The sequence below is a fragment of the Dipteris shenzhenensis genome, chromosome 25 (genome assembly GCF_047967505.1).
Source record: "Dipteris shenzhenensis isolate YYH24624 ecotype China chromosome 25, Dip_SZ_1.0, whole genome shotgun sequence".
NCBI lineage: Eukaryota > Viridiplantae > Streptophyta > Polypodiopsida > Gleicheniales > Dipteridaceae > Dipteris > Dipteris shenzhenensis.
Window position 1 is genome coordinate 39661199 of NC_141620.1, and position 144179 is coordinate 39805377.

At 43.0% G+C, this 144179-nt stretch overlaps 1 protein-coding gene across 1 annotated transcript; it reads right to left on the reverse strand.

Annotated features, from left to right (window-relative positions):
- Positions 1-9074: 9074 nt before the first annotated feature.
- LOC147885880 (uncharacterized) lies at positions 9075-103059 on the reverse strand. Its single transcript, XM_087396763.1, has 15 exons — positions 102567-103059; positions 88794-88848; positions 75520-75892; positions 53450-53531; positions 53294-53368; positions 52963-53081; positions 52830-52859; positions 29187-29282; positions 13605-13698; positions 12507-12607; positions 12133-12267; positions 10204-10300; positions 9984-10094; positions 9577-9773; positions 9075-9452 (listed from the first exon to the last, which is right to left on the reverse strand). The coding sequence occupies exons 1-14, from the start codon at positions 102879-102881 to the stop codon at positions 9642-9644; spliced, it is 1815 nt and encodes a 604-aa protein (XP_087252889.1). The 5' UTR covers positions 102882-103059; the 3' UTR covers positions 9075-9452; positions 9577-9641.
- Positions 103060-144179: the final 41120 nt, after the last annotated feature.

Genomic DNA, 144179 nt, shown 5'->3' on the forward strand with positions numbered 1-144179 from the left:
ATGATATCATGCCAATCTTGAGTGAATTTTATGAAGGCATTGTAGGAGGACACTTCCCAGGGGAAACCACAGCAAGAAAAGTCCTCGCAGGCTATTGGTGGCCAATACTTTGGGCAGATGCCTATGAATATGTCAAAGTTTGCAATGTATGCCAATGGACCAACAAACCCCAACACAAAGACTTCAATCCCCTAACAACATTTGTTGCACAAAAACCATTTGAAAAATAGGGGATTGACTATGTGGATCCCATCCATCCAACAGTAAGGGAACACAGACATGCTACATCATTGTGGCCACCATTGATTAGTTTAAAAAATGGGCTGAAGCTAAAGCAGTCAAAAAGGCAGATGCTAGAAGCACAACAAGATTCTTATACAATAATGTGATCAACCAGTTTGGATGCCCCATTGAAATTGTGTCAAATAGAGGCATGCGTTTTATCAATGAGGTAATCCAAGAACTCTTTTTTGGCTTTATGGTAATCCATAGAAAAAGCACACTCTACTATCCCAAAGGGAATGGATAGGCCGAATCTACCAACAAAATATTATGCATCATCCTCACCAAGGTAGTAGAACCACAGCGTGCTAATTGGGCAGAGATACTAAATGCAGCCTTATGGGCATACCGAACCGCACTCAAGGTCAGTACAGGGAATACACATTTTTATTTAGTTTACGTCCTCGAAGCTATGGTCGTACTAGAATTTGTAATACCAAGCCTACGCATAATAGTATAGGAACACATGGGAGATCATGCATCCTTGAAAGAAAGACTCTATCAATTGGAGAAGCATACAGAGATAACAGGTGTCGCCTACCATGCCATGACAATAAAAAAACGCAGAAGAAAGGCATGGTTTGACAAGAATCTTAAAGCCAAAGACATCAAGGGAGGTGACTTGGTCTTGTTATACAATGCCAAAGTACACAAGGAAAAACTCAAGTATCTAGGACAAGGACCCTACCGAGTAAGATAATGAATCCCATCGGAGCTGTGCTGCTAGAAACATTGGATGGAGTCCAATTCAACACAACCATAAACTGGAGCCAACTAAAGCGCTACTACTTCAACACGCAAGCCATCCCCGACAAAAATGAAAATTTGGAAAACCCAAGTCTTCCTTAGATTGTATCATGAGCACTTACTTGGATATGTATGTCTTTGCACATATAGGTAGCATCAACCAATTTCAACCTAGGGCTCAGAAGTCATGCCTGAGTCCTAGCTGTCCTATGAAATCCTAGCAACAATAAAAAAACCATATAGTTAGTCCCTACCTAGTTACTAGGTCACGTGCACTCACACGCTTTCACTTAAACACATAGTCGATTGCATGAATAATTGTGCCACACACTTTCATTCCACACTCTCAAAGCATGTGTAAAAATAAGTTCTCTCACAATACACACACAAATGTCATACCTGCATACCAACTAATCTAATGATCAATGGTACACCATATGAACATGGATGTAGGTTCAGAAACAATGTCGCCACTAAAGAGGATGCCAAGAAAGAGCCCACTACCTCAGCCACGAGACCCCCTCGAGAGTTCACATCCATCTACCTCCTCTCAACCACGGTGACTACAGGCATTTGTGGTTCAGACCAATAACTCTGAGGAGGACTTTATGCATGACATGGAAACCCAAGAAGAACGAATGCCACCCCAGGCACCACCGGCCTACACAACCATTGAAGAGGCCTAGTCCTTGAAACTTGTGTGCCCACCTACATCGACTTATGCTCTTTCCAATGCAACAGCATATTTCTTAGAGCAAAGGGGTCTGGGAAGTTTGTATGAGAGCCTAAAATCCTTGGAGGACAATCCTACGATGACCACATACATCACTCTAGCAATGCACAATTTGGCAAGTACGGCACCATCACTGTACATCAAATCCCACTCAACATATCCTCAATAGTACAGTAATTCCAAGGGCCTTGTCACTCCCAACACAAGGTGCAAAATACCCTACAAGGCTTGCCAAAGAGCTACAAAAATAGAAATGACTCTGCCCCAGTTACCAAAACCTATTGAGGATTTGAACATTCGCTTCTCACCAGCATGGGAGCCATCACCAACTTCTCCTACTATCACATTGGCAAATGCAGATATCTTAGAAGAAATGCCTATTCTGGAGGTCGGAATTGAGAAATTGCCCCATGATATGCTTTAGCTCGGCGCACAAGTGCAACCAATATATCTCCAACAATAGCAGCAGTAACCCGAGCCTGAGGCTACAATGGCACCACCACTACCCATCAATGCCATGCCAATCCTTGAGCCACAAGGGAGCTAGTGCTAGATTAACAAAATGACTACTATACCCAAGTGATGGACTTACCATTCGAACAACCCCCAACAAGTACTACAAAATCATTAGGATGGCTACATGGGCACCAATTGTATCAACAATATTGCCAATCCACGTCACCGTCTGTCATTCTCCATCATCAAGATAGCCAAATGCTCTAGATGTCAAAACTCTTCACTAGCTTGGCCAAGGATGAACATGCAAGAAAATTGGAAAGATAGACTACAGCAGCAATCAAAGACCAATTCCATGGAATCGTCACCAAAGGTCAGGGCACTTCAGGTGCAGATAGATGAGAAAAAGGTTGAAAAAGTACGCATGAATCAAGCTCTCCAAGCTCAAGAGAAGGCACTGAGGGATGTGACCTCCAACCTCCACCAAAGCCAAATACAACTGATAGCAATAGTACAAGCTACGGCAATTCTACAGACCTCCTATGACTACTTGACCTCCACACATGCTCAGTAGACAGAGGAACCAGCACAAGCTCGACTCACTCTAATCCACAAAGAAGAAGAGCTCCAAGCTTGTCAAAAAAATTTTGAAGACATGCAACAGTCTTTGGCAATACGCACGTTCAGTATTGAAGAGCTTACAAGGGACTGCCGAATCTTAAAGGATCAACTTGCTACCACTAAAGAGGCCAGCACTTCTCAAGCACAAGCCTTGGACCAATGGTCCAATACCATTGAAGTCATTCCTCAACAAGCGCAGGTCACCTTGCAAATGAAAAAGCTGAAGGAGGCATATATATCCATCTACCATAAATATAAAGAAAAAATGGATGAGATGCAATCCCAAAAGATAATCACCTCCAAGCTTGAACTCCAATTACTAGTGCACAACAATGAGGCAATGGAAGACAATACTAATGAAGTCCCACTACAATGCACAACGGTGGTGTACCAAGAGCTTGTGACCGCTCTACAAGCGGAAGATCACCTCAAAGCACGAGTGCTTTTCCAATGGAAGCAACTCCAAATCAAGATCATATCTGCTCATTCAACAATCAAATTGGAACGTTCCATAGGGACCAAAACTCTATGCATAATTTGCCAAGACTAGTCCGAAGATGAGAAAAATATCTTCTACCTGTCTACACATGCCAGGTTTATACCTCTCAAGATGGATGCTTTCATCGCATATGTATAGCTCATGGGTAGTCCTCCCCTCAGGGTTATTGCTGGTTTTTTGCCATTGCTACAAAGGCCATCACTATTATTTGCAAGGTATGACATAACCGACATCCCACCCTTGCAAAGCAGCTGATGATCTGCACCAACAAAAAGAAGTGTCGAAAGATGATAGGGCCTATCTCACATCCAACTTTCTATATCTAACCACTCTTTATGCCAGCCTCATAACATCACTTACCCTTGCTGCTACCACCATCTTAACCTTCCCTGAGCTCTAGCCTAACATCTACTCCCTTCATCATCTCTTTGCTCATGTCTCTCACCACTTTTAACTAACCCAACAGTCACAAACTTACGAGCCCCTCAAACCTAGCTTCTTCCCTTCCCTTATCGTACCCTCGAGGATTACCAAGCTGCTCAAACCATTTTTGCAATTCTTCCCCCCCTCCCCTCTGATTCCCCTTCCACAACTAATACTCTTCCATATTTCTCCCCCATGTCCCCAGATTCTTTCCCTACCCCGTCATCACCTCCGACACTAATTGAGCTGCCATCAGAGTAGAAAATGACCCAGTATTTGATTTTGAATATAATCCAATTCGCACTCCCATGCCAAATTCTAATGATGGGTATGATTTTGATGTGATACCACTTTCTAGTAACCCCATCAAGGATTTTTTAGGCAAATATCCTGATATGAAGACTCGAGGTGAATGAACCCTGGACAACTTTCCTACCAACCTTCGTCAGCATCAAGTTAGTGAAGATTGGGTATGCAAGTTGGATCCCCAACCCGATTGGCACCATCCCAAGATCTTTGATGTAATCTTCTTGAAAGAGTACATGTGGGCACCTCCATGTCTCAAAACCCATCCCAAGTTCTATATGCATTTCCACGACGTCACAGATGGGAAGCCAACATATACACTTTGAGTCAAGATCGCACCATTAATTGGCCAATGATCGAGTCATACTCTGGTGTAGAATGGAATATCCAAGGCACACTGATTCGAGCACTTCAACAGCATGAGCAAATAATGTGCGACAACATTAACCACATCCTTCACCAAAGTGCTATCTTCTGCAAAACATTGGAATACATTCTGGAGATCCCCAGCCACATCGACTACCATTTGCCTCCACTCAGTTTCAATCCCAATGAACAGATCGATGCTCAAATTACAAGCCAACTCTATCAAAGAGTCATCTTCTTAGAAGCACGCCACATCTCTATTTGAACAAATGGTGGATAGACTACCTGAAAATAGAGAAAAAATTGTATGTTGCCAAGGCTTTACAGCAAGATCGACTAGCACGACACAAGTTCTATAACCACTGGATTACACGCATGGCATCCCAACTTCGTGATCACAATAAGCCATAACCCGAGGATGGATAATAAAATGGATCCAGGACTATGTTGTCTCTGTGCCAACATGGACTTAGGTAGCATAGAATGTGTGTGTAGAGTAGCGGCAAAGCTCTACTTGTACTTGCATAAGGCTAGGAATAATCTCTCTTAGGAATCCACAACATGCAAGTTATACTTGCAACTCCTACATGCATGTTCTACATACAAGTTCTACATGTGATTCCTACATGCATGTTTTACATGCGAGTTCTACATGCAACTCCTATATGCAACATGCGAGTTCTACATGCAACATGTGCATGCAACTCCTACATGCAATTTCTATATGCAAGTTCTATATCTAGAGAGAGAATGTCTTATAATTTTTACATGCAGAGAGAGAAGCTCTCCAACTTGTATAAATATCCCATAATGGAATGAAGCCCACACTCTTGGGGACATTGTATTGAGTTCTACTTTAGTATTCCAAGCAATTGTCTCTAAGTATCCATGCTTCCTTATACTTCACGTCCAAAAGCATATCCTAACCTTGAAACTCCTCCTCCCCTCTCCTCCAACCTTGCAACCCATCCTCTCCCTCCTCCTCCTCCTCCTCCTCCTCCCCCTCCCTCTCCTCCTCCCTTCTCCTCCTCCCCTCTCCTCCTCCTTCCTCCTCCCCTCTCCTCCTCCTTTCTCTTCCTCCTTCCCCTCCTCCTCCTCCCCTCTCCTTCTCCCTCCTCTTCCCTTCTCTCCTCCCTTCTCCTTCCCCCCCATGCTCTTACACCTTCTTCCTCTCCCACTCCTATGCTCCCCTAAACCCTTAGTTCATCAACCCTTGACCTCCATGATCTACAAGGGAGACGGGTTCTCCACCACCATGTACTCTACCATGAACCCTGGATTCTCCTTCTAACCCTTGAACCTTTTCTAAACTCTGGAACCTCTCTCTGAACCTTGGAACCTCCTTTTAAACCCTGAACCTCCCTCTAACCCCTTAAACTCCTCCTACACCCTTCAACCCCCAATGAAGGCAAAAGCCTTCATTACCCCAACCATGATGATGCACGTTCCTTTCACACATGCATGCACTATGTTTGCTTACCACACTTAAGGCTACCTCTCTCACCGAAATATGACCCGAGATCCTAAGCTACACTTATACAAAAAACGACAACACCGATATATCTGTAGGTGACAAAAAGCCTCAAAACCCTACATACTGAGAATACCCTGCTCTTCCTGTGGAAGCCATGGGAAAGACACAACAATGACGAGTTGGATCTCCTTCTCAAGGCAAAAGTGTTTTGAATTTATGAGACTAGAAATTCAAAATGCAAGAACATTTAAAACTCACGAACTTTTAGTTCATGAGACATTTAAGGACATTTACGCTTTTGCAAAGAATGCATCTAAAGCAAACAATGAAAGGACATCATTACTCATTATATAGTGTTAAGGACCCCTATCATTATTCATTGTCCACCTAGGTATAGTGATTTGACCACCTAATCCTCCCAATGCATCCATTTGCATCATGCATAGCGAAAATAACATAACTTCATATCTAACGGACACATAACTCTATGTCTAAAAGAGTATTCCTCCAAATTTCACATAAGATTTTCCTATTTTGTAAGGATAGCGGTGTCATACGGCAATGTATAAGAACACAATGACCAACACTCAAGGAACTCATAAAATTACAAATCAATTTAATTTTAGAAAGAAACATCCCATAAGTGTTCAAGGACACCTACCAATTCAACATAATCTTCATATACCTCCTACATAGATCTTAATATACAATTAAGCTCAATTTTAGGAATGCAAAACCACTCTGTTAAGTGTGCAATTTATTACAAGGGTGGTTTTGTTTGTAATATTTGTAATATTGAATTCTTTATGTAAAATTTCATCTTCTTGTGGCAAAGAATGTACGTTGTATTTCTAATACATATATCTTATTTCCAGTACCTACTTCATTGCACTACTTTTAGGTGACTCGTTGACTCTATTTTGTATGGATTGTGTGGTAAGCATGTCAAGGACACTCGTTTGATTTAAACAAGAACCTAGAAAAGGTGAACCTGACCTTTAAAGTTCTTCAAAATTTGACTTCAAAATTTTCAAATTGCAAGCTACAACTTCAAGCACCATTAAGTGCTAAACTCTAACCTAAATGTAGAGGGTGCCAAAGTAGTATGCATGTGGAAGTAGAAAACTTCGTCAAGGGATGTACAAGGTCCCATTATTACTGGAGACACTTGATGCATATAAATTTAGGCAAGCCCATTTTGCAACATCTCAATTAGTAACATAGACTGAAGACTACAAAGAATAACCATCCTAAGTTACTTCTCATTTATATGTTGAAACCTCTACAAATGAGATCCAAAAACACACTAATGCCGCTTAAAGTTGATTTCTCTTCTTGTTCCTAACCCCTTCCTTCCATATAATTAAGAGATGAAAAATGTGTTTTGCTTTATAAGACGATGAGGCATATGGATTGACACTCCTCATTTTACAACTAGACAGCATTCCAAAGTAAGAGGGAAGGAAAATACTTTATATCTAGCAAAAGAGGTTTGACAACTTCGACACAATAGGCACAATACATGCAAACATTGGCGCATTAGGCGTGTTGTCTCTCACAACTCCATCTTTCATTCTACTCCTCCAAGCATTCCGTCGAACTATCACACATTTTAATGCAAGCAGCGCAATTGTCAAATATAAACCTCAACCAAGAAACATGGCTAACAAGTACCGTAACATAGAGCCTCATTATTGAAGTGGTGGTTCCATGTCTCCACTTTCTCGACCTTAAAAATTCAAAACTTGCAAAGTATACAAAATTTTCATCTCGGATCAATTGGATGGCATTCGTTATTTTTGAAAGAAAATTACCGTAGGCTAGAGACGTCCAGGTGGGGAGGCTGACAAAGGAAGACGAGATAGGGCAGAGGGAACTAATTAAGTTAAGTTTTTACTACCTTTCCCCTCCCCTTGCTTCTGCCTCACCATCTTCCTCTCCGCCCCCCTCTGCTCGCCTTCTTCACTCGCCTTCTCTTTCCTCTCTCTCCCCTCACCCCTCGCTCGAGTCTGGTATACACTTCACTGCCCTCCACTCGCACCTGTCAATGTGCACATCAACCGAGATAAAGAGGGGAGAAGCACTAAAGGCAAGACTGAAGCAAGCATGTTGATATAGAAAACAAGGAGAGGCAATTGGAAGCTTCTAGAATTGAAAGATTCCAACATCGAGTTGCTTTAATCGATCGCATAACCTATGTCCATCAATCGTGCTCATCGAAGCCTCTATCACTAATAGCAATTTATCAACATCGTGGTGACTTATTTTCTATCGATGGATGTTAGCTTTTAGTGTGAGTAGCTCTATTTTCCCTTTTAACCCCTCTCATTTATTACTGATGTATCATTTATTTCTCCCCTGTTGGATCCACTCCTAACACATCTTGAGAGAATGAGGCCAACTACCTTCTACTCTTACAAGCAAAAACATCTCCTAATTGTATTTCTTTCTGCCTTTTTTTTTCTTGTGAATTTATTTTGTTTCTACTAGGGGTGGTTAGCGAGTTTTCATGACACTGTGTAGGAGGCTATGTCGGGTTGTTTTGTAAGTCCACCTATGCTATGGAGTCCAGAGGGAGGTGGGGTGTTGAAAGAGCTTTCAGATGTGGTTTGTTTCATGTCAATCAGGTCACTGACCCGAGATATGCAATTAGATGAGTTAGTGTAGGGTCATGTACCCATGGGGGGGGTTAGAAAGGTTTGATTAAGGAGTGTGAGACTTAGTGTGAATAGGCGTACGGGAAGTGTCTGGATGGTTGGAGTATATGGATTTCCAAATACGTAACTTTGTAAGTATGTGATCGAGGAGAGAAGGGTATACAGTTCGATGGAAGAAATGAAAGTTTCTTGTTTTGGTTTAGATATGGCTCTCTCCCCCTCCTCCACCCTTGCTTGTATCCCGAGCACGAAGCACGCATAGTACACGAATAAAGCAATCAGCTCTCAATATGCAACAAACACAAACACATTGCATTCTCAGAGCTAGAATTCCCATCTTATGCTGAGAATGACCTTCCCAGCATCACAGCCACCTCTTCATAAAAGTAATGCTTGTCAGGATCTCACCATTTAAGCAGACTAGTGTAGAAACATTCACAAGGGATTTTCATATTATTTTAAGCTCAGATATTCACTTCAACTCGCATTTTATACACACAACTCCTGTTTGTGAAGCATTCAAGTGCCTAATTCAGATTTTTATTATCTGCGCTGATTCCAATGATGAAGCCAAAAATCCATCCTACAATTTTAGGATTGGCTTGTGACAGTCTTTTACAAAATCCATGTCCTGTACAGCTTACTTGTAACACTTGCCTCATAATTGTGAATATTTTATGATTCACATTATGCACTGGGGTTCTCCCTACAGGCTGGATGAAAGTGTGTTTTTAAGACTCACCCGTTTTAAAACGCATTCCACCAGAGAAATAATCCCACAGATTACTTCCAAGTTCTAGGTGTCAATCACTCATTTGGCCTGAGAGTGAATTACACACAAAGCCTGAACGTCAAAAGCTGGAAAATCAATATTCGCCACGCCAGCATCTGCATGAAATGAAGGACTTGAGTCTAACAGGGTAAGAAAAACGAACATGCCTGAACATATCCAACCCCCAAAGTGAAGCCTAGGTATTACAGACAGCAGAAAATGTAATACAAAACAGCTTACCAGAAGATATTACAATTCCGATATTTGGTCTCATAATGGCCAATACCAATACATGATCAAAACTTTCAATCCATGTCTTCCATCACAATTTCAAGAACATTCTCTGAATTCACTTCTTTGAAAAGATTACCCAGAAGGTTCCTTATGAAGGCCCTTAATCTGGAAGCTTCATCAGGTTTAAACCAGTTCCTGCCAAACTGATTTGGAAAATAAACAGTAAAAGATAGAGCAACAGAGACAAACCTTGTAGCCGAAGATGTATTATAAACCAGTCAACCTTTGAGAGAAACTCGACATTTTAGATCAGAAATGGTTGTATTCAAAGCATTCAAGCAGACGGGTAATATTTCGTATTTCGGAGGTATATTTCAAAATATTATAATGGACATTAATAGACTCGTCCTTACCACTGTATCCATTGAACCTGGTTCAAATTCCATAGGAGCATCTCGCACAAAGCACTCAATGAAATAAAGCAAGAAAAGCCCGCAATCCCACTCATTTTCTTGCAATGGAACCTGTTTCCATTTTAGAGTTACCCTTGATCAGTCACTATCAAGGACTCCAAAAAACTGGATCCAACATGCATACATATTTGAAACAAAAAATATAGAACTGAGGGCATACCTCAACCCGCTTCAGAACACTACTTCTGACAGAAACCTTGAAGCTTTCCACAACACCAGTAATCCGTTCAATGTGATTCCACTCAGCTTCTAAATAGCTGAAGTCAACAAACATAAAACGAAATTGAAATGGAATAGCGATTTTTTTCCTTTTGTAAAGCAGATCCTTCTTATAATTGAAAACAAATACAATACTAAAACCCCTAGGATTAGTTACGCAAACTCGGCTTTGAAGCCAGAGCAACCGAAAGAGGAAACCCGCAAAACGAAATCCTTGGTTGCACAACAAGAGCTGAAATGGTCAGAACCAGCACACGCATACGTCCCCGTGGTTGAGGAGCACTCACGTTGCATGATATTTCTATAAGAAGAGAAAGCGATAAAAATTTACCTAAATTAAGGTACTACTTTTTTAGGATCTTGTTAAATACACATTCCAAATTTTCAAACCATGTGCCTTTCCATGCTGTTGCACATTGCATGTTATTTGCATTTACAAACATACAAATTCCCCGGTGAGCTTCCTGGCTGGCTGAATGGGATGATATTAGATCATTTTGCTTCATTCCAAATTTTTAAACCATGTGCCTTTCTGTTCTGTTGCACATTGCTGGTTATTTGCATTTACAAACGTACAGATTCCCGGGTGAATGGCTGAATGGGATAACATTGCAGATCATTTTGCTTATAGAACATATAAGCACTTTAGTCTGCATAAAAATTAAAGCAAATGTAAAGTATCTAGTATGTAACCAGCAGTGGATTTTTAGGCTTTCAATTCACAATTCTACTCATGTCAAAGAAAGTTGAATTGGGCATGTGAGCCTTTGGAGCCTTCAAAAAGTTCCCTTGTGCACCTCAACTTGCCTCGTTATAACAGACATCTAATATACTTTTGGCATACCATGGCCTTTGAAGTTTTGATCAACTTGCCTATCAACCACAGGGATGCAAGGTGACATTTTAGTCATAGCCCTTGTAGACAACACGTGTTTCTAGTTTAAGAGATTAAATTTACCTACAAGGTTTTGCATAAAACAGCTAAGTCGAGAATGGATGTCTTTATTATCTAACCTCTAGGAAAAATGTATTCCATATCTAGCCTCTAAAGTTTAACGGACAGTCGAGTGACAAGTTTTCTATTTGAACAAGGATAGGACACCCCAGATCGAGCAGTACGGAAGACTCAACCCCAAAGGCTCTATTGAAAGACCAGTTGGTCTTTGGCTGGTCACTGTGCCTATCCCTCACACCTCTCCCATGTATCCAGCATAATAAAGCTCACAAACTAAAGACTGCTTATCTCTTATATTGGGTAGCAAATGCAGACCCCACTAGCTCTTCTCCATGGTCACTTCCTTAGTCTTTGTTTATAATATCCCTCTTGCTTGCCTCCTAGGAGATGAGAACTGGATTTTATACACATACCCGTGACAATCAGAGGAGTTTTCCAAGTGACCTTTTCTTAAAGCCGTCAAATTGTGAATGATGGACAATTGCCTTGGGCGTAAATGAGAGCTAACTGAGATTAACTAACTGAGATTAATGGAATCGATATGTAGCTTCATTATTGACGAATACGATTGATCACCCTCAATATATCATCCATGTTGGGCTCCTCTCTCCAAACGCTTCCAGCTCTCTTGTTGACCATCTACAGAGCAGTCTTAGGATTGAAAACATGTCTTATCTAGTATAACATATATGAAGTGTATCTTGAACACCTTCCCACTCTCTCATAATCCACTTTACTCAGGTTTCATTAACAATCTACAAGAAAACAAATAGAGAATGCAGTAAGTACAACATGCAATTCCCTTTCACTGGAGAAACAAACAGGATACCAGTTATCAAATGTTGTATTCACACCACTGCCATCTACCAAGAACGTTTCCTTTGGACAAATTTTTTCATCAGAAGCCTGGTATACCTATTCAAGACTTGAAATACATGTTCGCTCACATGACCTGCCCTCATGGAATCCAAATGAAGTATGTAGGGTACCAAAAGAGGTGCATCCCCTTTCTCCATCGCAAAACAAACTATAGCCAAACTCCAATGAGCACTGCAAAATTGAAATCAACCCATCAAAATATTGAGCTGATACATTCAAGGCTCACACTCCGTGCCATTCTTTCAATTTATTATATCATTCATCATGCCTCAATGGCAACCTAGAAATCAAATAGACGATAGAAAGGTCCTGAGCTGAAAGTATTCAATGGGTAACTCAGTTTGAAACTAAAAAGTAGCAGATAATTTTTTTTAAGATCAATTACAATGCACAGACTACGAAGATCCCACCTGTCATGAACTGGCACTAGCAAGTACTTTTTCTCAAATATGTTTACTCCCCTGGTCCACTTTCGTAACTTAGAGAAGCACTCACTGCCCTTAATTTTTTCCTGCAAAATGAACTTAGAAGTTAATACTTCTTAACAAGAGATTTTATAAAAATTGTGTACCAACGATGTGCTTAATCTATAAGGACCAAAAACAGAAACTGGAATCCCTCTTAGAAACAAATGCAGATTCCAAATAAACCTTATTAAACACATCCGCACATCTGCAATGATCCAATCTCTTCCCAATGTCAGGACCTTCAAAATAAAGGTATATGCAGGTAGCATCCAAAACAAGTCTTTACACATCTTAAAGGCTTTCTTGTTCATGTTCTCCCAAGTAAATTGCTTTGACATCATCATTCAGGATGAGAAGAGCTTAGATGTGATCCAATTTTTCGTCTTATGATTACAAACGACTGTACAGTACTATTTCATATTTCCTCTTAAAGGCACAAACAGGAGCTGAATCAGCATTCTAATGCTTGGTAAGTACGACCATAAGGAGCCAGCCAGTGCACAATAAGACAGTATTTCACTTGGCAATCCTCCAGCCGTAATGCCACTGGAAAACAGGGAAAACTTGGCCAGAAAACCCCCCACACTCTCCCCCCCCCCCCCCCCCCCCCCCAAAAAGCAAAAAAAAAAGGGGAGAGGGGAAACAGTTTTCCTCCTTGTCATTACATCATGTGATATGAGTACCCCCAAGCATAGAATAGATTTGATATACAAACAGGAAATTCCCACTACGACTTCAAATAAAAGAGGAAGGGGGGTGTGGGGGGGTAAACGAAAATGTTTGTCAACTTATTGTATGATGAAGAATACAATCATTTAGCCCATTCAAGGGCTAATGTATACCAATTTCAATGAGAAATGCTGTAGTTGTCTCTAATGGTCCACATGATATCATAACAATAGCTTTGTTTGTGCATAAAAGAACATATGGGGTATAATCATTCTTCCAAGTAAGGGATACACCTTCTGCAGTAGACGTTTGTATGCAGGTTTGAAACCCCTTAACATGAATATGAAGAGACTTAAGTCGCTAGATGTTAACCTTTTCAAGAAGCAGTCTCTTGAAAAAAAAGCTATTGAAGAAGTGAAATCTTGTTCGTTTCTCTTCGCTCAAATTATCAAGCCGCTGAATATACCTGGACACAACAACAAAAAGTGGTATGAGACAACATAATACCTATGAACACCAAGCGATGCTAGGCCTCTAGCATATGTCTTAGTTAGTCATTCCACAGCATTCTCTCTGTCTGTGTGCAGGTCATTCTACATGTGAAGGTGTTGTGTCTTTGAGGGTTCGCAGGATGTATGGGCAAGGGATCTGAACAGACATGATGAACCAGTACAGTTTACCACAGGCATACATGCATTAAAAAATCTATGTAAGAGGAAAAATCAAGAAAGCGTAAGGAACTTTTTCAAAGGAAATTTTAGAGTTCAAAGGGCAAGGCTATCAAGACAATAGCATGAGAAATTTTACGCACCTACATATGCATGCAAACATATATGTGTAAGTATGTGTGTATTGTGTAGAGGCCTTGTGTGTGGGTGTCAGAAACTATTTGGCCATTTCTCATCCATTTTCATGGTTGCACAGCCTTTTGCTAAAATCTTGATGCTGCTCTTGCTCATTGGAACCTGAGGACTATCATTGGGACACACTCAAATTAGAACCCTCCACTTAGTCATTCACTAGTTTACTTGAACCAACATGCAGATCGGTTGCTCACCTATCTAGAATACCTATTGCCCATAGGACTTTTCATGTCTTGTTTATATTGTCAACACCTCAATGCGCTTTGTGGGTGCGCACTGTTGTGTTGGGGGAGATGCACAGATCGTTTGCTCACCTATCTAGAATACCTATTGCCCATAGGACTTTTCATGTCTTGTTTATATTGTCAACACCTCAATGCGCTTTGTGGGTGCGCACTGTTGTGTTGGGGGAGATACAAAACTATATAAGATATGACTTGAGGCCATTTAGAACCCATTGTGAGCATAGGGCTATGACCTCCAAAATAATTAAGCCGAAAACTATCTGATCTAGGGCATAGTTACCAAGGATCCCCGTTCCCCCATGTACAACAGGTGATCATGCATTTCAAGAAGACCAATATTCACCCAATTCAAAACTCCAAGGAACATTTTCTCGCGTTCCAAAACGCCATCCAAGACACCCTTCCGAGCATACCCTCTTCTGTTGTCTGGTGCCGTCATAGATTTGGCAAAAAAAGGTCAAAAAACAGTGTTGTTTGGTATTGTTTGTCATTGCCTCCTCACCTTTGAGCCTTCCCGCAACACTGCCCTCTCAATGTTCTCTCAACCCCCCTTGAGTCCTCTCAAACACCCCTCCCCCCCCAAGACCGTCTTCTAGCCTCTGCACACTCGGCTCTCAAGTAGCAGGCTTCAGCACCCCCTCTCAGCTTCTATTCCCTCCTCTTTTTGCTCAGGCCTTCATCTCAGCTGAGAGCTCCCCTCAATGTTCAGCCCCTCCCCTCCCCCTTTCTCTATCACATTTCTCTACTACATGCCTCTACCTATTGCTTTGCATGCTGCAGAAAATTTTCAGCCCTGGAGTTCCTTTTGCTGCATTTTTTTGTAGCTACCAAGTCCCTACCCCTCGCTCCTCCTCTCTTTTCCTCCCTTTCAATGGCTACTCCTCATGGCAATGAGACCGACCATAAGTCTTCTTAGTAGCTGGATGTTGATTCCCTCGCCACATACGACAAGGAAAAAGGAGAGGCACACAAGTGGAATGTCATGAAAAGAAAAATATCTACATTGTAATTAATAGACATTACAACATTATTACATTATGCATCAATTTGATGGTGCAACATGTGTTATATTTATGATGGACATCGACTGATATTGTTATGGCAGTGGATCATCAAAGTAGGTAGGGCCCATCAGCAGGCTTAAGCCACTTCTTCAAACGATGCCAAATTCGGACATGCTGCACCTATTTTATTAGTACAAACGTGCACCCACGTGTCTAGGTCCAAGGGGTAATAGCACCTTGAGTGATCTCAAGAGATATTAATGAAGGGGTATCCCCCTTCATTGTGATCAAACGTATCATTCTCACTACCACCTTGTATGCGTGCTCAATCTTTCTCCCTTGGCATATAGGTCAACCAGCAACAAGTAGATTTATCACAGCGCACTTCCCCAACTAGAGGGCACAATAAGTGTCAAAATTATGCATGCATTGCACACATTTGCATTCTGAAATTTCTGGATCTTCATATTTGGTATCAAAGCCGTGACGATTCACCCCAAGGACAGAAAGAGGAGGGGAGAATCTGGTCGTGCAGGCATCCATACAGAGAGCAGCCATCGCCTAGACAAAGCAAGTAGTAGTGGTAAGGCTAGGGACGAGCACGGATGACAAGGAGTGGCAGTGACAAGTAGTGCAACGTGATTGGAGGTTATGAACCAGGTCTATGCTGACAGAAGAAAATCCACGTGCCAAGGTGAAAAACACAAATTCAAATCCATGTGCCAAGAAATTGGCAATTCATGCATATATAAAGAGGCGAAAATCTGAGCTTTCCAAGGCGGCACTTTCTCTGAAATTCTTATGTGTTTTTCCAATGATGAGGAACCGAGGAGTTATGCAAACCCTCCCATCACTAATAGGATCGCTACATCAATCTCTGTCATCTTCCTTCTCAAATGCAAGAGTGCTTGCGCCTTTGCCCCCAAGGGAAGCCGTCTCCATGTCCCAAATCACCTAGCTAGGTCATTGTCCCACTATGCCCCACTTGATTGTGTCCCATGTCCCAACATGAGACCCTCCTAAACCCGAGCCTCCGAATGCCACATCAGCAGTTACAACTCAAACTCCTCGGGGCATGTGAAGTGCACCCAAATAAGGGCCCCAAACAAGCACTACCAAACCTTGTGAAGACCCTCATCAAGGGGGAGCCCTTTCCTATGAGGGGAACAACAGGGCTCTAATCTACATCTCCGGATCCATGATGCCTAGACATCCCTGTGTCTATGGCACGATCACCGTCTGCCAAGCGATCCTGGCTCCAGAGTTCCGTGTACCATCAAAACCTACCCATAAGAAGTTGCACACCAAAGCGCCTAAGCTGTCCCATTCATCCCTTGTGAAAGCACCCACAAAGAGGCTATCTACCAGGTGATGTCGAGAAGGACTTGATTGGCCAACAAGGCCCTACTTGCTAGGGAGACTTTGGCCAAGATCCAATAGAGAATATTGCGCCGCACAATCTCCAAGACACAAGCAATCTACTGCTCTGATGATATGTCCACGCCCATCTAGCAACCAAGGGATCTCATTGTCTGCCGAAAACAAGGCCAGCCCCCCCAATCACGGATCTTCTGGACCTCCTCTGTCGTTGTAAGGATGCCAACTTATTTGCTCCAATATCCTAGCTCCGAAGGCCTCGCAATAGATGTCTAGGGCCCCCCTGAGATCCTTAAGTCTCTATATTGGTTCCAACAGCTCCTCCTGTCGAAATGAAAAGCCTCATCCTAGTGAGGCTTGCAACCTGAGACCACAAAAAGGAAGCGACTACCTAATTCACACACACGCACGCACGCACGCACACACACACACAGATTAAACGTCTACAATAGGCCAAAGTGGCCTATGAGACCAAAACTAATACATCTATAGCTGATGAAGTCTCATCAATCAAACAGAAAAGGGCAAGAGAGAAAGAGAGAGAGGGTGTCACCCGTGTGGCTACCAATAAGCATCTGACTAGAACTCGCTGCATACAACGCTGAGACTCCTCTAGCCATCTGTCTGAGAAGCCTAATCTCTACATGGTGCCCTCCAAGAAGGCACCCCACACTGTCGTAGCCTTCTCAATATCCAAGTTGAGGCTGAGACACCTCCTTGGCCTAATCAAGTGCCTCCCAAAAGGTGAAAACATTGTCTGAGATGTTGTGTTCCTGAACAAAACCTGTTGCATGCCATGAATGACATCCATGGGCCGCAACCGCAAACTCAAGACCTTGGCCAAGATCTTGTGTGCAATGTCTAGAAGAGTAATTGGTCTCCACTGACAAAGATCACCCCCCCCCTTTTTCAAGATCAAGCAAATCCAACCACGATTCACAGTTTATGAAAGAGAACCTGACTCAAAAATATCCTGAAAGGCCAAGAGAAGGGAGGTGTGAATGTGCTTCCAGAAGCATGTAAAGAAGAACAGTATCAGCCCATCCTCTCCACGGAACTTCTATGGAGGGAGCGTCTTGAGGAGCCTCCCAAATCTCCTCACCGATGAAAGGGAGAGACCACTGCTAGGAAATGGGCCCAAACTACCTCCTGAGCTACTTGAACTTGGGGAGACTTCTTGGGACTAGAACAAATGATGTAATGTTCAAGAATAGGAGTGCCTCTCACAATTCAATTGTTATAGCAATCACTTGGCTCCTATTGCTGTAAATTTTACAGAGTAGGACCTCCTTCAACCTGAGACAATAAGAGACCTCCAAGATGACGAGGCTTTGGACCTGCTAAAGTGGGAGAGGGTCAGGGTTGTGGGCCATTTGGCAAGGAGTGGACTATTGACCCCATTCCAATCTCAAGACATCAGGAAGGTGTACAATGGCAACTTTGCTTATGGGAGGGCTGACCTCCACGGAAGATTCAATTGAACTCAGGTGAGTGGATCTGGACCATTCATGTAGGGCACTAGCACGGGTTGAGGAGATGCCCTTCTTCTCATACGACCTGCATTGGCCGACATCTTTAGTAGGAGATAGTATTTTGGACCCCCTCAAGGGAGGGGCATTGGGTAGATAAGGAGGTTCTCGGGAGGTCATCTCTCACTTTTGGTCACGTCCTTACGCCACAAAAGATTTATTATTTCTTCTAGATGGTTGTGCACGGAGGCTTGGCCATTGGTCCATGGCAGAAAGATGCCGTGAAACCCAAATTAGATGAAAATCTCAATTCACTTTGGCACCATGGAAAAGTTTGCAGTCAACGCGGGACTACTCTGGATCAAACTGCAATACCCGAGGCAGGATGCCCGGCGCTGTTCCCTACACTCCTCGGGAAATGTGGTGAAGCTGTGGAAATCGAATCGCCAATAAGATAGAGTGCTAGGAGAGAAGGGTAAGGAGCAAAACACAGCACTAGGGCCCAGATCTGAGGGTTGGATCCCCCCAAAGGTCTTTATTGCAATAGAATAAGGCTTTGTACAACTAGCTCTCACAAGAGCATGGACTGAGTACAATGTGTGTGTTCTAGAGCTATGAAGCTCTTCTTTTATAGGCTCAGCCTCCAACCCAAAAGCAAGAGCTTTCTAATAAGTTGGGGCTAGCTTTTCTCCTAAGCCTAAATTAGGCATACTTTTCTTAGAAAGCTAAGCTTTTCCTAAAATCAGCTTTAGGGGGCCTTTCTTGGAAATTGGGCTGGAATTCTCGCTGATTTCACCTTGTGGGGTCCTCCATAAAGTAGGCACCCACATCTTTGGTACAAAAACTAACTTTAACCCGTTAAAGGTTAGATTGATGCATGCATTGTAGTTCTTAGACTATTTCATAGTCCCTTGTGGGTCCCCACGGTTCTCTTTTTACCAATGTAAGGCAAAAGTAAAAACAATAAGACTTATTCTTGGTTAGCCAACTTTATCATTCTTTGACCGAAATTTCTAATAAAGATTACTCTTTATTTTCTTAGGAGAAGTCCCAAATGGTGACATGTGGGTGGAGGGTAGCTACCACCATTGTGCAAAAAAAGTGTTGGAGATAATCCCCTATTGTTTATGGGGTTGCCCAACAGCCAAGAGGATCTTGTCAACACTCTCAGGATCATGGCCACTACACAACGGATGAAAGGTGAATTAACATGGGAATGGTCGCGTGATTTACAAAGGGGGGCCATGGATTCTCAATTGATCCAGCGTCTCCAACCTACAAGATGCAGCCTACTCTCTAGCCTCTCCAACCTACTTGATGCATGGCCAACATGTTTAGGCATATGATGTGATGCCGCTTCTTGCCTCGTGGCTTTGCCAGAGGATAGTGTATGGGAGATGGTGTCCAACATCACCGCTTGGAACATCTGGGTTGCCCATCGTTGTCTAGTTATGGGAGGCCATCAGGTTTCCCCGGTAGCCACTCTTGTTGCCATCTAGTAGGACACTATTTTCGCCCTGTGCGCCATCTAAGAGCACGGGACTCCAGATACCAAAGCAACCATCAAAAGGAGAGAGTCTTTTTGCAAGGCTTGGCTTGCAAGCATTTTATATGTCCTCACAGTGAGATATTTGCTAGATGCAAAGCCCACCACCTTGATTGTTAGCCCCTATTCTATAGATCCCCTAGGTAGTGAGCTCGGTTGTCCAAAACCAGGCTGGTTTCTTTTTTAGAACCAAGTGTGTTATGCTTATTTTCTCATAATCAGCACCTTTAGGATTCCTGATTTGTATGTTTTGATTTTTCGAGCATATATCTAGATGTATCCAAGAACATGCCCACACTCATCCTCCAAAAAAACAACACATAGGGCAGTTTCAATCTCATAATAGTCACTCAAAGGTTAAAAACCATAAACTCCATCATGCATAGTAGAGACTAGCTAGTATGACATCCCCATTGACGTCAACAACGCCCAACAATGGGTGTAGGCCATAGTACAAGCAGCTCTCACACATACGAATCACACACCCACACATAATTGAGCATCCAATTTATAAAAAGGTCTTCGTAAAAGTAGTCCACATCCTCTTCATTCAAGCTACAATTGCTTGTGAAGACTAAATGATTTCACTTTAGTCTCTCCAAACAAGCATTTTCACAATCTATCTAATAGGGCAACCCACCTAAGATAGAAAATATTTTCTCGCAATATATTTTCTCTAGAAAACAAGGTGGGTATCCCACTAAGGTCCTGCCTTTTGGAATGTCATTATAAGTAGTGTAAGTGTAAAGTAGCTCGATAAAAGGGGGGGTTTTGAGAGATGTGGTGCCATAGAGTACTAGAGTGATGTGAGAAGAGTGGTAATGGAGAGAAAGATGACATGTGTACTGGGAAAATAAGTTCTCGATCTTGTACTTGCCTATTTAAGAAGGCACCCTGTAAAGGAATGGTATCGCTTGTCTTTCACCTTCTATCTTGTCATGTTGTTTCCATTTGATCCGCCCTAGGATTTTTATCTGGGTAATGAATGAAAGAGAGGACTCGGGAGAGAAAGGAGGTTAAAATGTGGTGGTGGATGGACCATTAAATAAAAGTGGGGACTTGGATACTTGGCAAGGGTGGTGTCATATAAGAGACAAAGAGAGCCTCCATCTCTAGAGACAAATACCCAACAAAAGACAAAAGCATTTAGGATCCCCACAAGAGGACAAAAACTTGACCCTAACAAAGCCTTAAACAACCACTAAACGAAAACTTAAAGTAGTCAAATTGACCAAATGAACTGAAAGAAGTGGGATGGACCTGATTAGCAAAAAACTAATATGTACATCCCTTAGACACTTGCAGAGCCAAAAATTAGCGTGGCCAAGGCTATTGTGGTGGCATTCAGTGTGCACACACCAGTTGATGGTCTGGTCTAGATGTTGAGCCTAGACTCGTGCCTTCTACATGGACGATCATAAGAAACTATACTGAAGGTTGCTTATGGACACGTATGGGATGCCAAAGCTATTGGCATAGCCTTGTGGGACTCTAAAATCTAGCCCACGTGCTCGGTGGTGGCTAGTAGGTGAGTCACATGCTGATCTTTATTATGTTTTACTGATTGTGTTTAAATTGACTTTAGGGTTAAAAACTAGTGGGGATGAATCAACTTCCTTGATCATTACATGAGACAAATGGACGTTAAATGTTATAATTGCATCTCTCACTATTGGGCACTATTTTTTATTCCATATTGCACAAACAAAAAACATCTCAAGCTCTATGTGAGGTGAACATATAACAGTCCAAATGCCATAACTCGTATTTTGTGTCCAAAAAAATTTTATTGAGGATAATATAGGAGATTGCACTAGGGGCAGCAATGTGTGTTGGAGATAAGTGCACACTAAGTGTACTATTTCCTAGTCTACATTTGTCTAAGTCTAGTCTAGTCTTTATGTCTTGAGTGTGTGCCATGTGGCACTTCTACAATTATCCCATAAGCACTCTTGCTTTATGTCTTGTACTTTGGCCCATATATTCATGGGTCACATCATTGCAATCTATCTATCTAGCTTGTGTCTTGTCTACACTCTTCTCAAGGTATTTCTTGTCTTTCAATCTTGTTATTTCATTTCTAGTTTCTAGTTCTTGCTTCCATATTCCAACATGGTATCAGAGCTAGGTTGATCCCTCTTCTCTCCCCTCAGTCTGCCTCTTCTCAGATCTCTCCCCCGCTGCAGATCTGCCCCTCTTCTCAGATTTCTCCCTCTTCTCATTTCTCCCTCTTTCTGCCCCGCCATTGCGTGCCAAATCTGTGTATTTCAGCTCCAGATCTGCACCAGATCTCCGCTCCAGATCTGCGGACCATTTCTGCCAGATCTGAGCACCAGATCTGCGCAGTTCAGCCACAGATCTGCGCCCATCAGCTCCCGCTCCTGCTGTCGCTCCTGCATCAACGTACGAGAGTGTCCGTACAGTCCGTACGACTGTACGGAATCCGTACCTGCACAGGCCACACTTCTCCAGCTGCTGTTCGAGATCTGCTCCATCTTCACGGAGATCTGCGCCATCTGTTCGACCTCCTGGACTGCGCCCCTTTTTGCACCTCTGCCTCTGCCTGGGATTAAGGTACTGTGCTTTGCCTCTTTCAGTTTGCTGAGCAGTCTCTCTTTTTTGCTGGTTCCTCCTACTTCGATGGGCTGTCATATGCTATGGCCTTGACAAAGTGGTGAGAGAACCGGCTTCTTGGATCTCTCCTTTCATTCATTTCTGCAATATTGTAAGGGAATAGACACTGCCCTTGCATCCTAGCAAGAGGTAAGACCTTCCCACATGGCATCTTCCTCATTCTCTCATATCTATCGACAAATTCAATGGGTCCAACTTTCATACTTGGCAAATCAAAATCAAGTGCCATCTTATGAAAGGTGGTCTTTGGGACATTGTTCACCGTGCTGCTCCCGAAGGTCCCTCTGAGCAAGTCGTCACTCCCAAGAACGACAAAGCCTATGCTATCATATTGCTCGGCCTTGGAGATGATTACATTCATCACATCTCCGACATACAGTCTGCTCCTCAAGCATGGATCACTTTGGATACCCTTTTTGGACCCCGATCTAAAAACTCTAAGATTGCACTTATGATCTCATTCTTTGATCTACATATGCAGGAAGGAGCTACTATAGCCTCTCATGTCAATTATCTTCGCAGTCTTATGGTTCAGCTTGCGTCAGTCAAGTCTCCCATCTCCGAAGATATTGCTATTGCTGTGCTTCTCAAAAGCTTACCTGACACCTATAGGGTTTGGAGTAGCAGTCCCTCTCCCGATGATTATCACGGCCACAAATGGTGCATGGATGAGCCTTGAAACAGTCCTTCTCCATATGATTAGTTTTGCCACAATGGGTGCAAGGCTTTCTTACCTTAGAACTTCCTTTCTTTGCTAAAAATGCAGTGTCAATTACCTTTCGTTGTTGAGTTCCTTCTTCCTCTTGGAGAGCATTGATGATACCCTCAAGAGAAGGATTATTATGATACTTGAAGGTAGTGACAAGAGTAGCCTACATCAGCCCCTGCATCTACCTCAGCCCATGTTGCTGCAGCATCTCCATCAACAGATCCTGCTGTTCCTTCCTCATATGATGAGAAGTGGGCTTTCTGATTACTTCTATGTCTTGTCTACCACCTTGACCACCGATGATGTAGGTCAAGGGGTTCTAGTGTCTTGGTCTTTCTGTTTGTCTACAGTCAGTCTTCTGTCTGTCTGTCTATTTGTCTATCAATCTGACTGTGTTTTGTTTTAGATCCATCTTGTCCCTACCCTTATGGACCCATATGAGGATATCACTTGAGGAGGGGTGTCTCTAGATCTTTGTCTGTCATGTCTTCTATCTTGTCTCTCAGTCTATCAGTCTTTATGTCTGTCTTCTAGTCTTGTCTTTCTGTCTTACTCCTAGTGTCCACTTAAGGAGGGTGTTGGAGATAAGTGCACACTAAGTGTACTATTTCCTAGTCTACATTTGTCTAAGTCTAGTCTAGTCTTTATGTCTTGAGTGTGTGCCATGTGGCACTTCTACAATTATCCCATAAGCACTCTTGCTTTATGTCTTGTACTTTGGCCCATATATTCATGGGTCACATCATTGCAATCTATCTGTCTAGCTTGTGTCTTGTCTACACTCTTCTCAAGGTATTTCTTGTCTTTCAATCTTGTTATTTCATTTCTAGTTTCTAGTTCTTGCTTCCGTATTCCAACAATGTGTACATTGGACAACTCACCAAAAGTCCTCAATCGAAGGCTCTCATATGGCACATGATCTCAAAGAAAGTAGCAAGAAGATTATCTGGATTGACACACCTATCCACTTGGAATGGAATACCTTGAGATGGAGGTCAAGCCAACCGTATCAAGTGGATGAGACGCCTTTCAACTACAGGCATCTCCCTCTAGGCAATTGCCACTAATCCTAACTTTCACTATTTATTCCAAGACAAACTATCGAGATGTCAGTATGAGGATGGCATCCAAGATGCACGACTAGAACTAGTGAGAGTTGTGGGGCAAATTGAAAAGTATTGGAATGTTGACCCCCATCCAAAGGGTATCAGCTTTGGATTTTTAGACTTTGGTCCCATAGACATTTTGTATCATGGGGAGTGGGAGCTGACATCAGCACTTGATCATTCCATAAACCATCCCTTATTCCATCTTCAATCAACAATGCCAAGAAACTTTGATTTGTGCCAAAGACTAGAGACCTTGTACATCACCTCATTGAGAATTGTGGATTTGAAAAGGTTTTGGAGAAGGTTTGGAGATCAGAAATAAGGAAGATTTCTCTCTCTCTTGCTCTCTATTCATCGAGAAATACGTCAAGCGAGGCTTTTGGAGAAAATCCATCACATCCATCGTGCTCATATGCCTCAAATTCTATTCGACATTGCCTTTGGAATTGCAAGCAAGCCAAGATTATTCAAGCTGGTATTGCAAGGCTTACGGGTAGATTCATCCTTCCACTTTATACATTACTTGGGATACTATAGCCTGGCTGTCCTTGATGGGACTTAGATAGAGCTAGAATATCATCGCCAACATCACTACCTGGCACATTGAAAGAACATACAAATTCATTCTTGTTAGACCCTTTATTGCATCTGAACGAATATTTTCCATACATTGACGGTTACTTGGTCGAGGATGTAGGGCTCTTCCAAATCAAACACAAGGAGGAAGCTCTTCCTGTTGGCAGAAAGCACTCATGGAGGGCACGCTTGATGGTGCGATTGCTAGAAGGACGTGGAGTCTTGATTCTAATTGGGCCAGGCAGGGTCGAAGGTTTTGATTGGTTAAAAGACTAGCATATTCGGTTGGCCAGTACATGGATAACATGTGGCACTCTGAAGGTTGCATGGCCGTTCTAGGAGCATCAAGATGAGGCGGTTCGAAGAGTTCCAAGAGCTCATGATGGAAACATAGCTTCCCTACAAATCTATGGAATGGCGAAATGCTCATTCTTCTTATCCAAAACTCTGATGAGAAAGAAAAGAAAGAAAGAAAGTTTATTAAAGTCTTCGGAAGACCGATGGGTCTATGAGACTAAAAAACCTGATACAATGAGCTATGGTAGTGGAGCTACTAAACGAGCATCCACACCAATGCAAAGTGCAAAAAATGCAAAATGGCAGTACTAAGTTCTAAGTATAACATAGTATAACATAGTCATGTCGATAGTCGACTATATATCAATCTCAGCATCATCGTCATCATCAACATCATCATCATCCTCATCATCAGCAACAGGACATCAAGATGGATGAGGCATGGAGGCATGAGATCAGCAATAGAGTGTTGTCAACCCCTCAAGGATGTAGTCCTGGTACGTCTCCTGGTCGTAGCTCTGCATCTAACCAAGGCCACTTTGACCCTTGTCGGTCGGGCTCCGAACCCTAAACAAGGAGGGGATGTCCCCAAGTATGATCTGTGTGTCAACCCTCTGTCTGAGCTGTCAGGTCACAAGCTCCGGGTCACGGTCATGTCGAGGTCTCGTCTCATGGGGGTCTATGTGATCTGGCTGAAAGAACTCCATGATAGAGCTCTGAGAGGTATCAGCCGAGGAAGAAGTCTACTCCTATCTCCGTGCTCAGAGTATCCTCTCACGGTGTCTAAGCACCTCATGAATGAAACCTTTCAAACATCGCTAGTCTGGGTAGGAGAGGAGACAGACCAAAACCCCATAACTATCTCTGAAGAGGCAGTAGAAACGTCCTCGGATCTCTTAGTAAACAAGACACCTGAAGATCAAATGCTCCTCCGTCTCAACCTCCTGCATGTCACACAGTGTGCATATGCGCCTCTCCTTGGGTAACCGCTCTGCTCTGCCGCTTTCGATACGAAGTTTGTGTGAAGAGACCCGGAACTGCCCAAGAGAGATCCTCAGTGAGTGGGAAAGGTGAATCTGCGTGTATCTTTGTGGATCAATGAAACCCTCCACTGTGATATGTAAGAAGTGATCTCTGTAGAAGCCCAGCTTCACTAGAAGATCACTCGAGCCCAACCAAGTCCGGAATGTGTGTAGCTGTAGTAGATCCTCAAGGATAACTTGGTTGACCTCGTGTGATAGAAGGGGAGAGAAAGGATCATCCATGTTGTACTGAAATGGAGATAGTCTGTCCATGTGGAGCCCTAGCCCCTCAAACCATCTCTCTATACGTGCATACCAACAGCTCTGGTCTCCCCCTGTTGCAAGTGCCATAGAAGAGGACAGTGCTAGCCATGGTATCTTGCTACACCCGGAGGTGTAATCCCCATACTCCGTGACTCGGTACAGGTATGTGATGATGTGAAATGCAACATCTAGCTGTAATAGGGGTTACCCAAACTCCGCCCGAATGATCTAGTAAGGAACGGATGGCTTACCACGGATCATCCGTGGCAACATGAGAACCTGTAGCCACTCCACCCTAACCCACTCTGTATCCGACAAGTTTGGCTCCTAGCATGGACTACCATACATCCCTGCTAGGCGGACTAAGGAGTCAAAAAGCAACCCTTTGATCCGTGGATCCTGAAAGTGAGAGCGGAGGCACTACCTCTCTAGTCTAGCCAATGAAGCATATCCTCTGCTCATACGTGCATGCATCGTGGGTCTCATAGTGAAGATGGGTCTTGAAAAGACGACCCCAAGATAAGTGTATGATGAAACTACCTCAACAAGGAACCCCTTAAATGCGAACTGCTCCTGGCGCATGACGGTTCAAGACGTATTAAAGATCATAAACTTGGTTTTACCCAGGTTGACCTTCAAATCATGAGACTCACAAAAGGATTGTAGTGCGTCAAGGTGTCTCTGGAGCCCCTCTGCTAAGAAAGACAAGAGAGCCACGTCATCTGCGTAAAGCAGTATTTAGATCACCCCCCCTGTGTCTGCATCACTATCTCGAGCTCATCAATATAGAGTCCAAACAAGATAGGTGATAATGGATACCCTTGTTCGATCCCGATAGTGCTCATGATCTCGTCTGTCCATCCAGATCTTGTCCGAACTCTGCCTGAAACTCACTCATAAAGTGCCATGACAGCCCAAATGATCTCCTGGTCGTAATCCAAATCCTGTAGACGTCATATGAGACGGGCTCTCGAAACCGTATCAAATGCCTTGCGGAAATCCACAAAGCAATAATAAACCCTCTGCTTCCGTGCCCTCACCTCCTTGATGATACATCTGAGCGCGAGGATGTGATCCATGGTCCCATGATCCCGCCTGAAACTAGCATGTCCTACTGTTGTAAGTCCTCGACACTCCGCAAATCCGCTGACCTCATAATCAAGTACTAATGCATAAATCTTAGACATGACATGTCCAATCATAATGGTCATGTAGTTCTCCGGGCTCATGGGATCCCCTGTCTTGTGAATGGGTGAGATAGTGTTAATGGTCCAGGTGCATGGAAACCCCAAGCAAACAGCTTCATTGAATAGCTTTGCTAAGATCGGGGCTAGGAGGTTAATCCCATATGCAATGAGCGTGGCATGTGTGATAGGTTAGGGATTGGCTGACTTGGGATATCATAGAGTGTGCGTGCATAATCAAACCACACCTCAGTGTCAGCGAGTGGTGAGGGGGACCATCCCTCTAGAAATCTCCGCCAAAAGTCCTTAGAGTTATTACTGAATAGAATGTTGAGTAGCTCCTCCTCATTTCGGCGCACAAAGTCAAGTTTCTTCTTGCGTACCAACGAGGTGTAGGCGTAGGCGTGTAGGGAGAGGCGTAGGCTGCATGTAGAGAGACTAGCGAGAGAGTAGGAGAGCGTAGGCCAGCGGGAGAGCATAGGGGAGCATGGCTAGCGGGAGAGTGTAGAGAGAGCGACGGCTAGCGGGAGAGCGTAGGGAGAGCGATGGCTAGCAAGGAGCGATGGGGGAGAAAGAAAATTGTGCAAATAGCTGAATGATGGACGGAGGGTTGAGCGTGAACAACGGACAGACAGAGGGCTGATCAACGGAGAGAACGGACAGAACGGAGAGTGAAGATTGCGTGATCCGTAGGTGAGTTCTTCTTTGTGTTCATGGGATGAAGCCATAATTTTGTGAGCTCCAACAAGGTCGGTCGATCTGAGGAAATGGCTATGGCAGCATCTATAGTTTGAGTCGTGTTTGCTAGTGTATCCTCTGATCGTGCATCAGATAGCTTGTCACCAATAAGGTTTAATAGAACTTTGTGTGAGTTTATTCCATGAGAAGTTCTTTTTCTCCTTTGTCATTTTATGTGAGGTTGAGTGTTATTTTATGCAGCACTAAGATTTCTTCTTGCATGCATGTTCCGGTTGTGAGGCTCTAAAAGCTAACACTTCCTTAGAAAATGGAACAAAGCCATGTCTTCTCTAAGCTCCCCTCTAGTTTGTTTTGGCATTTTCAGCCACCTCTTAGCCTTTTCATGCTTCCATCTTCAATCTTATGTACCACCATACGAGGTTGCAAAAAGAATTCATGGCAATAAAGTGAAACCCTCGTGGCAATAAAGTGCAACCTACATAAGAAGTATTGATGAAACATTCATTCTCATGTAAGAACGTGGATGCATACATAAGTTTGAAAAAAAATGCTTCCTATATATATATATATGAGCATTGTCATGAAAACAAGCATATCATAGACCATGTCAAGAAGACACTAGCATACACAAAACAACTGATCGTAAATTAACACGCGTACATAGATAAATTCATCGACACAACATGCATAGACAAATTCATCGTTGCACTTTCAGGCGTGAATCACCAAACTATAACCTCACAATGGAACTACTACAGAGGCCATTTATGAACCATTGTGCTAGATAAATGTACAAGCATGAATGATGAGATAAATGGAGTATGACAAACAGCTATTATTCTTGTATTAAAACAAATATGGCATTTAGAGCAAATACTTGATGAATCACTTCCCAAGACCAAACATTTAATCCTGGTAGGAGAGCTACAAAAGGTAAGAGGATTTAAAACACATACTTGATATAGAAGTCGATAACAGTGTCATTTAAGAACTCAAATGGAGCCACATGTCTCAAATCCGAGTATTGAACCTCAACCGCTTCTGGGTCACCGCTAAAACACACCACATCAAAATCAGAAAATGGTTATGAGTTTTTCCAAGGCAAGAGCAGCAAAACTCTTGTAAACTTCATCAAATAAGAAACTTCGTGGACATACGATGTGTGGATAAAATTGTAAATATGTTTTTTACTTGTTGCATGCTGATGAGTAGGCACATAGCTATGTGCATAGCTAGTGGGTGGTGGCTTTGAGTTATGGACACTCTCATAAAAGACTCTACACTGATGTAGATATTTTCTTGAGATGATAGATACTTTTACGGAGACTTTTGGGATATGATGAGATGCAATGTGGTTGTACCAGACCTCCAAAGCAAGGGTATCCAGTGTGTGGTCAAGTGAAATGTTTTTGGGGTCATCTAAAGTCATCAATCTCATCCTCAATGAGATCAACCCTTGCCAAACTATCTACTTCAAAATCCAAATAAGTGTTCTCCTCCTCTGTCGCTGAAGCCCAGTCCTCCAAAGCTCTCTACACAGACACAACTCGTGCTCAGAAGAGGTAGAAAGACCTGCTAACAGCTCGCGACCTTTTCTGCCCTTGCACAATATCTCCCAGCAGTGCAGCTATCCAGCTCATAGATCCCAAAGCCTATCCATGCTAAGCTCGTGCCGTAGAGATTTAAGGAAGCTCCTTGCGGTGGAGGTGTAGGGTGAATTTTTTGGGAGGGAATGTTCATAATGATATCGGTTTAACTGCTTGTTGGGAAGTAAAGGCTTAATGGGGTAAGCCACTGAACCTCTCAACTTGTAGAGCATTCATGCTCACTCAAAATGTTCTGCTCAAACCTCATAATAGCTACGCTTCCAGCAAGGTCCCTGAACTCCCAACTAATCTCACTTATGAGATGGGTGACGGGTTATTAGCTGAGGCTAACGTGTGGGGCCACTCCTGGGAAGAGGCCGTGAGCTCCGCATGAATTGTGAGCAGAAGAGAAGCTGCAGGAAGTCAGGGGATTCTGCTGGAAGGGTGGACGACTGCCTTTGCTGAGAGCTTCTTGAATGGAGTGCTGGTTTTGACGACAAAGAGGCCCGTAGCGGTTTTGACGACAAAGAGGCCCGTAGCTCTACTGGAGGTGCTTATTGGAAGAATCACTACGTATGGCAGGGGCTCACAACTACTGTGTGGGGGGGTGTTTCGACTATGGAGGCATGTGGCTCTTGTGAGGAGAGTGTCGTAGGCAAGCAGGGAGACAAGATGATTGGAAGCAGTCTTGAGCAGGGCGAATTCAGGAAAGAGAGTTTCCTGTGTCAGGTTGATGCCCAAAAGGAAGGCGACTTCTTTTCATGATGTTTTACTGCTGAATTTTGGTTCTTGGAAGAGCTTGAGACAGGGAGATCCCAGGGAAGGAGGTTCTGCCAGCTTCTGAAGCCATCTGACTGTGTATTAAGGAAGGGCGACTTTATGAATAATGATACTGGTGGCTGGAAGCATTGTCTGGACATAGGCAACCACAGGAACAGGAAGAGTTGGCCCTGAATTTGCCAGAAAGAGTGGGCTGATGCTGCATTTTATTAGTAGGAGTCTTGTGGGAGTTTCCGGAGAGGAGTAAATGCTAGAGAAGTTGTATTTTCTGATCTGATTTGCATGTGTATTGTTCCTACATCCTGGAAGAGTTGTTGTGTGAAGTGTTGATGCTCTGAACAGGAGGGAAAAGAAGGTTTTCTAATCTGATTTGGTGGCTGAAGAATTCCAGCAGTTGTAGGTTCCTGCTGTCTGGAGAAGTTTCAGTGAAGCATACAGAAGAAAAGTGGCTGAACTGAGAGGAGTGAAATCTGAAATAGCAATACAGTTTTGTGTTTGACTGGTGATGTATTTAGTGTTTGAGTTTGGTACAAGTGTAAGGCAAATTCACTTTGGCAGGGGTGTACATGCAGAAGTGATTTACTCTAGTCCAAGGCAATCATTGGACAGTAATAATCAAAATACAAGATGATGAGTGAGGAGACCTGAACTGGCTTCCAGAATCTTAGTGGCCGAAGATATCTTGTATGCAGATGTTTGCAGGGACGAAGACTTGGGCAGAATACACCTAGCTCATGTATCTGTTGCTTTTGAATCTGAATGTGTGTGAATAAGCATGTAAATGATGAAGAGTGGATTGATATGAGCTTGACAGATCAGAAGAATCTTCTTGAGGAAGTTTTTATCTGGGATTATGTAAAGGCGAGGATTTGGAATAAAAGTACATTTTGTATGTTGTTTGGTGGCTTCAATAAGTGTGAACTGTGGATGTGATAGACTATAAAGGCATATATAGCTCTATTGTTTTTTTGCATTCAACGCTTTACTAATTGATTAATGCTTGTGAAATTTTACAAGTCCTTTTGAAGAATGTGAAGGAGCCATAATTATAAAGTATTTAGTTCATGTGTAAAATACAATTTATCTACCATACATTGTGTGCTACATACTTCTATCGCATATTGTGAGGGGTTCAATTACTTTTATGCAATAATGTAATAGATTGGAATCCAAGACAAAGAGCAAGGTGCTCAAACAAAAATCAATGCTTCAGTGATTGCCATTCAATGTGATGGGCATATATGTCAACGGTTTTAAACGTAGCTTGAGACTCTTGAAACAAGTATCGATAATATGAAAAAATAAATTTAGCAATGTTTAGCTATCCACATGCATACCTAAGGCACAAGGGAGCAATATTGTGTGATGAGGACTCCACTTCCAACAACGAATGTGTACAAAATGGCTAGAAGTGCATAAAAGTCAGAAGAAACCTTTATACCCCCTACCCAAGAGTATTACATTGGTAGCTACTAGGGTCATCCCGCTTAGAGTCTTGCCCCTTACTTACTAGACATTATTCAGACAACTTAGACATCTTAGTGGAATTTTCAATAAAATCTTTACTTTTTAGAAGACCACACCGTTGGCACGGTTCTAGCAGGATATAAAGGCTTTACTTCTTGATCTTGAGAAGTATGATAGGGCGGATTGGAAGTTTCTTGAAAGGACTCTAGATAGGATGGGCTTCACAAGGCAATGGATAGTGGGGGTGTTAGCACTCTAATCCTCAGCACATAGCCAAGTTTTTGTAAGGGGAGCCTAAGGGGACAAATTTCATATAGCCAAATCAAAGAGACAAGTGTTGGGGAGTGGGAGAGAAAATAGACATCATGGAAGAGAGTGTGGGAACCAAGTGCAAAATGTTCCATTGATTTGAGAGGAAATCCTCTCTTTTAGAGAGTGAGAGAGAGGGTGGCCTAGATCATAGGCACCTCTCCTACATCATAGCCAATCAGTCCTATATCATAGAGAGTCCTAAATCTAAGGCACCTCTCCATGCAGGGGCCTTTGCATTACATCATCACTTATGTCATAGTCTAGACACATCATAGCTTAGTGTGCTACACACTTTTTTTTTTTGTGAAATCTTTAATTGATTATATTATATGAATAGCAACCTCAAAAAAAGGTGCTACAATTACATCAACTAATAATTTCAGTATATGCTAAGAAGACCTCATGATCTATGCAGCGGGTCTGCAAGCAATCAAAGAAAGATTGCTGCAGAGAATGCCTAAAAAAGCCAAACAGAGAGAAAGTAGGATCACCAAAGACTTTACAATTCCTATATGTCCATAAAGTCCATAGTGCCCAGTAGCGAACCCAAACGAAGAAAAGATGAAACTCCGGTCTAGACGGATGAAACCCAAATAGCCAGAAGAACTTCCCAAACGGAACAAATGGGAATCTCGCTCGCAGGTGCTGTCGAAGCAGATCAAAAAACTTACGAGAGCACAGACAATGCCAAAACAAGTGAGGCACGGTCTCCGAAGAAGCAGAACATCTATGGCAAAGTGCAAGAGCAATGTGTCAATGAGCTAATAGCTGTCCAGATGGAAACACTCCCAGAAGAACTCGCCAAAAGAAAACCTGTTACCGAAGCACTACTTTATAGGCCCAAAGTTGCTGTAATATTTTCCCCACTTGGCTGGGCGATGCATTCGCCAAACAGAATCACCTCTCTCTGAAACCCAAGGTTGAGGCAAAAGGATTTTATACAATGCAGGTACAGTAATCTGAGATAGCCTCAAAGGACGAGAAGAGGACCCTGGAGAAGTCAAAGTCCAATCTTCCAGTTGGTCCTGGAGTTCCAAAGGAGGAATCGGAACAAAGGGCGAAAGCAGAGAAGTAATTTGTCGCCACAAAGGACGATAATGAGAGCCCAATCCATATATAGTGGCTGCTAGTAGAGAAAAGGGGAGCACAATATCAGCATCATCTATAACATCAGCAACCGAGGTGATGCCTTTAAACGGGACAAAGTAGGAACGTCGAGGTTCCTGTAAAGCCAAGGGAGGCTGAAAGACTTTCGACCAGTGAATGCTTTCAGCTCTCAAAGAATTCCCAAGCAAAGATTGCCGTCCATTCCATTCCAAATGAGAAAGAACACGCTTCCAGTCAAGAAGCAAGCGGGAGACAAAAGAAAATCCAAGCAAAGTGTTATCAGTGCAGCCAAGAAAGAAATCCCAGTGATCGAGTTGCCAATGACCAAACGCAGAAATACTGATATGAGTGACCAGAGTCCTAATCATAAGGGCCCAAGGCTGATCACCTTGCAGAAATTGCAGCAACATTTTCCCCTTGTGGGCAAGAATATGCACATGAATATCCGTGATGTTCAATCCACCATGCATCTTGGGAGAACAAATGTGATGCATCGAAAGCAACCTGAGACTTTTTCTGCCATGTTTGGATCGCCAGAAGAGTTCCATAAAGACAGACATGAAAGATGTAAGATCTGCCTTAGTGAACATGATCAACGGCAAGTAAAATTGATTATATGCCACAAGGATGGACTGCACTATTCGAAGACGAACGTGCAAAGGCCAGGTTGCCAGTTTCCAATACTCAAGCTTTTTCCGAAGCTTAGCCAAAACCCAATCAGTTTGTTGTCGGCGAGTGAGTTCCCACCCCAAAGGGTAACCAAGATGACGAACAAACTGAGTGGGTGGAATGATATCCCTGGGCCATAATAGACTATGCCAGTCTTTGGAATGCAAAGGGAGCAGCTTAGACTTCTGAAAATTAACATGAAGACCAACTGCCAAACCATAAATAGAGAGGGCCTGCATCAAAGCACCAAGATCATGGGCGTATTCTTTGGGGTAAAGAAAGAATCATCAGCATAAGCTTGAGCAACCATGCTACGATTGGCATCCAATTCCAAGCCATGAAGTGATCCTGTAGCCACAAGATGATCAATATATTGCAGCATAGAATGAGTAGCAATGGCATACAGTAAAGCACTGAGAGGGCATCCCTAGCGAACTGAACAACGAAGAATCCACTCATCAGAGATATCCCCAGAAATAATGCAAGCCGCATTGCTATCTCTTTAAAGCCAGTAAATAACCTGCTGCATTTTTTGTCCAAACCCCAAAGCTCGCATAGTTTGCGAGATGAAATCCCATTGAATTGTGTCAAAGGCTTTTGCAATATCTACCTGCAAGAGTAGAACATCCTGCCGCATGTATTTGGCATATTCAATTCCAATATAAGCATTGGCAATGTTATCTGTGATATGGCAATGTGGAACAAAGCCATATTGGGAGGGATGCAACCCATCATGCAAATAACCTTTAATCCGATAAACCACCATTTTGGCAATGATCTTGTAAATGACTGGCATGAGCGTGATTGGCCTCCAATCACCCAGTGAATCACATAGCTTCTTTTTTGGAATCAGCTTGAGAAACTCTTTTTCCATGACAAAGGCATCTGCTGATTTTGCCATGCTGTATTTACCATTTGCCTGTCTTTTGTAGTGTAAACTCTTAAAAAATTGCATGGAAGAGCAGCCTTTATCCAGAAATGCCTGTTGTCTGAACACACACACACATATGATCATAGAGCAAGCCCTTGATCACACAATTCCCAACATACCCCCCCTCAAGGGTTTGCCACTTGCTCTATCAAGGACATCTAGTCACATAGTTTCACAAGCCATCTCATGGTGGTCAAAGATAAATTAATGGCTAGAATCTCATGGTAGAAGTTGCCCAAGGGTCAAGGTTTACAAAATGTAATAGAACCCCTCCAAATGGTTATCTCCCTTGCATGTACAAGAATTAACCTTAGGCCTTTGTGTGGACCTAGTTTCTCATGTCTGCAAGAGGTACCATGGAGGCAAACACATATCACATGGCCTACATCATATGGTGACTAGAGGTGATTTACAAAAGACAGAACACATAAATTTTCTTCTACCACAAAGTTTGTGACTTCATTTGCTGATGGAGTTCTCTCTTCAACTATATTGGCTTTGTTGTTGATATAGCCCTTTTGAAGATATGCTTCACTTTCCTTCGCGTTGTAGTAGGATCCATTCCTCTCCTCTTCAAAAAGAGAAGCTTCAATATCCACCAAGTTGGATGCAAAAGTGTTGCTATACTCTTCATCTAGAAGACTTTTGAGTTAAACTTGTGTACCAAATACCTTTTCAAGTTGCACCCAAACTTCATGTGAAGTCTCACACCCATCAACGTAATGAATGTATGAGTCACTAAGTCCCAATGCTATGATAGCAAGGGCTTTTTCATATTGGACTATCCATTGTACTTCCCTTGGCTTCTTTTCTTTACCATTTGCCACATTCCATATCCCTTTTTTCATGATGGCGAACTTCTTGTTCTCCATAAACTTCTTGAAGTGTCCAAGCTTTATCTTTATACCACAACATATCATCTTGATCGTATCACATCCAAACTCATCAATTACAATCTTTTTAGACATCAAGGTCAAGGTAGAGCACCCTATAAAAAGTGATGATCTTCTATATATGTCACTATGAACAAGTAAGTACCTTTGGGCAACTCCTTCACCTTGTGAAGACATGATATTGAGTAGCTCTTACCACTTGATATATTATTCAAGGGCAGTGTCTATACTCTTACAACCAGTATCTCTTAACAAAAGTCACCAATCTCCAAAATGATGACTATCCCTTTGCAAATGGCACTCAAACATAGACAATGTAAACATCATCACCATAAATGACAAGTACCATGACACTTGTGGAGTCCATTTCGGAGTCAATACTTAGTCAAACAAAGATCTATTAGTGCAGCCAGCTAAAACAGATATAGAACAAAAATTTTGACTAGTCAAACCTCTGGGATGGTCAAACTTTGACCAAATTTTGACTGTTTCCCCCAAATCGAACAATCTAAAGCTGGAGGCCAAAATTGGAGCTGAAAGAAGAAGCATTAAAGGGGCTTTTCGCATGGAAATGAAGCTCTTACTCAGGACTACTTCTAGTAAAGAGGAATGGCGAAACTTCACGCAACATTTCTCAGGGCAGCAAAGACTAGAATTGGTGAAGAATCGTCACTTTCTCCTTATTCTGGCAACCATTGTCCACCAAAATTCATCAGCATGTTGCCGATGAGGTCGCCCAGCTTGGTATCAGAGGAATTAGAGGATAGATGAGCACTTCGTCGGAATTACGACGACAAATCAACGCACTGTATTTGTGTCGGCACACACAGCAGACGAGCAATTTCACGACAAGCTTCAAGCTAATGGTGCGTCCTACAGAGGTTGTTCTACAGCGGAAAGGACTTGGCAAATGGTGCAGCAAGTGTGCAGTATTGAGCTCTGCAATCTCTACATGGAAAGAGGGCAAAATGTGGAAGGTGGAGAGTAAAGAAGAAGGTGATGATGTGGCACTTTGGAGCTAGAGTAGGCTAGAAGCATGAGGTGGAAACTTAAGGAGGGTAGAAAGGATCTGATACCGCATGTTGGGGAGTAGGAGAGAAGATGGACATCATGCAAGAGAGTGTGGGAACCAAGTGCAAAATGTTCCATTGATTTGAGAGGAAATCCTCTCTTTTTATAGAGTGAGAGAGAGGGTGGCCTAGATCATAGGCACCATCATAGGCAATCAGCCCTATATCATAGGGACTCCTAAATCTAAGGCACCTCCCAATGTGGGGGCCTTTGCATTACATCATCACTTATGTCATAGTCTAGACACATCATAGCACTTAGTGTGCTACACACACACACATATGATCATAGAGCAAGCCCTTGATCACACAATTCCCAACAACAACGACGCCCCTTGATCCCTCTACTTTTTCTATTTATTGCAAAGGCTATGAGCAGTTTTTTGAGAGGTAGAGGCACGGGTATTTGTGACATCAAGATGCCCATTGCAGCTTTGGAGAAGCTTCTTGATGAAAACTTTGCCAACGATATGGCACTGTACCTAATTGGAGGGGTCAACAACTTCAAGGCATTTGTTTCAACCGTGGAGATGATTTGCCTCGCTTTGAGAGCTTTGATTAATTTGCACAAGTCCTATGGGATTTGGTTCAATGATTCACCACACCCAGACCGAAGCACATTTACTTGGGTGCCTTGAGGGAATGCGATGCAATATCTAGGATGTCATGTAAGGCTCAACACCAAGTCAGAGCAACTTGGCACCACTACTTTTGAGCATTTGGAGGAAGCTCGTCCATTGAAGCTCGGCCAAGCTATCCTTGGCAAGTAGAGTAGCGGGGTGCCAACCATATTTTTCTTTCTACTATGTGGTATATAATCTCCAAATCTTGCATCGGCCAAGTGAAGTGACTCATCAAAAACTTCATATGGTCAAGAGGGGATGGACGCCTGGCTAGGGAGGTGGCTTGGGGCATCATTGTTCAACCATAGCCCAACGGAGGGCTAAGTATAGTGAGCCCAGAGTGTCAAAGCAAAGTGTTGCTCGCGAATTTCATAATCCGAGGCATGCTGCCTAGAAGTAAACCCTAGAAGGAGCTACTCCTTTACAGACTTTATGAGATCTGGCCAAAGTTGGGAGGCCCTTAGGAGCAAGATGTTTTCTAGGATGAGGGCTATATTTGCAACGACTATTCTCAAAGCTTGGGATGCAGTGCAAGAGACACTTTTTCATAGGCATCCCATGTCATTCGAAGAGAGGAGGAACAGTCTCTCATTTTCAACAACATCATCATATCAGCATCTTGACACACGATTGGGCAAAGATTCAACCAATCATGGGGAGGTTTTACTCGCACCGTGGCCAGTGAAGTGGGAGAGTGATTTTCTACCACGAAGTTTCCCCCATTGCACAAAGACAGATAGTTCACTAATTTAGAGAATCCTAGGCCATGGTAGTGCAATCCCTGAGGACTGGAGAGCAATATAGGAGCCACATGTTGTACATGCTCATTCATGGCTTGGGTATTGTACAAGGCATGAGATCTTGCTTTTGGTGGTGAGTACATGAAGTAAATCCTCTTTCACATTTAGGACGACAGGATGCGGAGGTAAGAGGACAAAATGGAGGAATTTGGACGATGTCTACCTCAAAGAGTCAAGATAGTAGCTCGGTATTAGAGGAGGTGGTACATTAATCCAATCCATGCGCAGCAAAGGAAAAGGCTTGGAAGTTCTAGGTTTGGGAGACCCTTGCAGAGGCTTCAGCGGGATTGAAAAGAGTAGTTTTGGAGAGACCTTTCATTCAAGATGCCCCCATATTCCTTTTTCCAGCTATTCAGTGAGATTGAACGATTGATAGCACGCCAACCGCAGTAGAGCATTGGCACAAATAGGGATTCTCTCAAAGGTTTCTTGAATATTTTTGCGCAGACTCTAGGACAGTTACAAGCCAAGAAGGACTTCCCACTTCCTTTGGCTGTTGGCACAGAAAGCCCTTGCAGTGGGCTCTTGGCTTCGGTTAGGTCATTTTCTAGTTACATGATCACATGTGGTTTTGTGAAGGAGTCTCAAAGGAACAGCATTTGGGATTGCCCACTGGCACTCTTAGTACATTGCTGCACTCAAGAAGCAAGGAATTGTGTACTACAAGAATGTCTATTCTTTATGTTGTTGGGATTCCAGATGAGATAGTGGTGACCTAGGTAATGGCGGCCTATGTCACAGACATAAAACCTGATTGTGGTTATGAGCATTGAGGACATTTAGGGGAGCTTGTCCTTAGATTGGTAGGATAGGAGTTAACCTTCATCCATACTCAACTTCACAAAGATGGTGTGAACGCCTGGGCAATGTCATAGATGGGAGGTGATAGTGAGCATCATTGCCTATACATATGGATAGCTAGGTGCAAACAGGCCATAGAGCAGCAAACCACATCAGCCTCGGAGACTCGGGTGAGCAATTCGGCTAGATATCATTCATACTCTCAAAGGTACATGGGATGGACTCCAAGGAGACTCAAATCGCACTATACGAAACAGGAGGCTTTTATCAGTATATGGGAGTCAGGCTTCATTACACAAAGAGTGGTATAATATGGCATTATAAACCACTAGAGTGGCTATTTGTTCAGCCCCTTGTACGAGCTCACCCCCCATGGAGCGAGCAGTGAGGGGGATATCCTTGTATTTTTATATTTTACCCTTCATTGGGCAATTGTTATTTCTTAGTTATCCATGTCACTAAGGAGTTATTATTAAATGTTCTTTTCTCTTGAAAGAAAAAGGACCTGATCTTGATTGGTAGTAATAATGTAGATGTCCCACTTTCTAGTGGACCCACGAAGTAAACATGTGGTCGCTTGGGCATGTTGCTTGTATGATAACTGACAAAAGAACTTCGAGTACAATCTTACTAAACAACAAATAAAGATCTAGAAAGAAGCCCTATGCAAGTAGTAAAGATGGAAGAATTCAAAGCTACACCATGTTTAAAATCACAAAGGCAATACATCTATTCCTTGCCAACTATACATCCTACGTTACAATTCGTCATATCAACTCAAATCCATGACCATGAGTCAGATCAAGAATTTTGCAAGACCCTTGCCAATAATGACATATCACACTCTAATTCCTTAGTACACTACCATTGGGAACACCTTCTCTCACTTAGGGGCCTCTATAATTGCATTCAAGGCAAAGGCATAGGTTATTATCATGGGAGACTGCAATGTAAGGACAGCACATAAGCAGCAAGGGTGATCCCATGTGGATGCATAATGCTTACAAGTCTCTCTTCAGGCAGCCTCGACACAATGGTAAAGAATGGAAGAGCTTTGCTGAGAAGTCAACAAATGTATGAGTGGAGTAACACCAAGCATATGCAAAACAAAGACAAGCAGAAACCAATTACCTAACGGTCTTATCACATGGAAAGAAATAGGATGGGAATAGAAAAGGTGGTCCCATCCCTATTCAAGTGTATTTCTATCCTAAGAATGCCATGTACTAATGGTCAAAACACCTAGGATGGGTTAAATGGGAGATGACACATGGTCTTCCCAATCCCTAAAAATGGGTAGTTGCCATGTTCTAGACCAGGGGATCCTATTCTAGTTCCTAAGGTCTTGAGGCCAAGGCCTAGGATGGGCGACAAAGTGGCTAACTACACCAGTTGGTCAAGATGCAAATAATGATGACAACCAGATTCCCATCCAAGTGCTAAGCCTCAAGTTGCATGTTTTCAAGACAAGGTAAAACAAGCTATAGCGTTTCTCTTAGCAAATTGGTCCCCAAATTTTGGCCATAGAGTTGTTGATACTAATACGTCACAGGCAGTGTGAGAACAATGACAACAATGCCAAAACAGAAGCATCATCCAAGGTGAAAACGTTGTATTTTAAGAGTTACCCTCCTCTAGGTGCCAAAATTCAAGGAGCACAATAGATAAATCCCCTTTGTAAGAACAGGTTGTGTCAAGGAATGCTTTGCAGCCACACTAGGCAGAAAATTATACAAGGGAAGCTAGTGGTTTGGCAAGATTGTGTCAAGATGATGAATGAATGTGAGCCTACTAGAGCCAATGTATGAGCACTAGGACATTCCCTTGGGATAACTTCTACAATCATTCAACCATTCAACCAAGCACTAGAGTGCATTCCGTAACTTTAGACTAAGAGAAAAAGTAGGACAAAAATCATACATAAGGCTGAAACTAACCTAGAACTGTCATACTTCATTAGCATCGCTCTATTCTAGAGGTTGTGGCTATTTCTCAGGTTTTGGTCTATCTTGGTGACATCGCAAGCTCAATATACCTTTGTAACCCTAGAATATATCTAATCGTACAAATGCAGATTTTTGTTGTTCAAAGAGTATCTAGTTAATCTTGGTGGTATCATAGTAGCCCAAGCATAATTTTGGAGAAGGGGACAAACTAGGGAAAAACCCATAGATAAGTCCAAAACTAACCAGGAATGTTCATTAGAAAAACCCATACGTAAGCCCAAAACGTTCATACTTCATCCACATTCTCTCTTTTTTGGAGGTTATGGATATTTCTCAAAGAGTATCTAGTTTGTTTTTCCCAGAGAAAAGGAACTTCTATTAATGCTTGAAAATATCCACCATACAAATCAGCAAGAAACAAGGAAGGTGCCCCTCATGGGAAAAGAAAAAGAAAACTAATTGCCACATGAATAGGGCCAACCTGTTTCCTGAGCCCCCAGTCTACTGCCTAGGGAGTCTCTGGAACAGGGGCTAACAACCACAGTCGCGGGCTATACAACCAGCAAATACCTATCTCCATGAAAAAATAGCAGCCTGCAAGTCATACCTTGTAGAAGCGCTCCTGCCTTTCGGCAATCAAACCCCGAAGTCCCATGCTCCCATATAGCTCTCAGAGTGTAGATATCCTACCAGATGGCGACTAGAGTGGTTGCAAGAGTGATCGGCTAGCCTCCCATCACCCAACTGCAGCGGGCGACCCAAATATGCCATGTGGTGATGCTAGCAACTGCCTCGCACACACTATCCTCTACCAAGGGTGCAGCGCACACCCGCCTGGGAGAAATTGCCTCGATCCTAGTCAAAGTCTGGCTGTAAATCCAAAAGAGAGGGACTGTGGGATCAATCGAGAAATCATGCACGCCCTCTATGAGCCAAGCAATCATCCCCCATGTGAGTCTCTCTCCATGCATTGGGTACTCCCTACTAGAGCTGTTGACCAGACTCTCTATGCTACCCGGCAGCCCGCAATGAGGAATCGTCTCAATCACTCCATCTATGCAGCAATGGCATCTGCCATCCACCCTCATCTGCTCTAGCCAAGGGCCGATGGGCAATCCTCCGTGAGCTACCATCCAAAAAAAGTAGGAGAACTTCCATGGTCGCAAACTAGACCAGAGGCATGACTAGAATCGGGGAATCTCTTGCTCTATCCAATGCCACTCCCTCGAAGGGGTCCATGCTACTGCGTCAACTACAAGCAACGTCCAATCCGGGTTGTGTAAGAGAATAAGGGCACCTACTCCACCTGTCAAAGTGCCCTACTCGCGCAAGCCGAAACCACTCTCCTGGATCCCACTAACCTCTTTGAGAGGACGTCCCTCCCAAAGTCAAAGTCTCCAATGAGCTCCCTCCCAGGGTGATGGACCAACCAGCCCACAATCATGATCTTTTTGCCACGTAAGACCATCAAGAGCCACCTCATCCCTCTGATCACTATCCATTTCTACTAGCAGAAGGCCTCCCTCCCCCTACCTTGTAAAATCTGCATTGAAAGAGGCAAAGAGTCTGTTGAGGAACTACCCCCAGAGGGGCACCCTAGTCCTTGAGAACTGCCCAAACCAACAGTGTGGAATCCAAGTAGTGTTCAGCCCCTCTCATCAAGATTCCGAGATCGTTGCATCTATCATGTGCGAGGAGTGTCCCTAAGAAGCCTGCGCTGCATCAAGAGCTTCCAAGGCTCATAACTTGGAGTGAGACATCACACTATCAGCTTGCCCAAGAGGGCTCGACTTTGCATCTCAGGATCTATGATGCCGAGGCCCCCCTAGGCCTATGGCAAAATCACCGTCTGCCACACCACTTTGGCTCGGGTGTTCCGGGTGCCATTCGAGCCCGCACAATGAACGAACATGGTGAAGAGGGAGAGCGAGAGAAAGAAAGAACGAAAGAAAGAAAGTTTATTAAAGTCTTCGGAAGACCGATTTGTCTATGAGACTCTGAAAATCCTGGTACAAACAAGCTGTGAGGGTGGAGCTACTAAACAAGTATCCACACCAATGCAGAATGCAAAAAATGCAAAATGGTAGTACTAAGCACTAAGTACAACATAGTCATGTCGATGGTCGAGTACATATCAATCTCATCATCATCATCATCATCATCATCATCATTAGGACATCAGGGTGGATGAGGTAATGGAAGCATGAAATTGGATATAGAGTTCTGCCGACCACTCGAGGGTGCGACCCTATGACGTCTCCTGGTCATAGCTCTGCGTCTAACCAGGGCTACAATAACCCCTGTGAGCCGGGCTCCAATGCTAAACATAACTACGTGTCAACCCTCTGTCTGAGCTATCGAGTCACTGGCTCTAGATCACGATCATGTCGAGGCCTCATCTCGTGGGGGTCCAAGAGATATGGCTGAAAGAACTCCGTGATAGAACTCTGAGAGGGGTCTGCCAAGGAAGAAGAATTCCGCTCATGTCTCATTGATCGGAGTATCCTCTCGCGGTACCTGACTACCTCATGAATGAAGCTTGCCAAGCATCTCTGATCTGGATAGGGAAAAATACAAAATCCCATAGATATCTCTAAAGAGGCAGTAGAAACACCCTCGGATCTCATCGTAAACAGGACATCTGAAGATGAAGTCATCCTCAGTCTCAACCTCCTGCATGTCACATAATTTGCAGAAGCACCTCTCCTTGGGTAGGCGCCCTACTCTGCCGCTCTCGATACGAAGTCTATGCGAAGAGACCCGAAATTTCCCAATAGAGACCATCAGTGAGTGGGGTAAGTGGATCTGCGTGTATCCTCGTGGGTCAATGAAACCCTCCTCAGTGATATGTAAGCAGTGATCTCTATAGAAGCTAAGCTTCACTGGGAGTTCGCTTGGTCCCAACCAGGTCCGGAATGTGTGTAGCTGTAAGAGATCCTCACGGATTACCTAGTTGACCTTGTGTGACCGGAGGGGAGAAAACAGAGTGTCCATACTATACTGCAAGGGAGGGAGTCTATCCATGTGGAGCCCTAGTTGCTCAAACCATCTCTCTGTGCGTGCATACCAGCATCTCTGGTCACCTCCTACTGAGAGTGTCATAGAGGAGAACAAAGCTATCCATGGCAGCCTGCTGCCCCCCTCCCCCTCCCCACACACACAGAGGATAGGCTAGGGAGAGAGAAGATAATACTCAAATGGAAACATAATCAAAGAGAAAGGAAATGTAAATGAGTAATAGACCAAAATGGAAAGACTCACATTGATAAAGCTTGATGTAGACTCCTTGATGTATGTTGATGTGACACACCAGTACAATCATATATAGGATAGACACACACTAGAATATCAAAAGTGTATATGGGATATCTCCCAATATGACACGTGGCACTCACACATAAGACTCTACTAGAACTCCTAGTAGAACATACTAAGACACACTCAACTTGACTTCATGTTCTAACACCCCCCATGAAGGAAAGGTGAGCAACTATTGGAATGGAACCAAGAACAGAACATGACAATGATGGACTACTAATCTGTGCATCCCAAGTAACTCAGAGGATAAAGTCTGAACATGTTCAGAGGTTGATCCAAGCACTCTCATGGCCTAAGACTCAACATGGCTCAAAGGCTCATGTCTTAGCATGGTTACATGACCAGCTCATAGGTCTAGGAATACACCAACATCCTAGAACTCGGCCAGGCCTGATAAAGAGACCCTATCAAAGCCAATGCATGGCTCCCACAATACATCACCTCCAAAACAGGGTGACATGGAGCCACATACCATAGATAGCAAAACATCATTTTAGGAGAACTATCCAAGGCTAATGAGAACCTTATTACATTTAATTTTTAGGGGACTACCCAGAGCAAAGTACACATATACATCAAGCTCATGGACATTTTAGAAGACATATTCATCATCCTCATCTCCCTCCTGAGGGAAGGATAGATTTCGAAGATGAGCAGTGAGAGAAAAAGTTGGTGTTGGAATGTCATCTTCTTCTTCTTCACTAGTGATAGCTACAACCAAGTTAGCGTGCTCCTTGGATTGTTGTTTGGCTTTTGAAAACAACGGTTCTCTATATGGCCAAGCTTCGTACAATATGTACATTTGAAAGGTTTGAACGGATTTTTACACTTTGAATATAATGCATGCTCCTTATTGACATCTTTGTGCCTTCGTTCATGATCAAGAAGCATTGCAACTATTTCATCAAAGGACATATCCCGTGCTACTCTAAGCACTGGTATGATATCACAAAACTGAGGAATATCTTTAATGCTGGAAAGGAGGACAACCACTTGATTATCTTTCCCAACAGAGTCCTTCAAAGCAGCAAGTCGGGTGATGAGGGATTCCATATGATTCAAATGAGCATTAAGAGAATCTTCATGCTTCATATGGAACTTAAAGAATTCTTGTTTGAGAAACACTTTGGAATTGATAATTTTGTTGCCAATAAGAGCTCTAGCTTGTCCCAAAAAAAAAATTTTACAAAAAAGAGACTTCTATTAAGTAAGAAAGAAACTCGCGAGAGCAAGCTCTGTGCAGAAATACAACATGCTAAGCATGTAATAAAAAACACCTCAGAAGAATGAGGTAGAAAGAAACCAAGGCTGAGGCTGAAAATGCCAACTCAACCCTGTAGAAGTCTCAGCAAGGAAGGGAGAGTCTCTCCAATCCCTAAGAAAAATAACTCTCCTGGAGGAGGCTGCTCGAAAGGATCCCTGCATAGTCACCCATATGGCCATCAGAGTGTGTACCGTATCTGTCCAAGTACTGGCCAAGGTCTGAGAAGGGTGAGCCTGAGAACCCTCCATAGCCTCAGTGCATCTGACTCTCCAAATGTGCCATGTTGCAATGCTAGCTAAAACCTCCCATGGAGAGTCAACCGAGAAATGAGCAGCCCTGAAGAGAGTGGCCGGAACATCCTCTAAAGAGCATGACTCCACAAGGTGTCGTCAGATGTGAAGAGCCCAAGACGAGTCATGTCTCTCAAAGAAAACCGGGGGCCCTGAAAGAGTAAGCCAAGCCACTGATCCCCAAGTCATATAGAAGGGGAGGCGAACAAAAGTGATGAAAAGTCTTGCAATCCCCTTCCATATGATTCTTGCCTGTCTGCAATCTCAAACGCAGTGTTGTACCGTCTCCGAAGCAGAAAGGCAACAAAGGCAAGTAGGGTCAACCCCGAACCTGGATCTCCAATGGTTCACTGCTATCCCACCATGAATTGAAAGCCAAAAGAAGAGAGTGATTTTTCTATTCCGGTGGGATTTCCAAAGCCTCTGCCAAATAATTTTCTGAAAGTCTGCAGAAATCTGAAAATTCTCCCAATGAGGAGCTCTGGTGGGCCTCCAACCCCTACAGCTGAGCTGAAATTCCTTGGCATTATTGATCGTGTAGTGAAAGAAGGGGATGCCCTTCTCTCGGTGCCCTTCATCTATCCACTCCCATTCCCCAGGGTCCCACTGCAAAAACTTAATTGGGACACCTCCATAGAGCCATAGCCTCCATGAGCCCAGGGCAATGAGTAGTGGGTCAAGATCCAAGTACCACTGTGAAAGAGAGCCATGCTCCATGAAGCCCACTATCCTGACTAGCTGAAACGGTACCTCCAACAATATATCGTCTGTGGACTTGGACAACCTACCCCCCGAAGAAACATCAAAGACAAGGCATCCTCATGTGTGTTACGTAAAGCAATCACCTACAAAGGAATGCCCAATCTGAAAAATGCCCCCATCCAAGTGGAACAAGTAATAGGCATGTCATCTGTGTCCACCCAATCCAAGGGCAAGGCTGCATCAATTTGTTGAAACTCTCTGCACTCCCTCTGAGATTATGAACCACCTGGGCCTGTTGGTCTGCAGGAAGCCTCCTGAAGGCTTTCCATGCTCCCACAGTAGATGCAAGGCCCCTCTCCCATCTAGGCCACTCCATGTAAAGAGAAGCTCCGAGTGGCCTACCATGCTCATCCAAAATACTGTCGTTCCACATGATAGGCTGCCTTTCAATCTCTTCACAGGTGGACGGGGGAATCCTACGAAGAGTACTCCTGAAGCTGGCCCATGCTTTCAAGATAGCAACCATAAGAGGGGAAGAAGGAGATCTGAGGTGGGCTGTGGTGAAAACCCATCTGATACTGTGTATCCAATCATCTCCTGGAGTGGGCGTGCGAGACTGTATGCATCTAATAAAAAGTCCTTCCAACGCTCTTGCCCTGGCATAAGTACACTCACGACGACCTTGCAGAGTAAGGCTCTGCACTGTAGGTCCAGGTCGATGATATTCAAACCCCCTTCTCTTGCAGGTCCCACAATTCATGTGCAGTGTAATCAAAATCCAAGTGATGAATAACATCATCAAACTAACCCAAACCAATGATAGAAAGACCTTTTTCATTGAGAGTTTCCCACGCTACAATTTTCTTTTCATTTCTTGTCTTTGCCACTAACCACCTTCCACACACCTTCCTTCATAAGCAGAAGCCTTAGCTTGGTTTGCCAAGTTGAAAAGTTCTTACCAGAAAACTTTTCAATCACAATTGCCACTTTGGAATACTCCATGTCTGCTTCAAATGTTGCAACAATAACGGCTGAAGTGCGAGCTCGGAGAAAAGGCTAGAATAATCTGGGCTGTAGCAGCAGCTTAACTTGCAATCGGGGCAAAAAATGGCCAAGAAAAGGCATCGGACCAGCCTCAAATTTGCTGCAGATTTGTGCTTAGATTTGAAGAAACTTGGTCACCATTCTTGTGGGCATTAGTGGCCGTCTTCGTAGAGAAAAAGACAGCTCGTTTTTTGCTCAAAAACAGCCCGTTTTTTGCTGAAAGACAGCTCGTTTTTGCTGATTTTTTTGTGTTTTTGTGAAGGAAATAGTTGCTTATTGTTGTGGAGACATTTCTACTACTCATCACCCTAAAAATGACCTCATTTGGAGCCCATTTTTGAAGAAACGGCCTACTTGATGATGCTGCTGCTGCTATTCACGCCTCAAGAATGCCACCATCTGCCCCGACTACAACATGACATGTTCAGAGGTTGATCCAAGCACTCTCATGGCCTAAGACTCAACAACTGATAAAGAGACCCTATCAAAGCCAATACATGGCTCCCACAATACACAAAGGGAAGTTGTGTACCAGCCACCTTAGCTGCCCCATGCAGCCCTTGTGAAAGCACCAACTAGAGGCATGTACTAGGCTGTGGCGAAGAGTACCTGGTTCCCCACTAAAGCCCTGTCTGCTAGAGAGAGTTTGGCCACGCTCCAATAAAAAATCTTGTGCTGCACACTCTCCAAGGCCCCGGGGCTATTTGCTGCTCCGCTAGAATATCTATGCCCACCTAGCACCCGAGATACTGCATTGTCTACCCTATGCAGGCCTTCGTAGTGTTCCTCATCAAAGGCAGCCTATAGGCAGCTCCATCTAGGTGTTACTAGAAATCCTAGTGACAATCTTTTTATCCAAGAACACAAGTTGGATGATGATGATGATTGTAGAAATTCGGGTCATTTACTATCGGGTCACACTTTTTTAGTCTCTTACCTTTGGTACTAGTTTCAGATTCTTTTCTCCCCTAGCGGTTGGACACAGCGGGATCACTCCTCTAGAGCACAATGGATTTTGCTTTTGATTGGTAGATGTAAGGTTGGTCTTCTCAACCTTTACCCCCCCCAATAATAGAGGGAAACATGTCTTGTTTTGGGACAGACTTCTTTCATGGGCCCCCTTTGCAAACTCTTAGATTATTGGGAGTGACTTCATATGATGGAGTTTACACTCACATAAAGGGAGAAGAGAAGGTGGCCTTCACTCTTTGAGAATACTGCCTAGGATCCTTTCCTATTTCAGCAGATGCTCCTGGACAAATAATGGTTTTCAACCCTTGTCATCCTCCCTCATATTTTCACGGTCGAATAGGAGATATCATATGCCCATCCATGCATGGTTTAGCAGATTTTACATCGACCGCTAGGCACTAAATAAGAGATGGCACTATTTGTATTGCCCTGTGCATGCGCGCATGGGAACTTTTCAATGGTTTCGATGGTTTCTAGCCTCATAAGCATGCTCGCTCTAGCAATATCAAGATTCCAAATGCTTTGTATGTAGAGGAAGGCCTTTCAAAGGCAATTTTATAGTTTTAGATGTTTCATATGTAGCGTGGTGTGACAGCAGCCCTCTCAAGTATTGGTAATTTTCATTATTCCACTGCTAATACCAAGAGACATGAGATTTGAGACGAGAGTTTGGTATATGTCAACAATTCGCAACCCTACAAAGGAAAGAATATAAGTGGCTTGGATACAAGAGTGCCTTGCGGTAGCAAAAGCTCAACAATAGGTATATTTAGATCAAAAAGCTGGGTATGCCTTTCATGCACAGAAATCCTTTTGGATTCACATGGGAGAAGGTCAATAAAAACATCTCTACCCTTGGCCCTAGACAAGGTGTGTGTACCTCAGTTAATTGACTCTGATAGACAGATCCTCATGATGTCCTGAGTACTGCTTCAAATTTTAATGCCTCTGTTCTTAATGATGCAAACCCCAATACTTTTGCCAGAGATGATGTCAAGCATAGGGTTTCGCAAGTTATACCAAGGATTGGTAAAACCTGATATGAGGGTTCTACGTGATGTATGTTTTTTTTTTCAAAAAAAAGTAAATTCTATTAATGCTTGAAAAATGTCATACAAACAACTTCCAAAAAATTCTATCGATGCAAACACAAAAGAGAATCAAGTTGCCAGCTATAAGAAAGCCATCTGTTTTCAGATCTCGTGGTTCACTGCCTAGAGAGATTTCAAAACAGGAGCTAGCAACCAAGGTGGTGGTCTATACATCCAGTGAATAACCTTTGCAAAAAGGGTGTAGAAGAATCCTGCCAGCCATGCCTAGCAAAAACACTCCCACCTTTTAGTTGTCACTCTCAAGCTTGGAGAACCACGCTCTCAAATGGCACACAAATTGAAGATGATGTCTTGCTGGCTACTAGGGTATCTGTCAGAGAAATCGACTAGCCTCCCATCACCTGACTGCATCAAGCCACCCAGATGTTCTAGGTAGTAATGCTGGAAACTCTCCCACACACCATCCTCCGGTAGAGGTGGTGGGCGTGAGCAGGAGGGCTGAACTGTGTCATGGATCTCAATCCAGGAGACCTACTGTCCATGTATCATGTAAGCCAAAGAGACAAGGTCAATCACGAAGCTATGTCCTCCCTCCGTGAGCTAGGCTGCCATCCCCCAAATGAAATCCCTACTCATCCTCTGTGTGATAGCCACAATCCTGAAGGACGCCAACCATATCCACTGTGCGACTAGGCAACCCCATAGGCAGTGAGTGATAGTCTCCAAAACTCTATCCACGCAGCCAATGCATCCGCCATCTACCCACATCTGTTGCAGCCAGGGGTCGATGGGCAGACCCAAGTGAGCATCAACCAAAAAAAGTAGGAAATCTTGCGTGGCATAAGCTCATCCAAAGACAGGGGCAGAAGCGGGCTAGGACCTCTCTCGGGACATCCTGCTCTAACCGATGGCGTTTACTTGAGGAGGACCATGATGTTGCCTCGAGCTGTAAACGGAGCCCGATGCGTAGTGTAAGAAAAGAAGGAAACCTCCTCCACCCGGTCCGAATACACTATGCGGGAAGGCCAGAACACTCTCTTGGATCCCACTGAATGTTGTATAAGGGTTTGCCCTCCAAAATCCATAGGTGCCACAATATTCCCTCTGGGTTCGATTAGACTATGGAGGCATCAATGCACCAAGTCCTGCCCAAACGACCCACTATCTTGACACTCTACCACTCTAGATCCTCCAATTCCACCTCTGCCTCATCATCCAACTCTAACTCTACCTACAACGACCCACCCTATAAAACCTAGCGTATCCAGAGCGGTACCCCTGTCCGCGAGAACTGTCCTGACCAACAATGGTGGGTCCAAGGACTCTGTAATCCCTCCCACCATGAATCCGTGATCGCCGCCTCAATCTCTAGCCTCCTCCACATTGTTGGCCACAACCTGGTTTGTTGGTTCTTGTTGGTGCCAACCTAGGGACTGCCTCTCTCAGCGCAAAAGACCAATCAAGAATTTCTTATGGAGTGGGCTTGATGGTTCAGTAGATACCAAAGCTAGGGTGGCATGGGAGACTTTGATTCTCCCACGCAAGAAAGAGGTCTGAATGTCATTGACCCAAATCTGCACTGCAAGGCTTTGATTTGCAAATTTGTGGTCAGGGGGCAAGAGCCTTGGAAGATTTCTTCGTCGGCACATAGGGTTTTGTTCTCCCCTCCTCAGGTGGTGATTGGATGGACAGCACAAGTGGAGCTTTACGTCCACACACCTCAGGGTGCCTTCCTCTTCCATTATTACTGCCATCTTGAAAGCTTGGGACAGCTTCACGATTAATCTTTGAAGGATCCCCCCTCCTCTCAAGAAGAGATTGATAGGCAGCCTACCATGTGGTATGACTTTATTCTTGGTGACCATGGCAAACTGCTTGGTGCTTCAAATGACATGAAATGGTCCAAATGAGAGAGAGGCCCGGCTTCAACTGTGAGCTCTTGGAGGCTTTCATTAAGTTTACGGATGAATGCAGAACTCGGAATGGTTAGTCACCTTAGAGAAAGCAGTAGGAGAATTGATGTAGCTTTACCCTTGCACTAAATCGATGTAGCTTTACCCTTGCACTAGGTCCTTCGGGAGCAAAGACCTCACCAATGTGTTAGATGGATGGAGGCCTTTTCGAGGACAGGCATCTTGCTTCACGTCATTCAAATACAGATGGGGATGCGCGATCTACACTTTGGGGGTATGTTATCCAGATCCATGGATGGGGGTATCCTCATGGATGCAAGTTGTGAGCCTGTCAAGATCGTGGGCCCATGGAGCAATGTCTTTTGGCTTTTTGTCTGGTATTTAGAGCCCTATCCAGAGGACATCCATCTGAGCTCCTGGAGGATTTGGCTTTATGGGAGTGCCCACCTAAAATACTTGCAGTGGGATCCCAGGGAGTGGGAGTGGGGCTGTGTCTCTACAACTGCTCACAGAGCATTGCACAGGTGTTGACATGGCATTTTGAAGGTTCAACCAGCTTTGCACATTGTGATATCAAGCCAATTATATCACAATGACCATTCATCACAGTATCAGGTGATCATGGTTGCAAAAGGGCATAAGAATATAAACTAGCAGGCCAGACCATGCATAAGGCAATTCGTGCACTTTTCCAACTGCATAAGTGCTTAAATTCACAAGCACTACTTTCTGGCAGATAGATATTTACTCGCACACTTTTTTGCTTCCCATAACATACTGCATTTGTTATTCCATGCTTTTACAATAAATTCCTTCATTGAATTCCGATCATCCACGCTACAAGAAGATTCAACTCTCTTTCCCAGTGCAGAAATTGAAATGCCGAATGAAACAATGCTCAAAAACTGAACTAGGAACGAATAGATGTGCCTTGCATCAGAAACATCTGTTACCTTCTAAAAAACTATTTTTCAAGTTTACAAAAAAGTGTGAATCATTTTCAAAGGTTCTGAAGTCTCAAGAGAAAAAAATAATTTGCAATCTAAGGAGAATCGATACCTTGGATACGCAATGCTTGGCCCCTCCTTCCTGAAACATGGATATTGTAAGACGTCATGCTTTTCAGAGGTTCAAAGCACTTGCATAAAATAAATAGGATGAGCTACAAAAATATATCACATCGCAGACACACCTCATATTACTGCGCAACCCAGAACGGCGTATAGGGTAGTTTTTGCATGCTTCTGTATCAGCAGCTCCTCCTTTCAGCGTCCCTTTTTCTTCATCATCTGAAAGCTCCATTGCCGTGTCCTGCTTTTCAGCACAAAATTTCTTCAAGCTTTAAAATTTTTAAATTTTATGGGTACCTACGTTCCAATACTTTGCCATCTTCTTGGAAACAAAAATTAAACCTTGAGCTAATTACTTTAGCCATTCTTCTTTCAAATGAGTCATAGGAATCCCCTGCAACAGACAAGGATAAATATGGATTCTTAACAGTTTGTATCGACTATAAGGCCTACCGGAGATATGCCAATCGAATTGTTACGTCTGCACCTCCCTCGAGGAGCTCTATTATTGAAAGCATCTCGTTCAGACTGCATTGACCATAGATTAGTTAGATACCTTGATTTAACACCAGCAGTGAAACTGTGGCAATCAAATAAAGCAAACAGCACCTCTTTCATAGTAGACTTTAAAGTCTCGTTCTTTGAAGTAACTGGAAGAGAAGGCCTTGCAGTTGAGCCATTTCCAATCTTCCTGCAAAATGGAATTGTCAGCAGAACTTTGAGCCCCAGACCACATAACTTTCCAGAGAATGACACTTACTGTTATTAATAGGGAGTCACTCTTTGAAGTGTTAGCATTCATCATAAAAAAGCATAACATGAAGATACCCAAAATCAAGGTAGCCTCAGACCACATGACTCTCCAGAGAATGACACTTACTATAATTAATTCTGAGTCACAATGTGAAGTGTTGGCATCCATCATAACTAGGCATGACATTCATGTTAACACACTTGCAATCAAGGTAGTCCATAAATAACGTGTGTAGACCAGCACAAAACTTCCATCACCACAATGCACTAAAGTTTGGACCAGGATTGCAAACTGAGCATCTGTGAGGAACAATCAGAATTATGCAGTAAAGCCTGAAACCGTCCTGGCAATCATATATTTAAAATAGAAAGCTACTAAAGAAACAATCAGGCAAATATAGCAGATAAATATTATCAGAATGCCAACTTATATAGATACCCATTGACAGATGCAGCAATTCAAAGGCTGACCTCCAGAAACACTGATGGAAGTATGAAAAATGTGGGCAAATCATTGTGGCCATGCGTGTTAAAAAATTTCAGCCACTATATGTGATGCATGAAATATGAAGAAGTGCAATTTAGTCCATCAGTAAACCACAACAAGTTCTGCACATGGAGACTCAATCAATCTCCTATTACCATTAAAACAGCTTTCCATCTATTGGTCACTCACTTTTTACCTTCAGACCGCCAACAATTTTATCCACCAAATGTTTATGGGTCATCTCAGCAGAAATGCAAGCAGAACAGGCGACCTAAAATGCGAGCAGAAACTGAGAGCGAAACAAGCCAACTGAAACAGCAAGGAGATGCGAATTTTTATTTTTATTTTTTCGGGGGGGGGGGGGGGGGGGGGCGCAGCAGAAATGAGAACAAGCGAACTGGGACAGCAAGGACATGCGAATGGAGACAGATGGAAATACGCAGGAGATGTCAGAGAAAACTCTGAATTGACTGCTGAGACATACCTCCACAGAAGAGGGCAGGGGGGCCTATTTGTAGGGGGGTTCCCCTGCTGGTCGGCCTGCTCAGTCAGGCCGACCGAACTCAAGAGATGACTAATGCTAACCCGGGGGGTGGGGGGTGCCTAGAAACAAATCACTCTTTCATATCAAAGTGGTTATACACATATTATTTTATTATTATTTATCATTACGATTTCATTCGGTAGAACAGGAAATGCTATATGACAATGAAATGGCAGCAAGAAATTCCCTCACCTTGAAAACTTTCATTATAAAGCCACCCAAAACTGGGACTGAATTTCAATTAGATTTTTAACCATTGGTACCCCTTCCTCTCTCTTCCATAGATCTGCCATTGCTGAAGCAACAACTTGACATAGTGACCTGTCATTGGAAGCACACACTTGCATGATGGCATTTGCCGATACCCCAACCACACTACAAACATGCCCAATCTTGAATAGTTGAAGTAAAACTGCAGATGAATGTAAGATGTAACTGTTAATGATCGTGCCATCGCAGCAATCCTTTTTTAAACCATTTTGTGAGGCGTATGAGTCTGCACCATAGAGAGAGAGAGAGGGAGGGAGAGAGAGAGAGAGTTTTAGGGTTAAAGAAATGTAGATGACACCAGATTGGGTCCATGTACCCACCAAGGGCGCCCTCCCAAAATAGGGAATAAATTGCTTTGTTCTTGCAGAACTGTGGAATACAAACAACACTCCTTCAGAGAGCACGGGATGCAACTCCAAGGATGACTCTTTGACACTGAGAGCTGACCCACAAATGCCTGAGAAACAACTCAATCTCGACCAAGGCCAACATTGCCCACACCGTCGATGTAGGCCACTTTGCAAGGCTATAGAAGAGGCTTGTGCTATCCCCGGGCATGTAGTGGAGCTGCATGAGTGAGAGACGTGAAGGGAAGACGGAAAAATTGAGAGATATGGAGCTTGAGAAACTGTGTGGAAGCTGAGAGATGTGGAGCTAAAGAGAGCTGAAAATAGAGCTAAGAAAGAGCTAAAAAACGGAAAAGGAAGCTGCTGAAACAGGACCCCAAACCTCTACTCCAAGCTCAGGCTATGGTGCTGCGCAGTACCCTCCTCCTGAGTTTGTTGCGGTCCTGCAGGGAACTCTAGAGGGGCTAGAGGTTGCTTGGGTGATGGAGAGGAAGGCTGAATTGGCTGAGGAACGAGGGCAGCAAGCCTCCCCTTTATATAGGGGGCTGGAGGGCTTGATTGGCTAGCCCCAACCAACAATAAACAGCCGGCCAGCCACCAGTCAGCTGGTTGGCTGGCTGGTTGGGAGAAGGGCAGCCTATAAAAGGTGCCCTTTCTCCTTTGCTTGGAGCTAGCAAAGGAGCTGCCTTGGGAAGGCCTTCTGGGGCTCCTACCTTGGCTGATCCTGTCCCCTTTACTTAGTCTAGCCCTTGGGGGCCCTTCTGGGCTCCTACCCTGGGCTGAGACCTAGACCTAGCTAAACCCTAAGATGGAAACACTAAGCTACAAGTTCTCCAGTGGGTACCAGTGAATAGGGACTCATCATACATAGCTCATACCTGACTGGACAAGGGCTCACAATGGGATCACGGTATACGACAAAATCACCTAGATTAGGAATCTACTAGCACTAGCCAGCTGTTGCCTTGCATCCAAGTGCAGGGGTGCATGTGCATTCCCTCCTCCTTAACTTGGCAGTAATTGCATGGCCTCCAAGTCCGCCAATATCTATGGAAGCTCTTGGAAGAAACTTTCATCTAGGTAAACCATCTCATGGTTCCCTCGATCTCGAAACTTAGTGTAGAATTCGCAGATGCATCATCCTGACCCACGCTTCCATTTGTGGAGGAGAATCTCCTCTGGATCTATAACTTTTGCATCATCAATCACTTCAAGTTGCTACTCATTTGTGATATCACTGAGTGCTGGGCCAATATAAGGCTTAAACCAAGCTACGTGAAAGACGTTATGCATTGTCCAACTGACTGGTAAGCACAACTTCATAGAGACATCATTGATCTTCTCAATGATGGGGAATGGTCCAAAACTTCTAAAGGAAAGCTTGGGGCATCCCCGTTAACATTTGCTTAATAATCCTTACATAAATCCAAATCACCCTTCTTTATAGTTGACATCTTGACCGGACCTGTTGGCTTGGTGCATGTACGTTGCTTGTGCTTTGGCGAGGTGGTCTTTGACTGACTCCGCACTCATTCTGTAGTTTTATTGGCTTTGAAGAGATAGCAAAATCCTGCTGAAAAGAGGCCCTCTGAACTGTGAAAGAAAATTGTTCGGCCTTGTGAGTGATCTGAGTGTGTGGCCTGGGTGTGAACCCGTCCACCACAATCATGAGCCACTAAAGTGCACCCCAACTTCTTAGCGGGCTGAGGGGATATAGCATCTTTTGAACTCCCCATGTCAAATAGGACAACAAACCGTTGCCCTTTAACTATGCCATAGGCTCTGATGAGGGCTTTCATTGGCTCATCGAGCATGCCCTCCTTCTTACCTTCCAAGACCACTGGTGGGACAGCGTTCAAAGCAAGTAAGACAGCATTTGTAGCTGAGATCGGCGGGACTAGGAGAGCCTAAGCAATGGCGACGGTAGAAGAATGTTCCTTTGCAACCTTTTCGGCCAACCACTTTGGGTAGTCTTTAAAACGACATGTTAGCTAGCTAGGAACGCAATGGAAATATGGAAAGCATAATGAAAGGCAAAATGGAAAGAAAGGAAAGTACAAGTGCAAGGCAATAACCAAAATACTCACAATGTATTGATAGCTTGATGTTGACTGACATATTAGATAATAGACAAGTACAACAATATATAGTGTGCCACTAGACTCTAGAAAGTCACAACGTCTATGGGATATCTCCCAATATGACACGTGGCATGTCTAGGACTCACTAGACTATAAAACCACTAGTACACTCATTTTTAACTCACTTTGGTTTCATATTCCAACAACCCCCCCATGAAGGCAAGGTGAGAGACTATTGGAATGGAACCAAGAATAGAACATGACAATGACGGTCATCAAACTGTGCACCCTATGTAACTCAGAGGCTAAAGTCTGAGCGTGTTCAGAGGTTGATCCAAGCACTTTCATGGCTTGAGACTCAACATGCTCAAAGGCTCACGTAATAGCATGGCTACATGACCAGCTCATAGGTCTAGGAATACACCAACATCTTGGAACTCGGCCAGGCCTGATAACAAGACCTATCAAAGCCAATACATGGCTCCCACAATACATCCCTCTCTAAACCTATCAAAGCCAATGCATAGCTCCCACAGTACATCCCCCCTTGGCTTCATAACAGGACATGTTAGGAAGCCGCACACCAAAAATTTTTTTTTTGCCGAAAAAACAGTGCTGATTATATTACTTCGAAAAAACAAGAAACATGAGGTCAGTTTTGCAGCTGACGGGGCTGCGTTCACTCGCGGACATCCCGCCGCACCTGGCAGAGGCAGACACAGGATCTCAGGAGAGGCAACCAGTCTGGGAGATTATTAGCAGCATCGCTGGATGGCACATTTGGACCTCGCGCTGCGCGTAGATCCTCGGTGGCACCTCTCTTTCGACTGCCCAGGTCATGACCGACATCTGGAGTGAGATTATACACACACTCAGAGGCCAGTGGGACCAGATACAGGGAGATTCCCGGGCTGGCCGGGAGAAGCGGAGACGTTTCCTCCGAGATTGGGATACACAGGGCCTCTTCTTCGAGCATACTTCTCAGGGCCTTCAGTGGCGCTATTCACCACCTCTCTGGAGGCTACAGAGGGAGGGAGGAGGGCTCGCAGGAGCAGGCCAATAGCCGCACACCAAAATAGGAAAACCAATACATCTTTTTAGGAGGACTATTCAAGGCAGAGGACCTTTAGACTCAATGACAACCAAACACTTAATACATATCATTTTAGGAAGACTACCCATGGGTAATAACTTTATTGTTGTAGGTTGGTATCAGCAGACCGTTCTGGGCTAGACGAGAAAACTCTTCTTCTAAATTCAATAAGTACTGAGGCAGTAGAAATCGAGCTTTGAGGTCGGACCCCATTTGAAACTCATGAATACATATCATTTTAGGAAGACTACCCATGGGTAATAACTTTACTGTTGTAGGTTGGTATCGGCAGACCGTTCTGGGCTAGACGAGAAAACTCTTCTTCTAGATTCAATAAGTACTGAGGCAGTAGAAATCGAGCTTTGAGGTCGGACCCCATTTGAAACTCGTGACATGCGTGGTCGAGTCAATATAACTACTGGACCAATGCTGCCACAAGGTAACCACCTCACCGATCAAATGAGGGGTGGCTAGGTGGACTTTGTCTTGTTCGTTGTGAATGCATGCTAACGGAAAGTGAGCAACAAACTGGTGAACAAATTGCAAAATAGTTGAGTGGTCACACTTACCATCATATTTTGTGAAATTCGGTGTGGACCAAGTGAGTGATGCCAAGCCCAGTGGGGAAGCTACGCTCATGCTAGCTTGCATGGTGGCCAAAAACATGGTCTCCCAATCGAGTCGGTGCTGCTTCTCAGCTTGGTCCATCTTGTCACATCCAAGTGTCTCCTCTTGTTTGCGCTCCTCGTGCATCAACAAGAGCAGTTTTTGGAAATTCGAGATTCCCTTTCTTGCTTCTAATTTTTCCCCTGCTGTTGCTTTTTTTTCTTCAAGATTCTTCCTTGTCTCCTCAAGCTGCTTGTCTTTTTCACCCAACTATCATGAAGTTTCTTCGAGCTGGATCAAGAGGATTCGATTTTGTTCCATGAGCTTCTCTAACATTTCTTGAGTGTTAGGCGGAAGCGTACTTTCTTTGTCTTCCTGGTAGTTGAATTGTTGCTCTTCTTCTCCCCTCTCCTGCTCCGTGATGCTGGTCTGCATGTCCTTTTTGGATCTCAACAAAACCATGCACTCGCGATAATCAAGATCGAAGCTCTAATACCAATGTAACATGTAATGGTTAATGATCATGTAATCGCAGCGAGACTTTCTTTAAACCGTTTTGCAAGAGGTATGCATTTGCACCTTAGAGAGGAAGAGAGAGAGTTTTAGGGTTAGAGAAACGTAGGCGACACTAGATTGGGTCTCTGTACCCATTGAGGGTTCCCTTCCCAAATAGGGAAGAATCTTCTTTGGAGAACTTAAAATACAACCACTCCTTCAGAGAGCAAGGCATGCAACTCCGAGGATGACCCTTCGACATTGAGGGCTGACCCACGAATGCCTGAGAAACAACCCAATCTCGACCAAGGCCAATGCTGCCCACACTATTGATGTAGACCACTGTGCAAGGCTATAGTGCTGTCCCCATGCATGCAGCGGAGCTGCTTGAGTGAGAGACAAAGGGAGGACGGAGAAACTGAGAGATATGGAGCTTGAGAAACTGTGTGAAAGCTGAGAGATGTGGAGCTAAAGGGAGCTGAGAATAGAGCTAAGGAAGAGCTGAAAACTGGAAAAGGAAGCTGCTGAAACAGAACCCCAAACCTCTACTCCAAGCTTGGGCTATGGTGCTGCGTAGGCACCCTCCTACTGATTTTGCTGCTGTCCTGCAGGGAGCCTAGAGACTGCTCTGGGCCTGGAGAGGAAGGCTGAATTGGCTGAGGAACTGAATAAGAAATGAGAGCAGCAAGCCCCCCTTTATCTAGGGGGCCTTAAAGCCAGCCCTAAAGCTGTTGGATCATGGCTAAGCAGCAAGATGGGAGTGGAACAATCAAAATAACTCTTGTACTTTATTCATGAGAAAAGGCCAATATATAGGCACTTGATACATACATGAGAGCCAAGCTCCATTAATTTCTCAATCAGCATCTCTCAATCACACCACACTCCTAGATTCACTCATTCACAACCTACTAACTGACACATCATCAGTCACACCTAACTCAAGCACACCTACACACTTCTTTTTTTAGTGAAAGCCCTGATTGTTTATATTACAAGAAAAAGCACCTCAAAGCGAGAAGCTAGAAATTACATCAGCTGAAAACCTCTGTATATGCTAAATATACATCATGTTCAATGTAGCAAGTCTGCAAGCAATCAAAAAAAGATTGCTGCAGAGAACGCTTGAAGAAAGCAAATAAAGAAAATGTTGGATCACCAAAGACTTTACAATTCCTGTTTATCCACAAAGTCCAAAGTGCCCAATAACGAACCCAAATAAAGAAAAGATCAAACTCATGAGTGCGCGGATGAAAACCAAAGAGCCAGAAGAATTTCCCAAAATTAGGAGTCCAGAATCTCGTTCTCAACCGCTATCGAAGAAAATCCACGAACTCACATGAGGACAGGCAAAACCAGAAGAAATGAAGCACAGTCTCCTGAGAAGCCAAACATCTGCGACATACAACAAGCCAGATGGAAAAACCCCCAAAAGAACTCTCCAAAAAAAAACCTGTTGCCGAAGAGAAAGTTTATATGCCCAAAGTTGCCTTAGTCTCTTTCTCCACCACTTAGTTGGCCGATGCATTTGCCAAATAGAATTAGCCTTATCTGAAACCCAAGGCTGAGGCAAAAGGATTTTATATAATGCAGGCACTGTAATCTGAGATAGCCTCAAAGGACAAAAGAAGGACTCTTGGGAAGTCAAAATCCAATCCTCCAGCCTATCCCGAAGTTCCAAAGGAGGAATTGGGACAAAAGGTGAAAGCATATGAGTAATTTTTTGCCATAGAGGACGATAATGAGATCCCAAGCCATATCATGTGGCTACGAGAGAAAAAAGTAAAATAGTTCCATCATCATGAATGACATCCGCAACAGAAGTAATTCCTTTGAAAGTAATAAAATAGGAACGTCTAGGTTCCTGTAAAGCCAACCGAGGCTGAAAAGCTTTTGACCAGTGAATGCTTTCAACCCTCAAGGAATTTCCTATCAGAGAATCGCAGCCATGCCATTCCAAGTGAGAAAGGACGTGCTTCCAATCAAGAAGCAAGCTGGAGACCAAAGGGCAACCATGCAATGTACCATCAAAGCAACTCTAAGTAAGAAGTCCCACTGAGTGTTGCCAAAGACCAAAGGCAGAAGTATTGATTTGTTGTAACGGAGAGCCAATCATAACAACCCAAGGCTTATCACCTTGCATAAATTGCAGCAGCATTTTCCCTTTGTGAGCAAGGATGTGCAATGATATGAAGACCTCATGCATTTTTTGTGAACATAGTCGTGTGTTCACACACTTACTCATGTGATTACACTCACAACCACAGACCTTGTAATCCTTGGTATTGACCCCAGTACATCCATTTGTCCTTCATAACCCCCCACAAATTGATTACCTCAACCCTAGCAGTAGTCCATGGGAAACTTCATGGCTTGCCCACCACTAGTGACAACACTCATGATCCCAACCAGGAACTCACTCTACTTGCATCAACAGTAGACTCATTTGGGCATCTTCACACCAACATGATCTCAACTCTGACTTTGGTCTCATCCGCATAGAAATAATGGTGAACATAAGCTTCATGTCTGAGTTCTTGTGGTGAAACACAGTAAACATATTCAAAACTCAGTCAAGTACAAAAGCCTCAAATTTTGACTACTTGGTCAACTGTCTTTGACCAAAATATGAAGAAATCTGCCTGCAGAGACAGAGATCGGCTGGAGGGTGGAATTCGCCCTGATTACAGAGGCCATGAAGGAGCTTTTGGTGGCAAAAGAAGCCCCTGTTAGTGGACAAGATATATACCAGAGGATGCACGGAAATATGCACCAGGTCGCCGGTGAGAACTGCTTCAAAATCGACTGGTTTTTCTTTGATTTCTCCTTCGTCTGTGGACCAAATGCACTCAAACTTGAACATCAGCTAGCTCATAAGGTTGCCCAGCCTCCCCTAAGAGGAATTAGAGAAATTTGTCTCCAGCAACTCACAATTGGCAAAATGGAGCAGACTGAGTATTGTGTCGGCACGGGCAGATGAAGCGAGCATTTGTCAATTCCTCCTAGCCAAAGGTGCTCCCTAGCATGGAGATGCTTCAACTCAAAGGACGTGGGAAATGGCCTAAAGAATGGAGAGAACAAGCCTAAGAGAATTTCGTGGAAGAGAACGAAGGAAAAGCTTCATTTGGGGAAGATGATGACATGGCACTGAATGTAAGGCTCAAGGAGGACGTGATTATGGCTAAGCAGCAAGATGGGAGTGGAACAACCAAAATAACTCTTATATATACCTTTGTAAGACTAGAATAAGTCCAATCATACAAATTTAGATCTTTTGTTGTTCTAAAGATCAAAAATCTACACTGAAAATAAAAGAGAAAATGAAAAAGAAGGAAAAAAAAAAAAAGGTAAACAAAAACTTTTATGAAAAACAAAAGAAAGACATACTTAGCAAGCAAAGCAACACTTATGTCGTCATCAGTGCCCAAGCATAAGCAGCTATACTAGGTTTCTAAACCCGCGGAGTCTCTTGGGCAAACCCAATGCTTACTAAAATACATCAAATAAACAAAAGAGAAAGAAACAAGAAATAAAGAAGAAAGGAAGCAGGTGACTAAGCAAAAATAAACAAGCAAGTCAAGAAACAAAATCTTCCAAAAAACTGGAATCTTTCTCACTCTCTCTCTCTCTCTCTCTTATTTAAAACATGAAAAGCTAAATGGCCCTTTACAGTCATGTATCGTTTCTACAAAGAGGTAAAAACACATTTCTAACTTAGAAAGCAAAAGCATACTCAAACAAACTCTCTTTTGAAACTAAAAGAAAAATGGGCTATTCAGCTCCCCGCTTTTTGTTTTCAGCTTATGTCCTGTTTTCAGCTTATGTTCAATCATTCTAAATACCTAAGGCCAATACACCATAGATAAAAGACTTCATATCTAAGATTGTGCGAACTTTTTTCATTATTTTCCTTGGATTATACCTCATGTGTAATAGTAAAGTGATCAAATTACTACATTGAGTGATAAAAGACTCCTTAGGTGTACAAAGGCGAGAAAATCTATGAAATTGGGAAGAAATGACTCCATATTTTGCCAAATCAGAAATGTTTGAGTCAATGTGAGGCATTTTTATAATGTGTAAACCACTATATTCAGGTTGTTCACGTTTATCGCATATATCAACCTCTAATCCTATGGTAGATTAAGAAAGTCTAAGATCTAAGAAAACACAAGAATCCCCTCTTGAAATGCAGTTTAGTTCACAAGAGACATGAGGATAGATTCCTTCTCCAAAAGCACTAGCGTCTTTGTACATAAAGTCATGAAAGTTAGGAACCTCTGGTACAAATAAATCATCTATAAAACACCTAACTCAGCTAAGCTTATGTAAAATGATAGGGCAGGTATTGATAGAAATAAGACGTTGCATAAACTCAAATTCATAAGTGAAAAGATAAAAGTTTGCTAAAAAGATGGCACATTAGTGCCCATGGGGATTCCTATAATTTGTTGAAACAAAGCATCACCTAAGTTTTCCAAGGTGTATTGAAGTTTAAAAAGAACTTTGACATTATATTTTTCAAAAACTTTTATTGAAAAAAGACCCAGAGACATTAATCTATCTAGGTAGAGTAGTCTTCTTTTATAGTCTCGAGAAGCAAAAACTCTTGGAACTGAGGAAGTTAAAGGAACTAAAGGAGGAGGAAGTGGAGGAAGAGGAAGTGAGGGAGGCAACTCACGAACATGTGAGATTGCAGGAGAGCTAGGACAACCTCGTAACATAACTTTAGGTTTCCATACGATGTTAGGTGTATGATGTTGGTAATGAGGAATGTTAAAGGGCTTGATATGAGTTCTCCACATCAAAGGGTTCTTTTTAGAGGTTCTTTTATTTTTACGAAGAGTTGATTTTCCTTCCAAATTAAAACCTCTTGGGAAGAAAGTGCTCATCCAAAACAATTCACGAGGACGAGCAGCCTTGTAAAAGTCCTTGGCATTATTAGAATGGCCCTCTATATGCTCAATGGGAAAGCAATGAAAAGATTCGAAAACAGACTTTGCCATTGTCGCATATGAGGGTTTTGAATTCTCAATTAAGGAATTCTTCCTATGAACTTTTCTAGCTTCCCTAACGTGTTCTTGAAGAGAGAACAAGAGAGAACATGTTAGGGAAGGCCAATATATAGGCACTTGATACATACATGAGAGCCAAGCTCCACTAATTTCTCCATTGATTTCTCAATCAGCATCTCTCAATCACACCACACTCCTAGATTCACTCATTCACAACCTACTAACTGACACATCATCAGTCACACCTAACTTAGGCACACCTACACACACGCATGTGTTCACACACTTACTCATGTGATCACACTCACAACCACAGACCTTGTTATCCTTGGTATTGACCCTAGTACATCAATTTGTCCTTCAAAAGCTGCCTAGGGAGGGGAGAAGGGCAGCCTATAAAAGGTGCGCTCCCCAACTCTTTCTCCTTTTCTTGGAGCTTCCTCCCCAAGCCTTCCTACAATTAATTAGTTTCTTGGATATGTCCACTTCCACTTTGGTCATTTGTGTTTCCTGTGCATAGTGTATGCTCCTATAATAAAGCTCTCATTAGGAAGTATCGCTTCCTGCATTGTTTTATCTATTTTACTAAAAATCATAGCACCAAAAGGACCCTGAGGAAGATCCTTCTCATCTTGAAGAACATAAAACACGCCACTAAATTCAAATTTGTAAATATGCTTTTACCAATCCACTTTAGGATTTTTCTTCGCATGCCATGCCATTCCAAGTGCTACATCTGCATGAGCAAGCCTAGCACTTTCAAAATCCAACTTCTCTTCATAACCTTTGGATGTGCAGCTCCAACTGTGTGACACTTTTATCCCACAATTAAGTATATATGTATAGTTACATGGGCTAGTTATTAGTTTCGGTCTCTCAAACAATTTGGAATTAATAACAATGTGTTGTGACGAAATACACAATAACATTATGCTCAGCAACTTGCCCTTTCATCATTCTTGATTCTATACCAAAAAAGTCTGATTACCCCGTTTTTGTAGGTTTAGACAAGATGTTACCACGTGCATTCTTAAACTTTTTAGCAACAAAAACACATAACACATAACAATGTTGTTTCTAACCTAAGAGAAGGTCCCATAGCTGAATTTGTAAGTCGTCAACTCTAAAATTCTCCTCCCTTTCAGTGTCACATTCTAAGATCACCATCTTAGCCATGTGACGACTCTTACTTTTCGAATAATCCTTCCAAAGATGCAGCGAATGATATCCGAGACACAGTCCTTGGTTCCTCACTCTCTCCTTCTACTCAAGAGTCAAGGAGGACTTTGATCAAGTTGGGACTACCACATGGAATACTTTTCTTTTCACTTCACACCTTATGATGATATTCAAGTATGCAACTGTGTAGTTATATACTTAGATTTTAATTAGTGTGTACGTTTGCAATTCATTGGCACAGACTACCCCCCAAGATGTGTTCTTCACTTTGATTACTTCACTTAGATTCAAGGGGATGTGTCTAATGGTATCTTTGTTTCACGAGAGTGTGGATGACCCCCCTACATAATCTCATTTATTTTTAAAGCCCCCCATCTTACACACTCACACATAATCATTTGGTTTTTCAATCTTGAATATGAACTAACCCCCTCTTTTTTATAATCTAGATGACAAGTGGAGATAATATCAATGCGTAGAGCTTTAAAAAGGGAAGGGTTGAGAAAGGCATAAGCATCAAGAAGTAATCTCCTTCATATAGATATGGGGTTTGGTCCTAATGTCTGAGTGTAAGGGTTGAGGGTGTGAATTGGGGAAGTGAATAGGGTTATGAGATGGTTTGTTGAAGGGGTTTAATATCTTGATAAGAATTGAGTTTAAGGGATGAGAGTATAGATTGGAGGGGTGGAAACAAGGTTATGAAGGTTTTTTGTTGACAACATTTAAGAGTTGTAAGATTAGCCAAAGTAACATGATATTGGCTTTAAAGAGGGATTTGTTTGTAGAAAAAGGCTTGGTTGTGTATATTGCAAGTATGGTATGGGGGTTAAAGGTCACTGTGCCTTTACCCCGGTTATGTACAATACTTAAACACATATATAAATGAATGAAAAAGAAGATTAAGGTGTTCTGTACCCACCAAAAACTTGTGTGGCTCTCTGTTTCTCTCTCTTCCTCTTCCGTCCCACTTCCGTTGAGAGCACTCTCAACTGATATCAGAGCCCAGGTGATCTAGCTGAGCGTGCGCGAATACCTGGAAGATCAGCAGCTCTGTGGAAGGAAGAAGAAGCTCTATGGGAAGCTTTGTGGGTGACTTTACTTGCATCCGAGTGCGCAAAGACCTTGAATGAACCTTTGGAAAAGTCACTTTGGTTTTGCGAAGTGGTTTTGAGAGCTTGTTAAGCGTTTTCAAAGAGAAAGTCGGTTTTTAAGCTTTTCCCTGTTCCGTTTGACGACAGAGACTCCGTATTGACTTGTAAACGCAACCATTGCTTGCTTTTGGTGTCCATTTTACTTCAGGAGCTTGGAAACACCTTCATTCTTGAATTTGGGATCATTTTGTTGGATTTCTGACTCACTGTGTCAGTTTCAACGTTTTTCTGCCCGGGTGTTGGAACTCAAGTTTGGAGCAACCATTTGCAGATCTGTCAGTTCCGGTGGACTCAAGAGGTCCTAAAACTTCTATGTTGCTCATCATTCGCACTCCGGTGGAGTTTACAAACAGTTCGATTTCCAAAAACGTTTTTCAATCTGTGTATTAGACCCAGTGATTGGGACCACGGTTTTCAAAACCGTCTCTCCCATTGCGTTCCGGACGCCTAAAAACCCCTACCTGTCAGTTCTTGTGCAATTCGGTGAAGTATTTTCAGAGTTATAGATCTCTGTGTATTTGATTTCATCTCTCTGTTATGCATTTTTTATTCTAAGGTTTTAAAACCTTAGATTTATACCACATGGCAGTGGATAAGTGTTGATTCCCATTTCTCACTCATCGGTTGAGATTTTGGAGTTCCAGCAGAAGAGAGATATTTGCAGATTGTCTTGCTGAGTCCGATTATGTGCCCATGTTTTGAGGCATCTCAGGTTCTATTTTCAATAGCGGTCATTGCCGTGAGACCATGATTTCTTGAGCACACCTTATGCAGATCACTCTGGTTGCAGTTTGAGCCATGTGCGCTCATTCGTGGTGTGCATTGGGTTGCAGTGGATGATTTATAGGCCATTTGGATGCATTCCGATCCTTATTGGATGCGCTGATGGGCCCAGATTGCCTTGTGGGATGCTATTTTTTATGGACGCTTTGCACATGGATGCTATTTTATGCTGAGGGACAACCATTGACACATTGCAGATGATGCACTGATAGTGTTATGCTCTCTTGGATGAGATATTATTGATGCATATGCCCATGGACGGTGTTTATGCTTGAGCCATTTGGCACTTATTGGCATTTTGGATTGCCATTGCAGTTGGCATTTTCTTTTGGGCCAAATTTGCTCATACGGATGCATAGTACATGCACATGAGTAAGCTGTATCTTTTGATGCTTTGAGCTTTGAGTTTTGGTGATATTTCACTCTATTGTGGCATACACATTTGGGTGCATCTGGTATTTGGTGTGATTCTCTCTTGCAAGCACTAGCATTTGGGATTTTGCTTTATTTGCATCATGGCATCCTCTTCCATGTCTGAAAATGAGTTTTTTAGCATTAAAAAGTTTGATGGGACAAACTTTTCTTTGTGGAAAGAACATATAAGAGATGTGCTTATTCAAAAGAAGCAAATAAAACCCTTGCAAGGGATTACAGCTATGTCCACATATGAATGGAATGAGTTGGATGCATTTGCAAAGTCTACCATTAGACTTCATCTTGGGGAGATAGTTTATTTCACAGTAGTCACTGAAAAGACTACGGAAGCTTTATGGAAAAAGCTGTGTGCTACATATGAGCAAGAGACTACCTCAAACAAAGTCTATCTCATGAAGAGATTGTTTGAGCTGCACATGAAGAAGGGAGTATCCATAGATTTGCACTTGAATAATTTAATATCATTTTCAGTCAGCTTCAAGCTCAAAAGCTGAATTTCGATGCAGAAATTAGGACTATTTCTCTTATGCTCATTACCATCCTCATGGAATACTTTCTGTACTGCTATCAGTAACTCTGAACCTGGTGGAGTATTGAACTTTAATGATGTGGTTGGTAGCTTGTTGGCCGAGGAGATTAGATGAAAGTTAATGGAAGGCAATAAGCAAGATGCAGCCTTAAATGTGCAAAGGGACAGATCCCAATCCAAGGGAAAGTTTCAAGAAAGAGGAAAGTCCCGTAGCAAGTCCAGGGCACAGAACATTGAGTGTCACTATTGTGGCAAGAAGAGCCACATGAAAAAGGATTGCTACAAGCTTAAAAGAGAGCAAAAGGATAAGAAAAAGAATGCAAATTGGGGTGCAAATCAGAAGGAAGAGAGTCCAAGGGGGGATAAAGGAAAAGTGAAGATTGAGGAGATCAATGCAGTCACACATGATAGTGATAATGACATTCTCTTCATGTCTAGTTTATCTGCAAAGTTGCTTACCACTTCAGATGATGCATATTCCAAGGATTGGATTTTGGATTCTGGTGCTTCATTCCATGTTACTCCCCATAGGGAATGATTCTCCACTTATGACAATGAAAAGACAGGTTGTGTGCATCTTGGAAATGACTATGCATGTAACATAGTGGGAGTAGGTGACATAAAGTTTTCTTTTGTAAATGGGTCTGCATTTATTTTGAAAAATGTGAGACATGTGCCTAAGCTGACCAAGAGTCTCATTTCAACGGATCAGCTAGATGATGCTGGTTTTCAGACCATCTTTGGTTCTGGGAGTTAAAAATTTCAGAAGGGCTCCATACTTTTGGCAAGGGGTGCCAAGTGTGGAACTTTGTATCCCTTGCATGTATCAAGGGTGTTTGATCATGTTGTTGCAATAACCGAGCAGCCAAGCACTACTTTATGGCATTGCCGGTTGGGCCATATGAGCCAAAATGGAATGAAACTCTTATGCCATTTGAGTTATGTGATGTTTACTGATTGCAGGGAGCCTTCTTGCTACAGAGAAGCTATGATGCGCGAGGATCAATGCAAGTGGGAGTATGCTATGCAATCAGAGATGAGTTCACTTATAAAGAATAAGACTTGGGACTTAGTTTCTTTGCCACATGGAAAGAAAGCATTGCCATGTAAATGGGTCTACAAGATGAAGGTCACAGGTGATGATGTGCCTAGGTACAAAGCTCATTTAGTCGCTAAAGGGTTCAAGCAAGAGAAGAGTGTGGACTTTGATGAGATATTCTCTCTAGTTGTAAAGATGACCACACTTAGATGCATGCTTGGCCTAGTGGCAACAGAGGATATGGAGCTTATGCAGTTGGATGTCAAGACAGCTTTCTTGCATGGGGATCTGCATGAGGAAATTTACATGGTGCACTCGGAAGGCTTTGAAAAAAAGAGCAAAGAGCATTTAGTTTATAAGCTGAAGAAGAGCCTCTATGGTCTTAAGCAAGTGCCTAGAGAATGGTATCAGCAGTTTGATGCTTTCATTCGATCCCAGGGTTTTAGAAGGAGTGAAATTAATCAATGCCTCTATACTAAAAGGGCTAAGGATAATAGCCTAATACTCCTAGCACTATATGTGGATGATATGATATTGGCTAGCAAGAATACTTATGAGCTAGATGCATTAAAAGCCAAGTTGCATGAGGCCTTTGATATGAAGGATTTGGGACTTGCAGGTCATATTCTGGGTATGCGTATCACGCGTGATCGGAGTAGGAAACTCCTTTGGCTTTCACAAAAGGAGTATGTTACAAAAGTATTTCAACGTTTCAATATGGAGGGAGGGAAGACAGTGAGTACTCCATTGCCTCCATATGTGAAACTGGGTCATACAGATAGTCCCAAATCAGATGAGGCATGGTCGTTAAGACACTTGTGTCTTATGATAAGACACTTAAGACACGTGTCTTACCTTAAGACACCTTTAGACACTCGTGTTTTTTTCTTTTTTTTGGTGGGTGGGGAGTAAGAACACACATTGAGTTTGACTTAGCCATGCTATCATTGATGGTGACTTTGGATCTAGCAGTGGCAGTGACCTCATAGATTCAGATTAGGATGAATCTTCAGAGATTTGAGTGTTCAGAGTCGAAAGCTTCCTTTCAATTATATGTATCGAGATGCAGTTTTCATTCATGTCACATGTGACAAGATTCAATTGTCACTTTAAACCTTTAAGTACTCAAAACTTGCGAGCGAGCTCTTCAGACGTGAGTCTTAACTTTAACTTTTAAGACTTGAGTGACAAGTCTTGACTCTTAACTACATTGTATAAGTGCATTGTTTCTTCTTGCATTATTTAAGTGTAGCTTATTGTACTTCTAGAATCTAGCAGCTAGCTATGCTAGCAAGTCGTACATTTATATACTTATACATATATTAATTAAATATTTATTATTATAACCACAATGGCGTGTCTTACGTGTCTTATCTTTAATACACTTTAGACACTCGTGTCTAAAGCGTGTCTAACGTGTCTTACAACCATGAGATGAGGAGAGAGCCACGATGACCAAGGTTCCTTATGCATCAACGATTGGGAGTCTTATGTATACTATGATAGCTACTAGACCAGACATTGCATTTGTAGTGGGAGTTGTTAGCCGATATATGGCTAATCCAAGAAAGAGGCATTGGGACACAGTTAAGTGCATCATGAAGTACATGAAGGGTACCAAGGAGATGTGCATCTGCTTTGGTAAAGGAGACATGCGTGTACTTGGGTACACAGATTCAGACTATGCAAGGTATGTGGATAGTAGGAGATCCACTTTTGATTATGTGTTCACCTTTACAAGTGTGCAGTGTCATGGATGTCTCGCGCGCAAAAGTGCGTTGCTTTGTCTACCATAGAGACTGAGTATGTTACAGCCACAGAGGGTTACAAGGAGGCTATATGGCTTGATCGGCTAGTGGGAGATTTGGGGATTCATACAGGTGTACCGACATTGCATAGTGATCCCATGAGTGCTATTCAACTAGCACGGAATCCGATCTTTCATGCAAAGACCAAACACATTGAGGTCAGGTACCATTTCATCACGGAGGTACTTGAGAACAAGCGCATAGAGCTTGTCAAGGTTCATACAAATGATAACCATGCAGATATGCTGACGAAGAGTCTACCTAGTCAGCGGTTTGAGTATTGTCGTGCATTGATGGGCATTGGATAGTATGCTCACTGGTTGTTCTCCCTTAAAGACACATTGTCCTTTAAGTGGGAGGTTGTGGGGGTTAAAGGTCACTGTGCCTTTACCCCAGTTATGTACAATACTCAAACACATATAAATGAATGAAAAAGAAGATTAGGATGTTCTGCACCCACCAAAAACTTGTGTGGCTCTCTGTTTCTCTCTCCCTCTTCCAATTCGCTCCCGTTGAGAGCTGGCAATATCTATACAAAATTGCCTCAGCAAAAAAATAAGCCAACAGATGGCTACATGCATACAAGATGAGGATCAAAATAAATTAAGCAGAAACTGTTCTCTAGCCGCCTCGTGCAACAGCGGGTGGTTGGTGGGTGCTCTGAGCCCCCATTAGAATATGCAGCCCATGGCGCTATAGCACCACGAAGCAGCCGCAAACAATCGTCACCCCTCTAGCCTGCTTGGCTTGATTGTTGGATTATGGCACTATCCCTTTTGTCACAAATTTCCTCTAGAAAGTCACTTTCTTTGGAAACTCGTACTGCAATTCAGAGCGTGCAAAACCATTTGGTTTGGCCCTAGCATCCTCATAGTTTCACGCAGTTGCTATTGTGTCATCCATTGTGTTAGCCTATTTACCTTTGACCCATTTTTATTCTATCAATCAAGCCAAACATTATATATTTGGCTTGAACAAACTGCAATAACGGCTCAGGGATTTTCATTACAATTTCTTGAAATTTTTCAGTACATTCTGCTATAATAAATTCCTTTGCTTGAGGTATTGGTAATCATCCCTTGCTCTTGAAGCTTCCTCCAAAGGTAGAAACTGTTTTCTAGACTCCACTTTAAAACTTTCCCAAGTGGCTGGAGCCACATTGTCTTTGTACTTCCTCATCCACCAGCTGTTTACAGCTGCTGTAAATATATGTGAGGCCTCTCGGATCATCATTATGTCATTATGCACTTCACAAATAGCAAACGTCTTATCAAGCCATGCCTCCATGATGTATGAGTTTCTATCATTCTACCCGCATATTTTTTGGGCCTATAATTTGCTATGTTAGGCTGCCTGAGTTTCCTTTCCATTATATGGACATTGGACTCCGGTTCCATGATCTCTTTCCCTATTTCTCCCCTAGAGGGTCTACCAATGAGGAATTAAATGGCTTTTCGTAATTCTTATGGCCCCTCATTAGCATGCAACTATTGTGCAATTAACTTTTCTAATGCATCCTCTAAATTTCCAACTCCATCATTTAATGAACTAGATTCACGTGCTATGGGACGCAGTACCTGTTGTTCTGGCTGGAACTCCCAATGCTAAGGGTTCGCATGAGAAGTATCGTCCTCTACCTCCATTTCTAAGTGGTTATCTTTTCAAACTAAGTTTAACCTTGTCTTGTATTGGTTTATTTAGTTGGGGATTTTTTTGAACTCTCCTAAGACCAAAAACTGACCCGGCTTTCCTATACCAGGGAAATCATTGCAAAGTCTCAAAGTCGTAAACTCCCACAATTCCAAAAAAACAAACACGCTTTTCTTAGCTTGGCTGGTCTAAAATAGAAGGAACCTTCAAGCGTTTTGCTGAGATCAACTCCTCAGTGCTCATTCCCTTCCTTCAGCCCCGCAATACTTGGAGCTCTCTACGATTCATGAATTTACAATGGTGCTTGACAATCAAGCTCTCATCACAAATTCTGTCATCGACAATTACCTGCTAATGACCCTGTGGTATGCTTACTTGTAACAAGCCCTTAAGCTCAGCACATAAAACAACTTCTGCACCCTTCTTTCCCATTCTTTCAAATTAGCAATCTACCCATGTTCATTCCTCCGTCACTATTGTATTGTACTGGGAGACAAACACCGGGTGAATGTCACGGTTGGGTAACAATGATGAGGTTAGAACAGTATTTGGCACAAGTGTGCGCGCAGCAGACATATTGCATTACAATAATTAGAAATCTTACATTCCATAAGATATACAAGCGACAGGCCCCTCTCCCCCTCTGCCAAAAAGGCAGAGGCCCTTTGCAAGATATGAGAAAAGATGATAGTGTTTTGGCCATCGCACTAAAATACTGGCCCTTTAAGGGATATTAAATCTGACTACAAGGCTGCCCAAAGGTGGTAAAGTGGAATGGGCAGAGTAGACATGCAGACAAATTGCATTAAGCTAAGAGACTAGGACTTCGAAAGACAAGGAGAAGCCTCAATCACTGAGCCTGGATAAAGATGATGCAGACGGCTATGATAGCAGGTCAGGAAATGGTGACTCAGGTGGAGTGAGGTAGACAGTAATCCCCAAGGTGCAGGAAGGGGGCACCAACTTCAAGGGTACTTACTGAGGGGACGTGCCAATAGCCACGTGTAAGCCTCAAGGGGTATTGAGGCATGATCCTTCCCCTATATCCACGTGTGCATAGCTATCAGTAAATGGTATAACATGGTAATTAAGGACCTTACGAGGCAAAGGTGTGCACACAGAAAACACATAGCATTAGGATAATTAGAAAGCCTGCATACCATGGGTGCATTGAGGGTCATAAGATACAAGAGCGAACAGCCCTTTCTTTCGTCTGCCATGGGAAAGGACTCTTTCACAAGCCATGGGAGACCAGCAAGGGGTGATCAGGCATACAGAACAAAAACCTAGAGAAAAGGTGGGTAGATCTGATATAATGAGATTTTATTTACTGAAAAATTAAGACTTTGGCACCCTGTTCAGGGAGAATGCTTTAGTCTTAGAGAGGACTGTGTCACCATTGGTAGCCTCAGTTCAGACCAGAGCACATGCTTTCTAAGTCAACAGGTAGGGCTGGAATTACAAAAAGGCAAAGCTTTAAGCTGCATGTAGGTCAAGATGATCCAAAATAGGTGACTTTGTAGAAGATCTTTTGTGAGGCTTATAGTGTTGCTCTTATGGAAACATAGATTTTGACAGAGTTCTTTGAAACTTTCAAAATATTGGCCTGCTTAAAGTTTCATGCTGACAAGTCATATATAAATGTGCTCTTCTGCGCAGAGCAGCTGTATTTTCTATGTTTCGCCTTTTGTCAAATTTTCATGCTCATTTTACATTACGATCTGTGCTATGGTGCACAGGACACGATAGCACTTCTTGTAACTTCTCTGAAGCTGTTCTGCAAAGGATACAATTGCACACCTTCTGATGACAAACACAACAGCACTCACAAAGATGGTAGTGAATTTTCTGAGTTTGTGGTTTCAGAATACATGGCTATTTTAACTTCTTGAGCTAACAAAGACACTAGGAGATAACTTTTTTGCCTCGGAGAATTTTTTCCCAAAGTCCTCATACTAACACTTAATAGCTCGCAACCCTAACATACCTCTGATAAGACAGAGGACCCATTGCTAAAACAGAGAGAAACTGATGCACAAGCTATCATGAAAAGTATGGCATAACAGCACCTGAAACTGGTAAGACTTCCCATTTAAATATAGCTATTGCAAAATAGCACATTAAGTCATTCTCAGAAAAATACATTGCAAGCCCACAATTGCGGAACTTGTTCGATATCCAAATGAATTTCCTTAATGAAAGGATCCAACAAAGGACCATGCAGGCATGGACTTCATTTCCAAGCAAAATCGGCAGCTTCAAAAATATAGCCACTTTGCTTCGCCCTCAAGAGATCCAAAACTTACAATGGTTCGCCCTAAAATAAAGCCACTGTAAGAAGACTGAGAGAAGACACCAACAAAGTGCATTGCATTATCCTCAAAACTCACAAGTCCTTGCAAAGCATCACTTACTGGCCAGGTGCAAAAAGCGTGTTGTCATTGCCTCTGTCTAATACTGGCACCTTGGACACAGGGGAGTTATTTCCTGCATAGTAATATGTGCTCTTGTCAATTTTATTTTGAGATGCCTGAGGTCCCCCATTGTACCGAAGGCTCCCCGCTTGTGAATAAAACTTTGAGACATCACAGGCTTTAGTCCCATGAAACATCTTGTTGGTTCCATGAAGCTGAGAAGCAAATGCCTGATCATCTTTCTTGTGAGGTTGATTCCTCTGAACAGAATTTTCCTCAGCAACATTATTATGCAGTCTTCCCTTTACAAGCCCAAGCTCCTCACAGAAGGCACCAGGCATACCACTTCTTTCATAAACATGGTCCTGGCAGCCTGTCTGAACAAAGGGTCGATTAATATGATTCAAAAGCATTGAAGTGAAACACACTAGATACATTTTTCCACAAGTTCTTGTAATGGCTGGACCACATAACATAATTTCTTGACAAAAAGTAATGCAGATAATCACACTTCCTTCAGGGGATCAGTTCAAAGGCATCTGTATAAATGCAACAACACCTGCTTCTTCTGAAGCGTTTTGCAAGCCCAGGCATTCTTATAACTGCCCATTAATGTACTACTTGCGATAGTATGCTTGGATCCATTTTCAGAAAAAACTAGTATGCTTGGATTCCATGTCAAGATCTTGTGCCCAATTGTGGAATCATAGGGTCACCTCCCTACTTATGAGCCACCACATGAGGAGGGCATGGGTGAGGTTGACATGCAGCAGATAGGAAAGAGAGGGCTGGAATAAAGCTGCCATACTGGGCAGAAAACTGGCTGCACCATAGGCAGCAGAGAACAGTCCTTGATTTGTTTTCAGAATAGCCCCCATATAGGGCTGGCTAAGGACCGGTATTAGCCCAGCTATGAGCCCAAGCAGTGGGCAATGGACTACAGGCCAGTTGGCCAGTCTTAGGGCAGCCCAGCCCCTACAAAAGGAGGGCATTTGGGCCTCTCCAGTCAACAACTGAAGGCAGGAAATGCATTCTAGGGCACACATAGACCTACACCCAAGGTGCACAGGAGGTGAGCACAGGAGCTCATCCTTGTAACGACTGAAGCCTACTGAAGGAACATGCCAAGAGAAGAGGAGTGTAGCACAGAAGCTAAGCATATGGAGCCAGGTTTTGGTGTCTTACTTCAGCAACAGTATGCTGTAGGCATTGGTAACATGTATCGAAAGGTTTTATGCTTTTTTAGTAGGTACGCTTAGTACGACAAATGTAAGATATATGAACCCAATCAATAACAGGAAAGAGTATGCAACATAAGATTAATTCCTATTTTCATTAACTTAACCATTTCTAAAAACCATGATGGAGGAAAAAGTAAGGTGTCCCTCAATGTCAACTTTTCTAACCATGATAATTTTTCCATAATGTTATGAACCATGGTGATATAGTTTGATAAGTAGAAGCTTAATTTAAAAGAGACTTACTGTGTTGGATTACTATGTAGTAGAATGTAAACATGTACAATGAACCAAGAATAAAGTATTTAACTTTGATCAAGGATAGTTAACTCAAGCAGGTCAAACAAGTCAAACCACCATTGATAGTTGAGTATGTTCGTGCAAGTATATGACTAACCTCATACATGGCTTGGATAGTTGTTGGTACTTTAATAGCCAATATTGGAGTATAAGAAAGGTTAACCCAAGGTCATAATGACTGAGCATAGAGGCCTTGCCAAAGGGAATAGTATGATATTAGGTTGAGGGCATACAAGAAGGTTTTCAGCCTAAGCATAAGGCTATAGTAACCTAAGGGGTGTGAAGACGCTTCTGCTGTTTTGGTCTACGATTTTGTGAAAGTAGCTAAGTCCACTCTTTTGTACATTGTACAAAAGGGTGGTTCTTTGTGTGCCCTTTTTATAGCTAGAGGAGCAAAAGAGGTCCCCGTTGCCTACCTTTTATGGTAAAACGAGAGTACAAGAAAGAGAGAAGCGAGAGAAAGAGAGTGCATGCAAAATGAATAAATTTTAATGACGACGCAAAAGAAGAGAAAAAGAGGATATAATCGAGGAGAAAGAAAGTTTATTAACATCTACAAAAAACCAAAGAGTCTATCAGGCTGAAAAAAACCACATACAATGAAAGCTACAAGGTGGACTTCTAAAAACAGGCTCCAATACCCCGAAGATGGTGTGTGAGTCAAGAAAGTAAATACATCGCGATGTCACTGCAAAAGAGAGAACCCACATGTACAGGCCAACGATGGGAGGTCCTCATGTCTGTGTCCATCCGAGGTCGAAAGCAATAGGTCTCTACTATGTCTAGTCCCCTGCTACCCTTTGCTCAAGTCACCAAAGAAAAAGTCCGTAATCATCCTCTGACTGGACTTTGGCGGTCCCTCATGTGCTCTCCTCCACACTCATATGAGCTGATCTCTGAAGCAACCACCTGTCACTGATCAAGGTTTGTCAAAAACTCTTGGTCCAAAATCGCTCCCAAAAAGACAGTGATGCCATCTACAGACCTCATAGTACACATGGCATACGAATGCAAAGTGCTCCTTTGTCTCACTTTCTGCATATCATAGAAGGTGGAGATCCGTTTCTCTCGTGGGATGCCCTATACCCACCCTATCTCATGTGCGACAATACCTGGAACTGTTGAATCGAGAGTGCATGTGGGGGATTAATCTAGGTGTAGCGAGGGATGGCAGTGAATTAATGGTGGTGGGCAGATTGGAGATTCATGGAAGTCACACTATGGTTGCACAAGCATATGATGATGACTCATGGAAGTTTTACCTGCCTTTGATCATGTTTGATAAGGAAGATCTTACATGCTTTATGTCAGCCATATACCTAGATGAGTTCAAGAACTTGCCCAAACTCATCCTCTAAAAACAAAGCGTAGTGCAATTTCAATCTCATGATGTCAACCATTATGGAAACTTTTTGGTGATCCGAACATGGCCAGAAAAGTTTGAGATTGCTTTTAGTGTAACATCTCTGTTCACCAAAGATGCATGGGGGTTTAAATATTCTCAACATTCATGTGCATATCCTTGCTCATAAGGGGAAAATGATGCTGCAATTTCTACAAGGAGATCAAACTTGGGCTGCCATGATGCGTTACTTGCTTTTGCACATCAACACCTCTGCTTTTGGTAATTGGTAGCCAACTCAATGGAATTTTCTCCTTGGCTATATTGATGGCAAGATCAAAGGCTGTCCTTTGGTTTTCAAAATGTCATTTGATGGGAAGCATACCCTTTCCCACTTCGCCGCGTGACTCCTTGCAAGGCAATTCTTTAAGGGCTGAAAGTTTGCATTGGTCGAATGTCTTTGACCCTCCGTTGGCTTTGCAGGAACCCAGACGTTCCTACTTTATCAATTTCAAAGGAATATGCTATGTGGCTAATGTAATGCATGATGATGGTACCATGATTCTTTTCCTTTGGCTGCCAGACAATATGATTTAGGCATGCATTATCGTACTCTACGGCAAAAAATTGTTCATACGCTTCAGCCTTTTCTGCCGGCACGACCACTTGAGCTTCAGGATACGCTTGATGATTGGACTCTTCATTCCTCAAGCTCATTACTTAGTCCCTTGAGGCTTTCTCACATTACGGTATCTTCCTTGTATAAAGTTTTGCTGCCCCCACCTTGGGCTTCAGATATAGCAAATCAACTCTGGTGCATGAATCACCCGGCAAAGTGGTGGAGGAAGAGATTGCAACAGCTTTGGAATTCCAAGGTTCCTCTTCGACAGCAGGTTTTCTTGTAGCAGATGATGATGGGGGTTCTTCCGTTTTGCCAACTCTTGGCAAGAAGGCATATTGCTCCAGTTGTTTGTCACAGATGCTTGGCTCCACGGGGAATCTGTGCCTCTTCTCCTTTGGCATTGTCCACACACTTGTGATTTCTTGGTTCTTCTTCGGCAACGTTTGAGAGCTAGATTTCCTGCTGCTACCTTTGGAAGCATTTCTACCTTTTTGGGATTCACCCATGCAGACAGGGGTTTGAGTTATTCTTCACTTGGGTTCGTTAATGGGCCCTCTAGACTCTATGGAAGAATCGAAATCATAGAGTCTTTGGTGATCCTACTTTTCCCTTTTTCAAACGCTCTCTGCAGCAATCTTTCTTTGATTGTCTACAAACTCATTCTACAGACTACAATGTATACTTGTCATATACTGAGATCTTCTACTGATGTAATGTTGAGCTCCCCATTTAGGGGAAGCTTCTATGTAATATAAAGCATCAAAATTCCACCCCAAAAAAAGTGTGTGTAAGAGAGAGAGAGAGAGAGAGAGAGAGAGAGAAAGAAAGAAAGAAAGAAAGATATATTAACGTCCTTGGGAGACCTCACCGGCCTATGGGACAAACACATACCAAAAGGTGAACACCAAAACATCAGTTATAGACTGAGAGTCTCTTGTGACTATATATAGCACTCACAAAGTTATTATAGGTTAACAATAGTCTACTACATTCTACTACCAATGATAATCAGCCTCCATTACATCAATTTAAGACTAAAAGTCTTTGGGCTTGGATTTGAAGTCTCTTATAAGTGCTTTTCCATCTTTGTAAACAGCCCATTTTCCTTCCTTTCAAGCATCCTTCACTTTAGCCAATTCAGTGGCCTTCATTTTGAGCTGAGTTGGGGTGCGCTCCTCCGCTATCCATATTTTAGTGCCTTTCAGCTTATTGGTTTGCTTAAGAATCTTTCTTCTTTTCATCTTGTTCTAAAAGCATACTTTGGCTTGTGTCCCCTCCTGTAAGACAACTATTGCGTCTTCAACATCCCATTCTAGTTGTGGGGTTCTTTCCATGATATTTTCCAGTGTTTCCTTTTAAGTTCCTTCAAACCAGCCCTCTGGTAGCCCCCCTATGCGTACGAGTCGTGTATTAGCCACCCTCTTTTCCTGTTCTTGTACTTCTTCATACACATCCGATGTGTTAACTTTAGTGTCCAATGTTGCTGTAATTTCCTGTTTTACTCATTGGAGCTAACTTGTGACCAGGTCCTGGACTTTAGTCACCATCTGTGAACAAGTGCTGCTGTATTGTGTATCTGCAGTACCTCATGAATAATTTCCTGTTTTCTTTGTGCTTCCCATGCATCTGTATTCCTCTCTAAAGCTGCAAGTCTGAGCTTGAGCTCACGGATTTCCTGCTATAAGTAATAAATATGCTCTTGTGGGTCTATCATGCTTACCATTCTCTTCTGCTGTAGATAGTTCTTTGCATATGGGGACGGTGTCTTTGCAAACACATAGGGGGAGGCGAGGGGAGAGCTGCAACAGAGGAATATAGTGCTTTTGTCGGGGTTGAGACAAGTGTCTTGATCTCGGGGAAGGCCATAGGTGTCTTGGCATCCCCATCCATAGTGGCCTGCATATATTCAGGCACCCCTTGCTGTAACTAACCCCCAGGGTTGGGTTTTGGGGCTCAGCCCAAACCCTGGGGTTACGTGTCCCTTGCTAAGGCGGACGGTGACTTCTAGTGGCGGAGACTGCTGGCTGCTGTTGTGGCGGCGCTGCTGCTGGTGGCTGAGCGGGTGAGGGAGGCTGAGCAGGTGAGGGAGGCTGAGGCGGAGAGGCTGAGCGGAGGGCTAGCGGGAGAGCTAGCGAGAGAGGCTGAGCGGAGGGGCTAGCGGGAGAGGCTGAGATAGATTTATTAACGTTTTGAACGCGTCACGGGCCTACGAGCACAAGTACACACCATAAAAAGAGTAGCCACATCTCAGAGAGTCAAAGAGTGCACATGGCAGCTCAGCTCAAGATTATTTTAGCATACATCTATGTTCTAGCCCCATAGAAAAGTGGCCTTTATTAATCAGTTTATGACTAAGACTCTTTATTTTAGATTTGAAATCTCTAATTAATGCTAGTCCGTCTATTGGTGGACCACCTCTTTCCCCATTTTGCCTAGATCCTTCAATTTAATCAATTCAATATTCCTTGTTTGAGCTGAGTCAGAGTGAGCTCCTCAAATACATAGTTACTAGGGAACGGCGTTCCGTCTCCTTGGAGCGTGAGAACGCCGTTCCCAAGTGGATGGCATTGCGGGAATGTCTGGGAACACCTCTGAACGTTTCCAGAAGTGGGGACGCCTAGGAAACGTTCCCAAATGTTCCAGGAACACGGCCGGAACGCGTTCCGGCTTGGGTCTCTTGTGTTCCGAGTTTAGGGCTACGCAGGAGCACCGTTTTAGTGCTGACGGGAGGGTTTAAGCTCTCTCCAACCACTCTCCACCCCCTTCCACTCAACCACTCAGCCTCTCAGCCCCCTCTCTCAAGCACTCAGCCCACCCCCTCTCTAAGCTCTCATCCACTCAGCCCCTCTCAGCCCACTAAGCCCCCTCTCTAAGCTCTCGGGCCTCAAGACTCAGCCCCTTCCACTACCTTCTAAGCTCCTTTTCTTGTACTTTGCATATTATATGCTCTAGCCTCTATGATCTATAGTAATCTGCAATTCTCTGGCTTAAAGCTTTAAAGTTTATGCACATTGCAATTTGCGTCGATGTATATTTCAATTTTCTAAGGATTCTCTGTTTGTTAAATTCTAAAGCTGAAATCGAAAGCTTAGAGCTGCTACATCTGGTTATTCTTAGCATATTTTGGTATGTTTCCATGTGATTTGATGTCATGTCACATGATGTGGCGTTCCCATTCCTGTTCCCCCGTTCCCTCTTCCTGATATGTTCCCATTCTGACCCCCCACGTCCCCGAAATGTTCCCGTTCCCTAGTAACTATGCTCAAATATGCATATCCTTGTGCCTTCAATGTACCTTCATCTTATTTCTCGGGCTTTGGGGCAATGGAACCCCTTTCTAGGGCTGCAAGATCAGGACTAACACCTTAGTGTGAGCGGGGTAGTCATCTAGAATGTCTAGACAGTGGCAAGGATCCAATCGCAAGAACTCCAAAGGAAGGGGATATCCCGAGCGGGGGAAGTAATCCAAAAGAAATCTTGCATCGGCTCAAAGAGGGGTAATTCCTGATTTTGAGAGGAAGAAGGCTGAGAGTGGGACGGAAAAGCTACACCCTAGCTCAAGGGCTTGGGTAGAGGTGGGTGGATAAAGTGGGGAGGGCTGCAAGGGGTATGGAGGAAGAGGCTGGTTGACAGCGAGAGGAAGAGGGGAACAAGTCTCACTTGGTTGCGGGATCCATCAGGACGAGGAGCGCCGGGACTGACAATTTGTAGATGACACGTCTTTGTGGAGGGCACAGTTGAGAGCCTAAAGGGAGGGCCCTCGGCCAACCAGGTGTCCTAGCTATGGTATGGTATATAGCCTTGTGTTAGTGTTTCCACGGAGGATGCATGGGATAGCTCAAGCACCTAATGCGTGGGCAAGATCGGATGGAATGAGAGATACCACAGCTAGGGTTGCTTGGCTATTGATGATTCTGCCCCAAGTGGAGAAAAGACTTGGCATCATCAACCTGAATAGAGCCCTTTTGGACACACTGGTATTTTGATGTCTTACCCCAAGATCAAAGCCCTAGAAGCTCTTGTTTCAATGAGGGCTGCTCATGAAGACACCCCACACTATAGGTCAGTGGCAGCAATCCCACAAGTGGATCTTTTCACTTCCGTCACAGTGAAGGACTCCCTCTGATGAGGCATCTTCACATAGTTTGGTAGCATTTGTCCAAAGGTCTATTCACATAGTTTGGTAGCATTTGTCCAAAGGTCTAATTGGGCCAGGCATGATAGACCCACGCGAGCATATCTATTATTTACGGCAGGGACCACGCCCCCTCCAACACCACAGCATGAAACAGCCAGACAAACTCACATCCGAGACATTTTCACCACTCATAGATGAGCCACCACAGTGCCAGGTTTCAATTTCTGAGTTCCAGCTCTTGCTCTCAGCTTGCTCCAAGTAGCAGATAGCACATGATATGATATGATATGTGTACTTTGCTTGAGCAACTGATCTCTCTTTATTTCAGCATAATACTCAGCAAGGGCCTTAGCAAACCCTTTGCTGCAGCCCTTTGTGACTTGTATGAGTTTTTTCCCCTTTTGGTATCACTTTGTCCCATAGGCCCACGAGGCCTCCCGTGGACGTTAATCTCTCTCTCTCTCTCTCTCTCTCTCTCTCTCTCTCTCTCTCTCTACCAGCTTCTCTCCGTCCTCACGCGCTCAGCCCCGCCAGCCCCCTCTCCACTCTCACGCTCCTCTCCGCCCTCACCAGCCCCTTTCCGATCCTCACGCACTCAGCCTCCATGCTCACCTCCAGCCAGCCTCCTTGCTTGTTTCCCTGCTTGCCTCCAGCCCGTCTGCTCGCCCCTCCATTCTGCTTACAGCCACTGGCCCCCCTCTTCCTGCGCATGGCTTAGCAGCCCCCCCGTCACGTGCAACTCCCCCGTTACCAGCTCCATGGCTTGTTCTAGCCGCCCAGCAGCCCCCTATCTATCCCTTCTACTCCCTAACTGCTGTTGTTCACCTACCCTCCATGTCCTCAGCTGCCCTCCACATTCCACAAGCCCTGCTGGTCCTCTTGCAGGCCCTGCCACCTTCAGGCCACCTAGGCCATCATGGAGGAGTTTCCTCATACAGCTTGGCCACCTAGGGTGCCCATTTCAACTGTGAATCAAGAAATAAAAAAAGATTATTGGCGCAATTAGGAAAGGGGAAAGAGAGAGAGACAATGACAAAGACAAGCTCAAGAAAGAAGACAAACCTCAACAAATACAGCTAAAACTCGAAGATGTCAATAAGCGCTTCAACCGGAGTGGTCTTGGAGTGGAAAGTAGAGCAGTCCATAAGAGCTCCACATCGACGGGATCTACTACAATCGCAGCTACATCTACGTCGACGAAATCTACTTCAGTTACAGGTACCGAGCACGAGAGGCGGAGTTGACTCGCTTTGCACAAGAGCAAGCCAGATACAACCAAGATCTAGCTCGTGTTGTACAGGGGCAGGCCCACTTTATTCAAGAGCTGGCTGGCCTCATCCAGAGGCTCAAACAAGATATTACACAGCTTAGGGAGCTCACCTCTATCCGTACAATTCCAAGGAGTACACTAGTTGTTGAGGCACAGATTACGAGTATGCAATCTGTCATTGAGGAGACATCGAGATTGTGGATCTGGCCAAACGAGAACCAACGAAGGCAGCTGTTTTCAGCCACTCTCTTGGAGCAGCAGCAAAGGGCCAGCAAGGCTCTCAACATAAGAGTTTCTAGCATCCTGCGGACCGAGAGTACACCGATGAGTGATGCGGCTAGATTTGTGGCCACTACCCTAGGGGTAGCAGAGCATGGGATCGAGCGGGCCTGTCATACGGGGAGAGACCCCAATCGAGAGCAGCCCCTCGTTATATGCTTTCATGATGCGCAGGCATGACTTGTTGCTCTACGACGTAGATCCATCCTACGAGACCATCCATCCATCTCCATGGATGAGGATCTCACCCCTCTACAGGTAGAGGAGAGACGCACTCTAATAGAGCAGCAGGATCAGGCCTGGAAGGACGAAAAGTAGGCAGCATTACGACTCCTTACACGCCCCCGGCCTGTACCATTCGGAACATAGGAGGGCAGGGTCTATGGAACTCAAACATCCAAGACCATGTCTTGTACAATTTGGAATTGTAATGGTACCTTATGGTCAAAACCAAGAAACTTCTCGAAATCTTATACAGGTCATGACATAGTCTTATATACAGAGACACATCAAAGTCTAGAGCATCCTCTACCAGTGGTCAGTGGCTACACTTGGGAGGCGGCTTACAAAGATGAGACGAGGGACACGGGAGAGTACGAGGGTCTGGTGGAGTAGCGGTTCTCTACAAGTCTTCTCTTTTTGGGGCCATCCCACGAGATAAGAGAGACTAACACTCTAGGTTTCACTAGGTCCGGATTCGGCATATAGACAATCAGGATTTGTTCATAGCTGTATGCTATTTCCTCTCGAGACCTCACACTTTGCCTGAGATATCTGACAAAAGACTGAGACATCACCATACGCAACTCTCTATTAGGACATCGTTGATTTCTCGAGCTGCAAGGAAGTCCTCTTGGTCGAGGAACTTAACGCGAGGACAAGGGTACGTCAAGTATCACTTCTTGAGCATCTTGACTTCAAAGATGATTCTATTATGTTACCAGTCTAATCTCCTCGGCCAATAAGCTACCCACAACATCATCAAACTTCAGTACTCCGTTAAGTGCAGAGTTACTCATAGCTGTACAAAAGTTGTCCCATGAGAATGGCAATGAACGCAAAAGGAGTATAGCCTTCATCTCCACATCAAAATTCAGCTTCTGAGCCTGAAGCTGGCTGAAAATAATATTGAATGCAGGTCTGCTACGAGCCTCAACTGACAGGCGAGCCACTATCACATCTTACGGGCAAGCACTGCTAGATCTTGGCAAAATGCATGATCTCATTTATTTATAATGGTCTTAACAGATGCCCTTCCTCGAGTGGCGAGGAAGGGCTTTACTTGCTTCCCTTACGAAGGAGGCAGCGTTGTTGATTACATCATGGGATCCCCTGCCTTTGCCTCTCTATCACTGACTTTTCTGTCGCACCACTCCCTCCTGGGGCTGACCACACCTACCTCTTCTTCCATATCTCCATACCTCACCTCGCGATACCCTTCACTCCTCCGATCACTCACAGCACATATCAGGACAAGTTCTCACCTACATACTCAGCACTCCTTTATACACTTCTCACATATATTGACTTTATTCCCTACTAGAGGATCGCGCTGTCCTGATCACCCACTCACTCCATGAGGCTGCACTTCACGCCTTTCCTCACACTACTTGCTCTACCCACCCACCACCAATTGGGACTATCCCTTGCAGCAGATGGTACAATGATGAGTGTAAGGCTTTGTGCCAGATTCAAAACCAAACACAACGTCCCGACCAAACCTGACACAATAAGCAAGTATCGCCGATTGGTTCTCAGAAGAAACAGGAATTTGTCTACAAAGACGAGAAGGAATTACTAAACACCTTGTTTAGTAACAACTCCAAAGACTTTTGGCGGAGCTTTCTAGAGAGACGGTCCCCCTCACCTCTCACCGACACTCAGGTTTGGTATGATTATGCACGCACATTATATGACATCCCAAATCAGCCTGTTCCTGACCTATCACACATACCTCATCCTACTTCCTGTACACTCTCACCAAAAGAGGTGTTAAGGATGCTGTAATGAAGCTTCATAACAACCGAGCGAAAGATCACGAGGGTCTATGCACTAAATTCATTGCATACGTCATTAACATCCTTGCTCCGATCCTAGCAAAGCTCTTTAATGAAGCTGTTTGCCTTGGTTTCCCACACAGTTGGATCCTTAACACACTCGCACCCATCCACAAGGCATGGGATCCCATGAGTTCGAGAAACTACAAGACCATTATGATTGGGCATGTCATGGCCAAGAGTTATGCATCAGTTATGAGGTCAATCGATTCGTAGAGATGCGAGGCGGTCAAAGCATATGGACAAGCAAGATTCCGACATGATCATGGGACTATGGATCACATTCTTACACTCAAATGTATTATTGAGGAGGCGAGGGACCAGAGACAGAGGGTTTATTGTTGCTTGTGGATTTTTGTAAAGCCTTTAATACAATTCCTAGAGCAAACGCTTGCAGGACTTGGGCTATGATCAGGAGATTATCTAGGCAGTCATGGCACTTTAGGAGAGAGTCTCAAGCAGAGTCCGGACAAGATCTAGATGGACAGATGAGATTTTGAGCACGATAGGGGTCGAACAAGGATGTCCTTTATCACCCACCTTGTTTGGCCTCTACATCGATGAGCTTGAGGTAGTCATGCAGACGCTAGGGGAGGCTGGCTGCTCTCTTGCTGGTACTCTCATTCAATTATCGCGTTGGGTAGATCATGTGATACTCCTATCGTCCTCAGCAAAGAGGCTCCAGAGGCACTTAGATACACTAGAGTCTTTCTGTGAGTCACATGATCTTAAGGTCAACCTTGGCAAAACCAAGGTCATGATCTTCAATACAGCTCCGGTCATGATGCATCAGGAGCAATTTACTTTTGACAAGTCACCAATCGAGATTGTTTCATCATATACCTATTTGGGGGTTAGCTTTTCCGAACCTATTTTCACCATGAGACAGCGGGTTGATGCACAGATTACACTCGGGGACATTCCTTTCATGTTCAAAGTGGGAGCGCGACTGACTAGGGTGACTGTCACCCTTGTTGTGACCAGGAGACAGCGTAGGGTTGCATCCACAGGGAACCGGCAGTACTCTATTCCTGATTTCATGCTATCGCTCCCTCACTCTTGACGAGGGGGGTGTGCTCCACTTTGTATTATGAGGACAATCGTTCTAATGATGATGTTGTTGTTGATGATGATAGTGATGCTGTAGATGACTACTATTTTGATATGATTAAATGCTTAGCTCGGTGATTAATGACACTCCATGTACATAGCAAGATCACTTGGTCTTTGTCTCCCTTATCTCTTTGCACCTACCGCCTCTGCCCAAGCAGCAATGCCTTTGAATTCACATATTAGGAAATCAGCTCTCCTTTGCCTTCATGGTGATCCCTCATTGAATTACCCATTTCTTAGGGGCAGGCCTAATGAATATCATTCATCTTGTTTTATTGAAGGGACTGGTGTAATCTAATGTTGCCATATATTTACTGAAATAGTGGATGACCATGCCATTGCCTCAACAGCGCAACATTTATATTATTATTTTTTAACAGTGTAGCAAATATTTCTGCTTGATATTAAGTATTTCTAAAAGTTAGCTGGATGCTTAAGTAACACTGGCTTGACAGTTCTCTTAATTTTCCTTGTGTCAATCAAAAAGGAACTCATCCAATATCGAGGATACAATATAGCATTTGGATAGCTTCGAAGCATATCCTTATGTGATATCATTCTTCAGTTCTCCAGGCTATTTTACATAAGAAAGCGCAGCACAGTAAGCAAGCTCTAATAATCAGCTGTATGTCATCAATGATTTGGTAATATCTTTACCACTTTTCCAATCAATGCATGCTATTCTCCTCTCTGCACCTATCCTTACCATAGAGAATAGTTCCTCCCAACTTCAACAGGTCATAATAACAAGACAAGAAAAAATGTGTATACTTTGCAAAGATGACTGCTTTAGTCTCCTCTGACTGACATAACTCCAAAGTCATGATGAGTATTCACATTATCAAAAAGAATTTCAAGATGCCAAACTTAAGAGAGTTTAATTTTAAAAAAAGGAGCAAGAAACAAATTTAGCACCTCTGTGGGAGAGTTCGCCAATACCAGCTTTCATTTTGATTGAAGCCTTCAACCCCTGTGAAACAATATAGCAAAAAACCAATTGTTTACAATTGCGCAATGAGAATCATTCATTCTATTCCACTCGTCGCAACTAACATCCCAATGCTGGCATCCAAGAATAGCTGACTTCTATGAGCGAACAACATAGCTTAAGCAAAAGCCATAAGAACTATGAGAGACTATGGGAAATAAGATATATGAAAAAAACGGAATTCCGGAATTCAATTGCAGGTTATTATTAAATCAATTGTGCAGCAATGAAAAGGAAAAACAATCAAAACACTGCATTGTCCAATAACCCTTTTCTGAGGGGCCTGCGATGGTATCTCTGAATCCCCCACCTGCTCGCCCCCTAGATCCAACCTCACCCCCTTCCCATCAGCCATTAACTATCCTCTCTCATATCTCACGCCTCTCGTGGCTCGATGGCGACGCTATGCTCAGACACTCTCCATCTACTGCATCACTAGTGGCCTCCTTCACTGCTTGCTTTTGCAAGTGTGCTTGAATGCTAGACCTTTGCAGTGATCCTCTTTTTCCCGCACTAGCATCCACACTAATTGATCCATGTGGCAAGGGTGTTCTTGTAGCACTAGGACCCGCGCTCGATGCAGTTGATGCCCCTCTACTTCTCTTTGCAGAACCCAATGTGTTGGCATCATCCAATGGCTCAGTGTCAGCAGCCTCTTCTTCATCTTGCAGCCCTTGCCCTCCACTTTTTGCAGCCAAGGCTGCCATGCGCACACACTTCCATTCTGTTAGGCCACCTTTCACTGGAGTAGGCACAAACTCACAAGGTCCTACATCCTTGCTGGGAACACCAGCTACATGGCTACACCGTGTTTCAGAGCTTGTAATTAGGCAGAGCAATCAGATTTGATGGAACCAACTTTTTCAGATGATACAATAGATTCCCAACAAGAGAGGATGTTGCAGCAGATTTTTACAACGGTGAACATGGGCAAAAACTACAATAACTCTTAGGATTTTGATAACTGGATTAAGAGACATCATTTTGAGAGATTACACAACTCAAAATCATTGGTTGTCTTTCAAAGTCCTTCTATGTATTCACACACTCCAGCAAGCCACAATGCTACACACAACACATAATTTTGTGGTTGGTCGCCGTACGGGAATGCAGTACACACTTAGAAGTTAGAGGGAAGTGTTTTTGCCCAACTTCAAAATGATATAGTTAATTAACAGTAAATATACTGAAAGCCCAATTCTTTATCTATGTACTGCAAGTGCTTCATGCAAGGGTGAAGGAGAAAGAGCAAGTGATCTTCAAAAGCTGCATATCTGTATATCCAAAAAAAACTGTACACAAGCACCACCACGTCAAGCCTCTTTGATCACCTCGCTCCTAGAGAAATCTCTCGCCAACGCTCATGCTCCAGATACTTCTCAAGGTCCTATTAACACTGAGTCTCACACTCCTTAGTTAAACCACTCTACCCCCCCCATGGGTGCATGACCACACTAACTTATTTGATTATATATCTCCCTCTAGACTCCATAGCGGAGGTGGATTTACAATACAACCCAACACAGCCTTTCACTAGAACCTGCTAAGAAGCTCTAATACCAGCAAAATAATTTTCGGATAACATTTCCACCCCTGGCTGCCAAGAATGTGGACATGCTTGGCAGACAGGAAAGAAACAAACACACAAGCTGTTTTTTTTTTTTTTTTGAAAACTGGCTGTACATAACTCAACATCCTTTCATACATCCAGACTTGCTTTGAACCTTTTCAAGCGAAATCCATTCACTCTTTCAATGGGCAAATGCTGTCCAAGCTCTTGCAGATCATAGTCCCGTTTGCATAAGCCTTCAAAATGATAAATGGGCCTTCCCACCGTACCAAGAATTTCTCATCCAAACGGTGATCAAGTTTATAATCATATTTCAGAACTAAATCTCCTTCCTTGAAAAACTCCTGATTTTATCTGATCATCCATTCTGGCCTTCATAATTATCTGTTGTATCTCATTGGTAAGCATTGCTTCCTATTGTTGCTCATCTAACCTCTCCAAAGCAAATAACCTAGCAGCACATGTTTCTGTTTCATCCAAATTATGTTCCACTGCTATTCTCAAGGTTGGCAACGCTAGTTTGATCGGTAAGATTGCCTCTGTTCCGTAAACCAAATGAAAGGGGGTGAAACCTGTAGCTACTTTGTTAATAACCCGATATGCCCATAAGGCTGTGGGCAGCCACTTCTCCCATTCACCTCTGCTCTTTTCGATTACTTTAGCAATGATATCACACAATAAACCATTAGTCTTCTCCACAAGACCCTGCATTGAGGATAATAGGCTGTTACAGCTTTTGCTTCAGGCCAACGAGTAACATAATTGGTAGCCACTAGGATATAGTATTTTCCATGGCGGGAGCGTGGCAATGGCCCTATGAAATCCAATCCCCATTTTTCAAAAGGCCTATCCTGGATGGGGTGAAGTGGGCCCCTCTTCAGTTGCCTCCTCCCCAATGCTTGACAAGTATGACAAGTGGCACACCACTCCTGAAAGTATTTATGCATACAGGGCCACCAATACCCTGCTGTCAAAACTTTTCTGGCAGTACTTTCGTGTGCAAAGTGACCTCCACATACGTCCTCATGGCAAGCTTCCATCACCCGCTGTGCTTCTGCAGTTCCGATCACCCTCCTCAAGATCATATCTTTGCCCATTTTATATAAAATATCCCCCAACAATGTATAGGGCCTGGCTTTTGCCACTAACTTCCTCTGCTCATATTTTGATATATTATCAGGGGTTTTACCTTCTTGCAGAAAATTGTACACGTCTTGCAAATCCTCTAATCCAGATTCCAAAAGTATTGCATTCACCTCTACTTTTAGTGCCTCTTGGGCCAAAGCATTAGCCCGCTGCCCAAGCATTCTGCGGCCTAGTGATATGCAGGAATGCACCCACCTCTACCTGTCCACATAACTGTTCAGCTTCTTCTCATAAGGGTTTTAATGCTTTATTTCTGACTTGCCAAGCCTCTTGCATCTGTGATATTATTAGCAGAGAATCCCCGCAGACCAAAAGTCCTCGAATACCCATTTGTTGACTGAGCTCCAGGCCAGATATCAGGGATAAATATTCAGCCTCATTATTGTAGTTAATGCAGCCTAACTCTCTTCCCTCTGCTGCAATTTCCTGACCTGTGGGGTCACATATACAAATACCAATACTTCCCCTTCCTGTGCTTCGTCAAAAAGCTCCATCAAAATACAAAGCATACCGTGGCTTCATCAGCTCTTGACCTTGCTGCATAGACTGCGAAACAGCCTGTTCTTCCACTTCCTTCCTTGATTTCCACTTCCACTTCCTTCCTTCCTTGATTTCCACTTCCTCTACCATTTCCCTTCCTGTGAGAAAATTAGCACGGGTAGAATACTAAATTGAAATTCCTGCAACTCAACCAGCCACTTCACAAATTTCCCAGATGGATTGGGCTTCCTTGCAAGATATGGCATGATCATTGAATCTGTTAGAAAAACAAAAGGCTTGGGCAGCAAACAAGACCTAAATTTACGTACTGCATACATCATTGCCAGCCCTTGTTTTTTGATCTCAGAATACCTCCCCTCTGCATCCATTAGACTGCGGCTCGCATAGTAAATGGCTGCATATAACCCTTCACCCCTTTCTGTAATAGCATAGCAGCTACTGCATTCTCTGTTACACTCATACTTACAAAGAAATCCTTTTCCCAATAAGGAGGCATGAGAACTGGTCCTCCCTGTAAAATTTTCTTGACCCTCTCAAATGCTTTTTGGGTCTGATCTGTCCAATGAAACTCAATCTTCTTTTTGGCTAGCTGATGCAAAGGATAGAGCTCTTGTTCCAATTCCCATAGAAACCTTCCATAGTAGGTAAATTTCTGGACAAAGGTCTTTAATTGCCGCCCTGTCTTTGGCATCGGCATATCCTCTATGCCAACAACCTTTTCAGAATCCATCTCAATCCCTTGCTGGGAGACCACATGACCAAGCAATTTCAATTTATTCTCTGCAATATGACACTTCAAAGGGTTCAAGTTACTTGGGCATCATCTATTCGTTGTAATGCCAACCGAGTCTTTTCTAGATGGTCTGCTTTAAAGCTGTAAATACAAAAATCATCTATGAAGACTCGTATGAACTTGCCCAAGTAGGGCTCAAATACCTCATTCATGAATTTCTTTCCTACCAAACGTGGGCAATCATACTTCACATGTCCTTTCTCATAACATTCAAAGCAGATAATATTGCCAGTCACGTGGAATGTCAATTCCATCCTGGGTGCATTAGTTGGTGGGGCTTGCACCAAATGCAACTTCAGTTCATTGAACTCGGCCATCATTCTTTCTATATTCTTCTCCAATTGGTTGGCACTAGTGGACGGCATAGTAACTGTATTATTCACTGCAGAAGATGTATTCGCTCCCACTGAAGTCAAAGGTATAGGTATAATTGGCTCTGCTTCCAACTTCTTCTTCTCTTTGGCCAGAGCCACCTGTAAAGCAGCAGCATAATTTTGGGGATCCTTCCCTTGAACCTTCTGCCTCAGCTGGGGTTCCAAGCCTGCTATTCAGCCTCAAATGATCCAATCCAGTAGTGCCAACTCACCTTCAGTCTGTCCATGGCATCCCTCAACCTTTGCAGCTACAGCCCTTGCGACAGCTGCCTCGTACTTGCTCCACACTGATTCAAAGCGCATTTCAAAGATCTTAACTAGTGACTCCTCTAATTGGCATAACTGATCCAGCTGAACCAACAAAACATTTGGGGATTCATCCTCTCCAAACAGCTTCTTAAGGCATCAGTAACAGCTGCCCAATCAATCTTTACTCCCTCTGAAAGTGTCATATACCAGGCTAATGCCATCCCTTCCAAGAAATCAGAAAGGGATTGAGCCCACGAAACTTCTGGCCAACCCGAGATACGACTGGCCCTCACAAAATTCCCGAGATATTGGCCTCAACATCCTCCCCCTCCTTACCTTGGAAAATTGGTACCTCCACCATTTTCACCCCTCCATCAAATCACTCACCTACTATCAAAGTAGAGAACAGTCTCAAATGGACCTCAACTACGGGCTTGCAGCAAAAGCCCACTCCAAAGCATCAAACTTAATAGTCAAAGTGGCCCATCTGGTATGCTCGACTAACAAATCAACTGTATGTTGATTTTAGCCTGCAAATTAATTTTCACTCACTACTCTGACTATCTCCAACATCCGTGCTCACATGCCCAACTATAATTGCCACAGGAATTTGAAACTCAAACTCCACTGAGTAGCACACAAAAAAAGCCAAGTAAGCTGGATAGCTTGTGGGCAAATCTGAACGATACACAGCATAAGGTCCCTGTGCAAAGAACAACCTGTAAACCAGTTGGATTGCCCCATCACCATACACTTCTTTGCTATCAGCGCAGTTGAAGACCAGTACACCTGTACAGAGTTTTTTTTTCCTTCTTCCCTCTTAAACTCGACTGACCAATCGACCCTTTTCATTCCATTCTCACCTCTGCATGTCAATACCAAGAGAGCTTTGCACAGGCTTCATCATCAGTGTTATCGTACCATCGCACGAAGTAACATCAAAAATCGTAGATAGGTTTACTTTGTGAGGAGGTTAGCGACACAATGCATCCACCTACGCTAACATTACATAACTCGGTAGTGACTGCTTTCAGTTCGGATTCTTCATGGGCTTTTATGGCAAGTTGTCACTCTTCATCTACCTTACGCCAATTCTTAACGACAAGAATTTTCAGTGTGATATAGTGGATCCAAGATGTAGCAATGATCTACCTTTGCAAAACCCCCATACGCTCGTCGATAGAGACCTAGCTCGTTAGGAGATACAGAATCACTAAAATCACGAAAAGGCAGCAAGATGCGCATAAAGACTTTGACTCCTTGCTTGAGGGCCTATCACCTATGGTTCGCATCTTTATCGCTCTTGCTCCACTTGCAAATCCCTCTTCATCCGTTCCTTCTCGTGCGTATCTACTAAAGAAGGTTGTGTGTGACGAAGAGAGCTTTGTGAGCAAGGGAAGCTGCGGTGGTGACTGTGAATGTGACGGGTGTGGGATTTCGACTACAGAAGCTTGAAGTAGATGGGCTCCAGGTGCTTCGTGATGACGAAGGATTGGCTGTGGCAGTTATCCGAGGTGTCTCTGTAGGAGGCTGGAGGTTCTAAGCGACACAAAAGCTTGTGAGCAACAAAAAGGCATAACCATGGCATCATTTCTCCTAGACAGAAGGCCTTGTGTGTGAGCAGGAGACTGTGTAATAGCTGAGGATCCGACTGGTAGAAGGGGCTTTGTTTGGATGGGGGTGGCGTCGTTATCAAGTAGGCCTAGAGAACCTTGGGTCTGTGAGTCCGTGAGCAGGAGAGACATGCGACAGGGATGCTGCTTGACGGGCGGGCTACGGGCTATTGCACTAGGTGTGAGCCTGTTGGACAGAGATGGTGGGCTGCATCATTTCTAGTGCTCGATGATGATCTTGGGGAAGATATGATAAGACTTTTGACCGTGGCCAACTTGTGGGTTGATGTCTTGAAGAGTCTCTTTGAGTTTTTGTGATCCATTTCCAGTCAGATTGTGGGAAGTTACTTTGAGTCTTGTTCCTGGTTACATGCTCTAGAGCCCGATGCATAAGCTCATCACTTGGAGCCCTCACTGTTTCTGATCCTACTTGTCCTGGTTTCAGTTTGCGTTTCATAAGTACTTTTTTGAAGTAGAGTATGATTCTATCCTTGGAGTTTGACTCGGAGGTACTCGGAGTTCTTTTTTATGGTTTGCAAGTTGAGGTACTCTTTAATGAGGTTCATGGAGATTACTGGTCGGTGCTTCTACGAGTAGTAGAAGAAGAATGGGAAGAAATAACTCTGTAAGATGAGGAAGATCTCCCTGAGTGTATCTTGCATCTAGAGTTTTGTGAAGAGGAAGACTTCATGTGAATGGGCATTGAATCCTCTGAAAAGAACTAGTAGTCTTCTGATCCTATCTTTCACCTTTTTTAACACTCTCTCGATCTTCCCTTTTTTCTTGTATCAATGTCTCTACCAAAATGAAAGCCCAATTATTTATCTATGCACTGCACGTGCTTCATGCTCAGGATGCAAGCAAGGGTGAAGGAGGAAGAGCAAGCGATCTCCAAAAGCTGCATATATGTATAAAACTATACACAAGCACCACCACGTCAAGCCTCTTTGATCACCTCGCTCTCTCTAGAGAAATCTCTCACCAATGCTCATGCTCCAGATACTTCTCAAGGTCCTATTTACACTGAGTCTCACACTCCTTAATTAAACCACTCTACCCCCCCCCCATGGGTGCATGACCCCTATACTAACTTATTTGATTGTATATCTCGGGTTACGGTGACCTGATTGACTTGAAACAGACCCCATCTGAAAGCCCTTTCGACACCCCACCTCCCTCTGGACTCCATAGCGGAGGTGGATTTACAATACAACCCAACACAGCCTTTTATACAATTACAATATAACCTGCTAAGCACCTCTAATACCAGCAAAATAAATTTTCAGATAACAATACTAAGAGTTATGTTACGGAATAATACATGAGACGCTCTTTTACCTATCTTTGTTTTTTACAACATTGTATGATAACTTTTATCTTATTTGGATATACTTCATGAAGACTAAAGATGAGGCTTTTAGTAAGTTCAAAGAATGGCATGTAATGGTCGAGAAAGAAACAGGAAGGAAGGTGAAGAAGTTGAGATCAAACAGAGGTAGTGAGTTCACATCAAGTGAATTCGAAAGTTACTGCAAAAGTCACGGGATCAAGAGACAGAAACCCTCGCCACATACACCATAGCAAAATGGAGTAGCAGAGCGCAAGATGCGCGTCATCTGCGAAATGGGCAGGAGTATAATGAAAGGGAAAGATTTGCCAAAGACTTTCTGGGCTGAAGCATGTAACACGGTAGTTTACATTCTGAATCATAGCTACATGAAGGTTGTGAATGGGATGACTCCACTGTAAGCCTTTTCTGGTAAGAAACCTTCAGCTGCACATTTTAGAGTTTTTGGATGTGACTGTTTTGTGCATGTCCCTGATGCTAATAGGACCAAATGGGAACCGAAGAGCCGGAAGTGTATTTTCTTGGGCTACAATGAAGAGGCGAAGGGTTACCGTCTCTATAATCCTGTTACCAAGAAGGTAATAGTAAGCCGCGATGTGGTCTTCTCAAAACAACCGCATCAATTGGAGGAGGATGCTTCCTTCCCAGACAACCAAAGTTCTCTAAGTTCTACACGTACATAGCCACCCGTTCTTATTGCTATACGATTGCAAAAGCACAAGAGCCTTACCATTGAAAATCCAAATGGCTTTGTGAAGATATCAGCTATTTGCTAGATCTCCCTGCTGCTGCTCCCGCTGCCCTTGTCTCCCCTTTATTTCTTCTGCCCGTTAGCTCTCCCTCCCCGCTCATGCCTCTCCTTCCCCCCTACTAGCCTCTTGCACCTCCCTCCTCTCGATCCCGTAGTCTGAACCCCCCATCATGCTGCCCCTTTCTGCCCCACCGCCTGCTCTACGCCATCCCCCTCCTACATTCTGATCTTCAACCTACATTCTTTAGAGCTGCCATGGTTGCCTTCGTTCAACGTACGGAACGTTCCGTTCTATTCCGTTCCGTTCCGTTCCGTACGGTGCCGTACGATCCGTACGTTATGTTCATTTTTTTTTCTTTTTTGGTTTTCTTTTTTTTCCCCGGTTTGTTTTGTTTGTTTGTTTGTTTGTTTGTTTGTTTTTGTTTTTGTTTTTGTTTTTTGTGTTCATTTGTTTTGGATGACTGGTTTGTTATTGGTGGTGGTTCTGCCAAACTGATTTTGGGCCTCCCAAATGGCAAGGTTCCATATAAACCCCCTCTCTCCTCACTATGATCTCACACTAAGCATATACCTCCGACTCTGAGTCTCGACTCTCCCTTCTCCATCTCCAACAAGTGATGAGGCTCAAGCTGCATCAAGCATCTTCATCTCTCTACCTCTATCTCCATGAAGCACCTATATTACATGTTTTGTACAAGTTTAAAAGCTTGTACAAGTACCTACTCCAAAACTCTAAAATCTTGTCTTTTTTTTTTTTGGTATTGAACGTACCATCGAACGTACGCCTAAGATTTTTTAGTTCGTTTAGTACCGTACTAATATCGAACGGTATGCATCAAACGTGATCACGCCCTTTCTGCCTCTTCCTACCTCCCCTAGGCTGTGACTGGCGGTTTTCTGGCTGTGTAGCTTTTGGTCCAGCTCCACGGGCCACTTGGCCATCTACCTGCCTGCTTTGAGACACCCATGTGATGTGTATCAGCAAGGCTTTTAGGCCTTTCTTGCTAAGGTAGCCCACCCTGCCTTATCGCATTCTCTCCTCTGGTGGTTTTTTTAGCCAACCCAAGGAGATTCTAGTGGTAGTTGCAGCCTGCAGACCCCCATTCTGGTTTCCCTCTTTTTCAATCCCTTTTCTCAATCCACTTGACTCTTTCCAACAACCTGAGCAGCTTTTCTCTTCGTCATTTTGGGGATTGCAATCCAGGTGGTGACCTCTTGCACTAGCCATAGGGGCTTTTACAGCAACTCCCTTGACTCCTAAAGCCATTCACATTTAGCTCTCCCCATAGGACAAGCAGTAGGTGCAGATCACAATACAATCTTTGCAAGACAAAGTTTTAGTGGGCCACATTGTAGGCCTCATGTCCACAAGGAGCCAAGTTTGAGATCGGATTCAAGCAAGCTCAGCACTAGAGAGCGACCACATCCAAGAGGTCACCATCTACTCCAATTGAGCTCCCCCATATCATTCAACCCCTAGTGGAGCAGACCTAGTTTTGCTCCACCGTCACCTAGTCTTCTTTATCCCTTGGTATCATGGCTTCATAGTGGACGACATAGACTCAACGCACCGTGTGCCACATTTCCTAGAGACCCTCAAGTTCCCCAACCTTCCAAACCACTCCATTGATAACAGAGTTGCTAGAGCACTTGTCGAATGAGATATTTCTCAAGACCTTAGATTGGGGCTCTCTCGATTAGAGGGTCAAGGTTTCTAGATGCCCAAGGCAAAGCCTATGCTACACACAGATGTGCACCTTAAAAGAGCCCGACCACGCAGTACAAGTAGACGTTGGGACCTCCTTTTGGGATTAGCTTAATCAGTCTACTGTTTGTTCTTGGATCCAAGAAACCTTCACCCATAGATTCTTCCCAAAGGTTTAGAAGGTAGGTGTCGACAAGTGTAGCCCGAATACACTTATAAACTCTTTAGACTCAACGCACCATGTGCCACGTTTCCTAGAGACCCTTAAGTTCCAAACCACTCCATTTTGTCTTCTATCGGAGGGTGTTTCACCACCCACAGTAGCCTTGATTCTAGCAAATGACGGCTTCTATGATAACAGAGTTGCTGGAGCACTTGCCAAATGAGATATTTCTCAAGACCTTAGATTGGGGCTCTCTCAATTAGAGGGTCGAGGTTTCTAGATGCCCAAGGCAAAGCCTAAGCTACAGACAGATGTGCACCTTAGGAGAGCCCAACCACGCAGTACAGGTAGACGTGCAGAACGACACAATAGGAACAACAACATACGACTCAACTCCTTGGGTTGAGCCTTTCGCAGAAGGGGAGCAGAGAAAAGAATTGAGGGATGACCATGTTGAAGGTGCAATGGTGGCAAAGATGTGCAATATGTCAAAGGTAAGAATCCTCACAGGAATGCACAACATGGTAAAAGCTCTAAGTCCAAGCCTAGATAGCACAATCAAAGCCAATTGAGACAGCAGTCTTTTGGTAAGCAGAATCCATTTGCAAAGAGAAAAATTACGGACATCAGCCTTTGGTAAGCAGAACCCATCTACAAAGAGCAAAATCAAATGCTCTAAATGTGGCAAGTTGGGTCACATTGCCAAAGAATGCCTAGAAAGACAAAGGCTAGACCTCGCAACAATGGCAAGAAATCATAGACAAAGGCTCTAAATGTCGCAGACAAGTCATGCAATGACATATACGTCAAGGACATCAAATTATGCACAGCATTGAGTGCATCAAAGAAAACTGACTGAGATGTATGGATAGTGGATTCAGGTGCATCACAACATATGTGTTGTAGACCTGATTGGTTCAAAACACTTGATCCAGTCAAGGGATCTCCAGATGATGATCTAGGAGATAATCATCCACTTCCAGTCAAAGGAATTGATGACGTACTAGTTCAACTTCCAAATGGGAAGCTAAACTTCATTTGTGATGTTATTTATGTGGCAGCAATTGCCATGAATCTATTGTCAGTCATGAAATGTGCTGATCAAAAGATTTGAATGCTCTTTGAAGATTGCTTGTCAAATCAAATGCCGTGGATCCAACAATAGGGGAGAATATATCTCCAAAAAGTTTACTGAGATATTGCAAGCATTGGGAATACTGTTAAAAATGACCCAATAGAGGGTACGCACAGCGAAGACTGATAGAATTGCCCACGAGCTCACACAGTGTGGTGTGGGGTGTGGAATCACAAACTTCTTAAACTTATGATAGATGTGCAAGCCAGTAAATAGACAATGCTCAGAGACAAATATAGAAGCAACACTTTATATTTCCGTCCATCCACAAAGTAGGACAAGGTACAATACCAAAAGGTTCTCCTACTAGATGTCAAGCACTTCTAGATCTCTGAGCCCGCGTGCTCCACCTCGAGCAAATGTAGACTCTCTGTCCAGAGTGTTTCTCTCTAAGCCCAAGAAAGCCCTAACTGCTGCTCCTGTCTGCTGTAGGTTTGCTGCTCCAACCGACCTGGTAGGGGCCCGATGTGGCCGACCAGACTGCCCCTACCCACCAACCTGCTGGTCTGTAAACCCCGACCAGTGGGCAGCCCATTTGCTGCCCCATGCTGGCCCGCCTTGCCACGTGGCCTTCAGCCACTGTCACATGTACTGCCCCGCCCCAGTCAGAGCCTATTGCAAGCCCATGGCCTACCCAATGCCCCCGCCTGGTAGCTGTTCCTGATCCGCATATGTATGGCCTGCTTCCAGGGCCTGTTGCAGGCCAAGACCCCGCCCACAGCCCTTGCCATGTAGCCATACTGCAGCCGTACAGGTCAGCGCCTGTCCCGCCATGGTCAGGACCTGCTGCAGGCCATAACCCTGCACACAAGCCTGCCCAAACAGGTCGCCATGCTGCGCCTCCAATTGCAACCTGTTTCTCCATTGTACAGCCTCTGCCAGGCCCTTCCTTGGCACCTGGATTCCATAGCTTTGTGCTGCCCACATGGCAGCCTGTGTGCTGCCCATATGGCAGCCTTTGTCCTGTCAGTGTGCTGCCCACATGGCAGCCCTTGGTCTACCTCCCCCACGCTCTCCTCATTCGGGGGCTTACAGATGGGGAGGTGACCTTTCCAACAAATACACACATGATTTTCCTTACATATAAACACAGCAACAAAATGGAGTAGAAAAAAGAAGAACCACATCAGTGTTGAGTGTGCAAGGAGTATGATGCAAAAAATGGACATGCTTGAAAGGTTTTGGGCAGAAGCAATTGGCACAGCTGTTTGTTTGTTGAACCCGTCCCCTACTAATGCTTTACATGACATGACACCAGAGGAAGCATAGAGTGGACATAAGTTTGAGCGTCAACCACTTTTGCGCTCAAAGGTTCAGGATCAAGGAGGGTCCCATGCTACGCACATTGGATACACAGTGGGATGGTAGACCAGCCAGTTATTTCGGGCATGGAGACACCTCTCCACCGAGCCAGAGGCACATGTAATCCCTATCTCACCGGAGGGAGGTAGGGCACTCAAATGGGGAGGATTGAGATCCTCGGTCCCCCATCTTGGTATGTCTAGGATTTGTGTGCCCCTCAAGGTCTAGTTTTTGCATAGACCCCTACCATTCCACACAGTACAAAGTGGGACTTGGAGGACTTCTTCAACTCAAGACAAATGGGGACCTAGATAGTCATGATGTCCCAGATATGCTTGAGCGGCAGAGGGTCCTAGTAATAGCCCGTTTGGGCAGGGGCTGGATCATTGACCCATTTCCAATCCCGACAAGGCAAGAGGGGGGCACCGTGGCATCTCTGGTTATACGAGGGCATGTGAGGTGCAGCGGAACTGAACAAAAGTGGAGAGAGAGAGTATTGCACCAATATGCTAGAGGGGTTTAAAAGATTCATGTAACATGAAATGAGGCTTCATTTGTAAGGCAAAGATACCATGCGGAGTCGTATTAACTCAGTTTGTGTATATATATCGCCACCTCCCCATCCAGATCAACACTTGAAATAGATCGATTCCCAAAAGCCTTTTGAATGAACAAAACAAAGTAGAAAGAATGCAGCCATTATTGCTGCATTATTGGTTTTTCAGATTTACCAAACAATTGATCAAAACAATGTACGGATCTCCCAAGAGATGATTGTCAAACTTAGCTGGCCCATGATTAATCAACAAGAGAGAGCTTTGTGCTGAGCAAACCTAGCTACAGTTCTTGGCTTTCACAAAACGAGAAGGGATCAATTGTGGAGCTTTTTATCAATTCTGTTTAAGAAGTATCATGGCTAGGCTGACCACGCTCTCATTATGGAGAGTGGCTTGTTCTTGCCCTTGCATTGCCACATGCAGTTGTGCAAAGATTCCTGAGCTCAATACTGGCATTGTATAAATTATTGAAGCTCATAAAGAAAAGACTTACCTCTTTAGATTGCGACTGCCTCCGCTCTAGCTCCTTGTGAAGCTTCTGCAGTTTAATTTCAATTTTCATGCCTCCGTCTTTCATCTTGAGTTTCTTAGAATGGTGCTTGTATATCTCAATTCTTTCCACGATTTGTACGTCTGTCAACTCGGCAAACTCATCGTTTATGACATCTTCAATGCTTGAATTTTTCTCTGAAGTAGGACTGCGCTTACGGTCCCGTCCGATAATCTCCAGTTCGGGACATGCCAGGTTATTACAAGCCATCGCATCCGAAAAGTTGATAACGATAGGACCTCTTTTTTGGAGTTCCATTGTGTTTTAGATTCACAACTACTAAAGGAAATACGGGACGTATGCGATCTCTTGCACTCCATTCAAAGGAATCAGTCCAAATTTAGATCTCAGTGCCGAACCCATATCAGATGTTTTCAAGTCGTAAATGGCCATGAACTGGTTCTGAAAGCAGGGAAGGTGCCACAGATTAGACAAGTCATAACTAATAACGCAAACGCAACCCAGGCCGACACATAAGTAACCGAGACGGCTTGAAGATGCTCGCAAGTGCAGATCATGCGCATGATCGGCAGCTGAAATCAGATCAAGAGTCCATGCATTTGATCGGGAATGCAGTATGCCTTTCCTCACATGTGTGCTCCAGCATGGGGCGTGATAGCTGGATCAATCATCACCGTCCACTTCGAGGCCACTCGACCCAGCGTCTCACCCTCTTCGCTCAATGAAGGCAATATTCATTGCGTCATTCAGGACTATGACAAAGAATCCGACTGATTCGGGGCTCATCTCCGGCCATGAAAGGAAGGACGGGAGCCCGAACGGATGGGAACTCTGCCTTTCCACATTCCTGACTCGCTTCAGTCCACAATCCTGAGCGTTTCGTGCCTATTTCTCTCCCGTGAGTCCATCCATTAGCGTTTCTTGCCTATTTCACCTCCTTTCTGCTCCTGTGTGCATTCATGAGCGTTTCTTGCCTATGTCACCTCTTTCTGCCCTTGTTGTCATCCATCCGCATTGCGCAGCAGAGCCTCTGATGTGGTGGAGGAGGAAGGTGCATGCAGGTGAGGAAATCCGATGTGCATGCAGGCGATGAAGCAATCAATCGGTCGAAGAAGACGAAGACGAAGACGAAGAAGAAGAAGAAGAGATGATGAAGATGGAAGGCGTAAGCTTCAAGCTTGGGAATTTCCCGCCATTCAGCTTGTATTTGCGCCCTTCTCGGCCTCAAGTGTTGAGTCACACGTTGACTTGCTCTCTCACACACACACACAGACACGAGTGTTTCGTACCAGTCGATCGACAGTAATCATATAGTGGCTCCAGGAGTTCGCCATGGAGTGCGCGACCTTCATGGAATCTTTTGTGTCAGTGTTCCGGCCCGTCCCTCCTCTTATTGGGTCGACTAAGACAGCAGCCCTTCACACCACCTTTTAGCAGAGCAATGACCCCTCAGGCATTCGCCCACCTAAACTGGCTAGCAGACCCCTTGCTACCTTCCAACGCAAGCATTGGGCGGTTGTGCCCCTCGTAGATGGCTGTGTGTGAGGGGCGACAAAGGGGGGGGGGGGGGGTATCTTCCCAAACTGGACTTTGCAATCTGAATTCAACACAACCATCAACTCCCTTAACCTGCAAAATCATCAATCTAGTCACCATCATGACCTTGAAATCATCCACCTATCACTTGCATCCCTCACCTAGCACCTTGAACCTTCCCCTCTAACAAGATCTCAATTATAGATGATGCATGTGACAGTCGAAGGTGCCTCCATATGCACCTCTACCCATTCTTTTGCCAAGGCCTATGCTGAAGCCATCACTTGTGTGATCTGCCTATGGAAGTTTCGACTCAAGACTTGTCTCCACTCCAAAGGAGCCTTATTCCTACCTTCCTCTCCACCCCCCTCCACTAGCCTTGATAGTGCACCGTCTCACCCTCCCTCGTGCCTTTAATGCAAGCATATCTACCTTGCGCAAGACACTATATGTTTACCTAATATATGGTAATCAAGACATCGCTCTCAACTCCATTGACCCTCCTAGTTACATCTAACTTTTAAGCATTAAATCTTCAAAAAATCTACCTTTATACATTAAATCTTCAAGAAATCGTAAAACACTATTAGATGTCATGATCTCCTTCAACGTGTACCAAATTAAATTTTGGTTACTACTAAATTTGAGTGCTTGATGAGAGAGAGAGAGGTGGAAATCACTAATGTAAATTAGCTCAAACAAAGCTAAACCTTAGAGGATAATATAAAGTAGCCCAAACAAAGGTAAACACAATAATTAATAGAAGGGGAAATGGGAGTGATTGCATATGGGGAGACTTCTGGAGCCATTAAAAAGGTGAAGAGAAGAGGGTTAAACAAGGGGCTTAGGAAGGGGGGCATGGTCCCTTGAGCTACATTTAACTACCTGATGTCATACATGTCCATCAAAGCTTTTAAAAACCTCTAAATGAGTAATTAATGACTACCTAGTCCCTTTATTACCATTAATCCAAAAGCCTAACCATTTCCAAATTTGGTTATAGAATCTTCCACATTGGGACCCAAAAAAACATCACAATCCCATAGGCAACAAAAAGTAAAAGTCCTCCAAAAACAAGCTCTACGTTTTAAAAGCACCTAAAATTACCTACCGCATTAATTCTACCTTATCATGCTTCCTAATCTCTCTCACCTAATTCCCTCATTAGTTTGCTCACCTACACTTCAAAAGGCTCCTAATCTAATGAAATTATTACATACATGTAACCTAACCTAAGGAGAGAGGAATTGAAGAGGTCATTATTTTTTAATTGACTTATTTAATTAAAGAAGAGGTCAAGTAACCCACTAAAAACAAGGTCAAAGGGATGGCTTCAAAATTTCATGAAAAGGGGGGATTAAAACTCAAATGATACTTCACGCACTTAAAGGGTGCTATGATGAGTCTCTCTCTCTCTCTCTCTCTCTCTCTCTCTCTCTCATGCACACACACACACAGACATGCGCACGCGCACACGCATGTACACAAAAATGGGATTGTGAGTCATTCCATGGTGGTGTAAAATGAAGGCCATGATGTAGGAGGAGCTCATGTGGGATAACTATAGAGGAGTGGGATATACACAAGGGAGATGGGGTGTGAGAATATGCAAGAGTGAGAGAGGGAAGGGAGAGGATACTTAAAGTTCATACATAGGTTTTTATAAGTAATAATTTGAGAATTCTAACCTCATAGATGGCTCTAGATTACTTATGTTGATCGATTCGAGTACTTGGAGGGCTAAATTTGGACCTCATCCGATGAAGGTATGTTCTTTTTGGGCAAATTTGTCAAAGTTTAGACTCCGAATATTAGCCCCCCAATTTGGAGAAGCTTTTAGATTCACCATCGGGTGAATATCAGCCCTTAAAATTTACCACAAAGTTTGACCTATGGAACTCCAATGAGCTTTGGCTATGGACAAAAGACTTATGCTAGCCTTGATTGCTTTACTATGTTGCCTACTTGATTTTGCAACATACGCCACTCCATCTAGAGCTTGAGGCCTCTCCATGAACCTTGTGCTACCAGCTAGGGATAGAAACCAGGTAGGGATAGAAGCATATGTAAATCCAACCCTAATTGTACACCTCAACTAGACCCATATATCAATTATCAATTACATGTGTAGAGTCAAACTCATTCATAAGTCCATTGGCTTAAACATGATTGTATTTAGTGGGATCCAGGTAAGTGGTTCTAGCCCATATGAATAGGGCACTTAGATACGGTGGAGAGGTGTCCATCTCATAGACGAACGCATCGACTAACTACTTAGGTTGGATGCAACTACCTAAAGCCCCTTCAGGGAGCATTATTGGGTGGAGCAACAAGTTCCTCATGAGGTTATTACATGTTTTTTGTCACATCTCTGGACCAACACTATAGGCACAAAAGATCTCATAGTTGTTTGAGATGGTGTCACATGGAGGTTTGCCCATTGGCCCTTGGCTAGAGTAGATGGCAAGTGGCATTTTGTGTAGATAGTGTTCTCGAGACAATCCCACACTATCTATGGGGTTGCCCGACAACACAGAGGATCTAGTTGGGTGCCTGTGGATTGTCGCCAGCACATAGATGATGCAATAAGACTTTACCTCGGCAATGGTTGTGGGGATGATAGAGGGGTCATGCCTTCACCATTGATCTAGATTCTAGACTCTCCATCCTATAGAATCCAAGGCCAACATGTCTTCAGGATATGGACACAAGATGCAATGCCTCCTTCCCACCTTTGCCAAAGGATATTGTTTGGGAGATAGTGTCCAACGTCACTGCTCTAGAACATCTGGGTCCCATTGCAATTTTGTGATGGGAGGCCATTATGTTCCCCTAGCATCCATCTTCTTAATTTACACCTTACGCACCTTATGAGAGCGTGGGATTTCAAGTTCTAAAGTGATCGTTGAAATGCAAGAGCATTTCTACAAGGCTTGACCTGCAAGTATCTTTTATGTCATTACCACACGAGGTATTTGTTGGAGGAATAGTCCTCCACCTTGGTTGTTAGCCCCTGTTCCAAGTTCCCTAGGCAAGAGTTGGGTTCTCTGGAGATAGGCTAGTTCTTCTGAGAGCTAGTTGTTTTCCTCCTATGATCAGCACCTTTTGAGATTGTTAATTGTAAGGTTGTTTTGCCAAGCATTGATAGAAGTTCTTTTCTAGAAAAAAAAAACCATTCGTAATCATGATCGCACATACATTCTAGTGATATACATGGGTAGGGCTATATTATATAGAGGTGCACATGGTAGTGCTTTTATGCACTTTTTTAAAGAAACTAAAGATTATATTTTATGTTATATCATTAGTTTTTATATTTTTGATCCACTAGTCTAAAATTCTCAATCCCAAGCAAGGGAGAGCAATAGCATAGTAGTCCTGAGTCAAGCATGACAAAAGAGAAAATATGTACTCACTTGTAGTGTAGTCTAGGAGTAGTTGGAGTAGAGTAACCATGAATATTTCTTTCTTAGTGCCATTCTTCTTTGACTTGGAAGAGAATCGGGGATTTGGGAGTCACCAAAACCTTATGAGCAACTTTACACGTTCTAAAGAGGTGGTGATGAGCCATAACTTCCTTCTATTGTAGTTGAGCCAATGCATCATCGTAGTTAAAAATTTGTTGATCCACAAATTGTGTGCTGGAGTAAGACAATTGTAAACAAAATTTGATTAGTATAGAGAACATCACATCAATAGATGAGCTTTGTTTCTAATATACCATCTCAAGAAAACATATTTAGACTTACTGAGTATATCGTTAAATTGGAAATTGTTCTTGCAAGTCCATATGGCCCACAAGGCATGTGCTTTGATTTTTGTTCAAACCCCTCTTTCTATTAGGAGCAACACGATAACCGAGCAACAATGCGAGAAACGGAATGCAAAAATACACAATACACACAGAATGAAAAGACAAAGAAACATCAATATACATGGTTAACCTAGTGTGGGCTACGTCCATGGAGAAACAGCCAGTCCTACATCTTTCTTATCCAACAAGTGAGAAGATACAAGATACAAGTAGTATATCCACTACTTTCCTGCTTTGTGAGCCACACCCTTATCTTACAATTTTGACCACACAACTCATAAGAAACTCATGCACCAATTTTCATGGACGTCTCGACGACCCCCCTTGGAACCCGCTGGTGATGTCCTAAAGGGGGTGTTGTCCCCCCCTATCCCCCTTTCATGGAATGGGTATAAGCACGCCTGGGTCCAAAGAATAGCAAAAAACAATCTCTTTAAAAAAAGATCAGGCTCCACATACAACACTTTTGACCTTAGAAGAATCACCAAGTAGAATGGCCTTCTAATTAACAAGTTCACCAACCTGAATTTGAATGTATTTCTAAACATCCTTACACTTAGGCATGCTACAAAAGGGTGGAAAACATCCTCCTTGGTTCTTGGGCATCTCCTACAGAAGCCATCAATTTTCCCCACAACTTCCCCGTGCAATTAGTCTAGAGTTCCTTGTGGATAATTAAATATAGTACTATGGTTATTTTCACTTTATCCCATGTTTAATAGAATATATTTTCCATATAGCTTCACTATCCTTTGATATCCATCTTGCATTAAGGATCTTGCTAATTTCCTCCACATCGTAGTGACATCACATATGAGCTCAGTAGAGCATCTAGAACCACAAATATCTCAATCAGCTCCATGATTCTCTCAATCACACACCACACTTCTAGATTCACTCAATCACACCTACTGACACCTATCCGGGCACCATGTGTTCACACTGAACACACTCACAACCTTAGACCTTAGGACTCTAGATCCCATTACATCAATTTGTCCTTCATTCACCCCCACAAATTGATGACCTCAACCCTAGCAATAGTCCATGGGAAACTTCATGGCTTGCCCACCTCTAGTGGCAACACACACGATCCACAACCTGGTAACTCACTCTAGTTGCATCAGCAATAGACTCATTTGGGCATCCTCATCCCAACATGATCTCACTCTAACTTTGGTTTTTTGGTTTACAATTGGGAGATATATAATGACTATGCATGGGAATACCCTTAGATCCAACAAGGTAACACATAAGACTAACAATCATTTGAGGGGGACATCCCAAGGCAGAGAACCCTTATTGACCACACACACATAAATATTCTAAGTGGAAGATGTGGGGAAATACCCCCCTTTGACGGAATATCTTGTCCTTTTCCTCCTCCTCTTCCAAGCTACCAGTGTGAGGTTCATTGTCATTGGAGAGGTTCTTGGTGTAGCCAATCTTGTAACTCATTTGCTCTTGTCCTTCTCCACACTCTTTAATGTATCTTGTCCATATTCTACAATACAAGATCCTTGTAGTCCTTCACCTTCTTTGAGTGTCCAATCTTTAAGAACATTTTGTGAATCATATGGACTGAAGAGGGTCTTACCACTTGTCATGCAAGGGAAGTGTCTACTCTTGTACAAGAGGATCGTATGGCAAGGTATATCAACCAAATGCAAGTACATTTCATACATCATGAAAGCTATTGAAACCATAACTAAGACATATTAAAAATAAGAATCATAATGGTTGTAGTTGAAACCTTAGTTCCAATAATATCCATTGTAAATCATCATGCAAGTCATGATATACTCTTTCTTCATGTAAACTCTTGTCATGGTCCAATCCACACTAGTCAGCTAGTCAACTAGATAGTATGACTTGAAATCCACTTCAAAGTACCATAACTTCAATCCTCAATATAAAAGATGAAAAATGCATTCAACTAAACTTCAAAGAGCATTCTCACAACTGAAAAAGCAATCTCTGAATCTCTGATCTGTGCTTTATTAACTCCTCAAGAATCACCTTAGCATTTAGTGTAGCATCAAACTTCAAAACTAGTCTAGAAATGCTTGTAGAAAACAAAGGAACGTTGGAGGATTGCTATTCTAATGTGAACATCATAATGGACTACCTTAAATTTGGACATGGGCAATTCCATACATGTAGTTTGGCCATGCTAAGCTCTCATGTCCCTTTTTTTTTCTTTTTCTATTCGTTATCTTTCTTACTTTCATTTCCTTCTTCCTTCTCTTTGTCATTCCTTCAGGAAATCCAACTATGAAAACCTTCACAATCGTCCCATAGTTCATGAAACATATATGCATATAACATTTTGCAATGAAGTACCTATCATACACGATGTATAAAAAACATAACAAAAGGATTTTCAAAAGAAACTAGCATGCATCCTGCTTCGAATACTTAGTAATTATCCAAGCAATCTATAAAGACCACAAACAATGTTTGAAAACATAGCTTGCACAACATGTAAGCTATCTGCAAATTGAATGCCATGTCCATAAAGATTGATGTCAGAGTCCAATGTCCTTTTGGAACTCAATGGATGTGGTTGAAAGCATAGGGAGCTTGGAATTCTAGAAGACCATATTAGGAAAAGTGGGAAAATCTCACCAATGTGGGACTCTCCAAATTGGTTGAGTACCTAAGAAATGTTCTTTTTATATAAGTTTTGTTCAATGGAGTTTGATTGAAATTTTCAATGTTGCACTTCTATCTTAACAATGCCAATTCTAGGTTTCCTTTTGATTGTATAAAATGTTTCCAACTTGATTGAACTTAAGTACAAGAACGGCTCTCTAGAATTGTAGTGTTGCTCTATCCGCACACCCATGACAAGCACAATGAGCTTTGCAGCTCCTAAAATGGCCAAACCAGTGCTAGCAAATGAATCTTCAAGCTTTGCAATCGAAGCCTACATCACAATGAGCCGACTCCAAGCTATGCCCAGCTCTACCTCCAACCGACTGCAAATGTGACCTCTTCAACAGCCTAGATAGCAAAGGTTCACACGCGCAACCTGAGCAGAGCTCCACATTGCCTCCTCCACGACCCAACGAGCTCATCGTGCTCCAACCCTTAACTCCTACACCTGCATGCAAAGTTGCCTGCCATCAAGACTGTAGCATCGCTCCTTCAACACGAGCGCTCGACTACTCCCTCCATGCTTGCGACCTCTACTCTGCAACTCCACACAGAGCGCTTCAAGCAAACAAGCCTAAGCTCACAATGGCCCAGCACTCCTACAACAAACCTTGACCTACAGCAACGACGAACTACCTCCATCAACGCCCATGCTCAAAGCTTCTCCATCGACCAGACCTCTCTCTGAGAGAGAAACTTCCATGTGGCAAATAAGGCTACGTGGCTCTCCACAAACCACACCGAGGGGTGAAGTTAAGGCAAGACAGTGTTGGTCCATAGTTGGCCATGTGGTAGTAAACCAGTCAACCTAACCCAGGTCAAGAGTAGATTTGGTTAGTCAATCCAACCCCAGGTCAAGTTAACCCTAGAGCTGGGTTACCACAAAGAGCTGTGGTCAACATTCTAACATGTGGCAACCGATTGCCATGTCATCTTATCTACCACCTCAGCTGAGGCACTTTGAATTTCCCCAAGTTGCCAATCTAAGCCATGCTCGAAATTATTGACTAGTTCCTACTTGGAGTCAGTCCCTACACTCACATACGGTTTCACATCATCACATTACTTAAAACCTGATGTTAACATCCACAGAGTACAACCGCCAAATGCAAGGTAATCAATGAGTAAAGGTGACTAAGCCGAATGATCCACTTCAATAGGACAAGCTCAAGGGAGTTTGATACCCAAATACACCAAGGTCAATGATTACAAGCAATGTGCACACGGAAGGATTATAGCTCAAACTCAAGGAGTTTGATCCCCAAATACCCTAAGCTTGCTCAAAAGTCCAAAGATTCCAAGCAACGTGCATAGGCTATATGTTCCAGCTGCCCCCACCCGGAACAAGGAGGTGCAAGAACAAGGAGATGCAAACTTCTGGACCACAAAGAGTGCATGCGCCTTGCACTGTTCAGCTCCACATCCACAAGCAATAGCAACACCAATGAAAATAGCCCCGAAAGAAATACAACTCAAACTCAGGGAGTTTGTTCCCCAAATATTCAAAAGAAAAGGCTTCCCATTAACATTCAGGATTACCTTTACGTATTCCTCCGAAAATCTGCCATCATCCTCCGTCGTCTAGAAATAAAGCGACGGGTATGGCCTCTGTGCAAGATCATCCTGCGGTGCTGCCGGATCATGTCATATGTACATCCTCGGGGTGGAACCATCGGTGCTCTCTGGCAAGCTGGGCTATCTCTGTGCTCATGGTCCTGCGCCTCGTCCTGCTCCTCATGAATAACCAGGTCTCTAGCAGGGATGCGACGGTGCTCTCTGAGGAATCTCTCTCTATATCTGGTGATCTCCCTGATGAACAACGCTAAGCAATACTGACTCCATAATCCGAGAGAGAGGTCCAAATCCGTGCCCAAATAAACAGTGAAATCTGCCACGGATCTCATAATATAAAGGGCATCTGCAAACAAAGTGCTCCTCAGTCTCCACCTCCCCCATAGTGCAACAAGGGCATATCCTAGTCTCTCGCTTGGGTCTATGTCCGGTAGCTGTACGACGCATCCTGCCGGCCTCAACGTCTAATCTGTGGGAAGATACCCTGAGCTGGTCCAAGGCAATCCTGAGTGAGTGCGACATATAAACGCCGATATATCCTGGGGATATGATGAAGCCATCCTCTGAAATCTTGAGAAAATGGTCACGATATGTGGCCATCTTCGTAAGAAGCTCCGTGGGATGAACCCAAGTGCGAAACGTGTGTAGCTGCAACAAATCTGCCCTGATAACCTGACTGAGCTCATGTCGAGTGAGAGGGAGGCGAGGGGCATCTATGCTGTATCGAAATGGTGGTAGCCTATCCATATCCAAGCCCAACGAGGTGAGCCATGTGGAGAGTGTGTGGTACCAACAAAAAGTATGACCTCTCTCCGCTAACATCTACAAGGATGTCAGTGCTAGCCACGGTAATCGTGCTCTGCCTGCTGGCTGAGTCTCCGAGCGCCCTGATCTTATGCAAGTATGTAACTGACTGAAATGCTGCATCTAGCGCTAGGGGTGTAGCTCCGAACTCTGCGAGCATAATCTGATGCGGTACCATGGGCTTCGCTCTGATCAATCTGGAGAACATGATGATCTGTAACCTCTCTACTCGTGTCCAATCTGCAACACTGAGATCTCCTGCCCAAAAGGGGCTAGCATACATGGCTGCAGGTCTCACCAGCATATCGAAAAGTAAGGACTTCGTGTTGGGATGTTGAAAATGTGACTGTGCACACTGCCTCTCGAGAAGAGCCAAGGCGACATACCCTCTACTGATCCTATCTCGTGCTGCATGCATCATGGAGAAGACTGGACCTCTAAATGTGGCACCCAAATATGTATACTCCCTGACTAGCTCCACCTCCTGCCCATCAAATGTGAAAGAGAACTCGCCTCTCCTATAAACCTGGTATGACGTGTTGAAGACCATGACTTTGGTCTTCCCAAGGTTTACAGACAACCCTCTGTCCTGACAAAAGCTGTGGAGTGCATGGAGATGTGCCTGTAAACCCTGCTAAGAGAGAGAGAGAGAGAGAGAGAGAGAGAGAGGACGGAAATCTATTGTACGAATGCCATTTGTGAGGTTGGGAAGCTTGTTTTGGTTGCTTTTTGGTGTTTCAAGTTGATAAGAACTTAGTAAGCTTGATTACTAAGGTGTGTGTGGTCTAATCACCTCAAAAAACAACAAAACTAAGGATATTTGTCAAGCTTTGAAGTAGTTTCATATTCTTGAACTTCCCTTTTCTGAGTTTTTGCATTTTGACTTTCAAAAAGTGTTTGTTTTTAAGTTTTTTTTCATTAAGTAGATTAGCTAGTGTAGTACCCCCCATCATAAAAAATCATGAACAGAAACTGCAAAATCCTCAAAAATCACCAAATCTCAGTTGGCAAAACTGTGTCTGACTATCCCACTGAGTTGGCATCGTAGCATATTGCACTGACCAGATTCCTTGCTGACAGGCATGTTAGCCAGATCCCGTAAGTCAAACATCGTTGACCCGACATCGTAACACTTTCGCGTCGACCTAACCCTTGACTATGGTTTATCCCGTCGCTCGGAGTTAATGCTTGTCAAAGTTACTTGCTGCCGATGCGGTGAACCTACCCCTCTATCTGTAGTTGTAATTGTTTCCCTCCGCCATTGCATTACTCCATCGCACCGCCCATCGCTCTTGTGAAATCTCACTGTTATCTGCGTACTACATCGTCGTTGCTATACTATCTCATTGAGTCAGTATCCCACTGGCCGGTGTCATACCATATCCCTACACCCGTGGGGATATCGTGTCCTTCCAATCGCACTAACCACATGGTAGCTATTTTCCCACTGATTGTCGCCATACATCCATCACACCAACCAGTGCTATTTACTTATCCACTCGATCGTTCGCTAAAAGGTTACACCATTGTCCATCGCCAAAACTGTACTACGTCACTCGTTGCTATACTTGCAACCCACTGACCGGTGCTCTGGTATTTTTTCCCACTGACCAATGCTATACAGTTACCCCGCTAACCGGTGCTGTACCTTTGGGGTAGCCAAGGAATTAACACAAAATTCCAAAACCTTAGTTCAGCTTGGGTGTCCCTAGCCAGAGGCACCCCACATGCACTTGAGGTCTGTGATTGGCGTAACAATAATATCTACTTACGGCACCAGGAGCAAACCATGATAGTGGACTTGCATTCCTACAAGGCCCACCCATTGTCAGGATACCTCTTTGCTACGGAGTCTGACACCACCACCCAAACCACCTCCGTGAAGCTATTCCAACCCTGTGATGACAAGGGAGAGGATGAGAAGGAGTCTGATGACTTCTGGTATGCACCTCTCCTTGAGCCAGAATTCTCGCAAAACTGGATGCACATCTTAGCCAGCATAGATGTCCCAGAAAGAGTAGGGTTTCAGATCACCACCCTAGAGCTTGAGGGTCTGACCCCGGTGGTTCCCCTAAGGATGTTTAATATGCTCAAACCAGTCATGTCTCTCATAAAAGACCCGAGTACTAGTAAGACAAAGCCAAGCCACTGAGCCCCATGTCATGAAGAATGGGGAGTGCACAAAGTGACTGAAAATCCTGGCTACCCCCATCCAAATCATCCTTGCCTATTTGTAATCCCATAAGCAATGCTGAATCGTCTCCAAAGCAGAGAGGCAAGGAGGGCAAGTAGGGCTAGCTCCAAATTCGCATCTCCAAAGGTTCACTGCAATCCCACCATGGATAGAAAGCCAAACAAAAAGAGGGATCTTTCTATTCCTATGGGATTTCTAGAGTCTCCTCCAAAAGCACATCTGCAAACTGCAGTAATATCAAATGCCTCCCAATGAAGAATTTGGAAGGTCTCCAACCTCTACTGCTGAGCTGGAATCTCTTGGCATTATTATTGACCGTGTAGCAAAAGAAGGGGGTGCTCTTATCTTGATGCCCTACATCAATCCACTCCCACTCTCCAGGGTCCCACTACAAATACCTAATGGAAACTCCCCCGAACAGCCAAAGCCTCGAAGATCTAGTGGAGAGAAGCTAGGGGTCTAGGACAAGGAACCACTCTGAATCTAATCCCTACTCCAAAAGATTGACAACCTTGACAGGCTGTTCAAGCAAGATGTCCTCTATGGACCTGAACAATCTGTCACCATCATGCACATAAAAAACCAAGGAATCTCCATGTGCATCTCAAAAGGCCAAAACCTGAAGAGGAATACCCCCTCTCGTAAAAGCACCTGCCCAAGTGGAGCAAGTGAGAGGCACATCATATGTGTCTACCCAATCCATTGGAAGGGCTACCTCAATCTACAAGATCCTCCCCGCACTCCCTCTGAGATGTCCTATGAAATGAGATTTAGTCTCCTCTGGAAGCTTTTGGCAAGCTTTCCATGACTCCAAAGATGAGGCACGTCCCCTCTCCCATCTAGACCACTGCATGTAGTGTGAAGCACCAAGTGGTTTGCCAAGATCATCCAAAATACTGTCATTCCACATGACCGATTGCCTATCAATCTCTTCACGAGAGGAAGGGGGAATCCTCTGAAGAGTGCTCCTGAAGTTAGCCCATGCTTTCAGGATGACAACCATGAGAGGGGACGAAGGAGACCTGAGGTGTGCTACGGTGAAGATCCATCTAATATTGCTCATTCAGTCTCCTCTTGAAGAAGATGTGCAAGTCTGTATGCTGCTAATAAAAAATTCCTTCCACAGCTCCTGCCCTGGCATAAGTCCCCGCACTACCATCTTGCAGAGTAAAGCTCTGCACTATAAATCTGGATCAATAGCAAAGAACTAGCAAAAAGTAACTCATTTACAAGCATTTTGGATGGTATTTTGAAGATGTGACAATCTTGTCAGCTCAATCCACTTTGAAATTCACATACCACACCATTTTGGACGTTTTTAATTGGATTTGATAGCACCAATGATTTGGCAATCACCTAAACTACCTTTTCCTATGATTTGACAACCAAAAACACCTAAAAATCACTTCAAATAACTGAAAATTACTTACTCATCCTCCTTTCAATCACACCTTTCCTACACTCCAAAACCAATAAGAATAATCATAGTGTAATCATTAGAATCTAGAAAAAATCCATTGCAATCTCCAAAAGTTGGAAAGTGTACGCCACGTTGAATTAAGTTTAATTTAGCACCACACTAAGTCAAGGTACAACTCAGCACCCTGCGTTATAGCTAATTCAGTGTTGCCCTAAATAAACCTGTTGAGTTTAGCTGACTCACTACTAGTTCTTGTCTAAGGTGCTCACTCATACTTTCCCACCTACATGCACTTGAGGTTTGTTAAGATGCTTGTAGATGTGCCTGAACCTGAAGATAGTGCTTCCAATAATATCTTGTGCAAATACTTGACCAAATTTTTATAAATCCAATCTAAAGACTCAGTCCTAATATCACACTCACCATCCCTAGCTGATACATCTAGCTCCAAAGACTTCATGAATTTCAAGGAAGAGATAGGGGGGAACCCTAATTTCTTAGCCTCGATGGCCCCTAGCTCCAAGTCAGTCTGGTTTCAATCCCCCATTCCTTCCACCACAATATCTCAGATATGGGAGACTTTCTCCAACTTTATGGGAAGATTTGAACTATCAAAACTAGCTGATATGGTTAACCCATTTTCTAGGTAGGACAGAGTGCCAATAGAGCTATAAGCCCATCTATGGTGAAGGACATGTACCTGGCACCGATTCCTATCGTACTGATGAGTGACACAATAATGCATGGACATTCTTTGAGGGAGGACCCTCATAAAGTGATATCTTTAATCCTAGAGTGCAAAGGAACTATTGGCCCACAAGGCCTAGTGGCACATATGAATGATTAGAATGAGATGAGGGAGGGTACACTGCCCAAATTTCATGTCTCCCAACCTCCACCATATCCAACTTGGGAACGAGGCCTAGAAGGTACTCTATATCCACCATCTAATCCATATAAACCTATCCTCAATGTAAATATGCTAATTCCCAGGGTTTTTGATACAACTTGTGAGGCCTTGCTAGCCTTGTGGCCCAATTCTAGTTATGAGTGAATCTAGTTCTACAAAACCTACCCCGTTAGATTTTTGAAATCCCCCACTGGGACAACCCATGTATGGGGTGGCATCTCTTAGACCTGTAAATCCTCTTGTAACATAGAGGGTGCTTTTAGATGAGGCTATGAGGATCCTAGTGCAAGCACTAGGAAGGGGGCCACCTAGCCTACCTTTACAAGAAGGGAAACTAATCCCTCCCTTTACAAGAAGGGAAACTAATTCCTCAAGGAGTAAACCCTAGGGGGGCCACTATGTAAAAGCACCATATAGCACGTGTGATCAAGGGGCATTGTAAAACCTCTCTACCTATAGACTTTTAAAACCAATATACACCTCTTTTGTAAATTTTCACTTTTAAATTTGAATAAAAAATCCCCTTATGTATGTATATTTTCTATAACTCCATAAAAATATAAAACCCCTTTCGTTCACGATCATCTATTTGCAATGAATGCCACGTGGTTTCAGTTGTGCAACAAGACTACATACATGTGGGCAACAATATGACGAACAAGGATCAAGGGGAGAAAGCCTCATCTACCTCATTACATGTATCATAAACCGTGAAGGCCACCAACTTGGGTGAGGATAAGGATACGGGTCCAACCACTAAGGGTGTGAACATGGAAGAATTGGCTACCAACAACCTACTAGATCACTTGAGTCAAGAGTTAAAGGGAGGAGCAACTAAGCAAGCCCCCAAAACGCCTCACCTATTTCCAAGACTTGGTAATGTGTGGTCTAAAATATGCACTAGACATCACAGATTATGACAGAGAATGAGAAATCTTGGAGGCCATGGTCGCCAAAGGATAGAGGGAGGGAGGGGAGAGAGAGAGAGAGAGAGAGAGAGAGAGAGAGAGAGGGAGGGAGGGAGGGAGGGAGAGAGAGATAGATTAAGAGAGAGAACAAAAAATGGCCGCTAGAGGATAGAGAGAGAGAGAGAGAGAGAGAGAGAATTACAAATCCTAGAGAAGAGGGGAGGAAGAGAAAGAGAGAGAGAGAGGAGTAGGGAGAGAGAGAGATTAAGAGAGAGAAGAGGGGAGGGAGAGAGAGAAAGAGAGGAGAGAGGGAGGGGGAGAGAGAGAGATTAAGAGAGATAAGAGGGGCGGAGGGAGAGAGAGAGAGAATGAAAACTCTTGGTAGCCGTGGCCACCAGAGGGAATGGTGTGATTATTCAAGTATGAAAGAAATTTGTGTATACATTAAGTGCTTTAATGACATTGATCTATTATCTACAACTAGATTTTGTATGCACAAACACTCCAAAGCAAAAAACATGCACAGGGTGGTAGCACATAGGCCATCGGATACAACAGTCATCTATGATGGGGGTATGGCAGATCATGCATTTCGGACCCTGCTGCATAGTAGCATAGGCATCCGATTTAACTATTGCGGCCATCAATACCACAGTCTTGCTCTGTAGATGGGGCAAAGTTGCTTCTTGATTCCTTCCTCCCTCATCCTAAGGCTGCGGATGTACTCCTTCATCTCCTCCACTTTTTTCTCACTCTGTGCAATAGCTTCATTTGAATCCCTCAGCATCTGTTGAAGCTGCGTAAATTGCTAAAAAACATCTTCATGGCCATTTCCAAGACTTCCACTCTAGTTTGGAAATCTCTTAGGACGACGGACTGCTTTTCATAACTATCGAAATCCACGGCAAGCTCGTGCAAACATCTCTCATGATCTTCTTGTAGGGTCTTGTAGCTTGCTCTTTGGACTTCCAATAGTGTTTTGAAAAAACAACCCTCACTGTGGCTGTTGTAAATGGTTCCACCGTGGTGGTTGGAACTTGCTCCACCATGGTGGCTAGAGCTTGCTCCACCGTGGGTGCTCTCCGCATCCTTCCTCTAACCTGGGGAGCTGCCTCATTGTCTTCTCCACCCCGGTTGCTCTCTGCCCCATCCTTCCTGGCCTTGAAGCTCTCGTAGTTCCTACATCACCTTTTTGGTTTCTACATTCTCCCTTTTCACCTCCTCCATCATTTGGTCTTTTTCAATGTTCAATGCATTCTGCATGTTGCAGAGCCATTTGTAAAGACCCTCCTTTTCAGCTCTCTGATCTTCAAGATCCTTTCGCAACTTTTCTAGCTCCTTTTCCACCGTCCCTATCTCACTTCTTCGATCCTATCTCGGAGCTCCTTCATGTGCTTCTCTGCTTCTTCTATTCTATGCCTTTCGATGTCGATCAATTTTTAGCGGCCTTAGGTTGCTCTTGTGCCTACAAGGCCCTTGCTTGTGCCTCCTCTACCTTGGCTTTTGCACCTTCCATGAGACTTTTCTCAAGTTGTTGTGCTGCCTTTGATGCATCGGTGGCTTTCTCTTGTAGAAAAGTCACTTTCTGAGACATCTTCTTATTGTATTGCTCATAAATCCCTTTGAGGGTAGATGCCATCAGGTGCATTGCAACTCCGGCAGATTGAGATGACAATTGGGATTTGCCATCCACACAAGTCTTCAGGTTGGTTAACATGCTCTTGGAGATTTCTCTTGAAGATACATCACCTCTTTTTAGTTGCTCTACTACTGTTTGAACTTGCAGGTTCCTCTCGTATTAGGAAAGAAGTGAATGGTCTTCTTCAGCACATCTTGGAGGTCTGCGAGCAAGCTCAAAATCTTGACTCCACCATCTTCACTAATCTGAGCATTTGGGTATACATCTAGAATATCCTGTCTCTTCCAATGCTTCTCGAAAAAGTGTGCTTGCAAACTACCTTCAGAAATTCCTAGAGCATTTTCAGTCGTGCTTTCATTGATGGTAATCTTCTGACTTGATAGACTAGTTGCCCCTCCTTCATGTTCACCTCCTGTACCAACCTGGTGAAGTTTTGGAGAGCATCCAAATTGGGCTTTTGAAGAGCGCGAGAGGAGCTTCCATATATGTCACGATTTCAAGATCAAGGGAGGAGGGGCTCTCACACTATGTTGCAGAGGGGGAGGAAAGATTGTGCGAGGAGCTCTTGGACTATGCAGGGTCCATTATGAGAGGGGATAGACATTGCAAAAAGAGTGCAAGGGAGATAGAAATGGTCGAGAGGGGATGAAACAGTGAAGGAAATTGAATAGTGGACGCTTGAGTTTGCAGTCTGATTTTGCAAGGGAGAAAGAAATGGTTGAGAGGGATAGAAGATGAAGCAGTGAAGGAAATGGAATAGTGGAGGCTTGACATTGCAAGGGAGAATGAAACATTCAAGAGGGATAGAAGATGAAACAGTTAAGTAGCCGGACTACATTGTCAAGGTGAGACCCACCGTGGTGGTTGTAGCCTGACTTCTTTCAAGGTGAGAGCCACCACGATGGTTGGCCTGAATTTTGAATAATTCAAGGAGGCAGTACTGACTTGCATGGTAATGAATGCTTAGAGGTGGTGGCATCTAAGATTCCTAGCCACGTTTGTGGTGGCAGCTAAGACAGTTGGTAGTTAATTACTAGCCATCGCAGTGGCCCGCAATGACTCAGCTTCTAGTTACCACCACCGGGCTTGCATGCATGATTACTATGAGTGTAGTAAATTACTAGTCACTGGGCTTGCATGCTCAGGAGAGTACTAAAGCATGGTAATGAGGGATTAGAGGTGATTAGGCTTCATGATTTACTTTTGTCAGAATTACTGCCCAATGGTGGTGGCTATCATTAGCCATGTTTGTCATGGCTATGATTCCATCGTGCCACCGCTCAGCCACCACCACGCTTTAGCATGCATGATTACTACAAGTGCAGTAAAAATTACCAGTCATCGAGATCACATGTTTAGTAGAGAACTAGAGTGCATGGTAATGAGTGATTAGACATGGTAATGAGATTAGATTTACCTTTTTTGAAATTACTACCTGGTGGTGGTAGCTCTCATCAGCCACGTCTGTTGTGGCTAAGATTCCACTGGGAGTTAATTACCAGCCATTGGAGTGGCACAACATGGCATCTTCTTCATGATTACCAGCCCGTTTGGGGGATTCCACCGCGGTGGCTTGTAATTCATATGGACGGAACCCTGGGCTCCAACCACTGCGGTGGCTCGAACTTATAATATATAAGATCTGTGGCGTTTGGCATTTTACTATGTTGCTTTGATCCACCCATGCTCTGCTACTTTGCTCCACATGCTCTTCTACTTTGCTTCACACCCCTCTAGCTCTTTTTTGTCTCTACTCTACTTTGCTCCATGCTCCCTCCTCTACCTCTCATCAATGCATTTGCTCCCCTGCTCATCACCTAAAGGAACCACCACTAACCCAGCTAGGGTGGCAAAAGAGGAGCACCATAATGCATTGTTGTTGCTCGGCCTATAGTAAGTATTCTACAAATTTCGCATTTTCGTTTCCGGTTGGTGATCACCCACTCATCTTCAGCATGCCTACTACCACCTCCCCTCGATGTTCTGTGATCCTAATAATATCTGCCTTCTCATATAAGGTGGTTGCGTTGCACTTACTTGGAATAGAAATACTAGCACTAGTGGAGACCCTTCGTTCCCACAGGGTTCCCCCTAGATGTTGACGAAGGCCTCAGTATTTTCAGAGCAGAGTACTCTTGACTTGCTGGGGGGGATATAATCTGAGTCCTGGCAATGCAAGTCCTGGCAATGCGTATGGTCTTTAGCCTCTCCACATATCCTCTTTTGACTCCCTAAAATTTTTTAATGCAACAATCTAGACTGGCAGAAAACTGAATTGTACAAATTCCCTCTTGTTGACGAGGCTCTGAGCAATGCCTGGATGTAATCTTTTCAGCTCTCAAAATGATCTTTTGGCTCACTAGATGTAATGTTTTGGTCTCTAAGGCATTTATGTAATCTCTTTTTGTTCAATTTGAGGCTCTCAGTATGCACTGTTGTTAACTTTTATATTTGTATTTGAATGGTTATGGCCACTATCGGTAATCTTTTGGATAGGATCCTCTGTTCAATTTTTGCTCGGTATAAGTTGATAATTTTTATATAACCTGTTATTGGACGTAGATGTACATTGTAATCTCTTTTGCTCAATTTTCACTCGATAAATTGTACTTTTGCCCTCATTTATGTTTACTGCAACAAGGACTAAAATACTAGGAAAGAAGGACTACAATTTCCTTGTTTGGTTTATGACTAAAATAGCGCTAAAATAACTCCAACGACCCCATCGTTGTGGTTGCATGGAGATACATCTAGAAAAATACAATTAAACTTTTAGAAAATGCAATTGACGATATGGCCCTTGATGGGTCGCCTCTAGGGGCAAGGGCCATATCGACGTGCATTATACAATATCCAAGATCCAACTAGACAGAAATGGCATGTGTTGATATGGCCCTTGCCCCTAAATGGGACCCCTCAAGGGCCATATCGTCAATTGCATTTTGCTTGGTTGCATAACAGAATACATTTTCCTTGGTACACAAATATATAACTCCAAGAACCAGCTCGGTGGCTTTCATAGATCTCCTTCTGTTTGCAAGTGCGCTGGTCATCATAGACCTCCTTTTGTAATACATAAAAATAGGTAACGGAGCTATAACTCCAAGAACTAGCACGGTGGTCTCTCCAAGACAACCTTGAATTCTGGGTGATGACAGGCGCTGAGGTGATACTCAAAATGATAGATTATGTCTCATTATTATGCCAAAAACTAGCGTGGATGTCTCTCCAAGCCACAACCTATGATTTGCATGGGCTATGGGCAAAGAAGCAGGAAAAGCTGCACGATGACAGTTGGCCTGTGCTGCGGTAGTGTTCAAGATTGTGTCTAATTATTACTCCAAGAACTAGCGCGGTGGTCTCTCCAAGCCAACCTTCAATTTTAATGATCTGCATGGGTGCATGCCCAATGACAGGTGGCAAAGCTATAGCAAAAGATTGCGTGATGATAAGTGATCAGGCCGTGTAGGCCAGAGACTATGCTGTGCGAAGCAGTGAAGAGATGCCATGTGTTGAGCTATGCGGTGTTATGAACAAATAGATTGCGTCTCATTATTATGCCAGTGCACCTTCATGACGTTGAGAAAATTTTTGACGAGAGCGTGGGTCCATGCAAAATTCAAATATTTCCCAAAGAGCGCATCATGTCGTGGCCCCAAAATGGCTCCGAAAATAGTTTCGTGATTGGCTACACCCAAGCAAATGTTAACCCAATAAATATTGTCTAAATTTTTTTAAAGCATAAACCATTCCCAATGACTCCCTATGAGTAACACTATAATTCTACTCTTCCTTTTCCAATGTTCTTTTGGCATAATATATGGGGTAAAACCACCCTTGAATTCTACGAACAATATGTTTTTTTTTGCTGCAGTGTTTTGTGTTGTGCTACAACACGACAGCATGAGGGTGGGGAGGGGTGTGAAAGGGTGGGGAAGGAAGGGAGGGAGAGAGGAGAGGAGAAGGGGAAGAGTGAGGGAGAGGGAGGGGAAGAGAGAGGGGAGGAGAAGGGAAAGAGAGAGGAAGAGTGAGGGAGGAGAATGGTGGGAAGGGAGAGGGAGGAGAAAGGAGAGGAAGGGGGAGAGGGATAGATGAAGGGAGGGGATCAGAAAGGGGAGGTAAATCGAGAGAGTAAGGAAGGGAAACATGAAGGGGGCGGGAGGATGTTATAAAACATGAATAATGGGAGAGGTGATTTAATATATAGCCCTAAAGGAATTCAAACCCTAGAATTCAAGCTTTCTATAATAGAAATCAAACCTCTTGCTCCCCCTTCCTCACCTCGCATCTCTCTCTCTCTCTCTCTCTCTCTCTCTCTCCCCCCCCGCCCCCCCATGAGCCCTTGCCTCTCCCCCCTCCCCTCCTCCCTTCCCCCCCTTTCTCCCCCTCTCCCCTCTCCCCTACGCCCCCCCCCTCCCCCCTCCGCCCTTCCCCCCCTTTCTCCCCCCCACAAACACCACTCCCCCCCCCCTTCTCCCCCTCTCCCCTCCCCCCCCCTTCCTCCCCCTTCTCCTCTCCTCCTTCCCACCCCTGCCTCCCTCCCTCCCCCTTCCCTCCCTCCCCTCTCGTTGCTTTCCTTGCAAATGCGGCTGCACTTCCATCTGTTACCCTCTTATGCATACCATTAATTCCCTTTTTTCCCTACCCTTCCACAATCGTGGCCATTTTTCTTAAATTTATTTTTCCAAAATAATAAAATTAATAGATCCTTGTACAAACACAAATTAGAGTCGATCTTCCTTTCCAACCCCTTTTATGGAATTATATAAGACATGACCATGAAATTTTGCAAATTATACCTTTACCATGCTTAATTTCTATAGCCTAAGCATGGATGTTTTTATCAAAGCTATATTTATATATTAATATAAAAATCTTAGCAAAAGCTTATCAAGCTAGTTTTGTAAGTTTCACAATATTGATAAAACATGGTTGAATTTTCTATATTTTCTTTTGAAATTTAAAGTAAAATATGTAAATCCTGGCAAAGCTTTAATTTTTTCTCATAAAAGTTTCAAATCTTGGCAAATATTTCAAATGTTTATTTCTAATAGGGCATACAAACTTTCAAAATCAATATAAAAGTTTTGATTCTTAACATAACTAACATGAAAAAATCATCCATGAGCCTAAGTTCTACACCATATGCTCAAAACCCTATATCCTATACCCTAATCCTTATAGCGTAAAGTCTTTGATGGGTATGATACTTTGCCTTAATCTTACCCACTTTAAGACCTGTGCAAAGTATAGTGTCCACCATCAGGTCTCATTTGCGTGGTCAAGAATGAAAATTTCCTTGTTTTTCACCATGAGTCATGCATGAGGGTCAAGGAACATGCATTGTTGCATCTCATTCAAATGTGCGAGTCTCCGATGGGTATGCTAGTTTTCACGGACATTAATCTCAACCATTAAAAAATTTGTGAAAAGTACCATGCCCATTGAATTTCATTTCCATAGTAGGGGACACAAATTTCCTTGTTTTAATAGGTGATATTAAGACCCATGCAAAATAGTGTCCCCATCGGAGGCTCGCACGTGCTATGAGGCATCTTGACACCTATTTTTTAATCCACTCATCATGCAAGGCATCTTGCATGATGAGTGGATTAAAAAATAGGTGTCAAGATGCCTTGCATGATGAGTGGATTAAAAAATAGGTGTCAAGATGCCTCATAGCACGTGCGAGCCTCCGATGGGGACACTATTTTGCATGGGTCTTAATATCACCTATTTTAAGTCACGTGCAAAATATCGTGTCCATTGAATCATGTTTGCCTTATTGAGGATGCATTTTTTCTTGTTTCTCATCACATATCATGCATGAAGGTCAAGAAACACGAATCACAATTTTTGATGCGAATGTGCAAGTATCATTGGGGAAAACACTTTGTACATGTCTTTATCTCACCCACTTTGGGACCAATGCAAAGTATTGTTCCCATTAGATCTCATTTGCATGGTGCATTTTTCCTTGTTTCCACCACATGTCATCCATGAGGGTCAAGAAACATGCATTGTCGCATCTCTTTCAATGTACGAGTCTTTGATCTATGCTAATTTTCACAAGCCTTAATCTCACCCATTACAATTACTATGCAAAGTATCATGCCCATCGGATCTCATTGCATAGTTAGGGATACATTTGTCCTTGTTTTTTCACCACTTGTCATGCATGAGGGGAGAAAAACATGCATTGGGGTATGTCATTTGCATGTGGGAGCCTTTGATGGGGACACTACTTTGCATGGGCCTTAAAGAAGACCTACGATAGGTACCAGCCCACTACAAAGCATATATCGAGAACATTGGATTCCATTTTCCTCTTTGGGTATACATTTCTCCTCGTTTCTCACCATGCCACTAGAACACGCGGGGAACTTATCGACATCTTGCGGGAACATGTGCAAAAGTCATTGGTACAGCTCGCAGGTGGGGGGAGGTGTTGGTATCAATGATCGTGACAAAGTTAGTGTAGGTGTTGGTATATATACCGATGCCTATGCCAGCTATCATACCGACAACTACACTGACTTTGTCATCATCATTGATACCGACTCTAGGTTAAATTTTCCATATCGATGTTTTTATAGAATGCTATTTCCAAGGGGACCCAAAATGATTTGTGATTACAAGTTTGGTCATTTGAAAGATAAAAAATCAAAGAGTATGTACACCAACATTGAGATTAAAACACTCATGTATTGATGGTGAACTTAGACATGCATAGATCACACCACAAAGCATAAAAGTATCAAAAGGCATTCACAAGCACGTACCTTCACACTCCCCATATCCTGGATAGTCATGCACGGTCCACATAAAAATTCCCTTGATGGAAATATTTGTGGTCCACCTTGGAGCTTTAGAAACATCACCCCCTCCATAGGGTATGGAGCTCTTCAATCAAGGGTGCCATGTACATGTCCATATTGTTGGCCTTGTACTTCCCTGGCACAAATAGGGCAAGCATGATGCATCCCTTCTTTATTGTTAGCCATGGTGGGATATTGTAGTTCACCAATACTATTGGCCATGTTGACCAAGATGTTGAGTATAACCCAAAAGGGTTCATGCCATCCATTGCAAGCTCGAGATGTAAAGTGCATGGCTCCCTCACAAAGGCCGGCCATATGTTGTCTATGTGCTTCCAAGCAGCACAATCTATAGGGACCCTCAAAGTGTGATCGGTAGACCGGTGTGTAGTAGGCACAATCATTAGCTATGAAATGGACTTGCAATTGATGTGTTGTATTCTAGGGATGATGGTAAAGTGTATCAAGCCCTTTACTGGGATCTTCTCACCTAGTAAGTCCTGTCTGTAGCGCCATGACCCACACTCCAAAAAATTAACCAAATATCCATACTCATGATGAAACAAAATACAATGATTGGGGCAAGTGTGGATGGTATCATAATCCATCCCAACCATTGTCAACATCTTCTTTGCATTGTCTCTAGAATTAAGGCATGGTATTTGGGGCAGAAACATCTTTTGAAGCAACCTATTGCAATTTTCATATCCAAGAAACCTTAAGAATGAGATACTAATTAAAACAATTAGGAATGAGTAACTTTAAAACATTTAAGATCCAAACATGATTTGCAGTAACCTCATCAAGGCTTAGACACTTGTGTTTGACCAGCCATAATTTGCCTACAAATTCAAGATCGAGAGGCAAGCTCATAGTTTTGTCATCCTGACACTAGCATACAAGCATGTTGATGCCAAATCTCACATCATGATCTTAGACTTAGACATATCGTCCCCATCATCATGTCCACCAAGCCATATCCTCGTCCTCATCTAGAGGGTAATCTTGAGGATCATCTGGCTCAAAGTGTGGTGGTCTTATGTGCTCCCTCACTACCTCTCTCCTTGTTTTACTCCTCTCATATTCTTCTTTCTCTTCTCTTTCTCATCTCCTTCTTATTCCTCTTCTCCTCTTTCTTTCTTCCTTTCCTTTTTCTTTCTCCTCCTCCTCTTTCTCACTCTCCTCTTCTTTTCATCTTCTCCTCTCTTCTTATTCATCTTCTCCTCGTCTTTCTCTTCTTATTCCTCTCTTCTTGTCTTCGTATTCTCTTCTCTTGTTCTTATTCTCTTATTTCTTTCTTTCTCTCTTTCTCTCATTCATTCATTCATTCTTTCTCTCTTCGTATTCTTCTTATTTCTCTCTTCTTATATCTTTTCTTTCGGCTCTCTTCCTCTACTCTTCTCTCTCTCTCTCTCTCTCTCTCTCCACTCTTTTCCTCTCTTTTCCTCTTCTTCTTCCACTCGCTTCTCCTTCTTTTTTCCCTCCTCTTCCTCTCTACTCTTTTCCTCTGTTTTGTCTCTCTTTCTTTCTTTCCTCCACTCTTTTCCTCTCTTTCCCTCCTCTTTTTCCTCTCCTCTTTTCCTCTCTTTCTCTCCTCTTTTCCTCTCCTTCTCTCCTCTATTTCCTTTTTTCCGTCTTTCCTCTGTCGCTTTTTTGAATCTCCACTTTTTCATTTTTCCGCATGTCCTCTTAGTAGGTGTCTTTCTGCATCTCTGCCCTTGTTTTTCATTTTTTTTTTATTTTTCAGCTTTTTGCATGTCTGCTTTTCTATTTTTTCACTTTTTTTGCCTTTCCTCTTTTTCGTCTTCTCGCTTTTTTGCTTTTCCGTCTTCTTTTTTGGCTTTCCTCTTTTGCGTCTTTTTACTTTTTTGATTTTTCATCTTTTCACTTTTCTATCTTTCCTGTATTTTGTCTTTTTGCTTTTTAACTTCTCAGCTTTTTCTCCTTTCCTCCTTTCCTCTTTTCCATCTTTTCCTCTTTTTTGTCTTTTGGCTTTTGGCTTTTTTGCAATCTTTTGTCTTTTTGTATCTCAGCTTTTTTGTGTTTCCATCTTTTCACTTTTCCACCTTTTCTCTCATTCCACCAGTCCTCTCTTTCTATTTTCTCTATTTTTGTTGTTACTCTCTTTCCACTTTTCCGCCATTCCTCTCTTTCTTCAAGAAAGTATTTATTTATTCATTTTTTTTCTTCTGCATGTAAGTATATAGAGTTTTTTCTGCTTCATATCTAATTTTATTGTTTGTGTTTGTGTCCACTATTTGTCCAATCCTGTTAAATTAGCCATGTCATCACATTGCACATCCACAGAGTAGACTCCCCATGATCAAAAAACTTCTCATAGTAGGAGAGAGCATGGACTTTATAGTCCAGAGGACTTTGATTCCACTCAGCCGACTCCTTAGCAGATTACTCCATAGCAGACTCCTTTGCTAGGAGCCCATGGCTTTGCGAGTCCGTAGGATTTTGCTGCATCCATGAGCCTCACGGAGCTAGATACATACTTCTCTCTTATCTCCTCTCGGAGGACCTCCATTGTTCCCTCTCCTGCACCATTGGGGGGTAGATTGGGACCATCGATGGCTCTTTCTACCCTTGTTGTAGCTTTTGAGGGATCATCACCTGGGGGTCGGTGTCATAAGTCTAGAAAGAGTAGGAAGGGCCATGGTTGCTATGGTGGCACGGGAGATGTAGACGAGTATGCACACTCCCAACACTCTAGTTGAGCTCCAGGGCTCCCACTTTTTATGAGACACAGTTCCAGTATGGTCCCTTGCCCACCCCTCTCATAGGCCACACCACTCCCAACACCCCTCGATCCAGTACCCCTCACTTTAGCTTTGCTACTCCCACTCCGCACTCTAGCTCTACTACTCCTTCCACTATGAGTCCGTCGAACTATGTTTTGCTTGAGGACTTTACTACCTCATGAATGAACTTCATGAAGTTATAGAGGATCACTAAGGGATGAAGGTCATGAATTACATGAGGAGGTGGATGAGCATGCACTTTGCCAAGGATATCTTGAAACCTTGGTGCAAGCAAGGCAAGAGGGCCAAGGAATACATCTAACAAGCCCTAAGGTGACAATTTCCCAACCCTCCCACATACGAGTTTGAGTCCAATTACATGCTTAAGCGCCTGGGAGAGCTCCTAAGTCTCATAGATACAAGTTGAAAGAAGCTGCTAGGTTTGGTAGGAACAAGCCAGGGTGGGCAGAAGCAAAATATTGAAAGAAAGGGAAGAAGGAGTTCAAGGACAATCCAGATTGCTGGTCAACAGAGGGCAACAAGGAGATGCATGGAAATGATAGATGCTTTACACCTTGGGAGCGGTGGCATGCTCACCAACTATGCATGGGTGGTAAGTACATATTTATCTTCTATTGCATATCTAATATGTTTAGTCATTCAAATGCTTTGTCATTCATATCTAACTCCTTGAATTTGGATCCACAGGAATCTATGATTGGTAGGCCTCCCCAACTAATGATGAGTACAGAAGAGCATACATGATTAAAGCCAAGGCCTGGTTTAGGCAGATGGACAAGCAAGGCATGAAATAAATTATCAAAAGGTGGTGGAGAGCACTACTACACACAGATCCTATTGCGACGTTTACGTACCGACGTTTAGCGCGCACGGGGTGATAATCGTCGGTATGAAAAGCGCATCCCATAAAGCGTCGCTATATAGCGACGATTATAAAGGTCGCTATATAGCGACTTTTAAGTGTCGCTATATTCTCTAACTCCAACCCTCATCACTCTCTAACACTCTCTTTCTTTATACCCCCTCACCCCACTCATGCCCATGCCCTGTATCGTCATGTTTGAGTGTCTGCCATCCCTTGGTGCTCTTGCCACTCGTGCCTCATTGTATTAGGCACTTCACTATATAGCGACACTGAGATACTATTTTATAGTGACATTTTCCAGAGATGTTTTTTACTCATATAGGCCTTAAAAAACAGTTTTTTCCAATGACAAATTTTTTTAAATTTTCATACATGTTTGATCTCATAGAGAATAAAAATATGAAAGCATGTACATGTTTGATCCTTTGAAAGAATAAAAGTACAAGAGCATGTACATCAAGTTTGAACCTCATATATTCATGTCTATGTTTGAGACTTGGCTTCATCCTGAGCCAAGTCTAGTATGCCAAACAAGTCTATCTCCAACTCTATACCGAGTTGATCTCTTATATCATCATCGTACGTTCACCATAGACTACTTGATTATCTTCTTCAATAAAGTCGGGTGATTCTTGATGATCATCACCTTCTTCCTCAATATCGTGATCTCCATCTTCCTCCCATATAATGTCATTAGGCACATCTTCCTCTTGGCTCATATTGTGATCTTCATCTTCTTCTCCAAATCCATCTGGATCAATTGGATCCAGCATTGGTAGTGGCATCTCCATATCCACATGATCTCTATCTTCATATCCACATTGGTAGTGTGAAGGTATATGCACAACACCCTCCTCATCCTGTCTCAAGATTTCGTGTCGTGTACACATGCAATATTAATCACAAACTCAAATAGCAATGACTTTTCGATGATCCATCACCATGTGCACCACCAATGGTGGGTATTGGTTTGGGCTCCTCCCCATACATTCTCAAGTGGTGCATGATAATATAGCGTTGATGTCATACTTCTCGCTTGCAATAAGTGCAATGACAATACAACCTCTCTGTAAGCCATTCTACACTCCCGAGCATTGGCGCATCATCTGACAAGCTTTCACTCGTCCCTTCCATCTGCACACCTCTAAAGTCACAACACAAAATGCAAGGAAATCCATTAAGATCCAAAAAATAGCCACCCATGAGCTCCTTCCCTCTCTTCTTAGATCAAGTGCCTTGAATTGACACTTTTAAGGTATAAGTGTCGCTATATAGCGACTCTTAGGGTAAAAGGTCACTATATAGCCACACTTAGGATTAAGTGTCGCTATATAGCGACTTTTAGGGTAAAAAGTCACTATATAGCGACTTTTAGGGTTTGGGTTTAGGGTTAAAGGTCGCTATATAGCGACTCTTTAGTGTCGCTATATAGCGACGGAAAAAATTAAAAACATCGTTATATAGCGACGAATAAGCGTCGCTATGTAGCGACGCTATGGGTTAAAACCCGAAACTCTTGTCACGCGGCGTTTTCTCTATACTATTCTCTAATCTCTCAAGATAGCAAGCCAATATCTCCTCCCACCTATTTTCGACGACCTCCCACCTATTTCAAGCAACCTCCCACTCTATTTTCCACTCCTCACCCTTCTCCTAGCTCTTGTACTCCCTCTCTACCCTTTTCCCTCTTTGGTTTCTTGAAAGGAAGTTCTTCAAGAGGTGAGTTTGTTTCAATAATGTAGGTTGTTTCTTTGTTAGCTTTAGTTTTGTGAGTGTTTCTTCTTGTATTGCTAAACCTGTAAACTAGTTTTCATGCTTGTTTTCAAAGGATTGAAACAAAAAACGAGATTTCAAGAAAGAAAGAAGACTCACCTCTTTTTTTTGTATTTCTCTTCCTTCTCTTTCTCCTTGTCTCCTCAATCTCCTCCTTTCCTTGTCTCCTCAATCTCCTCCTTTCAAGACGTTGCTTTTGTAATCTCCTCCTTCCTCTAACATCTTTTTTGAAAAAATGGGTTGTTTTCTCTCTTTTGTAGGGCTAGTCCACTACATCGAGCAAGACATACTATTTCAGGTAAGTGCTTCCTCTTTTTTCCATTTATTATTTTTGTTATTTGCATTGGCTTGTAGCTTGTGCCTTAAGCGCTAGCTGCAGTGATGGGTGTAGGAACCCTGTCTTCCCCTCAAACTCTTTCCTTCTTCCCCCTTTTCTTATTCTCTTTTTTCCCCCTTCTCTTTTTTCCCTCCTCTTATTCTCTATTTCCCCCTTCTCTATTTCCCCCTTCTCTCTTTCCTTTCCCTCTTATTCTCTATTTCCCCCTTCTCTCATTCTCTATTTCTGCATAAGCTCATGCTCATGCATGAGCATAAGCTCATGCTTATGCTCATGCATGAGCATGAGCTTATGCGGAAATAGAGAATGAGAGAAGCATAAGCATAAGCATAAGCTCATGCTTATGCTCATGCTTATGCTTCTCTCTTTTCCCCTTCTCTATTTCCCCCTTCTCTCATTCTCTATTTCCGCATAAGCTCATGCTCATGCATAAGCATAAGCATGAGCTTATGCTTATGCTTATGCTTAAGCATAAGCATAAGCATAAGCATAAGCATAAGCATAATCTCATGCTTATGCTTATGCATGAGCATGAGCTTATGCTCATGCTTATGCTTCTCTCTTTCCCCCTTCTCTTATTCTCTATTTCCGCATAAGCATAAGCTCATGCTTATGCTTATGCTCATGCCCTTCTCTCATTCTCTATTTTCGCATAAGCTCATGCTCATGCATGAGCATAAGCAAGAGCTTATGCTTATGCTTATGCTTAAGCATAAGCATAAGCTCAGATGCTTAAGCATAAGCATAAGCATAAGCTCAGCATAAGCATGAGCTTATGCTCATGCTTATGCTTCTCTCTTTCCCCCTTCTCTATTTCCCCCTTCTCTCATTCTCTATTTCAGCATAAGCTCATGCATAAGCATAAGCATGAGCTTATGCTCATGCTTATGCTTCTCTATTTCCCCCTTCTCTATTTCCTCTAACTCTTATTCTCTATTTCCGCATAAGCATAAGCTCATGCTTATGCTTATGATTCTCTCTTTCCCCCTTCTCTCATTCTTATGCGCATCTTCCTCTTATGCTCATGCTTATGCTTCTCTCTTTCCCCCTTCTCTATTTCCTCTAACTCTTATTCTCTATTTCCGCATAAGCATAAGCATGAGCTTATGCTTATGCTTAATAAGCATAAGCATAAGCTCATGCTTATGCTCATGCTTATGCTTCTCTCTTTCCCCCTTCTCTCATTCCTCTAACTCTTATTCTCTAAATAGAATTAGTGGGGCTAAACAGGGCCATAGCAAGGATTAGTGGGGCTAAACAGGGCCATAGCAATCCCTGTTTAGTCCCACTAACCCTTTTTTTTTAGTTCTGTTAAATGTCGCTATATAGCGACGTTTATCAGTGTCGCTATATAGCGACGATTAACAGTGTCGCTATATAGCGACGTTTGTCATCGTCGCTATATAGCGACAATTTATAGCGACGGTTCTTTTCCGACGCTTTTAGCGACTTTTATAGCGACGTTTGCGCCCGTGAAAAAAAAAATTTAATGTAAAAAGCGTCGGTATTTTCGTCGAAAAATGGCCTATGCCTTGTAGTGGAATCATGTGATTATACTCTAATCCTCATAATTGCCATTTGAGTATCATCGTTGTTTTATAATCGACACTCTTATCTTATTTTCTAACTTGTTTTGTTATCAGACAGGCCACTTCGACCCATCCAGAGATCTAGACTTGCAGACTGGATCTCAAGTAGAAGAGGAGAGGCTCACAGGCCTAGAGGAGGGTGAGGGAGTAGGCCTATGCAGAGAGCCCACAGACAAGAAGGGCGAGGAGGACAAGGAGAGTTCGGAGGAGGAGGAGTAGTAGTAGGATATGGCATTTTGTCATTCTGTATTTTGGCGCAATACTTCAACAAATTTTCCATTTCAAGCTTTGGTACTTTTGCCATTTTGTAGCGCAAAAATTATTTCGTAGCCCTCGTTTGTAACAGTGTAACGTGATTTTGATGTTGTACCTCCTTTTATGACATGTTCTAATACCATTCTAATGAAAAAAGCAAATTTGTGGGATAGAATTGGGCTGAAACAAGCCTCATTCTGCCCCCCAAAAAAATTTTAAATATCCTGTAAAAGTATTGGTATATAGAGACAATGGTTACCATATCAGTATATACCGACATTGATACCGATGCTAAAATGGACATTGGAAAGACTCACTTATTCACACCCACACTGACACGTATAGCGACACAATTGTTGCGATGCACACATCGACCTACACTCTGACACTTTTTACTTCCTAAAACAAAAATTTCTTTGTATTTAGCATCGGTATCCATGTTGAAAAGTGGCCCATGTCTTGTAGTGCGCCTCATGCATAAGGATCATGAAACACACATCGAGATATGCCATTTGAGCGTGTGAGTATGTAATGGGTATGGTGCTTTGTATATGCCTTTTTATCATCCACTTTTAGTCTTGTGGAAATTATCATAGTCATTAGATCTCATTTGCATGGTCGACAATGCATTTTCCCTTGTGTTTCCACCACCTGTCATGCATGGGGGTCCAAAAACATGCATTGGCGTGTCTCATTTAAATGTGTGAACCTTTTCATGGGTTTAATTCAATAAAATTTAATGCTAGTAAAAAGTACCATGCCCCTCGAATCTCATTTGCATAGTTAGGGACACATTTTTCCTTGTTTCTTACCACAAGTCATGCAGGAGGGTAAAAAAACATGCATCGGGGTGTCTCATTCATATATGCGACCATATAATGGGGATGATACTTTGTACAAGCCTTAATGTCACCCATTTCAAAGTACCATGCTCATCTGGTCTCATTCTTCCTTGTTTCTCACCATGCATCATACATGAGTGTAAAAAAAATGCATCAGGATGCCTCATTCAAATGTGCAAGTCTCAAATGGGGATGAAAATTTGCATGGGATTTAATATCACCCACTTTAAGGCCTCTACAAATTTTCATGCCCATAGGATCTCATTTGCATGGTCCGGGATACATTTTTCTAGTTTCTCACCACATGTCGGGCCGAAAAATATGCATCTTGAAGGTATCTCATTCAATGTGCAAATCCTCTGTGGGGATGGTACTTTGAACTATCCTTAATCTCACCCAATTTGATACCATGCAAAGTATCATGCCCATATAATCTCATTTGCATGGTTGGGAATGCATTTTTAATTCTTTTTCACCATGCGTCATGCATGAGGGTAAAAAAATAGGTATCGGGTGGCTGATTCAAACGTGCAAATCTCCAACTGTATTGATATTTTTAAATTTACTTAATCTCACCTAATTTAAGGCTTGTGTAAATTACCATGCCCATTGGATCTGATTTGCATGGTTGAGGGCATTTTTGCTTGGTTGTCACCACATGTGGATTAAAACAATGTGCTAGTCTCCGTGAGGAATGGTACATTGTAAGGCCCTTAATACATGAATGATTTTTTCATGTTAGTTTCATTAAGAAGTGAAACTTTTATATAGGCACCAAAAGTTTATATTCCCTAATAAGAATAAAATGTTAAAACATTTGCCAAGGTTTGAAACTTGTATGAAAAGTTTTTAAAAGTTGCACTAGGATTTACATATTTTCCATAGATACTCAAAAGAAAATATATAAAATCGTACTATGTTTTGTGAATATCATGAAACTAAAAAAATTAGCTTGATAGGCAAAAGTTTAATAATAGTATAAAAGTTTAACTTTGATTAAAACATACATGGCTTAATATTGCTAACTTTAAGAGCCATGCAAAGTAATATGCCCATCGAATATCATTTGCATTATCGGCAACACATTTTTCTTGATTTTCACTAGCCATCATGCATGAAGGTAAAAAAAAAGGTGTCCCATTTGAATGTGCAATTAATTTCACCTATTATATGCCTTGTGTAAATGTTTGTGTTGATCGGATGTCATTTGCATGGTCAGGGATACATTTTTCCTTGTTTCTCACCATGCATCATGCATGAGAGTAAAAAAACAAGCATTGAGGTCCCTTTCTTGAATGTTTGAATGTTTGATGGAGACCTTACTTTGTGCAAGTCATAATCTCACCCACTTTAAGGATTGTGCAAATTATGATTCCCATCGGATCTCATTTGCATAGTCTAAGATGTAGTTTTTCTTGTTTTTCACCATGCATTATGCATCAGGGTCAAAAATGTGCATCGGGTGCGTCATTCAAAGGTGTTGTCTTTGATGGCTGCACTACTTTGCATGTCTTCGAATCTCACCCACAATAAGACATGTGCAAAGTACAATGACCATTGGATACCATTTGCATGGTGGGGGAATGCACCTTTCCTTGTTTCTCATCATGCACAACATAAAATGCATGCCCAACCATGCAAATGATATCTGATTGGCAAGGCACTTTGCACAAGTCTTAAAGTGGGTAATAATAAGGCGTGTGCAAAGTGTCATACCCATTAAAAAATTTTAGGTGTAGGGATTAGGGTTTGGGGATTTAGGGTTAAGACTATAGGGATTAGGGTATAGCGTTTAGGATATAGGGATTAGCATTTGGGATATAGGGATTAGATTTAGACTATAGGGATTAGGGTATAGGGTTTGGGATATAGGTATTAGGGTTTAGGATATATGGATTAGGGATTAGGGATTAGGGTTTAGGGTTTAGGCTATCATTTTATTAGGATTTAGGATATAGGGTATAGGGTTTAGGGCTTAGGATATAGATTTTCATGTATAGGATATAAGAATTAGGCTTTAGGTTATGGGGTATAGGCTATAGGAAATAGGGTTTAGGGTATAGGTTATAGGGTTAATGATTTAGAGAATATGGTTTAGGATATAGGGTTCAAGGTTTAGGGTATAGGTTGTAGCTGGGTTAATGATTTAGGGCATATGGTTTAGGGTATATTGTTTAGGGTATACGTTATAGGGTTAATGATTTAGGGTATAGTATATAGGGATTAGGGTTTAGGTTATAGGGATTAGGGGTTAGGGTATAGGGTATAGGGTTTAGCATTAGGCTATCGTCTTAGGATTTAGGATATAGGGTATAGGGTTTAGGGCTTAGGGTATAGAGTTTTGTGTATGGGGTATAGGGTTTAGCATTTAGGCTATCGTCTTAGGATTTAGGATATAGGGTATACGGTTTAGGGCTTAGGGTATAGGGTATAAGGATTAGGCTTTAGGGTATGGGGTATAGGCTATATGGATCATGGTTTAGGGTATAGGTTAAAGGTTTAATGATTTATGGCATATGGTTTAGGGTATAGGATTCAGGGTTTAGAGTATAGGCTATAGGGATTATGGTTCAGGGTATAGGGTTTATGATTTAGGGAATATGGTTTAGGGTTTACGCTACAAGGATTTCCATGGCCTTTAACTTATTTTGCCTTCCCTATTAGTTTCCCTTTCATTGTCTATCCTTTCATGTTTTGGTTTCTCTTTTTCTTGTCTTTCTTTTTGTGCTACTTAATTTGGATAACTACATTTTCCTATTTCTTTCATTTTCCTTTCCCTGCTAGCATTAGTCTACATCTCAAGTCTTTTGGGTACTCTATTGTAGGCAAGCTTCATTTTATTCCTTAGCTCCTCAATACTTCATACACTAGTGGTGGTGGCTTTTCATAATGTTCTAGGTGCCTTAGAATCGATTTAGACATTATGGATTTATGAATTTGAGGTTTTGATTTTGGAAGACATGCACGAGCTCTGTGAGGAAGTAATTGGCACTTTTCTTATTTTCTAGTTGAGCTATGAGATCTAGAGAGATAACATTACAATGATGATCTCATCGGCATAAGGAAAGTTGAGACATTGTTCCAAATTCAACAATCTTGAATCTTTGATGTCTTTATAAGGTAACTCTTAGCCTCCTCTTAGCCCTATTCCTATTTATCTCCTAATCCACAAATCCTTCCCACCATCCTTTTATCAGCCTCCCACCTTGGCCCTTTACATTCTTACCTATTTGTATTTTTGAGACACCATTGGGAACAAGTGAAGGATAATCTAACATCATCAATGGTAACCCACACTTCAATGTATTATATGGATGAATTTTTAAATCTATATTTGCATTGCATAAAAATTGTTCGACTCTAGTTAAATCAAGGTAGCAAGGCATATTCTTACTAAGGATCCCAACCCCATCTTGTCTAGGCGTGGTAATACATTGGGCCCTTTATAAGCTACATAAAATCCTAAAATATGGTACAATAAATTGAAATATGTTCTACCTCTCTATTGAACTTAGCATGCATGACATGCCCTCATGATTGCTCTACACAAGTCTGCTGACCTAAGAGGAACTCAGACTCAAGGTTGATTGTGTGGCCTATGTGCTCCTATGGGCATGTCAGATTGAGTTATTGTAAGGTTAGTGAAAGTTATACACTCGTTATACAAGGTCTGTGAAGAATAGGGAAATTGAAATATTCCATAGAGTTAGACCATAAGGCAACATGGCCAATCCCTAACCCTAACCCTAATCTTAACTTTAATTGTAACCTTAACCATAAAAGATGAAGGTGTATATTCTTCATCATGTTCACTTAGTGTGCAGTTTTATATCATGTGCACTCCTCTCTCCCCTACGTTCTCAACACATTATTAGAGCCCATGGAATATAATTGCATTATTTATAGTAGTTCTTGTACTGATCTTGTAGCTTAGAAAGAGAGATACACTTTTGGTCTTAATAGTATCTTGATTTGAGCTTTGTAGCTCAAGTTATCTCAATCTGAAGTGTAGTAGCTTCTATAATTCTGAGATTTTTGTTAGTTTGATAGTTTGGCCAAACAATTGGGAAAGAGTTCCTTCTTAAAGCATTTAGTAGGAGAGTTGATGTAAAGGATTACCTTGTGCATGATATGAATATTTCCTTGAACTTAGATGCCTCTAGAAGATTTCTTAGACCTCGACGTGCCTTGATTTCTATCATCTCTAGCTCCACCATACTTGTCATTGGCTTTTGTGATTTTTAAAATGCATCCCATACATCTTTCATGTGTTTTGCTATCCAATTTGTGCCTCAAAGTTTTCTACCCTCTAGTCTTCTTAATTTCCATGGCCAATCAGTCTTCCACTTCCATTGTCCATCCCAAAGTTTTGTCATGTTTTTGGCCCTACCATGCTCCACCTTGAGCCTCTTCTAGTGTGCCTTCATATGCCATTGCCACATCTCTTAGTAGGCCATCATCTAGATACTACTAAGCTCTAAGTATTTTTTATAATCTCTACCTAGCACTCACATCTCTGTGGAACCCCTTGAACTAATGGATATTGTTTCAACAAAGGAATCAACTCAAAGAATGCAGCTTGAATGAAGGGAGAGGAGAAAAGGTCAGTAGCTTGAGAGTAGAAAAAATGACTAGGCTAGGCAAAGAGCAAGGTGAAGCAATCCCGTTCACACAAGACAACAACATCCTCACTACCCCAAAATAGATGTTGTTGTAGTGCACTGAATGAAGTCAAGGGGGGCTGCCAATGCTAGAGAATTATGGCATAAGCTTGATGGCACCAATCTTTCTAATGAGGAGTTGCTGATGATGTAAATGTGGGTGGGAAGTACCCAGCCACATCTTGTTAGAGGTCCTTGGATATGACAAAGTAAATGTTAGGAAGTGAGAGCAATCTTATCTCTTATGCAATTAATGTGTGTGTAGAGTTTCGCCAAGGACCACCATTTGTATCTTACATTGCCCAAGGAGACAAGTAATAAAAACTTGCATGATTTGCTAGTCATTCCATGCGACACGTGCCATCACTTGGCCTCTAGAAATGATAGTATACCTATTTTCCTAGAATGAATGTTAAAGCAAAGAAGCACATCCTGACAAACTAAAATCAACTGCATGCCATGATAATTCCAAAATAGCATTTGGTGATCATGTTGGATCCCTGTTGGGTAGTTTGTACATCTACAAAACAACTATTTTTGAGTTTTGCAGTATTTTCTAATCTTGCTCCTTGGTGATTTTTAGAAAAAAAGCCGCCTTGTGCTAGTTCACGGAACTTAAGATATTCTCAATGTTTGCCTAGTAGCATGTTGTTGTGATCTATTTCCACTCCTTTATCTTTTGAGCCTTCATGCTTTGTATCCAAACTTTCTTCGCCATGCCTACTCAATGGTTAGAGGAATGGTGAGGGATATTGGCAAAAGCATTCCCTCATCTGGACTTGCAATTCATGGATTAGTGAGCTACAAGCAAGGTTTGTTGTCTACTTTTAGAGGCAATGGGTGGACACCACGCGTGAGCATTATCTAGACTTTGCTGATTGAGATCAAGTTGAGATCATGATTCAAAAATTCGTGATCTAAATTGGCAACATATTATCGGAGGTGAATGGTTAGGCCCTCGTTAGGCCCAAGTAACTAGTAAAGTGCTCAATACAATTCTCCACAAAATAGTAATTGAGCATCAATTTGAAAATGATTGGGACCGCAAGCTCTACATGACACTATAGGCCTACCGAATGGCATTGAAGAGCATGATGAAGAACAACTTAGGTATACCATATGGCACTATAGGCCTACCGAATGGCACTATAGGCCTACTGAATTGGACTAAAGGTCTACCAAATAGGATTGAAAAGCATAATGAAGAACACTTTGTTCTAGTATGGCATTTGGCCTTGAAATAGTTGTACAAGTGGAATTCCTTCTACTAACAACCATTCAACATTTGAATGGCCAAGAAGAAGACGAGAAGAAGGCCTTAGAAAATGATTGGATGAATTGTCCAAGATAGATGAACTGTGGCTACGGATAGCCTATCACAAAGCTTCATGAAAAAGCTAGTCTACACCTTTTTCTTTCCTTTGAATCTTGTTAATGACCCTCAATATAATAACCATGAAAGATGCTTTTGATATAGACCATGCATTTAAAATGCTTTTACTATGACCCACACTTTCAAGTTTATTCTTATCTTTTCTAGGATCAATTCTGATCATATAAGCTGCTTTTCACTTGTCAAATATCATCATTGTATTCAATACGATTCGCCTGTTGTCACCACATTTCATTATGCTTCCTCGTAACAGATAAATCGATAGATGGATGTAGTGCTCATATGGAGCATTTATGCTAATTTTTTAATACTTTTCATAGGGGAGTTTTGGGGTTGATATGATTGCCACGTGTTGTCACGGCAGTCAATTAGGATCCTTTTAATAGATAAACAAATAGATGGATGTATTGCTAAGAATGTAGGCTTTGTATGCTTGGGGGGTTTAAATGTATATGAAAATTTTAAATAGCACCTGTATTCAGGGGATGTTTATAAGACACCCCATTTGTATGGAATGCCTAGCTCTTCAAAAAAAAAACCCTTAATTATGTATATTTTCTATAACTCCACAAAATTTTAAAACCCCCTCGAGAAGTTATGCCATGTTTTGCACTTTTCATATGGGAGAGTGGGGAATGGGGGAGGTGTGGGATTGCACTATGTAGGCATGAGGTATTAACACTATAGGCAAGGGAGGTGTGGCCTTGTAGTACATAGACATTTGTGTCAAATTTTATAGTTTTTATAGCGTATTATTGAGCATGGTTGGACACTATGAATGCAAGCATGAGAGATGTGCACATCCATGTAGCCAATTTACAATATTGGTTTGAGGGCTCAAAGAAAGGTATACAATGATCCTACAACATTTTAATTTTCAATTATAAAACAAGTGAATACATTCAAGAGGCCTGCCCTGGCAAATTAAAAGCTGAGAGAGACAGAGAAGAAGAAGAAGCTTAGAGAGAGAAGAAAAAGAAGAAAGAAGAAGAAGAAGAGAGAGAGAGAAAGGGGGAGAAAATCATGGCCAAATTTCTATAATGGGTTTTAGCTTCTTACAAAAATCCCCATCGATAAGGCCTAGCCTAGGGCAGACCAAAAATATTCTCTCAAAATCTTCAAAAGTTTAAGCAATTTAGTTATATTTCTTTAAGAAAAATGAACAGTGACATTTCTTTGGTGTGGTCGCCATACTGCTCAAATGTTCTGCTGCTGGAATAATCGACAAACATGCCGCCCCTATCTTAACGACCTCACTTGTTCATATTGTCAATCCACCCTCCTCTTCTTCTTTCGACAGCACTGCCCGGTCGGCATTCTCGGAGCTACTTGTCCCCTAGATAACAAGCTTTGATTCGACCTATAGGGCATTAGTTTAATTCGAGCATCTTCTGTTTTTTTCGCCATATCCCGCCACCCTTGGGTATTCTGTCACCCTTGTCTTTTGCATCTGTCGGCTGGTCGCAAATTATGCTCCTATCTGAGTATAAACTTCTATGGCAGCTAATTGAATCCTTAGGCGCTGTTCTCACCACCTTCATTTCCTCTGTCTTGCCCTTGGCTTCACGTGCTCTCTCTTAGCATTCTGCTATCCTAGGTCAGATGGCTTTTCACCGAGAGCACTACCCTCAGACCCTCCCCTTTCGTACCTTAGCTGCACCTAGAGACTACTCTGCTGATAAGAGCGCCATGCAGCAGGCTTTCCAGCTCAGACAAAAACTAAAGTCTAAGATTCAGGCTGCTCTCCAGTCCCAGGCAAGATCACTTCTGTCTTCCGAGAGAAAGAATCATGCTCTTCAACCTAAGTATCAGACGAAAATCGTTCAGCAGCATGACCAGGTCCTCCACAGGGAGATCAAGGAGACATACAAAAAGGAAAGTAGCATACAACGGCAGCTCAGCGATCTGAAAGCCCGTGTTGCGCGTGTGGAGGCAAAACAAGAGCAGCTGAACCCACAGATGAGGCAGCTTGAAGAAGCAGCTTCACAAAAAGTGGAGAGGAACACCTTTCCGAGCGTCTTCAATTCTCTCACGATGCTTGCTGCCCAAACCATCTGGATACGTTCCAGACAGACGCAACCGGTCACTCCATGAACAGTGTCTTTCTGCTTTTCGAGAACCGCATTCGTCAAAGGAGAAGGTTGATGCTATAGTCATGAGAAACTAGGGTGCTTTAGGGCGCCTAATCTATAATATGTTGATTATAAATTAACAATGAAGAAAGGATGACACATGGTGTTTGGAAAATACCTGACTATAAACTAAGCTCACAATAGCAGGCCTGACGAAATGGTGTATGTGTTTAAGCATTCCTGAACACCTCGGCACACAAATAGAAAGAAGAATTTAGAATATGCAAAAGCAAAAGAAAACCCAGAACTTCAAATGGAAAACATATATATATAGATATGTATATATTTTATATAACCACACATAGTGTGGACGGGGAGGTGGCGCGCTTCCTTTCCCAAATAGTTATAATCCGAGGGAACGGGCCCTTCTCCGTGCGCTGAGGTTGTAATCATCGAGAATATTAGCATCGAGATTGAGTATCGCGAATATGTAAGAGAATGATATATTATCTAAATCTCAATGAGTGTATCTGTATTTCAACTTGAGCATCGATCAAATTCTTGTCATGATTTCTTCCGTCATTTGCTGTGGAAATCTTATCTCTACCTCCAAAGCGGTTCTCTATGTGAGCGATGTTGGAGAGAGAGGACGGCAGAGCCAACATCAGCTATAGCTAGACGATCTAAAGAGTTGAAGTTTGCAAAATATATGGATTTAGAGGCCTTCAAAAGCGCTCATGCCTTCCATCAATAGCTTTCATCCAAAA

What these genes read in the sequence shown, in the direction of transcription:
- LOC147885880 (XM_087396763.1), bottom strand. Translation starts at nt 102,881, where the DNA reads ATGGAACTCCAAAAAAGAGGTCCTATCGTTATCAACTTTTCGGATGCG. An exon ending in GTATTTCAAGTCTTGAATAG is followed by an intron (nt 10,301 to 12,132) that starts GTATACCAGGCT and finishes TGTTGACTTCAG; the next exon opens with CTATTTAGAAGCTGAGTGGA. An exon ending in CAGGTTCAATGGATACAGTG is followed by an intron (nt 9,774 to 9,983) that starts GTAAGGACGAGT and finishes TTTCCAAATCAG; the next exon opens with TTTGGCAGGAACTGGTTTAA.